This window comes from Hyaena hyaena, unplaced genomic scaffold (genome assembly GCF_003009895.1).
Source record: "Hyaena hyaena isolate Hyena2069 unplaced genomic scaffold, ASM300989v1 scaffold_534, whole genome shotgun sequence".
NCBI classification, from domain to species: Eukaryota; Metazoa; Chordata; class Mammalia; order Carnivora; family Hyaenidae; genus Hyaena; species Hyaena hyaena.
In genome coordinates, this window is record NW_024081166.1 from 453,887 (window position 1) to 585,176 (window position 131,290).

The window sequence follows — 131,290 nt, forward strand, 5'->3', positions numbered from 1 at the left end:
TGTTATATATATGTTCTCACCACTTCTAAAGTTGACACTGAAATACTTGACATTTATGGCCCCAACTTGTTTATATACCAATATGACTAGACAGTTCAGACAGAATTTTCATAATACTTCTTGTTGTTCCCACTCTTTTCTTCTTTGTCTCCAACTGTTAAAATACTTCCAGATTCTGCTTTTCTTCTTCTTTTTTTAATATTGTTATTTACTTTTGAGAGAGGTAGGGGGAGAGTGCATGAGTGGGGGAGGGGCAGAGAAAGAGGGAGGCAGAAGATCCAAAGCAGGTTCTGTGCTGTGAGCTCAGAGCTTGACACAGGGCTCAAACTCACGAACCGCGAGATTCTTAGAACCTATTCTAAGAGTAGGTTGAGTGTGCCATCACGCCAGCATCTCAGTGTGCACAGAAGTTTTCTCATTATTATTAAACAGTAAACAATATAAAGCCAGAAAGCATTTTGGGGACTGTATAGACCAGACTTGACATTGTACAGAAGTAAAAACTGAGACTCAGAGAACTTTATGTGAACTTGTCCAAATCACACAATTAATCTATACGTCAGCTAGAACTAACATGGCTGCTCTTCACTTACCCTGATGGTACATGTATTTTGTGTTGATATTTTTTTAAAGGAATTTTATTTGGAAACTAAAAAGGAGAAACTATTTTTTAAATGCCAAATTAATCAAGTGGAATACCAAACCATAGACACTAGTGAATTTCCTGAGGCAGATTTAAAAACAAAGCAAAACAAAACATTTAAGGGGTGCGTGCATGGGTGGCTCAATCAGTTAAGTGTATGACTCTTAATTTCAGCTCAGGTCATGATCTCACAGTTCATAGGTTTGTCTGCACTGACAGTGTAGAGCCTGCTTGGGTTCTCTCTCTCCCTCTCTTTGTTCCTTCCCTGCTCCCGTGCTGGTGCACGTACGCATGCCACATTCTTTCTCTCTGTCTCAAAATACATACCTTAAAAAAAAAAAAAGATTGTGGTTAAAAAACACACACGCACTTAAAACTATTAGTAATAGGTGAAGTGTCACAAGGCTCAGTCTAAATGGTATTCATGGTATTCATGTCTCTCTCTCTCTCAATTAACTTCCCCGTCTCCTTCTCCTTCTTCAAAGCCATCTTTCCAACCCTTTGTCCTTCTTCGGGTTACTTCTTAGGTCCTGCCTGTCTCCAAGACAGTTCTGGTCACCTTAGCCAAATGGGAACACTGGTCTTTATTGTTAAGATAATTTCTTGTAGAAAACATCATGTACTTTCCTTCCACAGGAATGTGCTAACGTAATTAGTCCATATCTCAGATATCCAGTAGAAAACCTATAAAAGGTAAATCAACGTCGGATTTCATGTTAACCTATTGGCAAACTTCCTCAGACTGCTTGTCTGGTATTGAGGATATAGGTGATATATAACACACAAGTAGATAAAATTATACCAACATTTGTAATTAATGCAACTATTTATTGATTTTACAAATAACTAGAATAAATTCATTCATTGTGAATAATCTCACTCCAAAAGAAATTATAAATCTCCTTCAGTCAAGGTGACAATCAACCCTCTCAAACCACACAAGCTAAGTTGGAAGTTTTTTTACTGTACTTTTCCTATAGCCTATTCTCCCCACTGAGGAAATAACACTTATTTTATGGGGTCACTCTCAAGATAAGTTCTAGCTGTTGTAATGCTGAAAGTATAGACACAATTCTTTAATTAAATCAATAAACACACTACTCTACTTGCCAGGGCTATGAAGCACCATTTGTAGGAGCAGTCGGGTAAAGAGGGAGGATGCCAGAATGTTGTGTATTCTGAGTTGAGTATCAGGCCAACAATGAAACTGCCTGCCACATGGATCCTAAAGACTTTAATTCTAAATTAATATGACCAACATTTCTTGAGGCCCTCTCACAGCCATTAAAGCAGCACCTACAGGGGAACCTGGGTGGTTCAATAGGTTAAGCCTCTGACTGGATTTCAGCTCAGGTCATGATCTCTCAGTTTGTGAGTTCCGGCCCTGCGTTAGGCTCTGTGCTGCTTAGGATTCTCTCTCTCCCTCTCTCTCTGCTCTTCTTCTGCTCTCTTGTGCTCTCTCTCTCTCTCTCAAAATAAATAAATAAACCTAAAAAAAAGCACATAATTGAGTATCTTTGAAATAAATCTGATGGGCTCCCATTTCCCACTGGTCCACTGTTTGCTCCAGGGACATTAACTGCCTCACATTTTCAGGTTAGAAATCATGAATATGCATGTACAAGACAATAAAAATTCCTGAGATTCTAATAACCAAAGATAAATGTAAAGACCTAAGGATGGATTTATTATTATAATGTGAAAAATTCTTTTTTTTTTTATAATGTGAAAAATTCTTTCATGTCTCAATTGTCTTCTACAGCATCTCTTTCTAAGAACTGTGTGGCATCCTACCCTATTACTGGTTAGTAAAAATGTACTGATTATTGGTCATTTAAAGTAATTCCACTTCTTTGCTATTAAAAAATGCTATCATGAATATCCTAGAAGCATATTCATTGCATACATTCCTGGCTATTTTTTCATGACAGAATCTTTGGACCAAAAGGTTTGGACATTTTAAGACTTTTACTTCATATTCTCGAATTGTATCCAGAATCTACCAATTTTTATCCTGTTAGCATTATATGAGATATCCATCTTTCCTATACACTGATGATAAACAATAATGGTCATCTTTACTAGCCAAAATTAAGTGATCTTAATTTTGAAGATTTCAAAATCTTCTGATTTTGAATCACTGATTTGAATCACTGAAATTTCAATTTTTATTTATTTGAGTAAAGTGAAATTATTATGATTTTTCCACCCTCAATTCTTTCTCCTATTAGAGCTTCTTGAGCTTTCTATCATCTTAATTTTGTGTTCCTCAGGTCTACAGTAAAAAGTGTCTCTGACAACACCCAGACCAGAGTTTGTACCTAATCCAATAACGTTTGTTGGATAAATGAAGGAAACATCAAACAAAGTAGATCAGCAACTTGATAGTGAGCAAGGGTCATTCATAATTAGGAACTGGTTATACACACACATACACTAGTATACAACAGAACAATTCACACATAAATAAATAGTATTAAGATGAAATTCTTTCTCTCATAAGTGGAATAGAACTTTCTTTGAGACTAATAGGCAACATATCCTTCTAATGTAGTTAAAATCCTTAACTAGAATTTTTAAATGTGGTTTTACTAATATATTAATATACCCCCACAACTTGAAGTCAGAGCTTCTAAATTCCTTTCTAAGCCTATTTATGGGCCTGCTGCAATGAACAGATGAGATACATATGTAATTAGAGGTTTCCCTTGCATATATTAAATTCATTGCTAAAACCTCAAAAATATGTATTCTCAAGTAATATGATGAATTCCTTAGATTATTGAAATGCTGATAAAGGAAAAAACATAGTTATCATATATAATACTAAAACCCTAAGTGAGATGAAGAAACATAATACAAACCAGCTGAATACAAGGCATGACTGTGTGGGATGGGTTGGTTTACAGCCATGTGTTTGTGTCTCCACAATGCTACAACCCAGTTGAAGGAAAGAGAAAGTTCACTCTTCTGACGACCTTCTTGAGGGTAATTTTCCTTGATGACAAGGCGGTGTCAACATTTGATGTTACCTCTGTCGGAACACAGTTCAACCCCCCAGGCTCCTTTGGTTTTGTCAGCTCTTCCATTAGATCCCGGAGTTCAGTCAGCCGAGGAGAAAAGAGAATGAAAGAGGTTAATGTGGTATCTTTCCCGAATGGATGGGGACCCCCAAATGTGGGGTGAAAGCTGGCAGTTTGGGCAGTGAAAGAATTCACCCAAGGCAGAGCAAAGATAGAAGTGTATTGACTACACCTCAGTAGAAGGTGGGCAGGACAGCAAAGCAGAGACCATCTGCCAGGAGGCTGTGGGTGGGGGCTGTATTTAAAAGGGGAAGGTGAGGAGGGATGGGAATGTATGGAATTTTCCTTTTTTGGTAACTGTATCCAGGTGTAAGAAACCCATTGGTCAGCTAGGGCTTATGGGCATTTTGAAGTAGGTTGCCTGATGCGCCTGTCAGTATTCAGCCACGGGGTTGGGGTCACTGTGGGCCCTTTCTACATTCCACCACTCAAGCCTGTTACCTAAAAATGATCTCTAGAGTTAACATTTGACTTCCACATTCCACTGACCAGCACTGCATGACCTGGAGAAGGAGGCTGGGAAATGCAGTCTAGCTATGTGCAAGTTTGGGGGGCAGCAGGCCATTCTATGCCACACGACATTTTGTGTTTCATCATTACCGTGTAGCATCCCATGCTGCCTTTGACTATTTCTATCCAAGTCTCATATATGCTATTATTTATTTGCCATGTTTTACATTCACTTGCTTTTTATACTTAAAGATTTATTTTAGAAGAAAACTATCAAAACTGTGATTAGAAAACCAAAATGAAATATCCATAAATAAAACTTAACTATAGAAACTAATGTACTAAATCCAAAACAATGTTATGAATTCTAAGCCTCTAGGGCGCCTGGGTGGCTCTGTCGGTTAAGTCTCTGACTTTGGCTCAGGTCACGATCTCATGTGAGTTCAAGCCCCACCTTGGGTGATCCCTTGCCCTGCTTTGGGCTCCATGCTAACAGTATGGACAAAAAATAAATAATAAATAAATTCTAAGCCTTTGAGCTGAGGTTCGCTCTTTCTTAGATGAAAAGGGAGATTTAATGGCTAGAAAGAGGCACAGTGTATATTTTATCAATATCAAAAAAGTATTCTTTACAATTTTCCATTGTGAATTCTATTTGTTCTTAATTATAATATTATCAAAAATATTCTTGTTTTTTAGCCTCTCATTAATATACCATTTTCAAACTTTCAGTGCAATTTTAAGTACAATTCTTAAATAAAAAGATTGATTGATTGATTTAAGTAATCTCTATACCCAACATGGGGCTTGAACTAACAAACCCCGAGATCAAGAGTTAAATGTTTTTCTGACTAAGCCAGCCAGGCACAGTTCCCATACTCCTTCAATAGCAAACTTATATATACAATACTGACAACTATATTTGTATTCATTCCTGCCACCACATGCTTTGTCTTTTGTACTGCTTTCTTCTTGTTTTATTACTTGTTGATTTGCTTGAGTGGTTTTCTTTTTCTGAATTTCATTTCCATTAATGGGATTAGGAGTTAGACATATAGTTCTTGTTCTTTCAAAAATATATATATTTAGGAGTGCCTGGGTGGTTCAGTCAGTTGAGCATCCGACTCTTGATTTTGGGTCATGAGCCTAGAGTATGCTTGAGAGTCTCTGTCTTCTCTCCCATTCATGATCTCTCTATAAAATATATATACACACACACACACACACACACAAATTTATATTTTAGCAACACCTATAGTCAATTATAGCAATATAATTTTAGTTATATTTTTAAATAATTTTATATTAAAATTATAATTTTAATTTAATTATAATTAAAATTATAATTTTAGTAATAAATAGCATGGTTGTAGGTTTTATTTGCTTTGGGTTTTACTCTGTTCCTTTATCCCAATCTCTAAATGTTGTCATCAAGAATTTTATGGGGCACCTGGGTGGCTCAGTCAGTTAAGCATCTGACTTCGGCTCAGGTCATAATCTCACAATTCCTGGGTTTGAGCCCTGTGTCCGGCTCTGTGCAGACAGCTGGCTCAGAGCCTGGAGCCTGTCTTCAGATTATGTGTCTCCTTCTCTCTGAGCCTCCCCTGCTCACGCTGTCTCTCTCTCTCCCTCTCTCTCAAGAAATAAATAAAACATTAAAAAAATTTTTAAAAAAGAATTATGACCATATTTTTTACTGTTTTTAAGCATTATACATTCACAATATTAAAATTTAACTGTGTATTTTTCTGTTGCTTTAGTATATCATATCTTCTGTTATAGTCATTTAAAAATTTTTATTATGTATTCTCATGTAATTATTTCAGAGAGGTTCTGTGGGTATTAACTTTTGGAATCTTTGCAAGTCAAAACATTCATTTTGATCCTGTATTTAAATTCTAGTTTGGATAGGGGTGCCTGGCTGGCTCAGTCAGTGGAGCATGTGACTCTTGATCTCAAGGTTGTGAGTTCAAGCCCCATGATTACTTTGAATAAATAAATTCTAGTTTGGATAAGTACATACCTGTGTTTTCAGAATAATTTATACTCAGCATTTAGAAGGTATTTCTGGAGTATTTTTCAACAACCGCCAAGAAATTCTCCAATTCTCAATGGACACCAACAGGGTCTCCTACAAGTGTAACTCAGTTCTGACACTACTGGAAGATAGCATTAGATCCCAACAGTTAAGGACTCAGTCCTACAAGACTGGCCTCACTTCAGATGCCAATCACAAGTCCAAGTTTTCACTTGTGCTTCTGACAGACATTATAAATGGGAGGTTTGACGACCCTCAGTTCTGTTAATTTGCTAAAGCAGCTCACAAAACTCAGAGAAACATTTACTTAAGTTTATTAGCTTATTTTAAAGATATTATAAAGGATACTGATAAAGAGGTACCTAGGCAAGGTCCAGAGAGGTCTTAAGGGCCAAGAGCATCTGCCCCAAGGAACTGGGATTCACCCTCCCAGCCTGTGGGTGCCTTCATCAACTTGGAAGCAGATCAAATCTCATATAGAGCTTAACTTGCAGCACCCTTCTTCCCCTTTCCAGCCTTCTGATCACTGGTCTTTCTGGTGACCAGTCCCAATTGGTCCCACCCTACGACACCTCATTAGCATAAACTCAGGTGTGTTCAAAAGGGTTAGTTAGCAACGAATAACAAAAGACACTTCCTCTCTTTGGAAATTATAGGAGTTTTAGGAGCTCTGTGCTCTGAACCAGGAATAAAGACCAAATATATTTCTTACTATACCACAGTATTGATCTATTGACTTCTCTTATACAGTATTTAGTATTCTTCAATACTAATGTACTGCCCAGGACCCTGGAAGCATTTTCTGATCTTGGGACACAATCCTGGGCACCACATGTTTCCCCTCTGGTTTGCAATGCATCAATTCCTCGTTTGAATAATACTTTTTCTTTTGGAGAGCTTTTAGCAATTTCCCTGCGAACTAAGAGTTATGAAGTTTCACAAGTAATTGTCTAAGGCAAAGATTTTAATTGTGTTAACATTTAAGAGAAAAAAATTAAATATTTGGAGCACTCTTATAAATCTCAACTTTTGTGGTTTTGGGCATCATGGAAAATTTTCTTCAGCTGCAGATTTGATTATTCCCTCATCTTCTCTTTTTCTGTCTTTCTAGAACTTTTGATAGATGACATACGTGCTTACCTGCTTCATGTTTCTGACTTTATTTCCTCATAGCACTTCTCTCTTTGCCTTTGCTCTTCAATTGTAGAGAGTTCTATAACTTTATTTCCCAAATCAATCATTTAGTATTGATTGTCCAGTTATTAAATTTTATTTTTTTTAATTTATAGAACTATGTTTTCCTTTGATTGCAATCTTTTTGTTGCAGCCTATTCTAGTTTTATGAATACACTGTTCTCTTGTATGATATCCAATCTAAAGATAGTTCAATTATTTAAATGTTCTCTTTTGGTGTTTTGAATCATCTGATGGGTCATCATAGTCAGTGTTTAATGCCTTTGGTTTTGTCAAATAAATACCTGGCAAACATTTTGACTGATGTACTGAGTTATAGCTTGAATTGTGTCCTCCAAAAAGACACATTGAAGCCCTAATCCTAGTACCTGTGAAGGTTGACTTTATTTGGAAATAGGGCCTTTGCAGACACAATCTGTTTAAGATGAGATCACTAGTGTTGGCCCTAATCCAATATGACTGGTGTCATCACAAGAGGGAAAGTGAGGTACAGGCACACTGGGAGAATGCCAGAATGTGACAACAGAGGCAAAGATTGAAATGCTACAGCTGCAAGGCAAGATTTCCTGGAAGCCACTGGAAGCTAGGAAGAGGCAAGAAAGGATTCTTCCCTGTAGGTTTCCGAGGGAGTATGGCCTGACTGACAGGCTTGATTTCAAATGTGTAGCCTCCAAAACTGTGAGAGAATATACTACTGTTTTCATATAGATAGATAGATAGATAAATGAAGAGATTTATTATAAGGAATTGGCTCATATGGTTATGGAGGCTGCACAAGTCCCAAGAACTGCAGTTCATAGACCAGGAGTCAATGTTGTAGTTCTGGTGTGAATACTGGCAGGCTTGAGATCCAGGAAAAAGGGATGTCCCAGTTCAAGGCAGTCAGGCAAGAAGAAATTTGCCCTCACTTGAGAGAGTGTTAGCTCTCTTGTTATATTCAGGCCTTCAACAGATTGGATGAGAGGACAATCTGTGTTATTCAGTCTGCTGATTCAAAAGTTAGTCACCTCCAAAAACACCCTCACAAACACATCCAGAGTAATGTTTGACTAAATATCTGGGCATTCCATGGCCCAGACAAGTTGGCACATTAAACTGACCTTCACAAATTCTCCCCGACACCCATACACATCTCATTAAACCATACTTAATCTTCCAGTAAAGACAATAATAAGATTATGATTCCACCTAAGATGATACAGCTATCTTGTGTGCAACTGGAAACATACTCACCTTCCTTAGAAGAGGAGTTTAAGTCTTTGAGTGAGGTTTACTCTTCTCTTTGATATCCTTTCACTTAAATTCTATGATGTAAAATTAACTACACATAAATACTATGATATAAAGTCAATACATTTATGTTCCATGATAAGGCAATAGGAGAAGAAAGAAAACAAAGAAAAAGAGGTAGATCTATAAACACACAAGTGTATTTGTAGCGAAATAAAGAGTAAATACTCAGTGACAATTACAGTCCTCATTTCTGTAATTGGTTATGTGATATTTACATCTCCTTCCACTGCCCACTCTGTGTTCCCTTCGCCTTCAGGAAATACCTGAGCAGGTCATGGCTCTTTACCTGGCTGGGGGAACTAAACCTTCATTTCTGAAGGATCTGGGCTTTTATTAGCCCTGCCTGGACTGAGTTGTCAAGTTTTCCATTGATCTTAATCACAGAGTGTGGTAATACTAAGAGACCCCCTAAAGGATCTCTGTATTCTGCACATACTCTTTCTTATCTCCATTGCGGAACAGTGGTCCAATCTCCCCTTGGTAGTCAGACTCAGTTACCCCAATCAGCACTGTAACTTCCTTCTTTGCCTGTAACTGCAGGGACATGGGAGCTCAAAGTGGCTAGGCTGTTGTCATAATTTACAGTTTAATAGAACATCATAGTTGTGTCTCTGGTTGGAAGCGTTCTTCCCTTTGGAACTAAGACCTCGAGGCCAGCAGGGCATGAAGTTGTGAGGACAGGAAGAGAATATTTTCCTAGTGGGTCACCAGGGGTAATGGTGAGTGGCGCCACTCCCACTTCGACCACTTGATTCCTGCACTGACTGTGAGAGAAACAGTACCATATATTGGATGCAGATTCAGGGTATGTACAGCCTTCTGGAGAACCCTTCTCCAACCCTGCAGGGTATTGCTATCTATCTAGCCTTATTAGGCATTTACTCTGCTGATTACTGAGAGACAACACCTCTTGCACTCCTGTTTGTTCACTTTGAGCTTGCCATTTTTCTGGATCTGTTCTGAATTCCGAAGTGGTTTTCTTCAGGATGTGGTTTTCTTCTAAGCATTTGAGCTTTGTTTTTTCTCACTTTCTCACTTGTCAATCAGTCTAATGCAATCTACTTTTCATCATCCATACAATTAATCGTCCAATATAATCAATCTTCCCATTTTTCAGAAATCCCTCGAGATGTCTTATCTGTTCATTCAACCCTTTCTTATTTTATAATGCTATATGAATTTCTTCTCAGATTTTAAGAGATTGAGACATAAAGAGAAGCAAATACATGTATTTGGCTTATTATATCTACCCACCCTCTGGCTTTGATGTTCAAATGTAACTTATTGAGATGAGAAACAAAGAACTTCTGGTTAAAAATGGTGAATTAGGGGCACCTGGGTGGCTCAGTTGGTTAAGTGTTTGATTCTTGATTTCAGCTTGGGCCATGATCTCACAGTTTGTGAGTTCGAGTCCAATATTGGGCTCTGCACTGCCAGTGCAGAGCCTGCTTGGGATTCTCTCTCTCCCTCCCTCTGCCCTCCCCGCCCCCATAAATAAACTTTTAAAAAAAAGAATTATTGGGGCGCCCGGGTGGCTTCGTCGGTTAAGCGTCCAACTTTCGCTCAGGTCATGATCTCGCGTTTCATGGGTTCAAGCCCCACGTCGGGCTCTGTGCTGACTGCCAGCTCAGAGCCTGGAGCCTGTTTCAGAGTCTGTCACTCCCTCTCTCTCTGACCCTCCCCTGCTCATGCTGTCTCTCTGACCCTCCCCTGCTCTGCTGTCTGGCAGTCAGCACAGAGCCCGACGCGGGGCTCGAACCCACAAACCGAGAGATCATGACCTAAGCGAAAGTCCGACGCTTAACCGACTAAGCCACCCAGGCGCCCCTCACTATGACCTTATCTTAACTGGTTACATCTGCAATGACCCTATTTCCAAATAAGGTTGTGTTCTGAGGTACTAGGGTTTAGACCTCAACATGTGAATTTGGGGGTACAGAATTCAATCCATAATAGTTCTTGTACTCATTCTATTCTCAGAATTCCAGTAATTGGGTATTCTATAAACATCTTGGTCACCCCATCCCTGTGTGTTTGAAAAAATTGAAACCACTTAGATAAAAGATTTTTTTAAAACCTGACATTTGGAGTCCTTCAAAAGTTGTGTTTGCTTCTGAGTATTCTACCTGTTGTCAAGTCTCACCCATGAATACAGAGGTTCCAACCAGCTCCTTAGTTAGTTTGTTTGTTTGTTTATTTATTTATTTATATGCTTATTACTTGAGAGAGAGAGAGACAGAGAGAGTGTGTGCAAGGAGTGGAAGGGCAGAAAGGGAGAGAAAGAGAAAGAATCGATCTTAGGCAGGCTCCACTCGGACCACAACTTGGGGCTCCATCCCACCATTCTGAGATCATGACCTGAGTGGAAATCAAGAGTCTAACATTTAGCTGACTGAGCCACCCAGGCTTTCCAGTTTCTTAGTTCTTAAATATGAATGAGCATCCACGAATCATTAGATACGTAAATAATATTTCCAATATGAAGAGACAGACTGAGACAGTGAGAAATAGGCCTGGAGGAGACAAAGTGCAGGAGCACAGCTTTTTTAAAAAAAATTATAATTAATAATCACAGAAAGATAAAATACTGCAATCATAAATTTATCTTTTGTTTTTTTGTTATTTTTCAGTAAATTCTACTCCCAATGTCAGGCTCAAACTCATGACCCTGAGGTCAAGAGTCGTATACTTTACTGACTGAACCATGCAGGAGCCCCTGCAATCATAAATTTAATTTTATTTTTTAGTGTTTATTTTTGGAAGAGAGAGGGAGAGAGCATGCCTGGGGGAGGGGCAGAGAGACAGGAAGAGAGAGAATCCCAAGCAGGCTAAGTGTCATTAGTGCAGAGCCTGATGTGGGGCTTGAACTCATGAAATGTCATATCACGACCTGAGCTAAAACCAAGAGTCAAATGCTTAACCAACTGAGCCCCCTGACTGTGCCCGGCAATCATAAATTTATGAATAGGATGCTATGAAAGTAAATGTTTACAAGAAAGAAGTCTTAGAAATCAAAACCAGGGTAGAATAAATGAAGAAAGTAGATTATTAAAGAAATAATATAAATATAATAGGAAATATATGAAAATATATGTGAATTATATGTGAAATATAATATATGTACATCCCATTTATTTCCCTGGAGACCTTCCTTCCCAGCCATCTTTCCTCTTGCCCCACTCTCAACCTGTTTCTCTCTAGGTCCGACACAATAATCATCTCCAGATGTCTCTTTGCTGCTTTTCTGGCAGTAAATATTTATATTATAAGTACAATCTAAAAATAATGTAAAGCCACCTTATAAACTAAGAAACAAGATTGAGAAAAGCTCTAGACTTCTTAATATAATAGTAGATGCTAAAAGACCATAAAGCAATGACTTCATATTATCAGAGAAAATTATTTTCAATCCTCTTAGCCAAAATTTTGATTAATTGTGAGGGGATGATGAAATTATTTTCAGCCGCACAACATATCAAGAAATAAATCTTCCAGGGACGCCTGGGTGGGTCAGTCCATTAACCATATGACTTCAGCTCAGGGTCATGATCTCATAGTTCATGGTTCAAGCCCTGTGTCCGGCTCCATGCTGACAGGTCAGAGTCTGAAGCCTGCTTCAGATTCTGTGTCTCCCTCTCTCTGCCCATCCCCTGCTCTGCTCGTGCTCTGTCTGTCTCTCTCTCAAAAAATCAATAAAAATAAAAAAGGAAGGAAGGAAGGAAGGAAGGAAGGAAATAAAGAAGGAAGGAATCTTCCATACATTCTTTCCTGTGAAGCTTCTGGACTACATGCTTAAGTCAAACAATGGATTGTGCAAAGCATACGTTGTGGACTATAAGAAAGAAAGGATCTAGCCAGAAAAGCAGTAAAAACAAATAGACATCCCAGAGTGATCAGTGTTTTGGACTTAAGGAAAAGCAGATTCAAATTTGAGCAGGAGGAAACAAGGCTGAGAAGAAAAGTCTCTGGAAAAATAGAATCAATACTCTGACATATTTTTACGCTACAATGGTATCTGCTGTACATAGGTGTATGGGTATTTGCTGTATCTTTTGGTGTGTTTGGGGAAAAAAGGGAATATAAGGAAAAGAAAAATGATATAAAATGATAAAACTTTTTAAAAAAATAAAAAAATAGAGAAAAGAAATAATCACAGTACACTATGTTGTTCAGTGGTGAATAATCATTTACATGGCCATAAAAATGGAAACAATTCTTTTTAACTACATAAAAACCCTATGGTGAGGTAAAGTGTGGAATGATGATAGCGGAAAACAACAATATCTTCATTTTTAAGTATGATGTCTAAAATTGATGAATCAAGGGGCACCTGGGTGGCTTAGTTGGTTAAGCAACCTACTTTGGCTCAGGTCATGATCTCACAGTTTGTGAATTCGAGCCCCACATTGGGCTCTGGGCTGACAGTGTAGAGCCTGCCTGGATCCTTGTCTCCCTCTCTCTCTGCTCCTCACTGGCTCACACTCTCTCACTCACTCTTAAAAATAAACATTAAAAAAAATAAAATTGATGAATCAAAATTGTAGCATAAGCATGTTATACCAAAATATGAAAGTAGAAGAATAAACAGGTAAATGAGTTGAGGTAGGAGATGAAGGAATTGAATAGGGACAGGTGAGAGAGTGAGGCTGGGATTACTGAGATTATAATTACTGATTATGAATCATTTATATTATCAGATTTTTAAAACTATATGCATGCATTATTTTGACAAAAATATCAATTTTTATTTTATTTCTTAAATTTTTTTGGTTTATTTATGAGACAGAGAGAGACAGAGCATGAGCAGGGGAGGGGCAGAAAGAGAGGGAGACACAGAATCTGAAACAGGCTCCAGGCTCTGAGCTGTCAGCACAGAGCCTGATGGAGGGCATGAACCCACAAGCCGCAAGATCATGATCTGAGCTAACGTCAGATGCTTAACCAACTGAGCCACCCAGGAGCCCCTATATACATATATATATATATTTTTTTTTAATTTAGATTTTAGTTAACATACAATGCAATATTGGCTTCAAGAGTAGAATTCAGGGATTCATCACTTTCATATAGCACCCAGCGCTCTTCACAAGTGCCCTCCTTAATACCCATCATCCATCTAGCCTCTCCCCCTCCCACCTCCCTCCATCAAACCCTCAGTTTGTTCCCTGTCATTAAGAGGTTTGTTTCCCTCGCTTCTCGTTTTGTGCCCCTCTTCCCGTATATTTATCTGTTTTGTTTCTTAAATTCCATGAGTGAAATTATATGGTATTTGTATTGCTCTGGTTGACTTATTTCCTTTAGTTTAATACATTCTAGCTCCACCCACATGATTGTAAATGGCAAGATTTCATTCTTTTTGATGGCTGAGTAATATTCCATTCTATAAATATGCCACATCTTCTTTATCCATTCATCAGTCAATGGACACGAGAGCTTTCTCCGTAGTTTGGCTATTGTTGATAATGCTGCTATAAACGTTGGGGTGCATGTACCCCTTTGAAACAGTATTTTTGTATTGCTGGGTAAATACCTAGTAGTGCAATTGCTGGATGGTAGGATTGTTCTATTCTTAGTTTATTTTTTAAAATTTCTTTTTCTTTTAAATGTTTATTTGTTTTTGAGAGAGAGAGAGGCAGAGAGTGAGGGGGACAAAGGACCTGAAGCAGTCCTCTGCACTGATGGCAGAGAGCGTGATTCAAGGCTCGAACTCAGGAATCTTGAGATTATGACCTAAGCCAAAGTCAGCCACTCAACTGACTGAGCCAGCCATGTGTCCCTATCCTTTTTTTAATTTTTATTTTTTAACGTTTTATTTATTTTTGAGAGAGAGACAGAGTGGAAGTGGGGGAAGGACAGAGAGAGAGAGAGAGAGAGAGAGAGAATCTGAAACAGGCTCCAAGCTGTCAGGACGGAGCCTGACACAGGGCTTGAACTCACGGAAGGTGAGATCATGACCTGAGCCAAAGTTAGGCTTAACCGACTGAGCCACCCAGATTCACCCCTATTCTTAGTTTAAAAATTACAATTTTTTAAAAAAATACAGAAGCAAATAAAATACCAAAATACGCTGCATATAATTTGAAACCATTCATAAATGTTACTTATTTCCTAGATGTAGTATGATGATTGTACTCTACCTATAGCCTTAAGAAAACAATTAAGCTGATCAGACATTTATATTATTAACTTCATTGTTGATATAAGTTAACAAACACAAAAGTCAATGTGATGGGCACATTAACATACACCTAATGAGTTTAAGGTTAATTGCAGTGGCAGAGAGTTTTATTGTAAAACCTTTAGAAATATAGAATCTGGTAATGTGTATATATACAACTCAGTGAAGATACTGGTTGCAGCATCCTGGCAGTATTTGCAGTTTGAATTACAAAAATTCACTCCATTTTATGAGCATAGGTAAAAATGTGCATTAATAACTATGTGGATTGTAGACATGAATCTGCTACCGATGACTCTGTGATGTCAGTGAGTTGATAATATTTTGTGTTAGCTAAAGGTGAAGCATTAAGAATCTATAAGAGGAAGGGGAGCTTGGGTGGCCTGGTGGTTAAGCATCTGACTCTTGGTTTTGCCTCAGATCATGATCTCATGGTTTTGTGGGTCTGAGCCCCACCGCGGGCTCTGAGGTCGCAGCAGGGACCCTCTTGGGATTCTCTGTCTCCTCTCTGTCTGACCCTCTCTCACTCATGCCTTCTCTGTCTCAAATAAGTAAACCTAAAAAAAAAAAAAAAAAAAAAAAAGAATCTACAGGAGGACGAGATGAAGCATTAGAGGAGAAAAAAGGAAATCAGACAGGAAAAGAAAGATTATGAGCAAATGACCATTGGTATAGGGAAACATTGTATCTTGATTGTACTATGTCACAATGATACTGAATTGTAAACAAATTACTGTTGTGCCAGTAAGCATGAGGGTGCTAGGCAATCCCTCACTAGAAAAAGTTTCAAAAGACTGAATTCCAAAATAGCTATGTTCATGGAGAGGAATAGAGTTAAATGACAAATAATTACCAGAAAGGAGTTTCAATTCTGATTTAATGCTGGTTTTCTAAAATAGAAAATTAAAATGTTTCACAGACATTGTAAGTTATAAAGAACTCCCTGATGATATATTATGACATCCCTCTTATTTCCATTAACTGACAGATTTTGAAACACATTGATGGGGTTTTAGCAGCTATTAAACTTGTTTATTATAGGCATTCTTGAAACACAGAGTGTAATGTGTACAGCTACTGTGAACAACTAGAAAGTTTAGGCTATTTATAGAAGAAAAATACAGGAATATTAAAGCTGTAGCTTTGAAATTACTTCCCCATTACATACTTAGTAATGAGTAACTTCAGGAAAAAAAAAAAAAAGATGAGTGGGAGGAGGAGACCAAGGGGGAAAGAGAGGGAGAGGGAGAGAGAGAGAGAGAGTGAAAGCGAGAGAAAAGAGGGAGAATCTTTTTTTTTTTTTTTAATTTTTTTTTTAAATTTATTTTTTTTTTTTTTTACAAATAGTTTATTGTCAAATTAGTTTCTACATAACACTCAGTGCTCATCCCCAAAGTGCCCTCCTTCATGCCCATCCCCCCTCCCCCCCACATCCATCAGTCCTCAGTTTTTGTCAGCATTCAAGAGTCTCTCATGGTTTGCCTCTCTCCCTTTCCCCCACCATTTCCGCCCTTCTTCTCCCCCTTGGTCCTCCGTCAAGTTCCTCCTAATCCTCCTATACGTGCAAACATATGGTATTTGTCCTTCTCTGCCTGACTTATTTCGCTCAGCATAACACCCTCAAGGTCCATCCATGTTGCTACACATGGCCAGATTTCATTGTTTCTCATTGCCATGTAGTATTCCATGGTATAGATAAACCACATCTTCTTGATCCATTCGTCTGTTGATGGACACTTAGGCTCTTTCCATGTTTTAGCTATTGTGGAGAGTGCTGCTATGAACATTGGGGTACATGTGCTCCTATGCCTCAGCATTTCTGTATCCCTTGGGTAAATTCCTAGCAGTGCTATTGCTGGGTCATAAGGGAGTTCTATTGTTAGTTTCCTGAGGAACCTCCACACTGTTTTCCAGAGGGGCTGTACCAGTTTACATTCCCACCAACAGTGCAGGAGGGTGCCCGTTTCTCCACATCCTCGCCAGCATCTAGAGTTCTCTGATTTGCTCATTTTAGCCACTCTGACTGGCGTGAGGTGGTATCTCAGTGTGGTTTTGATTTGTATTTCCCTGATGAGGAGGGATGCTGAGCATCGTTTCATGTGTCTGTTGGAAAAGAGGGAGAATCTTAAGCAGGCTGCATGCTCAGTGCAGAGCCTAACGTGGGACTCGATTCCAAGTCCCTGGGGTCATGATCTGAGCCAGAATCAAGAGTCATACGCTCAACAGAGGGAGTCACCCAGGTGCCCCGATCCATACTTTCAGACCATTTGAATGCTCTGTAATATGGATGTGTCATATTTTTGGACCATTCCCCTACTGCTGGACATTTATAGTATTTGCAATTATTTACTATTATAATACCAAAATAAATTTTCTTTTTCATATATCTTTACAGAGTGACTGTTTTGTTCCATCAGATATATTCATACAAGTCAAATTTGCTGACTAAAAAGAATACATAAAATTATTATTATTTTTGAATAGGTACTACATGAGCAACATAAGACAAAATTCAGAGGGGGGCACCTGGGTGGCTCAGTAGATTAAGTGTCCAATTTCAGCTCAGGTCATTATCTGGCGGTTTGTGGGTTTGAGACCCACCCAAGCTCTCTGCTGACAGCTCAGAGCCTGGAGCTTACTTCAGATTCTGTGTCTCCCTTTCTGTCTGTCCCTCCCCCACTCATGCTCTGCCTCTCTCTCTTTCAAAAATAAATATAAACATTAAAAAATTAAAAAAAAAATTCAAGACAGGAAAAAAGGCATATAAAAACAATGTTTTCCATAACACATTGATTCATTTGGTGCTTAAAAAGAAAAATTTAGAGAATCTATCATGTAAGAAACATATCAGCTCAGGGCACTGGATGATGATAATCATTAGTTAATGTGGTACACCAGGGACTACCTTGATATACGGTATTCAGTGGAGCTCTTGATTTACCATGGGCATTGTATTAAATGTGTGGCAGATTTGTACTTTACAGGTATTTAAATTGGTCAATTCCATTGCTTAATAGATTTTAATGTGAAAATACATATTTTGTGGATTATAAGAACTACCATATTTTCAAAGGATATGCAGACCATTTAATCCGCAAATTTTCAATTTTTACTGCTCTTCTCATACAAAGTAAGACTTTGAGAATCAAAACAAAACCAGTGACAAGTATTTGGCTAACTAGTCTTATGACGAATGCTTAAAGGAGCTGCCTAGAAAAGACAACAAATGATATGCCCCCACAGCCCCATCACTGTATTATGACAATAAAGAGTAGTCAGATGGAAATCATGCCATACATTATCAAACACATCAGATCACAAGTACTACCATTCTACCGCCTAGTTTTAGCTTTCTTAGGGCTAGGTTAGCTAGTCTGACCCCAGAAGCATTTTTGCATCATGACATACTGTATTACAGGTATATAATACAACTCAATTTACACATACACAGAAAAAAAAATAGAAACTCTTACGAGACCCAGAGACACATATATTCAATTGGGTTACATTTAATAAAGGTTTTGATGATATTCTTTAGTAAAGACTTTTCCTCAAAAGATCATTGATGGGTTGATGGGCTTGTTTATATTAAACTGGATGCAGAAGTATTGACTAATTTTTTTAAGGTCCTTTCTACCATTTTGATTCCAGAAAAAAGTTAATTACTTTATAAATTCATTAATGTTTTTGTCAGACAGAAGTGAGAAGAAATATATATCCTCAAAACTACATAAAACTACTAAAAAGCAAGACAATTTTCAACTTCTATGCATTTTTTTCACCCCCAGTGGTGAATATGAATATAGCAAATCTTTGACAAACCCAATAAAACGTATGAAGTGCAAATTAGGCCTGTCTTTCATGATTAATATTTCTCTAAGTAGAAAACTAAAGTTTCCAATTAAAAGTGCTGATTAGATTAACTTAATTATTACGTATGTGATTTTTAAGGAAAAGAGCTATCTGTATGTAGCTCTGATGTGACTGATTATGACAGAATATATGGTTACATTAGGCAAGGGCTAATAATCCTATAGAGATATAACTAGTAGAAAAATAAAAAAACTCAATTAGTAAAATACTGTTATTTTGGAACAATAAAATGTTATTTTAAAAAATGAAATACAGGAGGCTTGGTAGAGCATGTGACTCTTAGTGTTGGGGTCATGAGTTCGAGCCCCACATTGGGCATAGAGGTTAAATTAATTAAAATACATATATATGTTACTGACTCACAAAATGTGCTTTCAAAACTTCTGAAAGAATTTTTTTGAAATTTATTTCTAAAAGTCACAGAGACAAAACTTGAAAAGTGACACATTTATATTAAGAATACACGGGTAGGCAAAAAAAAAAAAAAGTAAGCACTGGAATACAAAAATAAACATAGTAAACTTTTAATGAATACAGTATTCTGGATACAAGTAGAATACCATTAGGTAAGAACTGTATTTACCTTAGAAGTCTATCATAGTATGGATTGAGATAAATGGAAGGTTTAGGACAGCCACTTCACTATTCACAAGTTAATCAGTGCTGACCAGAAACTAAAGCAATTTATTTTAGGCTAAGATTTTCAGTCAAATTACAGGATGAATCTTCTATTTAATGAATATGTTTTAAGGTGATTTGTACTCATTTAAAGGCAGTTGGAGCAAGTCAAACCACAGAGAGCCCTCACAAAGACTAAGCACCAAATGACGAAATGTTTGTGGCTTTCATTTTGGGCCACTTTAAATTTTATTTTGTTTAAATGTGTTTTCCATTAACATTCACATACAAATTCTTTCAGGCAAAAGTTTTGACATGGAACTTTCTGCTTGGAGATCTTGCCAACTTTTACTTACAACAGTTTTTAAGCAATGAATACTTCAGAACAATCCCAAGCTGATACTTAATTGGTTACAAGTGTAAGATGCAGAGCTTTTTCTTTAAAGTTTTCTGGTCCCCCAAAATTCAGTAGGGCCAAATGCATTAACTGGAAGTAGCATTTGTTGGAAAAAAAAAAAAAAAGTCTTAAAGATGATAATGAATAAAATAACTATTTAGGCTCTCATACACAATCTTTCTAAATTTTCACCCTGTAGGAAATAATTACAATGTCTTTCAGGCTTGCTATATGCCCCACAGAATTAAAACAAAACAAAACAAAACAACAACAACAAGGAATTTAACATTTCAACAAGCTAGTAACTATTTACTGTAAGCATATAGTGAAATTCTGGAAGACATACTACCATACTTCAAGAAAACACTATTAACAGGTAAGCATGTGTTGAAGAAGGCAGTTTATAAATGAAACATTACAAATCTTATGTTTATGCATACAACTTATAAAATAGAAAAAAACTGCTATTTTTCCAATAGTATAGCATCACACTAACACTATATAGTTAAGATTGAAAGCTTCTGTACACATGTCCACCACACCTCCACGGCAGCATACGCCTTAGACATTTTCGTTCGTTATCCAACATACGCCAACCATGGTTTCACGGATTTGTACCAGTTTGAGCAGGCTAAAGCAATCATTCCGCCATACCAATTTAACTATGAGACAAAGTTAACCAGTTCCAGGAACAAAAAAGTTTCATAATCAGTAAACAAACATTAAACCTCCGCAACAGGATGGAAAACACTTCTAAGGACATGATATAATCCTAACAGGAGGATGAATTATGCCCCTAGGTATATGTGGGAATAGTTAGGAGCCTGGAGAAATACATTAAGACAAATGGGACCTAAATGATCATCAAATCAATAATAACTACTAGAAACTCAAATGTGAATTATTGGTTTTTTCTTGTGCAACATCATCCAGTTTACTGCTTAGGATTACTCAAAACTGTTCTGCCACTACGTGTCTGCTGTTAGTGCAAATTAATATTAAGATAGGGAGCAATCTGAATCACATGGAATTTTGAAAAATTAGAATGATTGTTTATCTAACCTTATTTTTGTGTTCTGAAATGCTATAAAACTCAATTATTTTCCTAGCTGCTTAGATATTCTACCATCTTAGATAATTCAAAAGAAACATGGTTGCCTGCAAATTCTTTACTAGGGGAAATACAAGCAGAGTACATTTTGGTTATGTTTTGCTGCTGGTCTCACGTATGTGCTTTAGCAATGACAGCACTACTCCAGGCATTCATTGTGCTACTTTATGTAACTAAACAGGAGAAAAACTCAAATTTTGATGAGCAAATTTGCTTTTGGTGCAGGCTCGTTTTAAAATGAAAACCAAAAACTCACATAAAATCTAAAGATCAGATGGGCACTTTGACAACCTGAACTAGGAACTTAAATCTGTAAAAGAAAACTTAGACCTGGAAAGCTGTTTCTGAAAAATACAACCTTATTCACTTTGGCTTTTTTTTTTTTTTTTTAAAGATTTGTGGTAAAATGACCTTATAGATAACTCCAAGTCACATAGGGCATTCATGTTAGTGCTTTGTAATAGAAATATATTTCATGAGTATTTTAAACTTGAATGTTTTCAAGAAATTAAAGGTATTTTTTTTTTTTAAAGCTCTAGTCCAAGTCTTCAGTTTTTTCGGTTTTAAAAAATATAATTTGGGTCTCCAATGGAGAGGATATAACTTACAGGATAAGTGAGGTTCGCAGAGATCATTTCCTGAACATGGGTGACCTTTAACAGGGCTGATTATGTCCTCACCCAAACAGTTATGCAGGATACTGCCAGATCTCCACTACAAAAACCTTGCCAGTCTTTCGAGACAATTGTTTACCATCCATGTTTAAAAACCTTGCACCACCAGAGGCAAAGCACATAAAAGTGAAAGTTAACTTGTTTCTATTTACCTAAAGTCTTATAAATCATATGGAAACATTAATGTAGAGAAAGTAATTTCCTTATTATCTGATCTGTCAGCCAAAAGGTAATTACTAGTTTTCTGTAAAAACAGGAAACTCAATCATAAAATGTCTATAAATTAAAATGCCAATCTTTAAATCTTTTAACATCAAGATATTGAAAAAAAAAAAGCTTGCAAATTCAAGATGATGCTTGAAATGAAAACTATGGTTCAAAAATTTGTTTATAATAAGAGACTAAAATCATGTCACTGCAAAATTCCCCATGGCTTCTGGCACTGACATTAAAAGAACGATTTTAGTCTTTTGGTCACTTGAAGCTGCTACTAAATACAATAAGCCTTTAAAAAGGGCGAAAAAAGACAGTGAGGAACTGAAGGATAGATAAGGTAACTTCGTCATACACAAGCACAGTTTGAAATAAAGACAGTCATTTCTGCGAGGGATCAGAAGATAGAACAGTTTCCCACCATCCCTTCCTTTTTGAAGAGGATCCTCTAATCAGATATAATTCCTTTAAGTTACTGTGAGTGGTGTTGCCTGGCAGCAGCTTCACTTTCCTAGGCTAGTGTTCAATCCAAGTAATTAAGTAATCTCACAAGGAATAATCATATATGGCAACAGGGTAAAAAAGCAGGGCAGTTCTTCCATGCACAAACATTTCAGGAGAAAAACCATCAATTTTAAAGATAACCATCAGGTTTCAGGTATCCTAGCACACTCTAAACCCTAAGTTTTGCTTTACACCATTGGTGACTAAAATTAACAGTAAGTTTTGCAGTGAGGTTTTTTTTTTTTGTTTTTTGTTTTTTTGCCTGCAACTATATACACATTGCAAAACTATTCTGCATCACATGATTTTAAATGAAATAAATATAAAAATGAACCACACAATCAACACATAACTTTAATACTCCACATTTATCTTGATCACAATGGTGGTAACCTCCTTGTCAACAATCTTGTGAGTTGAGGAGCTGATTCTCATTCTCATATCCATCAGGCAGATATGCTCTCCTCAGCTGGTCTGACTTAGGTATGGAGCCTCCATTCTTCACATGGCGAGACAGGAAAGCACGGACTGCTGGGTGATCAGCCTTCTCAAGTGGGATGTTGGCTTCCAGGCACATTTTCACAAAGTCCTGGATAACACTGACTTTCTCTGTTTGCGCAGTACTGTTGCACTGAAGGGATGCAGTTAGAGGCCTCTGCTTCTTTCTCACATTCTGCTCTTCAAATTCGGCCTTCCTCTTGGTATGAGTCTTTGACTTAAGGTGGTCACTAATGGCAGACTTGCGAACATGATTCAGAACCACGTTGCAAGAAGTGCAGAAGAGTTTTCCTCCATCTTCGTGCAGCTCCCCTCCAAACTCAGTGACTCGATCCAGGGGAGTCACATACAAAGCAGTCTTAGAACGGTTTCGAGCAGGTGGTGCTGTTACTACAAACCTTTCCATTCTGACTCTGAATAAGGTTCTTTTGAGACAAGAGAAACAAAGGTAAGTGTTATAACAACTCATTCGGGAAGTAACAAATAAAAGACAGGTATAAGCATTTTAAGATTAAGGATTTCAGAAAACTTAATTCAAATTAATAGACTATGTCTATTAACTCTTAACTTACCTGAAAATATGTAAGGGAAGGCAAAACCAGAGCAAGTTACTAGTAACAAGGTCCATTCCTTGAATTTGATGACATTCAAATAAATTAGAATTATGAAAAAAGAACTTCCAACTATCCCAGATGTCACTATCTTTTTAGGAAAACCTGATTTGATGCCAATATTTCAGGTATTAATTATATTACTCTCATTCCACATAGATGTGTATTGAAGTTTAAAAGAGCTTCTTTTCCCATCATAGTTTTGGAGCAACTGATTTAAGGAACACAAATGTAGGGAATTATGGGCAAAGTCTGTTCAAACAGGAGGGCAACTAAACTGGGTTAATTCTATATGAAGATGGATATAATGTCCAAAAGTGTTCAGAAAAAACAAAAAGTAAAAGCCCAGAAAGAACACAGACTAGGGACACTTGGGTGGCTCAGTTGATTAAGCATCTGACTTTGGCTCAGGTCATGATCTTTCAGTTCGTGGGTTCAAGCCCTGCGTCGGGCTCTGTGCTGACAGCTAGCTCAGAGCCTGGAGTCTGCTTCAGATTCTGTGTCTCCTTCTCTCTCTGACCCTCCCCTGCTCATGCTGTCTTTCTCTCTCAGAAATAAATAAAACATTTAAAAAAATTTAAAAAAAAGAAAAAACACAGACTAGCTGCAATTAATAGCAGCAACAAGGAAATTAAATTTTAAAGCCAAATACAGAGCTCAAAGTAAGTAATTCTTTCTTTTTTTTTTTTTTTATTTCTAGGAGAGAGAGAGACAGCGTGAACAGGGGAGGGTCAGAGAGAGAGGGAGTCACAGACTGAAGCAGGCTCCAGGCTCTGAGCTGGCAGTCAGCACAGAGCCCGACGCGGGGCTCGAACCCACGAACCGCGAGATCATGACCTAAGCGAAAGTCGGACGCTTAACCGACTAAGCCACCCAGGCGCCCCAGTAAGTAATTCTTTCAAGAGTTTATTCATTTGAGAGAAACAGAGCACGAGTGGGGGTGGGGCAGAGACAGAGGGAGAGAGAGAATCCCAAGCAGACTCTGCTGTCAGCACAGAGCCTGACCCAGTGCTCAATCCCTCAAACTGCAAGATGATGACCTGAGTCCAAATCAAGAGTCAGACACTCAACTGACTGAACCACCCCGGTGCCCCAGTCATTTTTTAATGCACATATACCTCCACTGAGTTTTATAAATGTGATGATCAAGATATGCAAAATGCTTTTTCTAACACTTGTTTCCTCTTTTTAACATTAAAAACTAACACATTTGTTAAACTAACACATTTGTTAATTACTGATTTCACCTATTAACTAGTAAGTTAGTACAAATCTGAAAAATTAATGTGTGCCTAGTATATGATAGGTGCTCAGTCACAATTTGTTCAGGGAAAGTAAACGATTGTTTTTGTTATTTTTCCAAATATTTAATTCAGGAGCAGCATAATAATTTATCAATTTGTCCTACTAACAAATTTTTATGATCATTACCAAAATTATGATGTTACTTCTATGGACACTGAAAACTTGAGATACTGAACAAATGCTGTCAGTGACAACCATTTGTTCTCTGGGGCCATTCCTTCTGACTAAGCTCTTACATTAACCTTATATATAACAAATTAAAAAAATCAGCAATAATGAAGTATTCCCTTAACCCATGCTAGAGAATTCATAGCGGGGGTTATATGGAATCTCTCTCAAAAGAACTCTAAATTGCTAATATATGTGTCATGACACCTGTGGACATAAATTCAGAGAAAAAGTTACCATTTCACAGAAATTCTGGAAAAAACGGTAAAGTTTGGATTTTAATAGATTTAATTGATTTAGTAGATTTAATTAGTTGTTTAGTGCTGGACTCTCATGTGCCTAATTTTGTTAGACTACTGGTTTTCAATGGCATACAAGACGGATATGATTCCTGCCCTCCCAAACAGTAGTGAATTACCATTACACATTTTTGTATTTTAAGTTAACGGTATTTTTTTCTTTTTCCCTCTGAAGTAGGTTTCACATCCTGCTCGGAGCCCAACACAGTACTTGAACTCACACCCTGAGATCAAGACCTGAGCTGAGATCAAGAGTCTGATGTTCAACTGACTGAGCCAACCAGACGCCCTAATGGTAGTGATTTTTACTCCTATGGCAAATCAGTCCCAACTATGATTAATGGTTGTAGGCCAGTGATGAAAAACATTAAATATCTGTGCCCAGGAATGCCTAAATCTTTCGATATGAAAAGTCGGCTGTCTTTAAATATTTGGATTTCAAACTTTAAAACAATAAACATGCTCATTATTCTTTGGAGAGTAAAATGCTCAATCATTTGTGCTAATGTGAAAGACCTATACATTCCAAAGACTTGTAACTTTCAAAAGTCTGTTTGTGTTTCTGCAGAGGCAAATAAATATCCACCCAGTAGAGGATGCTCGACTTTACAGACCTGAACAACAAAAGTGTTTTCAACAAAAGGTAAAGATATTTTAAACGAGGAAGTTAGAAAGTTAAGAGCAGGAATTAGCCAACAAAAGAGAAGCACACTATTTACTAGACCAAAATAAAACTCGTAACTTTTCAAGTTTAAATGTTTACCCGATCAGTTTCCAGTTTTTTCGTCTTGATACTTAGCAGTGAAAGGTCTCCAGAGCAAAACCAGAGACGATGGAAATCCTGGAACTTTCGATTGTTCAAACACGGAGATGCTTTCCAATCAGTTTTTCAACAAGTGGTGATGGGGAAATAGTTTCTGGGCTTGCACCCTATTTTCCCTGCGGTGCCGGGAAGTCATGCCTTTACTGTAAAACATGAAAAACAAATGGAAAGAAAAAATGGGGGAGGGGGAGGGAAAGACGAGTAGATAAAAACACGAACAAGAACAACACAGCCACCACGCAGGTGTCTTTAAAACCGCTCCCTTTAGGTAACTCCACACAACAAATCCGGATCCCAACGTTTACCTCAACACTCCTCAACCCAGTCCTTTCTCAGTTGTCTACCCCGCTTTGCACCTCCGCGCGCGCCCCAGGCCCAAGGGTTCGGGAGGGGGAGGGCAAGGCGGGGCGCGGGACGTTCCCGGCGTCTAGACTCCCTCCTCCCTCGCCAAGCTCAGCACGCTGGCGCCCCACAATCCTTGCCCCGCTAGCTGGGCAGGGCCGAGACCCAGCCGCCGGCCGCGGGCCCGAGAACTCGACAGCAGAGTTGGCGGCAGTCTCAGGGGAGGAGGCGGCGGGCGCCTGGCGGAGGCGTCCGCTGTCAGGCTTCCCGTCTCCTCCCTCTTCCTCCCGCCGACAACGGCGCCCCGGCCCCGCCCCCGGCTCCCGCTTCAGGACGGAAGGCCCCGGGCCCAAAGCCCGCACCAACGGCCGGGCCCACCCTCGGCCTCTCTAGCTCCTCGGTACCGTAGGATCGGGGCCGCCGTTAGGGGAAGTGGACGAGACCCGGCCGGAAAGGAAAGGAGGAGGAAAAAAAAAAGGAGCCAGGGGGTGAAGGAAGAGGAAGACCCGTCGCAGCCGCCGCCGCCGCCGTCGTCGTCGCCGTTGCCCGATCGAGCCCGCGGCGGCCGCCGTGTCCCCCGCCGCGCCCCGTCCTCTTGCGCCGCCTACGGCAAAGCTCGTAGGCGGTCCCCAGCAACCGCCGAGCAGCATTGACCAATGGACCGCGAGTCAATCAAACAGACGGCTGATTCGGCCAATGGAAGTGGAAGGGTGGGCAAGTGTGTGACTGGCAGCCGCACTTCTCCAATGAAAACAGGGGGCGTGGGTGGGCGGAGCCGGAAGTAGAGCCAGCCGAGAGGCCCCTGTCCGGCTCAGGCGGAGGGAAGGGGGAGGGAACTAGAGGAGGAGGAGGTTAGCCGAGGCAGCTACAGCGGCGGCGGCGTAGGGGCTGGTACGCGCTGGGCGGCGAGAGCCTCATGGCGGAGGAAGAGAGCGATCAAGAGGCCGAACGCCTCGGAGAAGAGCTCGTGGCCATTGTGGAGTCCCCGCCAGGCCCTGTTGGGCTTAGAGCTGCGGGTGACGGCAGAGGTGGCGCTGGCAGCAGCAGCTGCGGTGTCGGCGGCTTCGGGATCAGCAGTCGGGATTACTGCCGACGCTTCTGTCAGGTGAGGCGCCCGTCGGCCGCCCGGACTTGTCACCCGGGTCCTGGGCCTCCCTGCTTCTCCTGGTCTTTTCGTTCTCGAATCAGGGCTGTGTCCGGTGTCCGTTCTACCAGCCCAACAAGGAGAGAGTGAAGCTCCCTCCTCCACCTATCCGGCTTGGGGTGGGGGGCAGGGAGCGGGACTGGGATGACCCGCGGGTTTAGGGTTGCTGAGAAAGTGAGTTTGTCAGGGGTTGGAGGGGCTGGACAGAAGGGGGGATCAGCTGGCAGGAAAGCTGTATACTGACATGCCTCCTCTGCTCCAAACAGACCCCTTTCTGCCCGAGGGTCCCGCCTTCTTAGGTTTCCTACCCTGTTCCTTCTCACCTCATTTGGAATCTCGGGCAACATTTCTTGCCTTCCCCTCTCCGCCCCTTGCCCCCTGTATTCTCCCCTTTTTCGGAGATGGGAGGCATGCCTTCTCTCTACCGCCCCCTCTCCTGTCATCGCCACCCCTCCCCCTCGGCTAGGGTCTCCTGTCATCCCCTCACGAGATCCCACTGGGCCAGTTATGCAGTTGGTTCAGGCGCTGACCCACTGTTAGTTACTTTTTTGGGGAGGTGGGGTTAAGGCAGTGTGATTGTCATCTTGTTCTTACCCTGGTTCCCCGACACACGTAGTTTGTTTTCTAATGAACTGCTGATAGAGAAAGTAGTTTTCCTTAAACTATCGCTCCGGTTGCCTTACCACCCCCTTCATGTTTTAAATTACAGTGTATTTTATGTAGTCTGTAAAATACAGTGTCTCAACAGTGACGGTAAATTATTTACTTGGTCGTCTGCCACTACGATTTGATGTAGTTGAAACTGTTTGACTATAATCAAATATTATAGCAAGAAAGTACTTGTCTAGGTAAAATTTGTGTAATTTACATTCACATCTTCGTGTGTTTATAGTTTAAACATTTCGTTCTCATTCACAATACTCTTGTTTTGCGGACCGTTTTGGATTTTTTTTTTATTCCTTTAACAGTCCATTCCCATTTTTATTTATTATTTTCGATGTATAGAGTTTGCATGGATCCATCACTTCCGAGGAGTGTTACCTGGTAACCTAAGTAACCTACTAGTTACTTAGTCTCTGTGCCTTAGTTTCCTCTTCAGTCAAATAGGGAGAGTAATTAAGTGAGTGAATATGTGAAGGGTTTGGACTTTTGCATGTTAATTGAAGGTAGCTATTAATTTCATGTGGTTAACAAGTAGGAATAAAGTTAACAAGAAGTGGGTATTGTATTTGCTGAAATTTGATGTTATGCCTTTCCATGCATTGAAAGAAAAAGGATGGAGTTGACATTTTCAGGTAAGTTTTTAATGGTTTAGTTTAGATTGTATTCTGACTCCCTCCTCCCACTTCTATAGATAAATTGGTTCGAAGGTAGCAATTGTCTTGGTAGGAAGTGTGTCAGTTTTCTTTGGCGTTGCTCTCTGTTTGGTGACTGTCTTGGAAGCATATGTATCCATGTACATTTGGTATTGGCATTCACTGGCTGGAGAGGCTCAGTGTCTTTACAGTCCGTATCTTCTTATTGTATGTTTTACATGTAGAAACCATGTTATCAGTATACTTTGCATCTACGAGAATTTTAAGCTTCTGAAAATTAGGTTGCAATTACTATTTTACTTAAAAAAATTTTTAAATGTTTATTATTATTGAAACAGAAACACAGCATGAGTGGGGGAGAGAGAGAGGGAGACAGAATCCTAAACAGGCTCCAGGCTCCAAGTTGTCAGCACAGAGCCCGACGCGGGGTTCGAACCCACTAACCGTGAGATCATGACCTGAGCCCAAGTTGGACGCTCGACTGACTGAGCCACCCAGGCGCCCCTGAATTTTAAAATATATTCACAGGCAAAAAAATTTTGTTTTCCATTTTTTTTCTGTGTTTTGCTTTTTTTATATTGTTAATGAGCAACTTGGTTTTGGTTACATTTAGCTTTGTCAATTTACTTGATCAGGTAATTGTTAACTGCTGTAGCATTTAAGATTTTGAGGGCCAGAACATTTTGGTAGAACTTTTAACTATTCTTCTGTACCTAGATATCAGTTTTAAGAACAATTGAATAAAATCTGGCCTGTGAAATATAACATCTGAACAGTGACAGTAAATTATTTTAAGAACAAATGAAGTTGATGGTTCTATAAAATTTCGCTGCCTCCTAAGAACCCAAGAAAATAAACTATACAGGAAGTACTTAATGAACATTTATTTTATATTGCTAAATAATGAGTTCAGTTAAACTGACATACTTTCATGTTACCAACTTTTACCTGAAACCTCATTACATATTTTATAGTACTCTAGATTACCAGTAGATCCGTTCCTGGGTTCTTGTCCTATTTCCACCTTGCAGGTGAGCTTTGTAAAGTTCTTGTTCATGTTAAAACTTTAAGATGGAGTAAAAGATTATCTGTCTTAAGTTGAATTTTATCCATTGATAATAATGATTCTAGTATAGTAGCTCTCTTTCATTTGCCAGTAAAGGAAGCAGTGGATCTCATTCCCAAAGTTTGTTTCTTTTTAAGCATTTGGCTTTCTAATATTCACTAAGGATAATATTAAGTAACTTATGCTCATTAGTAAATTACTTAATCATGGGTAATCTGCAAAATGGATAATATGCACTTGAGTGGGTGTCAGTTAACAAATATATGAATTAGGGGCTCCTGGGTGGCTCAGTCCGTTGGGTGTCCAACTGTGGCTCAGGTCATGATCTCATGGTTTGTGGGTTCAAGCCCCACTTCAGGCTCTGCGGTGACAACTCGAAGCCTGGAGTCTGCCTCGGATTCTGTGTATGTGTGTCTCTCTGCCCCTCCCTGTCTTGTGCGCGCGTGCTCGCTCTCTCAAAAATAAATAAACATTACAAAAAGTTTAAAAAATATGTATATATGAATTATACACAGAAGTTTCTGGCATTGCAAATAAAGGCTCCAATTTATCTTCCTCCTTTTAGAGAGAAATATGAATCAAAATTTCTTGGCAGTTAGTTGTGTGGGTGAAGGGAGAGAGGAAGGAACACTTCAAGAAAGGTTCTTGTATTTTTTAACACAAGGAAAACAGAAGACAGCAGGTGATATAAAGTGGTAATAATTATACCCACACTCAGTACTGTTGATGATGTACTTTCCTGTTTGAGAAACAATACCAATAATTGTAAAATCTCAAACTGATGGAATAGCCCCTCAGCTTTCAGTTAGTTATTGAGATGATGGGTTTGGGAGATTGAAGGGGTTGGTTTCCCAGTAGTTACCGGGTGTAATGTTGGGCTAACTGCCCCTATCACATCCGCCCTTGGCTATTATTAGTAGACTCTGAACAAATGCTTAAATAGAATTGGCCCTTAATTGATATTTAATTTGCTTTGAGGATGAAAGGAGGGGGGAAATAATTTTTATTGAGGGCCTGTTAACTCTTAAGGCCTTCATATTGATTTTATTATACAAGTTACATAGTTGAAATTGAGGCTTGAACAAGTTAACTTGTTTTCACTTCCCGTAGCAGAGCGAATTGGGAGTTGAACCCAGCCTTCAATTTCTACTGAAAGGCAGATTGAAATTACAAATAAATCTTCAAATAATTATAAAGTGATTTTTTTGGGGGGCAAGTGGTGCAAAGGGGAAAAATAGTTACTTGAAGTACTCAGGGAAACATGGGTGAATAATTGCAGAAGTCCTCTTTCATTGTGTCACAGTATAAAAAATACTTCAAGAAACAGATAATTATTGTTTCTCTGACTTGTTTGGTATTGTGAACTATTTCTCCAATGCCTGATGGTTGTAACAATTCAACTTACCTTGTTGCCTAGATAAACTGAAATGTTTTCATCAAAAATTGCATATTACAGGGGCGCCTGGGTGGCTTAGTCGGTTAAGCGTCCGACTTTCGCTTGGGTCATGATCTCGCGGTTCGTGGGTTCAAGCCCCGCGTCGGGCTCTGTGCTGACTGCCAGCTCGGAGCCTGGAGCCTGTTTCAGTCTGTGACTCCCTCTCTCTCTGACCCTCCCCTGCTCACGCTGTCTCTCTCTCTCCTAGAAATAAATAAAACATTTAAAAAAAAAAATTGCATATTACCAAGTTAAGGTACTTTCTTCTTAGTTTAGTGCTAGAATGAACGTAGTGAGTGATAAACAAATATTTCTGGAAACACTTTGGGTATGTTGATTAAAATAGACTTTTGAATTGTTTTTTACTGCAGTCGGGTTAATAGCCATCCCATGAGGATGCCATGAGTATAAAAGGAGTGAATGAACCTGAAGTCCTCAGTACTATGCCTAGCACAGAGTTAAGATTAAATAGATAGAAGCTATTAATATTTCTGTCCTGCAAAATCCTCTGAAGGTTTAAGAGGAACATTAGAGATAATCTAATCTGTAGGTCCCTTCTAGTTTATATCACACAATAAAATTTAGAGAAAATTTGAGAATGTTACAGCTGTAAATTCTGTTATTTAACTAGAAGACCCTGATGAAATAGTAAATGATTTGCAAAAACAACAGCATTTTGAAATTTTGTTTCCTTCAGCAGACATTTGGCAAAAACAGTATTTTTGATTGTCTTAATTGGGGGATTGCTACTTGCATATTGTGGGTAGAGGCCAGGGAGGCTGTTGAACGTCTTAAAATGCATAGAGCAGCCCCAGTAACAGAATTATCTGGCTCCAAATACCAATAGTGCCAAAGTTGTGAATCCCCCCATACCCTTACTTTGGAACTCAGTGGATACTTGACATCCGTATTACTGATACAAATGGCAAAAGAGTATTCAATGATACTTAAGTAAATTTTAACAATTACTGTGTACTGGGCACTTGAATATGTACCCAAGAGACAATCTCCCAGAAAAAAAGGGTTTGCCTCATGGTTTAAAATACTTGTTAATATCTCTTAATTTAGAGAAATTAAAATTTAATTGTATTTTGAAAATACAGTCTTTATTTCTTAGTCTTAATGTAGAACTTACATAGCATTTACAGTTCATTAGTAGTTTCTTAGGGTATAAGAATACATTATTTACAATCTTGGTATTAATTAGAATTATTTTTTAATTTACTTTTAATCTTTATAAATGTTTTATAAGTATTTACTTTAAAATATCGTGCAGGACTTAAATATCAGGAATCACATTTTGGTGCTAATAAAGACATGACTTAAATACCTTCAACAGTTTTATACATTTCTATTTTTATGTGAAAAGTCTTGAATGTATAGTATATGGGAGTGATATGGTAGCTTTATGATCACTGTACCATCATTTGCTCTTTCTTATCAGTCATCCTTGTCTTATCTCAAGTTTGCCTCATGACCCAACATAATTGCTGGAGTTCCAGCCATCACATCTGGGTTCTAAGTAGCAGGAACAGGGTGTCTCTGGGGTAAGTCAAACATATATTGCCCAAATCCAACTCAGTGACTTTCATATCCATCTTGTTAGGTATCCCCATCTGAAAAGAATGTTAGGATTTTTTTTTTTTTTTGGTATCATTTTTCCTGATAAACAGGTCTGTGATTTTGTTAGCAAGGAAGATATTAGAGAGGCAACCAGTAAGCCCGCAAAAAGCAGCATACTCTGTCCCCTTCTTAACCCATATATTCCCCGAAGGCAGTCAGTTGCAACTCTTTTATGGCTCTTATAATCTTTACCTCCATATTTATAAATATTTTTTTTCTAGTTGTAAATATGATCAATTAGCCTACTAGATAGAGATGGGGAGTACCTTACCATCTTACTCTTCAGTTCATATGCTTTGATTTTACCACTCTTCCCTTTTTCTCTATATCCACTTTCCTTCCCTCTAACCCCTTCCTCCTCTGCCTTGTTATTTCTGAGTCTCTTATAGTTTAGCCTTTCCAGAGAATCCAGAGTTTACATTGATTTAGTAGGGGAAGGGATTGGGGAGACTCTCAACGGATTTATTTTTTACCTCCACTTTTAGAGATATGTGGTGTTGGACATTCCTGAGATTTTCTGGTGTTCTTCAGTACAAATTAGCTTGTACCCAAATTCCCTTCCTCCTTTCTAAATAATAGCTATCTAAATGTTGTCATCTCTCCCTTTTCATTGTTTTTTTACTTGTGAGTTAAGCTCTGTTGAAATATTTTTACTAATATTTTAGTGGAGTTTTCAAGTGGAAGAAGAAATAAATGTGTGTTCAATCTGCCATATTTAACTAGAAGTCTCAAATTAGTTTTTTAGCTCAATAGAGAATGATAGATATGATGAAAAGGAAAAGAACTGAAACTAATTCGTAGTGATTTATTTACTTTTGAAAAAGAGTATCCTACTTCCTGATGTACTCTGTAGTGAATATTCAGAGCTAGAAATAATTTAATCACACAAATTTACTTTGTTCCTCTTTGCAAAATAATTTTTTATTACTAAGTTGCAAATTAGAATTTCAGCTTTTTAAAAATAGTTTTCAAAATTTCATACATTTGGGATATTTCCAGTGTTCATAAAAGGTGAATTACATAGAAACACATTAATTTATTATAATTAGGAAAAACAAAATAAAATGAACCCTAGATTTTGATGGGGAGATGAGTTGATCTTGATTAGTTGTTGTTTAATGTGTTTTAGGTTGACTTTCAGAATTGAATGGTACTCATTGTTCCTTATGATATTATTTATGATGGCAAATCATTGAAAATCACTTTAATGAGCAGTTAGGGGAGTTGTTACATATAGTAGAATCCTATGTTCTCCCAAAGGTCATGCTTTTAAAGAATATTTATTCATATGAAAACTGTTTATGGTATAGTAACTACTGAAAAAACACAAGAAGCAGGTAATTTCACTTCTGTAAATAAAAAAGACGGAAAAGAAATATACCAAATTGTTAATAGTGGATAACTTCTTAGTGATAAGTTTATAGCTGAATTTGATTATTTTCTTTATACTTACTTATTTTTTATATTTTCTAAGTTAAACCAACTACCTTTATAATCAGAGGAAAAATAAAGTATAAAAAACATATTTTAGGGCTCCTTGATGGCTCAGTCAGTTAAGCTCCAACTCTTGATTTCAGTTTAGATCATGTTCTCACGGTTCATGAGATCAAGTCTTACACGGGGCTCTGTGCTGAGTATGGAGCCTGCTTGGGGTCCTCTCTTTTCCTCCGTCTCTACCCCTCCTCTGTTCATGCTATTGCTCTCAAAATAAATAAATAAACATTTAAAAAGCCCCATAATTAATTAATTTATTTTTTCTCTTCTTACCTCCCTACCTTATTTTCTGGAAATAAATGCACTATCAGATTACTTAAGTATGGTGAAATTTTAACTCTTTGTTTCCTAAAAGTATGTGAATTAAAAGAAAAATGAATTGGTGAAGTGAAGTTATAAAGGTCATTTTAGGTAATCCAGTGAGGCCCTAAATTTAAATAACTATTTATATACAGTCTTGCATTAAAAGTATGTCCATATTGATTTCTAATAACCACCGTCATACTGGCTTAAAAAATTGATCTCAATTTTAATTTTGTAGATAAAATGGTAGAAGAAAATATTTTTAAATGAAGTTCACTGCTTGAAGTGTTTAATGATACCATCATTTTGCAGTTCTGCCAAACAGAAGTGAGGCACCAGTTGTACTATTATTGTTGGCACTGAATCTTTACTTTTCTGCCAAAAAGTGCTAAACTATACCTTAGCAATTAAAAACAAAACCAAAAAGAGAATTTTAAATTAATTTAATAAAGCTATGGCAAAATCTGTGTCTGGGAAGTTATTTGAAAAAATAAGTGATCAGTGAAAAATGGTTAATTGGTATATCATTTTAAATGTATAGTAATATGTAATGGTAAGGATAGTAGGACATTTGAAATCTGAGGTAATTCATTTAAGTAAATACTCATTCTAGTTATGTTATAAATCATTTATAGTAGTACCTAGTCTAAATTGGAGAGTATTTTATAAGTTTTATAATTTCTAATAAATCTAGTACTAGATTGGTAACCTTTAGCTTTCATGTAATATGTATCACATTGATTTCTTAGCTCCGTATTTCTCTGACAGGTCAGTTCATTGTTTCACTAGTGTACTCTATTCAGTATGGATCTGTTCCCTAGTATGATACCCAGTCAATGTCACCTGGTTAGAGCCATGGTGGAATACTGGTGGCAAACTAAACATGAGAGGAGGTCTGTATAATTTGTTACATAAGACTTAAAAGTCCAGTACACTGACACTCAGTACACTCAACTCTCCAAAGCAGTGGTGAATATGAAAATAGTTAAAAGGCTTTCAATTTAGGCTGTAGGAAAAAGAGTCATTAATATTATAGTTGAAGCTTGTCAGTTTTATTTAATTTATTTATTAAAAAATTTTTTAATGTTTTATTTATTTTTGTTACAGAGACAAAGTATGGGGGGGGGGGGGAGAGGGAGACACAGAATTCATAGCAGGCTCCAGGCTCTGAGCTGTCAGCACAGAGCCTGAAGTGGGCCTTGAGCCCACGAATATGAGATCGTGACCTGAACCGAAGTCGGAGGCTTAACCGACTGAGACACCCAGGTGCCCCAAAATTTGTCAGTTTTATAAGACACTGGATATATAGTGGTAAGCAAACAAGCATTGTCCCTGTTTTGGTATACAGTTATAGCTTTGATAAGTTCTATGAAGTACAGGTATACAACATGATAAAACAAGAGCCTACAAGAGACTTGCCTATTTTTGGATTCTTGGGCAAGTTGAAGTCTGCTGAGATTCTTTGGTTTAGTTTGAACATGTTGAATTTAAAATGGCTTTTCTCATCCAATGAGAGATCTTAAAGATACCTGGATTTACAGAATCCAGAGTGCAGAAGAGAGGTCTGGTCATCCTAGCTGTGTGAACGGATGGTATTTGAAGCCACGTGTATTTATACTAAGCTAACATAAGGAAATAATATGGAGTGTTAAAAGAATAGGACTTAGAAATGAATCTTTAGCGACTCCACAGTTAAATTGCCTGGTAGAAAAGATTGAGCAAATGAAATCTGAGAAAGATTAAAGAGGTTGGAGAAAACCAAGTAACTATGGTATCACAGAAATCAAGGGTAGAGAATGTTTCAGGTTGGAGTGAATGGTATTTGACATTGAAAGCCATTGAGATCCAACCATTGAATTAACATGCAGGTGTTTGATGACTTTAAGTGGAGCTGTTTTGATGTAGTGATGGCAGTAGGAAGGAATCAAAATGGAGTAGTTTGAAGAGTGAGAGGCAAAGAAAGAGAGACGGTAAGTATAAATGACTTTTTTAAAATGTTTTATTTATTTCTGAGAGAGAGAGAGAGAGAGAGAGAGAGAGCGAGCGCATGAGCAGGGGAGGGTCAGTGAGGGAGACACAGAATCTAAAGCAGTCTCCAGGCTCTGAGCTAGCTGTCAGCACAGAGCCTGATGTGGGGCACGAACCCACGAACCATGAGATCATGACCTGAGCCGAAGTCAGATGCTTAACTGATTGAGCCACCCAGGCACTCTTAGGTGACTTTTAAAGGAGAAGGAAAGATAAGTAGAAGGTGGAGAGCTTATGAATTAAAGATGAGGATGTAGGAAAAAAAAAAAAAGTGGTGAGAATTTGGCATGTTTAAAATCTGATAAAAATGATTCATTTGAAAGGAAGAGGTAAATCTACAAAAGAAAGAAGGGATAATCTATAAGATTCCAAAAAGGGAAGGAAAGATAAGATTCAAAACACAAATGTAGAGGTTGCTTTATATAGGAGCTTCAGGAGTAGCAGGAAAATCTGTTTAGAATACTTGGCACTGGTTGGAGATTTAATGTGAATGGAGTTCTAAAGTGATAGCTTCTCAGAGACATAGGCTGAATTCACCTACAGAACCTACCTACAGAATCAGTTTGCTGATTATGAATGTAGAGTAACCACTAGTCTGTACTTTTGTTCAGCATTGCTTATCTGTGTAGGTGAAGGCACTGAAAACATGATTAGTTAATATTCATTCAGGGTTGAGTGATATTTTATAATTGATCAGTTAATTAACTTTGAGAAAGTGGGCGACAGGCTCATTTTCTGGCTCCATTTGTGGTAAAACATGGTACAGAGGAAAGAGAGAGGGAAGAGAAGTAGTTATGCCCGTAGAGTATCCCCCTTTATCTGCAGTTGTGTTTTGCGGTTTCAGTTATCTGAGGTCAGCTGTGGTCCTGAAGCAGATGATCCTCCTTTTGATATACTTTCAAAAGGTCAGTATTAGCCTAACACTCTGTCACATGGTCTGTGTCATTGACTTCATTTCATGATGTAGGCATTTTATCATTTCACATCATCATTAGAATAAGGGTGAGCACACTACAAGATATTTTTGAGAGAAAGAGAGATCACATTCTTATAACTTTTGTTATAGGAAATTGTTACAATTGTTCTACATTATAATTAGTTATTGTTGTTAATCTCTTATCTTGCCTAACTATAATTAAACTTTATCACAGAGGGGCACCCGGGTGGCTCACTTGTTTAAGTCTCCGACTTAAGCTCAGGTCATGATCTCACAGACTGTGGATTCGAGCCTCGTGTCGGGCTCTGTGCTGACAGCTCAGAGCCTGGAGCCTGTTTCAGATTCTGTGTCTCCCTCTCTCTGCCCCTCCCCCACTCATGTTCTGTCTGTCTGTCTCTCTCAAAAATAAATAAACATTAAAAAAGAACTTTATCATAGATCTTTATGTATAGGAAGAAACATAGTATTTATAAGGTTTGGTACTATATGTGGTTTCAGGTATTTGCTGGGGGTCTTGGAACTTATCCCCCGAGGATGGGGGGGGCACTGTGAATAGGTGCACAGTTATACCATGAAAATTATGTGTATATATAATGCAGTGAAATGTGTACACAGTTTTAAAATTTTTATTTATTTTTTAAATTTATTATTATTTGTAAGTTTATTTATTTTGAGAGAGAGAATGGGCATGTGCACACATAAAGGAGGGGCAGAGAAAGAGGGAGAGAGAGAATCCCAAGCAGGCTCCCCACTCACAGCACAGAGCCCGATGTGGGACACAATCTCAGCAACCTTGAGACCATGACCTGAGCTGAAATCAAGAGTCAGATGCTTAGCTGACTGAGCCACCCCGGAGCCCCTTATTTTTATTTTTTTACATATATTTCTTAAGTATTTTATTTATCTTTTATGAATATAATTTATTGTCAAATTGGCTTACAACACCCAGTGCTCATCCCAATAAGTGCCCTCCTTAATGCCCATCACCCATTATCCCTCTTCCCCAAACCCCCATCCATCAAATATTTTATTTTAGAGAGACGGTGTGAACAGGGGAGAGGGGCAGAGGGAGGGAGAAAGAGAATCTTAAGCAGGCTCCATGCTGAATGCAGAGCCCAAAGTGAGGCTCGATCTCACGACCTTGGAGTCATGACTTGAGCTGAAATCAAGAGTCAGAACCTCAACTGAATGAGCCACCGGGTGCCCCTACATAGTTTGTTTATTTAGAGAGAGAGCATGCACTTGAGAGCATGGGAGTGAGTAGGGGAGGGGCAGAGCGAGAGAGAGAAAGAAGGAGAGAGAGAGAGAGGGAAGGAGAATGTTAAGCAGGCTCCATGTTGTCAGCGCAGAGTCCAGCGCAGGGTTAGATCTCATGACTGTGAGATCAGGACCTAAAGTGATAGCAAGAGTCAGAGGCTTAACTGACTGAGCCACCCAGGCACCACCCCTTACAGAGTTTATTAAAATATATTTCTATAACTAGAGTTTACTAAAATTAACCATTGTCCATTTTGAGGTTGAAATGTTCTAAATACTCATTAATCACTATTATCACTGGTGTGTGTGTTATTTTTAATATCCAAATGATTTACTTATTGGATATTAACTAAGTGATTTACTTATTTACTTATTGTAATACTCTATATATCTATATGTAAGTCATATTTTGAGTGTTTTCCAAGTATTAGATACTGTGATAAGTCATTTTACTTTTTATTTTTAATCACTTAATCCACTACCCTATAGATTATTTGCCATTGTTCCTTTTACAGATCCAGAAACTAAGACCAAGAGATATTAAATGGCTTGACTAAGTCACTGTATGTAACGAGTATATGGTCATTGGATTGGCATCTGGCCAGCCTGAGTGTCAAGAGCCTGTATACTTGGTTGTTTCAATATACACATACATTATATTGTATCTAGGAATGTGCATTTGGTATTTACTGTAGCCTCTGTGCATATCTTTTTGATAAAGCAGTTATGGACTGAGTAGAAATTGTGATTAAAAAAGACTCAAGGCAGCAGAAATTAAAGATGTTCATGAATGTAAAAGAGAGAGAGAAAAAAAATCAAACTTAAGGTATCAGAAGCTTTTTTTAAGAAGTGATTCTCGGGGCACCTGGGTGGCTCGGTCGGTTAAGCCCTTGACTTTAGCTCAGGTCATGATCTCACATTTTTGTGAGATCCAGCCCCACATGGGCTCTGTGCTTCTTTCTCTGAACCACTCCTGTTCACACTCTCTCTCGAAATAAAATAAACTGAAACAAAAAAAAGTGATTCTCAACCCTTTTATATTTTCCTCCCAGCCCACCTAAATGGGATATACCTCTCTTAGAAGCAGTGGCTCGTTACAGTGTTTATTCTTAAAATGCAAGAGTTATGATGATCGCAAACCGGTAGAAGTTATTTTATGTTACTGTGTTTTGAAGGCAGGAGAGTATGGAATATGTTTTAGATATTTACCTTAAATGATTAATTTTTTAAAAAAATATTTACTTTTGGGAGAGCGCAAGTCAGGGAGGGGCAGAGAGAGGGGGACAGAGGATCCGAAGCAAGCTCAGTGCTGACAGGCTGACAGCAGCAAATCCATGCAGGGCTCAAACTCATGAACTGAACTGTGAGATCGTGACCTGAGCTCAAGCTGGACACTCAACCAACTGAGCCACCCAGGTGCCCCATAAATGATTAAAGTTTCTTACCCTCCATATTACTTAGAATAGAACCTTGAGTGTGTGGAAATTTTACTAATCCAGAGTACAGTGGATATTCATTTTTAGATTTTGTTATCTATCTAATTTTAGATAGATTTGAAACTTGTCCGAAGATCTCTTAGGTAAAAGTAAAGTCTGAAACTTATATTCGATGCTCACGAAGGTGTAATGAAACAAATATAATTTTTAGCTGGTGGGAGTAAAAATCATCACAACCATTCTGGACCATAATTCATCAAAATATATTACAAATAACTCTTACCTTTTGGCTTAGTAATTTCCTTAACACATTAATTTTTGAGGAAATATAAATTTGGATATAAAGCTGTTCATCATAGCATTAATTATAATTAATGAAAGGAATGAATTGAAAATGGAAAAGCAAGCAGAACATTTAAGATAGTTGAAAACTGGGTCGCCTAGGTGGCTTCGTCGGTTAAGCGTACAACTTCAGCTCAGGTCAGGATCTCACGGTTTGTGGGTTCGAGCCCCGTGTCGGGCTCTGTGCTGACAGTTAGCTCGGACCCTGGAGCCTGTTTTGGATTCTGTGTCTCCTGTCTCTGACCCTCCCCTGCTCACACTGTCTCTCTCTCTCAGAAATAAATAAAAAAACATTAAAAACGTTAAAAAAAAGATGAAAACTTTTCAAACTCATAAACTAAAATGTCAGGCTTAAAAAATGATGTTTGCAGTGACTGTAATGACTTAGGAAAATGTAATAAAAATTAGGTGGAAAAATTGGTATCAGGATTACACAGTTTGAATGTAGGCTGGTACAGTCTCACTGTGCTCACATGTAGATTTTAGAGAAGGAAAGTATGGTAAAGATAAATCAAATGAGCTACTTCATTAGAAATAGGATTTTTTGATGGTAATATATAGTAGCCATTCATATACTTCAGAAAGTCTATGAACTCTGAAACTATTTGCAAAAAGTTGTATTTGATGAGGTGGTCTAAAGTTCTTTTTTTTTTTTTTTTTTTTTTTTTTTTTCCAATCCCCCCCCCCCCAGATTCCCAGATTCTCTTAGCAAGAATTTCAAAACTTGCTAAAAAAACAAAAAACCCAATAACAATACAAACACACTGAAAGGTTATGAGCCTTTGCATTAAACCATTGTGACACATGCAGTGTTACCTGTTTTTATAAATAAAACTTTATTGGAGTATGTACATTCATTTCTACATTTTCTGTGGCTGCTATCATGATACAATAGCAGGGTTGAGTAGTTGGGATTAGAGAATGCATATGGTCCATAAGCTGCTTTTTAGCTCTTTAAGAAAAAGTATGTCAGCCCCTGTCCTAGATTCTCATTTATTCTTTGCAACAACCCTGTGAGATAGTACTATTTTTAATCTTCATTTTATGAATAGTGCAGCTGAAACTCAGAGAGGTTAAGCAACTAATCTCAAGTCACACAGCTTGAAGGGAGTTGTATGTCTGCAGTACAAAACTGCAGATGAATGAGTTTTGCATATATTATCCAAATTTACTACAGTGAGCATACATAACTTATAATCAAGAGAAGAGAAAGTTCTAAAATAATTAGGTAGAACTAAGTTATAAGGACCTTAAAACTTTCATTACTTTGATTTCCTGTGTGTCCTCCTGTGTTTGTGTACTTAGAGTGGATATGCAATTTTTGCTTCCCTTCTAGGCACTTAACTCATATTATGCAGCTCCTTCTTAACTCTTCTTGATTTTATGAAAAAAGTCAGAAATTATTATATTTATAGTTTCTTAATGTTCTGTGTTAACTGAAGTTATTTTGTTCTTAAACTCTTGATATAATTTGTGCTCTCTTATAGTCTGAAGTTACCTTCAACTGCTAAGTACTCCTAACTTAAAAGGTGCTCATAAAATGCTGCACATGTGTCTGTCCAACAGTATATAACTTTTCTTTATATCAGTTAGTTGACTTATCCTTAATTATTTTAGGCATAGGTCTAGATATGTAAACTACTATGAAAGTGTTGTAGAAAGTATCCCTAAAGGAAGAAATTGGCTGTGAACTATGTGAAAAGCTTCATCTTAGTGATCATAGGGGATTTAGGGAGGAAAAGATCATAACCCCTGCCTCCAAGGAACTGAATCATCTGGTAAGGGAGAAAAGACATATCTGACTACCGCATGTACTGTTATGACCTTGATCCAAACCACAGTCATCTTTTCCCTGGATTATTTTATCTCCCTGCTTCCAGTTTTTCTGTTTGTTCTCCACACAGCCAAAGTGACCCTTTTAAAGATGTGAGAGTGAGATCTCTTCTAAACCTTCCGTGCTTTTCTGTCTCAGAATCAACCCCGAAATTCTTACAGTCGACTGTGGTGCTTCATGATCCCGCTCTTGTCTCACTCTTTGACTAATCTCCTGATACTCTTTGCCTCTACTAGTTACCTTCAGCTGCTCTAGCAGTTTTGCCCTGGCTTCGACTTGAATAAGTATGTCACTCCTCTTGGCCTTTGCACTTGGCTTTTGTTTTGTCTGCCAGAGACACTTTTTATTTGAATATGAATATGGTTTGCTCTCAGACTCTGCTCAAATGTCCTTTTATAAGAGAGATGGAGACCTTCCCTGAACACCCCAGATAAAGTATAAAGTAGCATCCTACTTCTGACATTCTTTTTCCTTTACTCTGTGTTTTGTTTTCCAGGGCACTTAACATTATCTAACATATTTTTGTTTACCAATTTTCCTTCCACTAAAAATGAGAGCATTAGGATACTTGGTACACAGTAAGCACTTGGTAAATTTAGAATAAATGAATGAGTAAAGAAACATAAACCTAAGACAGGGAAATGGTGGTTAGTGCCATGAACACAAGGTGTGTTCAGTCCTCTACAAGTTCACGTGGAGAGATGACTTTTGAGTCATAATTTGGGAAAGTTTTAGTGGATGAGATAGCATTTGAACTGAGTTTTAGTACTGAGAATTGTTAGTGCTGGGGTGCCTGGGTGGCTCAGTTGGTTGAGCGTCTGACTTTTGGTTTCCACTCAGGTTGTGATCCCAGGGCCATGTGATCGAGCCCCACCTTGGGCTCCGAGCTGAATGTGGAGTATGGCTAAGATTCTCTTTCTCTGGGGGCTCCTGGGTGGGTCAGTTGATTAAGTGTCTGACTTTGGCTCAGATCATGGTGATCCCAAGGTGCCTTTGTGCTGACTTAGAGCCTGGGGCCTGCTTCAGATCACTAGCTTCCTCTCTCTCTTTGCCCCTCCCCTGCTCAGTAACACTCTGTCTCTCTCTCTTTCAAAAATAAACATTAAAAAAAAAAGTCTCTTTTTTTCTTCCTCTTCCCCATTTCCCTGCTTGTGCGCTCTCTCTTTCCAAAATAAAAAAAATGAAAAAGAATTGGTAGTATTAAAATGTAGACATGAAAAAGGAAGTGGTATGAGTAGGAGAAATTATGAGTAGAGCAGATAATTTGTGTAAAGTAGATGACACGTCATATTTATGAATGGGGTAGTTAATTATGTGTAGAGCTCTGGTTCTTAAAAGTGTGATTCCTCAGACCCACAACAGGAATGTGAACACTATTAGCAATGCAAATTCTTGCCCCACCAAGACCCATGGAATCTTGAAATTTGGGCTGGGGCCCAGCAGTCTGTTTTTTATCACAAGCCTTCCAGATGATTCTGATGCATACTAAAGTTTGAGAACCATTGGACTAGAACATACATTCAGAAAAAATGGATTGGTCTAAATCTTGGTTTAGGAATTTGAATTTTGTAGGAAGATCTATAGGTTTAAGGGTAAAACAGTACATTATTAATATTAAAATGCTGTTTTAAAACAAACTTGAAGAGGTAGTGAATCAAAGCCTAGACAAAAGGAAGCTACTGGAGTATTTCAGAAAAGGAGTAATTGAGGGCCCGACTGTTCAGTGGCAATGAAAATGGAGAGACAAGAACAGTTTCAGGGAATATGGAAATTAAAGTATTTAGCATCTGGTTAAATGTGGAGACAGGAACAAAGAATTTTATGAATTTGCATTGGGTTTCTAGCTGGAATGTTTAGGAATATGGTGGTAATGTTAGCAGTAAATGGTAGAAGGAACAATTAAGGGATCTAAATGAACAGTAAAATTTGACTATTGGGTTTGAAGAGATAGTACATTCTAAAAAAAAGTAACAGAAATTGTTAATCATTAGTCATAATGGACATTTTAATTAATGTTCAGGATGCACATTCCCATGTAAAAATAATGCATTTTTTGGTAGCCAATGAAGCAGATAATACAGAACTCATAATTTCTTTTCTCTTTTTAATAATACTTCAGTACTTGGAGTAAAGGCTTTTTAATAGAGGAGGCTTCTGTGTTTGAGAGTTAACTTACCTATGAATGTTTTTAAGTTTAAAATTTCATGTTTTAATTTGGGGGCAGGGGACCAAATGTCAACAGAAATGTATCAAATTGATCAAATGAATTGTCTCCCATTATCAAGTTCACAAAGAGAAATTAAATTCTAGCATCCAAAGAGGGTAGGATCCCAAATTCTTCCCTTCCCAGATTATTGCTTAATCAGAGCCAGTGGGTCTCTGTGGTTAGAGCTGGGGAGTTTTCAGGAGCTACAGCTTCGGTTGTCTTCCTCTGCTTGGGAGTGGCTTTTTTTTACCCCTGTAAAAGAGAATTATTTTACTCCCAATTTCTCTTGTTTATTAACTTTTTAAAGAATCTAGAAGGTCAGTAGGGCAAAAATTTATTCCTCTACCCAGTCCAACACCCATTAAATTTAGAAGTTATTCCTTTAGCTTAGTACATAGTCTAGTTGACTCACATTACCTTTGGCAGTAGGCTTTAGTGATATCACATGGAAGATGGGTACACAGAAAACGGGGTATCAAGTCGGTTTTGGTTTCAACATCACTGGGGTGTCAGTCGGTTGTGCCACTTGGCAGAGTCTATAAATTTGTACCTGAGTTCTACTAGGAAAATTCATCAGGTGGTAATTGTGCTGCTATATGTTTGCCCTATTCTGGGGGGCAGTGGGAAACTTAATCTGAACATTTCTCCTTCCTGCCTTGCAAAGTTTGCAAATTTTGTGGATAGCAGCCCTGGGCACTAGGTTGTACTTGATGTTTCCTCCTTTAGATTATTTTCATATTAAAAACTTCTAATTTCCATTACTTCTGTGTATCCTGGTACTCCTGTGCTACAGTAAGTGTGCGTTCTGTTTAGTGCACAGCTTCTGTACTGTCTCTTGTAAATAGTGTATCACTTACTTGTGTGCAAAGTTCTGAGCACCATCTGCACAAAGCCCCAGCCCTGGAATCTCCAGAGCCCTAGAGTTCTATCCTTGTCTCTGGATTTCTTTATCCCCAACCTTGTGCCAAGACATTTTTAGCCCTGTGCTACCTTGGCTGTTGCTATTTTCCCTGAAATTCTTAGACTTCTAGAGCTAAAACCATACAAGCATTCCTGTTGTGCCCCATATTTGTATTATTTGGATAATAACCATAAACAGGTACCTGAAATGAAGCTGCTTTTGATGTTTCTGATGTCTGTGCTCATAGGAACCCAGTGAAGACAGGATCTCTTTTTTGCCACTTGCTCTTGTGGATCTTTTCTTTACTCTGCTTTTTAACTTTCTGGGCCTTGTATAATTAGTTCTACTTCATTGGCAGTGTAAACATTCTCTTTTGTCAGATTCCTTTCAGCAATAATATGTTACACCATTTTAGGTAAACATAGCTGGTTTTGTTTTGGTTTACATTTTAGCCTATTCTCAAGTTAGCCTCTCTGGTCTTCCTTTTCCTTTCTCTGTGCCTTTGGGCCCAGGTTTTAATATTCTGCAGTTACCTCTTGTAAGATCTCCCACAATGTCATAGATGAAAGTCAAGGAATTCTGAGTTCATTAAAGAGCATTCATTATCAAACAGATTTTGCCCATTCTCATCTCCCTGACCTAAGAAAATTTTCAGCTCAATCTCAGACCTAGGATTGACTTCTTTGTTTTTCTTCAGTGTTGCTTTTCGTTCTTCACTCCCTGCTGCCGAACCCTGAGTTCCTGCGGCAGTTTCCTTTGTTGGCACCATGTCGTCCCATATATTACTCTCCATACTAACTAGTCATTTGAAATTCCCATTAAATGCTTCAGGTATTGTAAAGTAATCTCCCAGCTTTTTCTAAAAAAAATGTAATGTTTATTTTTGAGAGAGAGAGAGAGAGCATGAGTGGAGGAGACACAGAGAGGGTGACACAGAATCTGAAGCAGACTCCAGGCTTTGAGCTGTCAGTACAGAGCCTGACATTGGGCTTGAACCCACAAATCGTGAGATCATGACCTGAGCCAAAGTCGGACGCTCAACCGACTGAGCCTTCCAGGTGCCCCTCCCCCACCTTTTAATCTTTGAGTCTGTACAGATTTTATGTTACTTATATAACGATCTTCAAGTTGTGTTTTCCACTTGCTCTTATTATGGACTTTTTTGTAAAAGAACATCTTACCATATAGTCTGGTTCACTGTGAGATTTCCATCCAGAGTCACCTTCTATCCCTCTGTTGCATACCTTTGGAACTAGTCACCCTTTCTTTCTAAAGAGGAACAACTAAAATATCCTTTTTCCCTTAATTCCACCTTTAAGAGCACATAGTTCTGGTAAATATGTATTTCTTTTTTCTTATCTCTCTAGTCTTGATTCTTTGTTGTTGTTATTTATTTATTTTTAAATTTACATCCAACTTAGTTAGCATATAGTGTAATAATGATTTCAGGAGTAGATTCCAGTGATTCATGTATAACACCCAGTGCTGATTCCAACAAATTGTTTTCCTTAATATCCCCTAACCCGTATAGCCCAGACCCCCACCCACAATCCCTCCAGCTCTCAAAGCAGCAGAAATGTACTCTGTACATTGAGAACTCTGTGTGTTCTCTGAATTTAAGTTTAAGTCTCTTATGTTTTGTCCCCCTCCCTGTTTTTATATTATTTTTGCTTCCCTACCCTTATATTCATCTGGTTTGTATCTTAGACTCCACATATGAAGGAGGTCATATGATATTTGTCTTTTTCTGACTAATTTTGCTTAGCATAATACCCTTTAGTTCCATCCACATAGTTGCAAATGGCAAGATTTCATTCTTTTTGATTGCCAAGTAATACTCTATTGTAAATATATACCACACCTTCTTTATTCATTCATCCATAGATGGACATTTGGACTCTTTCCATACTTTGGCTATTGAAGATAGTGCTGCTATAATCATTGGGGTGCATGTGCCCCTACGAAACAGCACACTCGTATCCCTTAGATAAATAAATACCCAGTAGTACAATTGCTGGGTCATAGGGTAGTTCTGTTTTTAACTTTTTGAGGAGCCTCCATACTGTTTCCTAGGGTGGCTATACTAGTTTGCATTCCTACCAGCAGTGCAAAAGAGATCCTTTTTCTCGGCATCATCGCCAACATCTTTTCTTGCCTGAGTTGTTAATTTTAGCCATTCTGACTGGTGTGAGGTGATATGTCATTGTGGCTTTAATTTGTATTTCCTTGATGATAAGTGATGTTGAGCATTTTTTCATGTGTCTGTTAGCTATCTGTATGTCTTCTTTGGAGAAGTGTTTATTCATGTCTTTTGCCTATTTCTTCATTGGATTATTTGGTTTTTGGGTGTTGAGTTTGATAAGTTCTTTATAGGTTTTGGATACTAACCCTTTATCTGATATGTCATTTGCAAATATCTTCTCCCATTCTGTCAGTTGCCTTTTAGTTTTGCTGATTGTTTCCTTCACTGTGCAGAAGCTTTTTATCTTGAAGAGGTCCCAATAGTTCACTTTTGCTTTTGTTTCCCTTGCCCCTGGAGACGTGTTGAGTAAGAAGTTGCTGTGGCCAAGGTCAAAGAGGTTTTTGCCAGCTTTCTGCTATAGGATTTTGATGGCTTCCTGTCTTACATTTAAGTCTTTCATGAATTTTGAGTTTATTTTTGTGTATGGTGTAAGAAAGTGGTCCAGGTTCATTTTTCTGCATGTCGCTGTACAGTTTTCCCAGCACTACTTGCTGAAGAGACTGTCTTTATTCCATTGGATATTCTTTCCTTCTTTGTCAAGAGTAGTTGGCCAATCGTTTGTGGGTCCATTTCTGGGTTCTCTATTATGTTTTTGTGCCAGTACCATACTGTCTTGATGATTACATCTTTGTAATACAGCTTGAAGTCTGGGATTGTATTGCCTCCAGCTTTGGTTTTCTTTTTCAAGATTGCTTTGGCTATTCGGGTCTTTTCTGGTTCCATACACATTTTAGGATTGTTTGTTCTTGCTCTGTGAAGAATGCTGGTATTATTTTGATAGGGATTGCATTGAATATGTAGATTGCTTTGGGTAGTATTGACATTTTAACAATAGTGTTCTTCCAATCCATGAGCATAGAATATTTTTCCTTTTTTGTGTGTGTGTCTTCTTCAGTTTCTGTCATAAGGTTTCTATGGTTTCCTGTGTATAGATTTTTCACCTCTTTGGTTAGATTTATTCCTAGGCATTTTATGGTTTTAGGTGCAATTGTAAATGGGATCAATTCCTTGATTTCTCTTTCTGTTGCTTCATTATTGGTGTATAGATATCTAGTCTTGATTCTGATAGTGAACTTATTATTAAGGTAGTACCTCACTTCCATTTTTATCAATATGACCTCCTTTTATTTACTTTTTAATCCTTCCACTGTTATTTTAATTGTAAGTTATCATTTTTAAGTGTTTATTTATTTTGAGAGAGAGAGAGCATGTGAGCACGGGAGGGTCAGAAAGAGAATCCCAAGCAGACTCTGTGCTGCTAGCACAAAACCTGTTTTAGGGCTTGATCTCATGAACCATGAAATCATGACCTGAGCCAAAATCAAAAGTCAGAGGCTTAACTGACTGAGCTACCCAGATGCCCTGTTAAAGTGTATCACTTTTAAACATATTTAGTTCTTGAGACTGAGAAAATGTGGTACCTAAAGTTAGTATTTGATGCATAGGCCTTTTAAATTTTTCTTTTGGCCTTTGAATTTGTAATAATTCCATTGAATTTTTCTTCTGCCTCAGCCTAAGAAAGTGATTTATGCTCTATATAGTAGGAAATCTGACTCTTCATCTGTTCACTTGATACAATCTACTGGCTATCTTTGTTGAACTCAGATAAAATCTTATTTATTTTTATTTTTTGGATGCTTTTATTTGTTTTTGAGAGAGAGACAACGTGAGTAGGAGAGGGTCAGAGAGAGAGGGAGACACAGAATCTGAGGATAGGCTCCACGCTCTGAGCTCTCAGCACAGAGCCCGACGTGGGGCTTGAACCCATGAACCTTGAGATTATGACCTCAGCTGAAGCCGGATGCTCAATCGACTGAGCCACCCAGGCGCTCCTCAGATAAAATCTTCAGTCTGCAGCCTTGATTAGATTTATGTACTCCATCAATTCCAAAAGCTAGTGGAGACCATATTCTGACAGTGACTTTAGAAGACTTTGGACAAGTCACATGAATCTAAGAGCTTCTCTTTGAGAACAAAATTAAGAGGGAGAGGGACAGAGGTCAGCTGATCTAGGACTATTTATATTTATTTTCTAGTTTGTATCATATTTAGAAATTTTATTTTTTTTAACATACAGTGTTACATTAGTTTCAGTTGTACAATATAGGTGATTTACAATCCCATACTATCACAGTAAGTGCATGCCTTAATCCCCATCCCCTATTTAACACATCTCTCCAACACTCCCCTCTTTGGGAACCATCAGTTTTTCCTATATAATTAAGAGTCTTTCGGGGCGCCTGAGTGGTTCAGTCATCAGTTAATCGTCTGACTTTGGCTCAGGTCATGATCTTGCAGTTCATAGGTTCGAGCCCTGCATCGGGTTCTGTGCTGACAGCTAGCTCAGAGCCTGGAGCCTATCTTTGATTCTGTGTCTCCCTCTCTCTCTGACCCTCCCTTACTTGTACTGTCTCTCTCTGTCTCTCAAAAATTAATAAAAAACATTAAAAAAAGATTTAAAAAAGAGTCTTTCTTGATTTCTCTCTCTGTCTTTCCCTTTGCTCAGTTTTGTTTCTTAAATTCTACATATGAGCAGAATCATATAGTATGTGTTTTCTCTGACTTATTTTGCATAGCATTATACTTTCTAGCTACATCCATGTCATTGCAAATGGCAATGACATTTCATTCTTTTTTATGTCCGAATAATAATACTCTATAGGACTAACAACGTAAAGGCTAGACATTCACACACTAGTGTTTTAAGACACATATGGAATTCAACCAACTTCTCAGTTTAATCCTCTGGCTTGTAGGTGGTGTTGAGAAACCAGATAGAAAAAACAAAAATTTTTCCATAAGAAAAGAACATAGATTTTATTAATGTCTAAAACCCCTATAACATGATTAAAGGACATTAAAAAAAATAACAAAGGGATGGCTCAGTCTTTTGAGCATATGACTCTTGGTTTTGGCTCATGTCATGATCCCAGGGTTGTGATATTGAGCCCGGTGTTGGGCTCCTAGAGAGCATAGGGCCTACTTGGGATTCCCTCTCTCCTCAGTGTCCTTCTTCCATTCACCTTTGTGCACTCTCTCAAAATAAATAAATAAACATTTTAAAATCAGTGTCTCAGCCATACCTGCAATACCATTTCTGGTTAGGCCATGCTAAATTGGAATCAGATTCAGAATTCTCCTTGCCCAAGCTAGTTAAGTCATTGTCATGGGCACACACATCTACGTATACCACTACCTGCTGGCACACACAGAGGTTTGTTCACCCTACATTCTGATTTGATGTTCAGATACATTTCCTTGGGCATATATTTTGAGGTTCCCTTGTTTATGTGCCAATTTTAATGTTTATAGGGGAAGCATTTAATATTCTCCCTAGTGAGTTTGTAATCAATGGAAAATTGACAGGGATCAAAATGTGTCTCAAACATTTAAAATGAGCCTATTTCTTATCTTCGTTGGGTTAACTTAAGAGGGAAGTTGGGTCTTTAAGTAGATACTTGAGCAACTACATGGAGAACCCTGGCTTGTCTCACATCATATGGATGCAGAAAACTCAAGAAGGAGAAGAGAGCCTTCTGGGAGTGATCATTGTAATGGATATTACTACCATGATTTGTAGCTTTGACTAGATAATCATGAAGGTTCCTTTTAATAGTAAGATTGTATGGAATATTAAGATTTAAAGATGCTTACTCCATTTTCCATTTTGTAAAAGGTTGAGTCTTACTACATTCACAGAACCTATTATAGATCTTAATGTTGCAGAAATATCTGTTTAAGGAGTGGTGAGCTGAACAAACAACATGCTTAATTGAACCCCCAAAAGAACTGGGTCTCAGGTTGTCTATTACTGAAAATTATGTTCCTTGTAGATTCCAAACAACTTTTAGCTTATTAGGATATATTTCTAAACCATTTTGGTAGGTTTTTAAAATATGACTTTAATTTTAGATTTTCTTTACATGACTATCCTGAGATAAAAAGGCAAATGACAGTGACTCTTGTTTTGAATAGAGCTTTTCTTTATCTTCTTTATTGTCAATGGAAAACTGTTAAAACAAAAAAAAGGGAATCCTCACATATCTGTTCAGGCATGATGAAGCATTTTATTTGTATTGCTGTATCTAGGATATGCTTCATTTGTCAAGGAGTATTGAGCTAAATAGTTGAAACTCAGCAGTAGCTTTTGAATAGATTTTATTTGGAAGTGGCCTATCTGCTTGCTAAAAGTGCATAAAATTTGTTGTAATTAATCATATTGGGAAGCAAATAATTAACCAGCTCATGCTGATACAATGAAACAGTCAAAAAGTATACCTTTGCCATTTTCTTAAAGTGGACTGGTATGTGCCAGGAATTATCCTAGATTTTAATATATTCTCTTCTCCAATCATTCTGTGCTTTAGGTGATGCTAAATTCATTTTATAGGAAACTTAGAGAAGTATAGTAACTTTGCTAAGTTTACATAACTACTAAATGACAAAGCCAGTTCTGTCTAATTCTAAAACCTATGCTCTTTCCACACTGCTGCTAATCTACGTGATATATTTTTCCATCTGACCCTAAAAAAATACCCAGAGGCAAGGGTAAATCTTAATGTGTAGCTAGGTAACAAAGTAGGGAAAGTCAATGTAGAATTGTGCATATGTTACAAAATAGCTCCCAGAAATAAATGAAAACATTGAAATTTGAAGGAAAAGGTGAGAACAAAAAAACCTTTTTAAACTTTTAAAAATGCGACTAATTTTGTACTTATTGAAAACTTGGTACAATTATCAACGGGAAAGCAACACTAGTGTAATAATCACTAAATTACAGACCTTATTAGAAATTTGCCAATATTTCCATTAATGTTTTTTCTGTTCCAGGATGTTATTTCTGGATCTCACATTGTATTTAGTTGTTATTTACCTTCGTCTCTTCCAGTGAATAACAGTTCTTCAGCCTTCCCTTGTCTTCGTGACCTTAACACGTTTGAAGAGTACTGATTAGTTTTTTTTTTTTTTTTTTTTGTAAAGCATCCCTCAGTTTGGGTTTGTCTGGTGATTCTTCATGACTGGAATGAGGTTAGGGATTTTTGCCAAAATACTACAAAAATACCATCGTGTCTTTCTTGATGTGCTGTATTAAGAGATTTATGATAATGGTATGTTGTATTACTTCCTGGTGATATTTACTTTGATGATTTGGTTATGTATGTGTCTGTGGGATTTCTGTACTCTTAAGTTACTGTCTATTTTAGTTGGTAAAGTCTTGGGGGAGAGAATTTGAGACTGCAAATCCTGCATCTCCCTAAACTTTTATTCAATTTTTAGCATCGATCCATGGATCTTGTCTGTAGCATTCATTACTGTGTATTTGCCTAATGCTGATTCTCTAGATCTCTCTTTTCTTCTGTGTTCAGTCATTGGGATTTTACGGTGAGGAAGTAAAATCTGTTCCATCTCTAATATTTATTTATTTGATTATTTGTATAATTGTGGACTCCTGGATATTTATCTTGTTTCATGGATTAAAGTCAATACTATCATTTATTTTGTTGCTTAAATTGTTCCAGCTTTAGCCAACCTCCTTCAGGTTGGCTCCTGTGTTCTTATATCCCATCATGTTTTCAGCATTTCATTACTTTCTGGCACCACAAAATGTTCTAGTCTCATCTTGTGTTTTCCCTGCTGCAGGCGTGCTGGAGGAGGCCTCGAGGAGTTCAGGTTTCTTTTATTGGAGAGTAGTGTTTAGAAACCAGGATTTGTGCTTTAAGTGTATATGTTGTTCCTAGCGTGCTACCTCTCTGATGCAGTCTCGGCAGAGTGAGCTAGGAGATATTTATATATAGAGTAGGTGTTTATAATATGAACAACATAATCATATTGAGGGGGTTGGAGAAAAGACTAACTTAATGTCTATTATAATGTTTAGGTATTTATAAAATTAGCCAATTTATTCATTGCATAGACTCCATATGAATTTTAGGGGAACACATTTCAGTCTGTAGCAATTTGGATGATGTATCTTAAATGTTCTTAAATAATTAATATAATTTTAACTTAATAGGTTTAAAATAAGTCTGTGTTTTGACAGTTTTGCCAGAGAATTAATCTGTGCTCATTCTCACAATAATTTGCCTTGGTTAATTAATTATTATTATATTATTAATTAATTATAATATATGCTATATCCCTTTTAGATCAGGGTATTTGCTCCCATAAATGGGAGTGCTGACAAAGTGCTGTAGGATCATTGCACTGTTAGCATCTGTGGCAGTAGCCCTTCCCTTTTCTTCAACTCCCCTTGTATCACGGCATGCTTTTGGCCTTTGCTCTAACTTCTTTCAGCAGTGTTCATACAGTTTCTATAAATTATAGTACATTGCATTGCAGTAAGTTTGTTATGTTCTTCAAAATGAAACAACAAAAGGTTTTTATTTTGTGTGTGCGTTTTTTTTTACCAATCCCTAATGGACTATTGATCTTAATCCTGTTCCTTAGACCATTTTCTTGAAGAATTTAGAACTGTAGCAATAGTTGATTTTAAGGATTCAGGTAAATATTTTTCCTTTCTTTGAGCAACTGCAACAGTATTCTGGCCGTTATGTTAAGACTGTTACTTACTAGAATGCAAAAGAAAAAGAAAAATGGAAGATGTGTTGCTTGCTGCATTTTGACCCGATTGAACACAGTCGGATTATGATGTCATGGCATCTCCCCTCTCTTTAGCTGAGTGCTTATCATAGCACAGGAGAAAAATTTCAAATAGAGGGGCAATGTAATGTATAGTTTCACATATTTTAAGGAAAATATTTAAAAGAGAAATAGTGTTATAGTAAGTCTTAAAGTGTTATGTTACTGTTATAGTGTATCAGCAACATCTGACATGATATTAAACAGTGTAAGAAGATATTTAAATTTCAGTTGTTTTGTTTATATCTCTTTAAAGGTATTATGGCAACATGTCTAGTAGGTTTGATGTGTTACATTGGGTCTTTTTTATGGTGTTAGGTTTTAGCTTAGCTCAATCAGGCAGTATATTAGGTAGCTGAATCTTGGTAAATGAGGGAAGCTATTAATAAGAATAGAAGCTGAGAACATAGAAATCTTTTCTTCTAAGTAGATAAACTTACTCCATAAATAGGAAATGAATAAGGTTATAAGTAGATATGGATTAGGGCAAACTGTTTGGGATGGAGGACAAGAAAATGTGAGACACTCAGGTACCTATATTTTATGTGGCATGAGAATGGTGTTTTGGTGGTCGAGGTACCTGGGTGGTTCAGTCAGTTGAGTGTCCGACTTCAACTCAGGTCATGATCTCATGGCTTGTGAGTTTGAGCCCTCCATCAGGCTCTGTGCAGACAGCTCAGAGCCTGGAGCCTGCTTCCAATTCTGTGTCTCCCTCTCTCTCTGCCCCTCCCCTGCTCATGCTCTGTCTCCCAAAAATAAATAAATATTTAAAAAAATTAAAAAAAAAATCCCAGAATGGTGTTAATGGTGGTCATAAAAAGTTAATAAAGCTGGCCAAATATGCTAGTGAAGAGAAAATTTAGAGGCAGGAGCTACAATCTATCCACCTTTTTTTTTGGCCCATGGTAGTTTAGAAAAGTGTCCTATTTGGTGTCATCATAGTTAGTAGTAGTTTTTACTGACCAGCTAACTTTCTGGTATAGCAATTTGGAATTGTCAGTGGACCATGAAGGGTCTAAAATTTTATCTAGGTTTAGCATGTCACAGTTTCACAGATGCTGGCAGAAAACATGAAACTCGTGGGTCAGAGATAACAAACTTTATTATTCATAGCACAGCAGACCACATGAGCTTCATGCTCAGGGTAGTTCCCTTTGCCCCTCAAGTCTCATAAAGGTAAGTAGCAAAGGTGGATCCTGCACTCACAGTGGGTTTTCTTCATGGTTGAGGAAACCCAGGCTTAGGGAACCCCAATCTTTTATAATGGTCTATAAATGTGTCTGCCTGGCTTTTGCTCCAGAGGGAGAGAACATCATGATTGTGTTAAATAGTAAACAGGCTCTGGAAGGAGACATCATCTCTATTTTTCAAGCCTGTTGCCTATGGATATCTTTGAAAAGATGAAGACAATTGAGCCTTTTATAATTAAAAAAAAATTTTTTTAATGTTTATTTAGTTTTTGAGAGAGACAGAGAGACAGAGTATGAACGGGGAAAGGGCAGAGAGAGGGAAACACAGAATCAGAAGCAGACTCCAGGCTCTGAGCTGCCAGCACAGAGCCTGACGCGGGGCTCAAACTCATGGACCGTGAGATCATGACCTGAGCTGAAGTTGGATGCTTAACTGACTGAGCCACACAGGCGCGCGCCCCAGTTGAGCCTTTAAAAAAAACAAAACGAAACTAGAAATACAAAACACCCATGGAAAATTGTCTCCCAACAGGAAGTGATGAGTGTGAAAAGTTCTTGAGCTCTGAGTGTTCTTGGCTTTTGTGCTCTGTTCTAGCTTTTCCAGCTTTTAAACCAGGAGTTGGCAAACTTTCTCTGTAGTGGGGCAGAAATTAAATATTTTAGGCGAGAGCCATATGATTTCTGTCAGACCTACATAACTGGTTGTTATCGCAGAAAAGCAGCCATAGATAGTATGTAAATGGATGAACCTGGTTATGTTCCAGTAAAGCTCTATGGACATTGAAATTTGAATTTCATAGGATTTTTAGAAATCACAAAATATTTTTTCAACCATTTAAAAATGTAACATCCCATTCTTAGCTTTGAGTTATACAAAAACAGGTGGCAGGTCAGATATGGCCTACAGGCCATACATAGTTTATCAACCCTTTTTATATGATGAATTTTAAAAATATAATACATTGCTTTAGTATGGCAGTCTTGCATATGAGATACCATAATTAACATTTTATAGCAATTGATAGTTCTAAAATGCTTTCTCATAAATTATTATCATATGCAACATAAGCATTATTGTCTCTGTTTTATGGTGAGGAAACTAATGCATAGAGAAGGAAATGACCTGTCCAAATCCACAAAGCTAGTAAGGTGACAGAGCCAAGAGTACTTATATTCTGGACCTTTTTCTCCATCATATTGTATGGCTTAAACTTTCATAATCAGAGCATCATGCCACTATATTTTTAATACTCATTGTGCCAGAATGCTTAGAGTGTAGTCTTTATTTTTTTAACTTAATTTTAATTAATTATTTTTTTTATTTTAGAGAGAGAACATTAGCAGGGCAGAGGGGCAGAGGCAGAGAGAGAGAATCTTAAACAGGCTCAGTACTCAGCATGGAGCCTGACACATGGCTTGATCCCACAACTCTGATTCAGAATCAAGAGTTGGACACTTAACTGACAGAGCCACCAACATGCCCTTCAGTTTAGTCTTTAATAAATAGTAATAATAATAATTTGCTCATTTCTCATTTTTATTACTATATTGTACTGTGTAGCTATTTTAATATTTGATAATTGATGTTTTGACAAAGGTTAGATATGGGAGGCAAAGGTCTTTGTTATATTTGTTACAGTTTGTTAAAGATGTGGCAGTTGGACAGTATAATTCATATTCTGTATTTTCCGCGTTTTCAAAGATAATAGCTAATTTCATTTTCAGATATACACTATGAAAATATAGTAATGTTTTTGTTCCTAAGTCATTTGTATTCATGCGGAACTAATGCTTTAATTTATCTAGTAGTAGTATCAACATTTGTAAACTCGAGATGTTGAGAAAATTTTTTATAATGACTTTTTGGTTGCCCCCCTACCAGGTGGTTGAAGATTATGCTGGAAGATGGCAGGTCCCCTTGCCACAGCTTCAGGTTCTTCAGACTGCACTTTGCTGTTTTACATCAGCCAGCGCATCATTCCCAGATGAATGTGAGCACGTACAGTATGTTTTGAGTAGCCTTGCTTTGTAAGTACTCTTTGCATCTTATGAAAACATTTTTTTCTTGACATATTTGGGAATTGGTTTTTGGTTATTTTCTCTGTGGAAGGAGCCTTTCCTAAAGTCTTCCCTCAAAAAGAAATTTCTAGAATCTTAGACTATAACAAAAAAAAAAAAATTCCATTTCTTCACTTAAATATTTAGGTTTAATTTTCTACATTCAGCCACAATTTTACTTTTAGTTTTAGAGTTATTTGGAATTGTTTCATAGATTCTTATGGTCACTACCATCAGTTTCCTTTTTAATTCCCTAATTCTAATGGTAATTCTCAGAATATAGCAATTGCGGGCATCATACTTAGCAGAGGGACCTTAAATTAGGCCAGACAGAGGTTTGGAAGCACCTGGTTTTTAAAAATACATGTAGAGGAATTCAAGTTAAAGATTACAAATTGAGCACTTGTGTTTATTCTTTTTGTCCTTCTAGATCCTACTAAAATTATAGTAAAGATGTAAAAGAGAGAAATACAGTGAAAAGAAAGTAGAGAAGAGCCATCAGTGAATGAAAGATTTCAAAAATTCTCTTGGGGGGGCGCCTGGGTGGCTTAGTCGGTTAAGCATCCGACTTTCGCTTAGGTCATGATCTCGCGGTTTATGGGTTCGAGCCCCGCGGTCGGGCTCTGCGCTGACTGCCAGCTCAGAGCCTGGAGCCTGTTTCAGTCTGTTACTCCCTCTCTCTCTGACCCTCCCCTGCTCACGCTGTCTCTCTCTCTCTCTCTCTCTCCTAGAAATAAAAATAAAACATTTAAAAAAATTTTTTTCTTGGGGAGAGAAAACAGAAGAGTGAATGGTCATTGAAACATGACAGAGCAAGTCACAACGTACTTTTTGTTTTGCGCATGTGTACATGCGCCTCAGATCACACATCACAATGTGTTGTGAAATCATTTATCAACATAATTTAAATAGAAAATATCAGAATGTCTTGTAGTATAAGTATCATTTAGTGGAATTCTTGCTGTTTTATATATTTTTACCTATGTGTATACTTGATTATTTGTAAAACATTTTTAAAAACTGTGGGTAGCAGTTAAAACAGAATTAGACTCTGCTTTATAATGTAGGAGGTCTAATTTGGCCTGTCCACCTACTCCCAGAATCCTAGAGAGGTGCAGAATTTGAATATTCAAGGAATGAAATAGAGAGTTGGGAATGAGATACTTTGGGAGAACATAGATAAAAGAGTTAATTGAAGATTTTCCATGCAGGCCAGTCACCAGGCCCGTAGGGCCAAGTTGGGGTGGGGAAAGAGTTGCTGCTGTTTTTCTTTCCTTTAAAGAAATTAAATGACTTTGGAGCAATGACCTTTGTATTCTGGCAGCTCAAGTTTCCTCTTTGAGACAGCTAGCTAGTCACTTAATTACCCTAAAGAAAAACTCATCAGTCATCAAAGTCGAGACATGCTTATAGAGCTCCCAATTAATCTGCTTATAGCCTCATTCTTAAAAATTAATGAGTATTCAGGAGTCATCAGACAGTTGAGGAATGCCTTTAACATGAAAAAACATAACAATGAAAAACTGAAAAAATTTTGGAAGAAATAATGTTAATGTTAAAAATGAAAATATTAAGAGAAATATAAAATCTATAATGTGTATTTTCGGAGAGACTTGAGATGATAGATGTAACGTTAAGTCATCAACTTCTCATGCTGTGCAAATAGAATGATGAGATAACAAAAATGAGTTTTTGGAAATTAAGAAAATATGATGGTTAAAATGTAAAGTTCTGTAGGAAATTTGGAAAGTAATATTGGAAGAAATAATACAGAATATAAAGTAGAATCGAAGAGAAGGAATGTGTCAGGGAAAAAAAATGATATGGAACTTTATGTAGGAGGTTTATTATTGTAACTAGTTGGAAGTTCCAGGAAAAGAACTTCTAGAAGATACATTGGAGGGAAAGTTTAAAGACAAACTAGAAGAATTTCCCAAAACTGAAAGTCATGAACTTCCAGACTGAAAGAACTCAAAAAGTGTTCAGTTTATATAAAAGATTCTCCACCAAATACATCATTTTGTGATTTCAGAATACCAACAATGAAAAAAACAGATTTGAACACCTTGTAGAGAGGAAAAACTAGGTCACATGCAAAGGAAGAAACATCAAATTGGTTATTTGTCTTCATTAACTAACAGTGTTAGTTAGAATATAATGAATCGGTGTCTTGAAAGATTTGAGAAGAAATTATTTTCAGTGGGGAATGTTATATTCATCCAAACTGTCAGTGAAGTGTGAGAGTGAGAAAGAACATTTCCAGGCTTGTAAGGATGTAGAAGATTGACTTGTTGACATATGCTTTCTTAAGACATTATTAGGGGATGTGCTCCAGAAAAATGACAATGGATCTAGAAAATAATGGCTTTTACTTGAGAGAGAGGGAAGTAGGATCACTGGTGAGTAGTAGGTCTTATAGATGTAAGACCTTCAGTAAAAATGAAGATTTGAGAATAAGCTTAAGAATTTAGAAGGTAGTGATAAAAGGTAGTGATAAAAGGCAAAGGACGTACAAAGGGAATTAGACACTCCAGGAAAATTAAAAATAATCTGAATAGGGAAGAATACAGAATCATAGCGAACTACTTAGATCATGTACTGAGTATTACTTACATAGTTTCCTTAATGTAACTTTAGTTTACTGACTTTAAACTTAAAAAACAAATTTTAAACTTTTTTTGTTTTTTGAGAGATAGAGTGTGAGTGGGAGAGGGGCAGAGAGAGAGGGATACAGAATTTGAAGCAGGTTGCAGGCTCTGAGTTGTCAGCACAGAGCCTGATATGGGGCTCGAACCCACGAGCAGTGAGATCGTGACCTGAGCTGAAGTCAGACACTTAACCGACTGAGCCACCCAGGCACCCCTAAACTTTTAGATAAAGTACAAAAGTAATTGTAGTTGCAAAACAGAAGGAAATTATTAACCTTTCAGTATAAGAATATTTGATGGAAATTGTGAGTTGAAGTGAAGAATAAGGGCACTGAAAAATACCCTTCCTTTAATTCTTATTTTACAAAACAGAGTGTCAGTAGTACATGAAACCATAAATAAATGTTAAGTTACAAAGGTCAAAAATAGAGGAAACAATAATAATAACTGTAGGAATGTGGAATTGGTTGTGTAAGGAGTTAAATTCTCCTGCAGCAGGAAGTCAAGAAGAAATATTTAAAACTGGTAATTAAGAAATACTGACAAAGCTTATAATCAATAGCTGTTAAAAGTTTTCACAGTTGTTAATTCTGGGGCATCAGACCACTGGGAGGACTGAACCCTTTCTGTACATTTAGCATTTTTAAATCTTGAAAGTATACTAATTTTATACATATTAACTATATGGGTTTTTTTTGCTTTATATATGTATATAAAGTTTAAAAGAATGCATGTACATTGTGTTTCTCTAAAAGTTTATTGGTATATATTTAAATTTGGAGGTGGGAATTGTGTGAGGTGATTGATATGTTAACCAGCTTGATTACAGTGATAATTCACTGTTATATGTATATCAAAACATCAAGTTGTGTAACTTAATACATACAATTTCTGTTCATCAGTTACACCCCAATAAAGCTGAAAAAATTTGTAGGAGGAAGGAGAGTTAGATTTATGTAGGCAACCTTATATAGATTTGTAAGAGCAATGCAGTGTCGAGAAAATTATATTATTAAAAAATACAGGGGTGCCTGGGTGGCTCAGTTAAGTGTCAAGACTCTTGATTTTTGGGCCAGGTCATGATCTCATAGTTTGTGATATTGAGCCCCATGTTAGTCTCTCTGCTGACAGTGTGCAGCCTCCTTGGGATTCTCTCTCCTCTCTGTCTCTGCCCCTTCCCTGCTCATGTGCTTGCTCTCTCCCTCTCAAAATAAACAAACTTTTAAAAAATATGTATTGTTTTTATACGTATTTTATGATGCCCAAATACATATGGGAGATGTATTAGGACTTTTTGATTATAGTTGACAAACTTGAGCCAGTTTAAGCAAAAAAAGAAGGGCATGAAGGGATTTATTAGATGACTTAACCATGGAAAAGTAAGGACTAGACCTAGTCTCACGATTTTCTGAATCCAGAGGGTAAAATATTATCTAGAATTATTTACCCCCTTTATGTCTTCCCTCTTTGGTTTTCATTCACTAGAGGCTGCTGACAGTTCTGGGATTAAGCATAGTTTATTAATTAAGCAAGAGAGAAGAAACTCCCTCCCCCTATTTGTAATTCTCAAAATATTTTTGGGAGCTTGAGTTCAGCCAAGGTGATGTGCCCACTGCTTGGACTAATTGCTGTGTTTAGGACAGTATAGTAAGATTTTTGGCTCATTCTGATGATAGCTCACCCCATGGCTGGGAGGAGTGAGGATACTTCATTGGCAACCTGATCAGAACCATAGAAATGTTGGAGGGGTAGGCAACAAATGAATGAAGCCGTGTGAAAGAGAGCTGGCTAGGTAAACAAACATAGCAGATGTCCACTACAAAGAGTGTCATTTTAAAAACTACCAAAACAGGTGTGCCTGGGTGGCTCAGTTGGTTAAGCATCTGACTTTGGCTCAGGTCATGATCACACAGTTCGTGAGTTTGGGCCTCACATCTGCCTCTGTGCTACCAGCTCAGAGCTTGGAGCCTGCTCCAGATTCTGTGACTCCTTCTCTCTCTGCTCCTCCCCTGCTCATGTTCTGTCTCTCTCTCTTTCTCAAAAATAAAATAAACATTAAAAAAAACCCTACCCAAACAGTTTGAGTTATTCTCTACTGATTTCTGAGGAAAATAAGTTTAAAAGAAATACATTATTGGGGCGCCTGGGTGGCTTAGTCGGTTAAGCGTCCGACTTTCGCTTAGGTCATGATCTCGCGGTTCGTGGGTTCGAGCCCCGCGTCGGGCTCTGTGCTGACTGCCAGCTCAGAGCCTGGAACCTGTTTCAGAGTCTGTGTCTCCCTCTCTCTCTGACCCTCCCCTGCTCACGCTGTCTCTCTCTCTCTCTCTCCTAGAAATAAATAAAACATTAAAAAAAATAAATAAAAGAAATACATTATTTGTAAGCAAGAGGTATTTTTTTCTTATTTCAGTGCTTATTTGGATTTTCCTCTTCCTTTACCTAAATACTATTTGTTAACATTAGTATTGTAATGGGAAATGCTTTTAAGATTTTCAGAAGTACATTATTATTTTTTTTTAATTTAACTTGTTACCTTCTGTTTCATTGTTTCCTAGCTTTTTTATTACTGCTAATGAAAAAAATAGTGTATTAGACAGAAGCAAATCTTATCTGAGATGGACAGTGCTAGGTAAAAGAAAGTAAACTATCTTAATGGTTTGTCAAAGAGTAATGTTCCTTATGAGGAAAACTTTTTGCATTATTTGAATTTAACTGAAAAGTTAGTTGTATTTTTTTTTTTTTTTTAATTTATTTCTGAGAGAGAGAAAGACAGCATGAGCAGGGGAGGGTCAGAGAGAAAGGGAGACACAGAATCTGAAGCAGCCTCCAGCCTCTGAGCTAGCTGTCAGCACAGAGCCCTACGCGGGGCCCGAACCCATGAACCATGAGATTATGACCTGAGCCGAAGTCGGACATCCAACCGACTGAGCCACCCAGGTGCCCCAAGTTAATTGTATTTTTAATACCAGAAGAAAAACGAGGAAATAGCAACATGGTGATACTATTAAAAGAATAGCAAGTCTGTAACAGTATTCTGTTTTTTTTAATGTTTTATTTATTTTTGAGAGACAGGGAGAGAGAGAGAGCGGGCTCATGTACATAGGTGCATGAGCGAGGAAGGGGCAGAGAGAGAGGGAGACCAATCTGAAGCAGGCTCCAGGCTTTGAGCTGTCAGCACAGAGTGTGACATGGGGCTCGAACTCATGAAGTGACAGATCATGATCTGAGCCGAAGTTGGATGCTTAACCAACTGAGCCACCCAGGCGCCACTCTATTTTATTTAAATAAATGTGTAAACCAGAAAATTCTTCTAATAATTATTATGTAATTATTCATTTATTCATTCTGTAAATCTCTGTGCTTGGTCCTAGGCTAAAATTGAAAATAAGATAAGTCCCTGATCTCCAAGACCTTACAAAGCTAAAGAATATTAAATAAGCAGTCACAATATTATTACACAGTAATTATTAAAGAATTACAGGTTACAGTGAGAGAGTATAACAGGGACTTGACTTGGTCTGAGAAGTCAGGGAAAATTTGCTGGGTGAACTAACACTTGAGCTGAACTCTGCACAAATGATAGTAATAAATTAGACAAAGGAGCAGAAGAGCCTCCCAGGGATGGCAAATAGAATGTTCAAGGTGACTGGACAAGATATCAGGATATTTAATGGATTTCATTATAATTCATATCTGTTTGTTGAATTCTTATTTATGATATATATCATGTATTTAAAATGTTTTATTCACTTGACACACTAAAAAGTTATAAATGAGCTGAAGAATTAAGTAATACCTACAAGATTTTGTGTGAGTCTGTGCACGTTTACACACACATACACATATATGAAATATATGTTAAGCATATAAGTTACTATATTCTGTGGCGGTACTGTCTGGTCTATATGTCTACTCTCATAAAAATCTGTTCCACCTTGTAAGTCATACATATGTGAAGATGTGCCTTCTATAGACTGGGAGACTCTAAACTATAGTTTGGGGAAGGTGTTCTTTACAGGAAGGAAAGTATATTCTGTTTTTTTTCATACTTCAGGTTTTTTTTTTTTTTAATTTTGTGGAAATGAATAGAGTCCTATAGAGAATTGTCTTAAATTGACTAATTACGATTTTGCCGGGATTGTATTTTCTAAAGAAATGATTTTGCTATGGTATATGTATGTATTTGCACTGAAAAGGACCTGTGATTAAATCTCTTTTATAGGTAAGAAAACAGGCCTGAGAAGTTGAGATGACTTTTGCAAATCCAATTAGGTTTTTTTTTTTCCTATTGTTTTATTGCTTTAGGTTGGTAAAATACTGATTCCTGTTTTATAGGTAGAGCAAAGCCAAACACACTGAAACGAAGTGGATCTTTAGGCAGAGAACAGTTTACCAGTTTCATATAAAATAAAAGCAGACTTTAATGCTGCCTTCCCAGCTTCCTTTTAGCCCAATGGCAAGTAAATGTTCATAGACTTCAGCATTCCATGCAGAGTTCAGTGGTGGACAGTATGTATTTGCCTGGCAGCCGTTAGGTCCACAAAGATCCATATGGTTCACTGGAGAGGGAACTAATTCAGCTAGTAGCATTTATTATATGCAGTGGCAAACACTAAAAATGTATACCCTAATATGCCAAGTTGCCTGGAAGAGAAGACCAAAAGGCCTTCTCTTTGATGGAATTAAGTGGGTATAATCAGCGTCTTATTTAGAGTGGCTAGACAGTCATGTTTTAGGCCACACATGTAATGATAGATGAGTAACCCTTTCTGTTTATGTTGCTATACTGGACTATCTTTCAATCAGAGAATTTGTGCCTAACTTTGGTCTCTATTCAGCCAAGTTTTATTTGGTTGTATTTATAACTTAGGTCTAGGCTCCAACTAACTTAGGAAATAGCCTAGAAATTAAAGGGAGAAAGGATAATTATAACGGGCTGCTTTTTGGCAGGGCCAGGTCCCACAAAAGGTGTTTGTATTAAAGGCTCCTGATCCATGTATCCTTTCTCTGAAACATGTAGCACTTTTCATTGCTTCTTGGCTTTTTAGTTATTTTGACCATTACTTTTTCAAAATCTTAATCACTTGTGGCAAGTAATCTCAGAATATTTTATAGAGAAATCTAGGCTGGCTAACCTGCTATTTCTTTGTTTCCTCTCTCTAAAGAAATGATTTCCGGGGCTCCTGACTGGCCCAGTGGTTAGAATATGTGACTTTTGATCTCAGGGTTGTGAGTTCAAGTGCCACATTGGGCATGGAGCCTGCTTAAAAAAAGTTAATTATAAAGAAAAAAAGAAATGATTTCATTTTCAAGGCAATTGGTGGTCTTAATATAATTCCCATACCGAATTCCCTCAATATTACTTCGTTTTTCTTTACCATTACCTTAGAATATTTTATTTTCAGGATTTGTTGTGAACATTCGACAGACCTGCATGCATTTGTTTATACTGGCCATGTTTAGAAACTCAACATTTGATTGGGTGCTCGTAGTGACTAGCATCTTTTTTCTTATAATTTTGGTCTTTATTGCTCCATTTGTTAATTTTGAGGTGAAGCAGTTGAGACTTCATTTTACTGGCATTAAATAGACATTTTATTGGTAAAGAGATAGAGATTATTAACTGATATAGTTGTGTTGGGAGAGGTGAAACAGAATCTAGAAGTGTGTACATTTGTAGTTTTGTAAAATAGTGTTTTATTGCTTTTTTATTACAAATGAAGGAAAGCTTGATCATTCTCTTCATCAGTGTAGATATACAAAATCTAGAGAAAAAAGCAGTAGACTAAAAGCTGTTACTATTTCCACTGTTATTAGGAAGATTAATTATTCTTTAGAAAATGTGTATAGTCATTATGAATGGTGTAAATACATGTTTGACTTTTTCCAAATTTTAATGTCTTAATTTTGTGCTAAGCCAGATTCATGAAAAACTATAGATCTAAACCTTTTAACTTCTCCTTCCTTCCTCCTAATAGCTTTGGTTCATAGAATTGGACCAGAATGTCATACTGTCAGCTTTTATTGTGGAATAAAACAAGAAAAAGAAAAAAAAAATGTTTCTGAAATTGTTAAATAGGTTACAAAATTTTGCTCATTGCTCCTTATACAGAATCTTAAAAATTATTCCCTTAGATGCACCTAAATTACATAAAGCAAATATTAAGAGAGCTAAAGAGAGGAATAGACAGCAAAATAGTAATAGTAGGGAACTTTAATACCCCATTTCCATCAATGCTTAGAGCATACAGACAAAAAATAAGGAAACGCTGGCCTTAAGCAACACATTAAACCTGATGGACAAAACAGACATGTATAGAATATTCTGTCCAAAAGCACATTCTTGTCAAGTGCACAGGATAGATTATTTATTATGCCACAAAAAAATCTTAATAAATTGAAGAAGATTGAAATCATATTAAGCATCTTTTCTGATCACAATGGCATGAAAATAAAAATCAGTTACAAGAAGAACAAAAGAAAAACTAAAGGTCACCATCTCTGAGGAGCATAGATGCAAAAATACGCAGCAAAATATTAGCAAACTAAATACAACAGCATATTAAAAGGATCATACAGTGTGATCAAGTAGGATGTTTTTCTAGGGATGCAATGATGGTTCAGCATTCACAAATCAATCAATGTGATACCCTTCATTAAAGATAAAAATCATATGATTCTCTCAGTAGATGGAGAAATACATTTAAGAAAATTGGTGATTAAATCCATTTGTGATTAAAAAAACCTCTCAACAAAGTAGATATAGAGGGAACATATATCAACAGCATAAAGGCCACATATGACAAGCCCATAGTTAACTCATACTCAGTGGTGAAAAGCTGATATCTTTCCCTGTGAGATCAGGAACAAGACAAGGATGCCCATTCTTGTGACTTTTATTCACATAGTAGTGGAAGTCCTAGCTAGGGCAATCATGTAAAAATAAATAAACAAAGAAACAAATAAATAAAATCTTCCGATCAGAAAAGAAGTAAAACTGTCTACTGGCGATGACTTGATATTATGTATAGGACACTGTAAAGATTCCTCTAAGAAGCTATTAGAACTAGTTAAAAAAAAGTCAGTAAAGTTGTAGAATACAAAATCAATGTAAAAAAAAGTTGCATTTCTGTATGCTAATAATGAATGTCAGAGAAATTAGGAAAACAGTCCTAATTACAACTATATCAAAAAGAATAAAATACCTAGAAATAAATTTCACCAAGGAGGTGAAAGACCTGTACACCGAAAGTTATATGACATTATTGAAAGAAATTGAAGAAGGCACAAATAAATGGAAAGATATTCAATGCTCGTTGGTTTAGAAGAATTAATGTTAAAATATCTATACCACACAAAGCAATCTGCAGATTCAGTGCAATCTCTATCAAAAATCCCCCAGTGGTATTTTTCACAGAAGTAGAACAAATAATTCATAAGATTTCAGTGGAACCATGAAAGATTCCAAATAGCTAAGGCAATCTTGAGAATGAAGAACAAAGCTGGAGGCATCATGGGACCTGATTTCAAACTATATTACAAAGCTGTAGTAATCAAAACAGAATGGCATTGGCATAAAAACAGACACATAGAGGGGGCGCGGGGCGCCTGGGTGGCTTAGTCAGTTGGGTGTCCGACTTTCGCTTAGGTCATGATCTCGCGGTTCGTGGGTTCAAGCCCCGTGTCGGGCTCTGTGCTGACTGCCGGCTCAGAGCCTGGAGCCTGTTTCAGTCTGTGACTCCCTCTCTCTCTGACCCTCCTCTGCTCATGCTGTCTCTCTCTCTCTCCTAGAAATAAATAAAGCATTTAAAAAAAAAAAAACCCAGACACATAGATTAATAAAAGAGAGAATAGAGAGCCCAGAAATACATCCATGCATGTATGGTAAGTTTATTTACATCAAAGGAGCCAAGTATATACTGGAGAATGGACAGTCTCTTCAGTAAATGGTGCTGGGAAAACTGGACAGCCACATACAAAAGAATGGAACTGGACCATTGTCTTACACTATACACAAAAATCAGCTCAAAATGGATGAAAGAGTTGCACGTTAAGACCTGAAACCATAAAAGTACTAGAAGAAAACGTAGGTGATAAGCTCCTTGGCATCAGTCTTTGACATCAAAAGCAAAAGCAACAAAAGCACAATAAACCAGGGGCACTACATCAAACTAAAAAGCTTCTGCGCAGCAGAAGAAACCATCAACAAAATGAAAAGCAGCCTACCAGATAGGAGAAAATATTTGCAAATCATGTAGCTGATGCGGGGGTTAGTATCCCAGATATATAAAGAACTCCTGTAACTCAACAGGAAAAAACCAAACTGTCTAATTAAAAAATGGGCGGAGGATTTGAATAGTTTCCCAAAGAAGCATACAGTTGGCTAACAGGTACTTGGAAAGGTGCTCAACATCACTAATCATCAGGGAAATCGAAATCAAATGACAGTGAGTTATCACCTCACACCTGTCAGAGTGGTTCTTATCAAAAATACAAGACATAAGTGTTGGCAAGGTTGTGAGAAAACCCTTATGCCCTGTTGCTGGGAATTAAATTGTTACAGCCACAATGCACCACAGTGTGGAGCACCCGTAAAGAATTAAAACTAGAACTGCTTTATGATTCAGTAATTCTTCTGGGTATTTATCCAAAGAAAACAAAACCACTAACTTGGAAAGATTGATACCCCTATGTTCATTGTAGTATATTCTCTGCCAAGGCCAGAAATAACCTCAGTGCCCATTAATGGATGAATGGGTAAAGAAAATGCGAAATATATGCATATACATACATAAATGTACCACAAAAAAAGAAGGTGTCATGTTATTTGTGACAACATGGATGGACCTTGAAGGTATTATTTAAGTGAAAGAAGTTAGAGAAAGACAAATATATTATCTCACTTTTATGTGGAATTTAGAACAAAACAAATCCTAACTCATAGATACAGAGAACAAGTTGGTGGTTGTCATAGGTGGGCATTGGGGGTTGGGCCAAGTTGATGAAGACGATCAAAAGGTACAAACTTCAGCTGTAAAATAAATAGGTCATTAGAATGTAATGCACAGCATGGTGACTATAATTAATAATATTGTATATTTGAAAGTTACTAAGAGTGTAGAGCTTGAATGTTCTTATCACAAGAAAGACAGTTGTGATCAAGTGTGGTTTTGAGTGTTAGACTTGTGGTAGTGTTCATTTTCCAGTATATGCAAATATCAAATCATGTTGTACACCTGAAATTAATGCCATGTTATATGTCAATTATATCTCAATAGAAAAATATTTCCCCAGGATCAAGGTACCAAGACAAACATGTTTTGTTTTTTTTTTTTTAATATTTTTATTTATTTCTAGGAGAGAGAGAGAGACAGCGTGAGCAGGGGAGGGTCAGAGAGAGAGTGAGTCACAGACTGAAACAGACTCCAGGCTCTGAGCTGGCAGTCAGCACAGAGCCCGACACGGGGCTTGAACCCACGAACCGCGAGATCATGACCTAAGCAAAAGTCGGACACTCAACCGACTAAGCCACCCAGGCGCCCCAAGACAAACATGTTTTTAAAAATATTTAGTAATAATGTAAATATGTGACTTCTATTTTTTGGCTCGAGGCTATTATAGTTTTCTCAAGCCATGATATACTAAATAAGCTTTCTAATTCTGTAGCATGGTTAGGGGGGTAGAAAATAATTTCTCATTCTTTTTGTATGAAATAGTCCTCAAATGTGTATTTGTTTCCTTTTTTACTTCCTTTTTGATTAAGATAATATAAGTCATTTCAATCAAGATCTAGTTAGGGAAATGTTAAGTCATGTTAGATAATTTAGTAGAAGGAATTTAACTACTAGTACCATTTAGAAGATCTTGTGGAATAGATGAGGAGGGGATGGTGAACCCAGACTTAGCAACTGTAATAGGTTGCTATTAGACCTAGAAATGGAAGGAAAAGGGAAGAAAGAGGTATTATTAGAGTCCAGAGACTAGAGATGTTTGATAAGGGGAAGAACCACTGACCTGTATGAGAGAGGACCTAAGAGATGTAATTACTGCTAAAAATGACCCAGAAGAAGAAGGGCAGGGAAAAAAGACTTCTCACTGCTCCCGTTCAGCTGTCTTTCATTTTTCCACCATTTTCTCTCTTTATTATTGAAAAAAAAAATATTTACTGATTATTGAATTCCGGGTTGACAGGGTTTTTCCACCCTCTGTACTTTATTTTTAAAAATTTTTTGTTTTTAAGGTCATTATTATTTTTTAAAATAACAACATATCATCAACCTTGTTTTGTCTATACATCCATGCTTCTCACTCCTTACCCATTTCTAGTTATCTTTTTAAAATTTTTTTATTTTTTTTATTTATTTATTTTTTTTGAGAGAGCACCTGTGCGAGTGGGCGAGAGGCATGTAAATGTTCATTTTTTTATTTTGAGAGAGAGACAGAGCATGAACAGGAGTGGGACATAGAGAGAGGGAGAGACAGAATCTCGAGCAGGATCTGTGCTATCAGTGCAGAGCCTGACATGGGGCTTGATTTTACGAACCATGAGATCACAACCTGAACTAAAATCTAGAGTTGAACGCTTAAGTGACTGAGACATCCAGATGCCCTAATTCTTTCCCTTTTTTAAAATTAATAGCTTTATTGAGGTATAATTTTCATATTATTAAATTCATGCTTTGTAAGTATGTAATTGATAAGTTTTAGTAAATTGATAGAGTTGTGCATCTGTCACCACAATCTAGTTTTACGTTATCATCTCACCAAAAAGCACCCTCATGCTCATTTGCCGTCCATTCCCAGTCCCTTCTTAGCCCAAGGCAACCACTGATCTATTTTCTCTCTCAATAGAATTGTTATTTCATACAAACAATATGACACAATGTTGACTTTTACATATGATTTATTTTACTTAGTACAATGTTTTGGGGGTTCATCCTAAGTTGTGGCACTTAGGAGTAGTTCATTCCTTTTTTGCTGAATAGTATCCTATTGTATGGGTATAGTACATTTTGCTTATGTGTTCAGCAGTTGATGGATATTTGGACTGTTTCCAGTTTTTGGCTATGAATATTTGTGTGTAAGTCTTGTGGGGACAAATGTTTTTATTTCTCTTGAGTAGCTACCTAGGAATGGAATTGCTAGATGTTATGTTTAACATTTGTTTAACATAGAACTGCCAAACTGTGTCCAAAGTGACTATACCATTTGGAATTCTAACAAGTTGTCTAAGGGGTTTTTGGTTTCTCCACAACTTCACTAAGATTACTATTTGTTTTTATTATTGTTTTTTTTTTTTCCCCCATAATAACCATTCTATTATCTCTACAGTGGTATCTCAGTTTGGTTTTAATTTGCATTTCCTCAGTGCTGTTGATGGCAAGCATCTTTTTGTGTACTTATTTGCTATTGTTAATCTTCTTTTGCAAATTGTCTATTTAAATCTTCTGCCCATTTTTCAGTTGGTTTGTTTGCCTTATTGAGTTTTAAAACTTTTAAAATATATTCTGTTTATATATTCTTTATCAGATAAGTGATTAGTAAATACTTCCTCCCATTCCGTGGCCTGTCTTTTCATTTTCTTTTTGGTATCTTTTGAAGTTTATTACTGATTTTAAGAAATTTGATTGAAATTTGCCTTGTGTAGTTCCCTCATTTTTTTTTAATTTAATGTTTATTTTTGAGAGAGAGAGAGAGCACATGCTCATGCACACACACACAAGTGGGGAGGGGCAGAGAGAGAGAGAGGAAGACACAGAATCTAAAGCAGGCTCCAGGCTCTCAGCTGTCAGCACAGAGGCTGACATGGGGCTCAAACCTATGAACTGGGAGATCATGACCTGAGCTAAAGTCAGACACTCAACTAACTGAGCCATCCAGGTGCCCCTCATGTTTCTTGATCTTATGCTTGTATATTTGGGTTTATAATTTTAACCAAATTTGGGAAATTCCTTAAAAAATGATTTTATATTTTTAAAGATTTTTATTTTTAAGTACTCTCTACACCCAATCAAAAGCCCCAAGATCAAAAGTTACATGCTTTACTAACTTAACCAGCCAGGTGCCCCTCAAAAATGTTTTTAGAAATCACCATTATGGGAAAAAAAAAGGAAGAGAGAAAGAAAGAAACCACCATTATCTTTTCTTATGGAATGACACTTGAAGAGAATCCACAGTTGCCCCACAGTTTACTGATGGTTCTATCCATTTTTTCATCTGACATATTGGAATTTTTGATCGATAAAAGTTTTGAGTTTGTTTTTTTTTTTTTTTAATGTAAACATGTCCAGCACAGAGCCCAGTGCAGGGCTTGAACTCATGATGCTGAAATGAAGACCTAAGCTGAATTCAGGAGTCAGACACCTAACCAAGACTGAGTCACCGAGACACTCAAATTTGGATCTTTTATATACTTCTTTACTTAACATGGTTATTCTTTATCTTAGAAGTTAGCAAACTATGCCCCATGGGTCAAATGCCACCCCTCACCACCCGCTTTTAAATATGGCTTCCAAGCTAAGAATAGTATGCATTTGTAAATAGTGGTGTTAAAAAATGTGACAGAGACCTTATGTGGCCTCCCAAACCTAAAATAGTATCTGGCAGCCCAGCCTTCAACCTAAACATAATTTAACAGTAGAGGAGTTTAAAGCTGGTGGTGCACTGAAGGTCATGATAGCAACAACATAACACAAATCCACTTAATTTATGACTAGATTTATTTAAATTTCTATAGTATAGGCCTAACAGAGGAAAAGGCATGACTATCCTAGGCATAAAGACTGTTAACATCAATCTGTGCTGTTGCTGTATCATGAAGTCCAGCTTTCAGCTGAAAATTATAGACATGTTAAAAAAAAAAAAAGCAAGGAAAAAATACTATCAAGAGACAAATCAATTAGAAGAATTAAATTCAGATGTAAAAGTTGTAGTGGAAAAGGTGGGTAACATGGTTAAACACATTGAGAATTTAAATGGAAATGCTGGAAATAAAAAACACAGTAATAGATGAAGAATGCCTTTGTTGGGTGCATCAGTAGAGTTGACACAGTTGAGGAAAGCATAAGTGAACTTGAATATAAGTCAGTAGGAATTATCCAGACTAAAAGTACAAGAGAAAAAGACAAGAAAACAGAACATTTAAGAGCTTTGGAGAAATATGAAACTGTATAATATATATCTACTAGAATCCCAGAAGGAGAAGAAAAATGAGACTGAAGGAATAAAGGGACAGCCACGAATTTTCCAAATATAATAAAAGACATCCAACCAGAGATCCAGGAAACTCAGAAAACAACAAATAGGATAATTTCGAACACATACACACTGACCTGCCACCTCACCCATATACATCACATTCAGACTCTGAAAATCAGGAAATTTTGAAGGCCACCAGAGTAAAAAGGCATTAACCTAATTTAGAAGACTAAAGCTAGGAAATAACAGCAAGTACAATAAAACGTCTCAGAAAATAAGCCAGTCAGAAAACAGTGAAGTGACATGTTGAAAGTGCTGAAAGAAAAAAACGAAAAACAAACTCTAATCAAGAAGGAAAATTAAAGATGTTTTCAGGGGGTTCCCTGGGTAGCTCAGTCAGTTAAGTATTCTACTCTTGATTTCGGCTCAGGTCGTGATCTCACAGTTCTTGAGATGGAGCCCTGCATCAAGCTATGTGCTGACAGCTCATACCCTGCTTGAGATTCTCTCTCTCCCTCTCTTTCTGCCCCTCCTTGCTTGCTCTCTCTAAAAATAAACATTAAAAAATAAATAGAGATGTTTTCAGGGAAGCAAAAGCTGAAAGAATTCATTCCCAGAAGACCTGAACTACAAAAGGTAGAGTCCAGATAGGATGCCAGACAGAAAATCTACCCAAAGAAATGAAGAGTGCTGGAAGTTATAAAAACTGAAGATACATATAAAATTGAAGCTTTCTTATTTTTAATCACTGTGAAACATAACTGTCTAAAGGAGAGGTTGGCGAATACTATTCTAAAGGGCCAGGTGTTTTAGACCTACGGGCAATGGAGTGTTTTAACTATGCAACTGCTCTTGCAGCACTGAGGTAGCCATAGACAATACATAAATGAATGCCTGTGGCTGTGTCTCAATAAAGCTTTTACAAAAGCTGGCAGTCAGCCTATGGGTCATATTTTCTAAATGCCGAGACTAAAGCAAGTACAATAAAACCTTAGTTTTTGGGCATAATTTGTTCCGGAAACATGCTTGTAATCCAAAGCACTTGTATATCAAAGTGAATTTTCCCATAATAATGGAAACTCAGATGATTTGTTCCACAACCCAAAAATATTCATATAAAATTGATTATAATACTGTAATATAAAGTAATAAGGAAAATACCAAATATAAAGAAAAATAAAATTAACCTGCACTTACCTTTGAAAACCTTCGTGGCTAGTGTGAGTGAGGGAGATAAGGGAGAGAAGGGTTATTGTGTAGGACAACTTTCACTATCACTAATGGAATCACTGCTATTTATTGGCTCAGTGGAATCTTTTTCTTCACAGGGGTCATTGTCTACATTCACACGGATGTTGACTATAGTACAGTATTAATAAAATCTTGTCATATACTGTATTTAATGTAAAGGGCAAATAAGGCAGTAGAAGAAAGGCAGTATTTGTACGCAGCCTGACCTAGAATGTAGCAAAGCATTCCTAAGCTTACTCTTGTATGGAAAAGCAAAGGACTGCCCGTAGGTGCTTTGAAGTGACAAAAAATACATTAGAGACAGTTATGGGCAACTTCCAGTGTTATGAAAAATCATGCATTTCTGCCAAACACCACAGCCTGAGACTAAGCATCTGAGCATGGGAGACAATCACCCACAATCCCACAGCGAGAGAGAGAACCATTGGCTCAGCAGTGACCATGTGACATTCAGTGTCATGTACTACTCGTACTACTGTATTGCAAGACATCGCTCATTTATCAAGTTAACATTTATTAGAAATGTTTGCTCATCTAGGGGCGCCTGGGTGGCTTAGTCGGTTAAGCGTCCGACTTTTGCTTAGGTCATGATCTCGTGGTTCGTGGGTTCGAGCCCCTCGTCGGGCCCTGTGCTGACTGCCAGCTCGGAGCCTGGAGCCTATTTCAGAGTCTGTATCTCCCTCTCTCTCTGACCCTCCCCCGCTCACGCTGTCTCTCTCTCTCTCTCTCTCTCTCCTAGAAATTAAAAAAAAAAAAAAGAAATGTTTGCTCATCTTGCAGAACACATGCAGAACAAGTTACTTGCAATCCAAGCTTTTACTATATTGTAGTGAAGCATTGTTGGTTTATAGCATATTTAAAAAGAAAATGAATAACAAGAATACCACAGAGATATAGTAAACCTAAAGCAACATAATATTTGAAGGTATGCTGGGACTTGTTAAAGATATATATTGTAAATCCTAGGGTAATCACCAAAAACATTAAATATAGAGGTGGCCATATTAAGCCTAAGTATAGATAAAATAGAATCATAAAATTACTCAGTCCAAAAACAGGTGGAAGAAGAGGTCAAGTGCAACCATGAACCAGACAGAACAATAGAAAGCAACTTATTAAGGGACACCTGGATGGTTCAGTTGTTTAAGCATCCCACTCTTGATTTCAGCTCAGGTTATGATCCACGGATTGTGAGATTTAAGCCCTGCGTCAGGCTCTGTGCTGACAGCTCAGAGCCTGGAGCCTGCTTCAGATTCTGTGTCTCCCTCTCTATCGGCCCCTCCCCCGCTGGCACTCTGTCTTTCAAATAAACATTTAAAAAAATTAAATTATATTACATGTAAATAACCTAAACCTATTAAGAAAGACAGCGGTTGGTTGGATAGAAAAAACAAGGTTCACTAACAGATACATCCATACCCCTGTGTCCTTTCTTATGTGACTAGATACACACTTTACTCTGTATTTTTTTTCACTTAATAGTATATCTTAGAGATTACTCCATAGTGATACAGATTTAGTTTAAGTTCCTGTTTATAGCTTATAGTATTCTATTGTGCAAATGTACTATAATTTATTTAATCATATTTTCTAATGATAGATATTTGGATTGTTTACATTATTTTCCTATTCTAAGTAGTGCTGTAAAGAATATCCTTTGCATACATTTTTACAAAATATTTTTGCCAGTAGAGTTTAGGGTGCATTCCTAGAGTCTTGTCAAAGAATGAACAGATATGTAATTTTGCTAAGTACCCCACTGTTCTCTCTTTAATAGCTTGTCCCATTTTGCATTCTCACCCACAAAATTAGGCCTTGTTTACCTTCAGACTCAGCAACTGAGTATAATCAAACTTGATTTTTTTGCTAAAGAAGAAAAATGACATTTCAGTGTAGTTTTAACTTGTATTTTTCTTATTGTGAGTAAAGTTTAATACCTTTCCGCATATCTTTACAAACCATTCTTTTTTCATTTATCTTTTGATTTTGCTTACATTTATGTTTTTAGACATTTAAAAATGTAATTAAATTTTGTCAGTATTTATTGCTTCAGAATCTTTTTTTAGACTTTTTTTTAATGTTTATTTTTGAGAGAGAGGCAGAGACGAGCAGGGGAGGGGCAGAAAGAGAGGAAGACACAGAATCAGAAGCAGGCTGCAGGCTCTGAGCTGTCAGCACAGACCTTGACACGGGGCTCAAACTCATGAACCACAAGATCATGACCTGAGCAGAAGTCGGAAGCTTAACCTACTGAGCCACCTAGGTGGAATTGCATTGGAATCTTGAATTATAGTTAAGAATGATCTAAAGAGAAATGATTTCTCTACAGCCAGGTTATATTGAAATTTTTCCTGATATTTGTAATGTTTAATTTTTTATATTTAAGTTTTTGATCTGTTTTGAATATTTTCTTGTTTGGAAGCTGGAGTGTATCAGTTTTGTCTTTACAATTTTGTCTTTGGGCTATGCAATATGAAGAAGTCAACTTTTTTCCTACTGATTTGAGATACTACTTTTGTTGTATATGCACTTTTCACATGCAGTTGGCCTATTTTTGGATTTTTCATGTCATTATGCTATTTGCTCATCTGTCAGTATAATGTTGGTTCAATTATAGAGGCTTTACAGAGTGTTTTAATGTTGGCTAGTTCCATTTCATTGCTCTTGCTGTTTCATAGTTTCCCTTAGATATTCAACTTTGTAATCAACTTGTTTACCTCCACAAAAACTTGAAAATGTGTTTACTGTATGTACATTTTTTAATTACTTAAATAGAATTGAGTGCTTAACTTATTGAAGTATGTACTTTATATGTTCTTTACCTTCCTCTAGTCCAAGGACACTGGAACAATAATGTTATTATCATTTTTTTTTTTTTATTAGAGAGAGAGAGAGACAGAAAGCAAGCAGGTGGGGTAGAGAGGGAGAGAAAGAGGGAGGGAGAATCTCAAGCAGACTCCATGCTAAGCACGAAGCCAGCATGGGACTTGATCCCAGAGTTATGGGATCATGACCTGAGCTGAAACTGAGTTGGACACTCACCCGACTGAACCACCCAAGTGCCCCAATAATGCTAAAATTTCTTCTTCCAACTTAAATGCTATTTTTGTCATGTATTTTTGCTATATTTTTAAAGTCCAGATGAGGGGCACCTGGCTGCCTCAGTCAGAAGAGTGAGCGACTCTTGGGGCGCCTGGGTGGCTTAGTCGGTTAAGCGTCCGACTTTCACTTAGGTCATGATCTCGCGGTTCGTGGGTTCGAGCCCCGCGTCGGGCTCTGTGCTGACTGCCAGCTCAGAGCCTGGAGCCTGTTTCAGAGTCTGTGTCTCCCTCTCTCTCTGACCCTCCCCTGTTCACGCTGTCTCTCTCTATCCTAGAAATGTATATTTAAAAAAAAAAAAAAAAAGAATGAGCAACTCTTGATCTTGGGGTCATGAGTTTGAGCCCCATGTTGGGTGCAGAGATTACTTAAATAAATAAAACAAAAAATACATGTATTTAAAATAAAAATAATAAAGCTCAGATGAGATTATTTCTTCATGGTGTCAAAATTTGTAGCCTATATATTCACTAATTGTAGATCTTTCTTGCTAATTTCCTATCTATCTGAAAACAGTTTCTGTTTTTCTGTGGTCGTTTATACACTTTTTTTTTATTTGATATTTTATAGTTTACTCTTATTACCTAGGTGTAGAATTATTTTTATTAATCCTTATGGGATTTCTTGGGCTTCCTGGATCTGAGGGTTGGTATTTTTTCATTAATTATGAAAAAATCTTACCTTGATTTTATCTTTGCCTCATCTCTCTCTCTCTTTCTCTCCCTGTCTCTATCTCTCTTGTTTTTTTGTGTGTGCAAATACAATTAGACATGTTAGACATGTACACTGCATTACCTGTATCTCCAGTTCTTGCTTGTGTTTTTCATTTCTTTGTCTACATTGTAAGAGGATTTCTTGGATTTGGATGGTTAATCATCGTACTGCATTGGAATTTTCTTATGGTGGATAAATACACAAATCCACATTCTTATATTTCAGTATGAAAATTACTTATATGCTACAGAGACCTAAAAAAGAATGGTAATTCTGGTTATAACTACCAGACAATCTACTATGTGTGTCTTATTTTAAGGAAGTGTGGTACCTTGTTTCCATTTGTAGTAAATGAGAAGTTATGGTCTGATTTACAAGCATCCCAATGACAGAATATAGTTTGTTTCATAATTAGGGACTGTAGTGGTATTCTTGTTATGCAAGCTTGTGTAGCTCAAAGGAGTATACTGAATGATGAAAAAGTCCCATGAGTATGATTATATATGACATAATTTTTTTACTTCAAAGGCATGTTATTATTTATCATGTATTTGTCTCACTATAAATAATTTATGTTTTTATATAAATCATTTTGTTCAATTAATTCTATTTTGAATAATTAATTTAGGTAAATGAATTTTAGATAACATATCTTAGACTAGGGTTAATTATAGATTGATTAGTATATAGGCTGTTAAATATACATTACACACATATAACATATTAAACATATTCAAAATTAGTATAAACATTATTCAAAAATAAATTTTCAGAAAGAAACCTCTTTTTTTTAAAGTTTGCTTATTTATTTTGAGGGGAGTGTGGGGAAGCCCAAGCAGCCTCTGCATTGACAGCGCGGAGCCTGATGCGAGGCTTAAACTCACGAACTGTGAGATTACCATCTGAGCTGAAACCAAGAGTTGGATGCTTAACAAACTGAGCCAATCAGGTACCCCAAGAAAGAAACGTTTTGATGAACTTAGTCAGATATTTTAAAAATATTCGTAATTTAAGTGAAGAAAAAATTGATGTTTTATATTTCAACACAATTGACATAGTATACAGCAGAGAAAAACAAATCTATGAAGATCTTGTGTTTCCTTTTCGATTACTGAAGGAACTTTGATGATAATGTTAATAATAAAAATTAATAGTACTGTATTATTAGCAAGCATCTACAGCATTACCAGGGATTATTCTAAGTGCTTTACAAGAGGTAGTTATTATTACTGTTTCTATTTTAAGTAAGTTGAGGCATGGAGATATTAAGTGACTTGCCCAGGGTTGCATATTAAGAAAATAATTTAGGGGTGCCTGGGTGGCTCAGTTGGTTAAGCGTTTGATTCTTTGTTTCAGCTCAGGTCATGATCTCATGGTTTTGTGAGTTCGAGTCCCAGTGTTGGGTTCTGCACTGACAGTGTGGAGCCTGCCTCGGATTCTCCCTCTCTCTCCCCCTCTCCCTCTCTCTCCCCCTCTCCCTCTCTCTCCCCCTCTCCCTCTCTCTCCCCCTCTCCCTCTCTCTCCCCCTCTCCCTCTCCCTCCCTCTCTTACTGCCCCTCCCCTACTTGTGCTGTCTCTTTCTCAAAATAAATTAAAAAAAAAAAAAGAAAAGAAAATAGTGTAGCTGAGATTGAAACCCAAACACTGGCTCTAGGCCATGGGTGAGTAAAGGTCCAGATAGTAAATATTTCAGGCTTAGCTCATAAGGTCTCTGATGCCACTACTCGAATCTGTCATTGAAGTGTGAAAGCAGCCGAAGCCGATATGTAAATAGAGGAGTATGACCGTTTTCTAATAATACCTTATATTGACAGGATATTTGAATTTCATGTAATTTTTACCTGTCACAAAAATGTTATTTCAGCTTTTTTTTTTTTTAAGCAATTTAAATATGGCAATATGGCTAACTATTCTTATCATGCATTATTAAACAGGCCATCATTGAGTCAGATTTAGCCTGTAGACAGTAGTTTGCCAGTCCTGCTGTAGACTGCTACATATGTTTTTGGGGTCCTACTTTGTTCTGTTTTTGACTCACTTAGCCTCTACCATAAGAGTTTTCTTCCATGAAGGCTAGACAACTTGATCCCTATCAAGTTTAGTTGATCCTTTACACTGATCAGCAGGAAGTACAATAAGATTGTATGTATGTGAGGCATGCATAGATCTCTCTTTTGTAATGGTGACTACCTTTCCTATTCATATAATTCAGACATTGTATAATTCTGCATATTTTGTTGATTTCTGTACAAGGTCATGTGCATCTGTATATTCCTATCTATCTAAATATACTCCGTAGTACATTTTATTTCTACTAAAAACCTTTGTTATCTCTTCCTCTTTCAATACAATTAGTTGCCCTAACAGCCAGTACTATCTACTCAACATAATGATACAGTCCCTCTCCCTTCTACCTAGTGTAAATCTAACGCCTCCATCTTTCAACATGTTATAATAGAGATATACATAAAGTACAATACTCTGATAGTACAAAATCAGCTATATATTTGGAGAGAAGGAAGGGTGTTTTAAACCAAATTCCTAGGTGAAGTTGTATAAATAGGTCTTGAGGAAGCAACAATTATAAAGACCTTAAGAGCACAGGACTTAAGGGAATGGGGAGAAGTTTGTTGTGATTGGAGAGCATGAAATTTGTGTTAAAAGCTATGTATGTAAGTGAGGTTTTGAATAAGAAACACAAGTTCTTACATTGTGATAAGGAATTTGTATTTCCTGCCCTAGATTAATGATCTCAAATACTTATATAGACTAGGAAGGGAATGGTAGTAATAAGTAAGTCAAGCAGCTAGTATGTTGGAGAAATAAGAGAGGTGAATGGAGACTGGCAAATTGGAAAGGAGGCTGATGCTTTGTCTAAAGGCAGTAGCTGCTCGTCTCCTAGAGAGATGCAAACTGTGTGTTATAGGGGCTTCTGGATTTTTAGGAGCTCACAGAAATTTAGATTTCATCTGAAGTAGCACAGTTTTTAAATGTAAGCAACTGACTAAATTTTTTTAAATATACATATAAAACAAGTGTGTCTGCTGAAGGTCTTTGCTTAAATGGTTCAGTCCAAATAGCAATTTGTAAAGTCTGTTCAAGTAGTCAAATCATTCTGTGTTTTAGGATGATAATGGCAGCTATGTTGAACATGGATTTTAAGTAAGTGTGGAGTAATAGCAAGTGTGGAGTAATAGGAATGGCCTATTAGAAGTTTAAATATGAGGGGCGCCTGGGTGGCTTAGTTGGTTAAGCGTCCGACTTTCACTTAGGTTATGATCTCGAGGTTCGTGGGTTCGAGCCCCGCATCGGGCTCTGTGCTGACTGCCAGCTCAGAGCCTGGAGCCTGTTTCAGTCTGTGACTCCCTCTCTCTCTGACCCTCCCCTGCTCACCCTGTCTCTCTCTCTCTCTCTCCTAGAAATAAATAGAACATTAAAAAAAAAATTAAAAAAAAAAAGAAGTTTAAATATGAGATAGATATGAATTGATGCTTTGTTAATAGGGATAGAGAAAATTTCAGAGGTATACTAATGGGGCTTTTTTCCCCCCATTGGTAGTAAAATAAATAATTACAAAAGGATTAATAATATAACTATTTTATTCCTGACCCCCAAATTCTGTTTTACTTACATAGAATCATTTGCTTTTACCAGTTTGTTGTATATGAACAAACTGGTTGATAGTTTTAACAATATGCATTGGTATTCACGTGCCCTCCACACAAATGATAATATATTTCTGCATCTTTTCATAACAATATATCTTGGAAATTTTCCCATGTCTATTCATAAAGATATAAGTGTATTCTTACTAAAATTCTCAGTAATACTTGCATTATATTTTATTGTATGGGTATATTGTGATTTATTTACCCAGTCGCCTATAGTAGACATTTAACACGTTTTTCTTCTTTTCGTATTATAAATAATCTGTGGATGCATATCCTTATATATGTCTTTGAGTTAATAACATGTGTATATTTGCATGATTTAGTTCCTATAAGTGGAATTGGCTAAGTCAAATGATTATGTATACATGGTAAATTTTCTGATGCCTATTATTGTCTTGCCCTTAAAAGAGGTAATACCTCCTACCATCCCTCCAAGATATCAGAACCTATTTCTCTACATCAGTGCTAATCAACATTTTCATTTTTGTAAATATGATAGAAAAGGTATTTCACCTTTATAAATTTTTACTTAATAAGTAGAGCATCTTTTCATATTTGAAAACAAAATCCATTTGCATTTCTTTGTTGTGAGATAGCCTCTCTTACCAGGTTGTTAACTTTTTAAAAATTACTTCTTTAGGCTTTTTAATTAAGGGAAATCAACAAAGATTCTTTCTCAGTGTGTATCATTTTGATTTGATTGTTTTCATGTTTTTGGTCTGTTGACATTTAAAAATTTAAGTAATCAAATTGGTATAAAATGTAAGTTTATGGGGCATGATTATTGTGTTATTTAGAAGAGTCTTTGTAATATTATGTAATACTTGGGTCTTTTATATAATTTTTTTAAATGTTCTATTTATTTTTGAGAGAGAGAGAGAGAGACAGCGTGAGCAGGGGAGGGTCAGAGAGAGGGAGACACAGAATCTGAAACGAGCTCCAGGCTCTGAGCTAGCTGTCAGCACAGAGCCCGACTCCGGGGCTCGAACCCACGAACTGCAAGATCATGACCTGAGCCGAAATCGGATGCTTAACCAACTGAGCCACCCAGGCGCCCCTGTGTAATTTTTTAAAAGTGTATTTTCTCAAAGTTTGCATTCTAAAAACTTCGTTCATTATTAATGATTAATTTGAATTAAAGGCAAAAGTGTTTAAAAAATACTATAGTTATTCTTAGTTGAGGATCCTCCTAGGTGAATTAAAAGCTAAAGATTTTGACGTGTTTCTCATTTAAACTTCTTTAGGATTGCTAAGTAAAACTAAATAATTTTTATAGTTTTTCATGCTCATGACCAGGAAATAAGTCATATTTCCTCCTATATGTAATTATTAATTATTAAAGACACAATATTTTCCAAAAACAATTATTTAAAAAAGAGGAACCACAGATTTTGGACAGACTGTCAGGAGTGGGCTAATCAAGGTAAGCCCAGAGTTTGAGAACCCATGTGTCATTTATTAGATACCTAACTGGTGATATTGCTAGCATATAAATGTTGGCTGAGAGTATCATAGTGACTTTCTAATTTTCTTATATTTTTGTGTCAGTGTTATTCATCCCTTATATCTGTCTGAAAAAAATTAGATTTTGAATTTTCTCTGGGGCCTATTGTACTAGGATGAAGCTGGACTATGTCCTCAGTTTAAATCATCTTGATATGTGTAGCAACATTTTTGCCACCTGATAGTTGTATACCATCACTTTTTTTTTTTTTTGCATTGTGAACTCTGGTGGGCATGAGTACTGTCATTGCTCATTCTATAATTCTAGAACATAAGTATATTATTTTACATTTTCTTTGAAGACATTCTATTAAAATTTCATTGAAAACCCACCATGAATTTTAAATATCAATATAATTTTCAAACCTGGCAATTTAAGAACTAAGTATCTGACATCACATAGCTTTTACCTCTGAAGAATCTTTTTAAATTGGGGCAAAAAATAATTAAAGAAGCAATGAACATTATCATTCACTTATTCTTTCTAGGAGCTTCTTTGAGTTGCTGCTGTTCTTTGGAAGAGATGAGTTTTATGAAGAGCCTCTAAAGGATATTCTTGGATCATTCCAGGTAAAACAGTTTACTCCTTCACAGTCTGTCTACATTTAACACATGCCTGATTCTCCCCCTAAAAGTGGTATATTGGTTGTTTATTGCTTGTAAGTTTTTATATTTACTAAGATGGCAAAACTTAGGATCCTATTATACCAGCAGAAAAAGAAGGTTCTTAAAGTTAAGTTTTAGCCCTATTTCTAAAAGTTCAAATTAAGATTCCAAGTCCATATTTGCTAGGCCAGAGCCTGCTGCTGCCACCCTTGTGGATTCCTAAGCACATCCTACACATACACTCACACTTTTTATTGATTATAGGCTTTGGTTCAAATCCCATCTAGAACTCAGCCCTAGTTTAGAAACAACAACAACAACAAACTTCTTGCTTAGCCTAAAAGCAGGCTGTCTGTCTCATGTCACTTTTTCCCCTTGGCTATACCCTGATTTTCTCATTTATATTCTCAATAGCCTTCCCAAGATAGGCAATTTGTTTGTTTGTTTGTTTGTTTGTTTTTGGCACAAGCTAAATGAGAGGAGAGAGTAAATCCAGAAGGGAATGCCAAAGATCCAAGACTTTAACTGTAGACACAAGAACATTTGATCTAGGACACTAATGTGTCCTTGGCATGATCTCATTATTCTTTGGGTGGAATAAAGGAAGATGTACTTTGAGCTCCCTCTAGGGGTAAAGTGTTCTCACATTTATTTCTATTATGTGTTAATAAGAAAGGCTGTCCATCTTTAGGAAGGAGTTCAACACAGTAACAGAAAAGCCATGCAATACTTTCTCTCACCTAGAATTTTTATTTTATATTTATTGAAAGAGATCTTTTAGATGAAATTAAAATAGATTTTTATGATTGCTCATTCTGATGCATACATAAAAATAGGAAAATTAGAAGCAGACTTAATTGGCTAACATATATTTAAAACTTGTTCACATTCAGAATCTGACTCTAGATTTGTTTTTCCACTAGTCTTCACTGTCTGTTTTTCTATACCATTTTGTCTTCAGTGGCATCAAAAGTATTGATGAAGTAGCATTTCTTAAAACAATTGACAAAAGAACTAAATGACATTGGCGCTGGGCTTTTAAAAGCTTAAGTTGGTATTATGGTTCTGTTTAACCAACCAGCTTTGACTCTTGCTTCAGAGTGTTGTTAAATTATATTAATTGCTCTACACCCTCCCCATACGATTTGCTTCACAAGAGTTAAAGGAGTGCTCTGCTAGTCTCAGATTTTATTCTTAGTCACCAATATACCTTTTCATAAGTTTTCATTCTCTGTGAATGTCCATGGATGCAGAATGACAATTACATTGTGACCACTACCAGGCTGACTGGGATTCTAAGATAGCACTGACTATAAAACATATTCTGATTTTAGAGTTGTAGAAATAAGAAAAAAAATGCATCTTAGAACCAATGAAACTAGGTGTATTATATTAAATATTCTACTTCATCCATTCTTACAATCAGCAAAAGAAGTAAAAATACCTATTTCCATGGAGCTTACATTCTTTTGATATTGGGGTCATGAGTTTGAGCCCCATGTTGGGTGTAGAGATTACTAAAATAAGTAAACTTAAGAAAAGGAAAAAAGAGCCCTAGGCTTTTCTAGCTGAGCCAGCCAGGTGCCCCATCATGGAGCTTACACTCTAATTAAAGTTTATATTCAGTATTTAAAACTTTGTAATTTTCTAGTCCATTTTTTCCTTTGATACTTGTGTTTTTGGCAATCCAATTTTGAATTTTTACTAGGCAAATATATGTTGAGTCTTCAGTATATACTAGGCACTAAGCTCTGGGAAAAACAGTAGTAAGCAAAACCAGGAAAACCCCTCCTATAGTGGAATATAATTCTGGTATAGAGACAGAAAGACAATAAATCAAATCTTTGTAAATTTCAGAGTATTTTATTAAAAAAATTTTTTTAAATGTTTCTTTTGAGAGGGAGAGAGGGCGGGAGGAAGAGAGGGAGAGAACATGAGCAGGGGAGGGGCAAAGAGAGAGGGAGACAGAATCTGAAGCAGGCTCCAAGCTGTCAGCACAGAGCCTGATGTGAGGCTCAAACTCACAAACCATAAGATCATGACCTGAGTCAACGTTGGATGTTTAGCCGAATGAGCCACTCAGGTGCCCCTATTTCAGAGTATTTTAGAAAGCAACAAATAACTCAAGGAAAAATGAAGCAGCCCAGAGAGATAGGGGGTGCTGGTATGGTGGTATTGGGGAAGAAGATTTCTGTTGTCAATCAGGTAGTTAGAAAATGCCTCATGGAGATATTAAATGAGCACTGGTAACAGGAACTGCTGAAGTGTTTAGAGTAAATGAGAGACAGTATATGTTTTTTGGTTTTTGGGTTTTTTAAAAATTTTTTAAACATTTTATTTATATCTAGGAGAGAGAGAGAGATAGCGTGAGCAGGGGAGGGTCAGAGAGAGAGGGAGTCACAGACTGAAACAGCCTCCAGGCTCCGAGCTGGCAGTCAGCACAGAGCCCGAAGTGGGGCTCGAACCCACGAACGGCGAGGTCATGACCTAAGTGAAAGTTGGACGCTTAACCAACTAAGCCACCCAGGTGCCCCGAGAGACAGTATTTGAATTATGCTTTAAATGGGTGAAATCATAAAATCTCTGAAGGGATTTTTTTTCTTTTTATCAGAGTTTCCAAGAGTTCTTCGTTTTTATCTTCTTTTCTATCTCCTGCTTAAATTCTAAAGCCTCTCCCTCCTTTTGTTCTCTTTTGTTTTTAAAATCTCTGTGCCACTTCTGCCACTTTTGTTGCTGTGGCTTCTTCTTCCTACGTCTTCCTTCATACTCTGAATTTTCTTGAGCCTCTAACACCTGCCTCCTAGGAGAGATTTCACCTTCTGTCCTCCAGTTTCTGAACTGAGCTGTTGCTGTTTGGTGCTTCCAGGCCTGTGCCCGTAGGAACCAGGAAGGGCCAACATGTAGTCCAGCATGTGCACTCCCCAAAACCCTTGCGTTTGCTAAGCTTTGTGAATTCCCCAGGCTTTGACACATCTCATAGTCCAGTGATAATCCCAGTGTCACCTTTTGGAATATTTTTACATTTTCTACTAATGCAAACACTATTTTCCCAAGTGGCTCATTACTGTCCATTTTTCATGAAGATTCACATCAGCTTAAATTCTTGTTTATTCTCCTCTTCCATAAGTATGACAAACATAATGCTGCTCATACTTTAATCTACCTGAGAATCTTGTTAAATTGTAGGTATTGATTCAGTAGTCCTGGGGTGGGGCCTGAGAATCTGTGTTTCTGTCAAGCTCAGAAGTGATGCCCAAAGTGCTGGTCCCTGGACCACACTTTGAATTTGCAAGAGGTTAATATTCTTTGCGGGATTTGAGTTCATTTTCCTTTCTGTCAGAGTGTGGGCTCTGAAGTCATACTACCTGGATTTCTGTTTTCACAGTAAGACCAAAACCTGGCCCTTAAATTTATTCTGTTCTTCCATGAATTTCTGATCTCCTAAAACCCGAGCTGCTCAAGTAGAAATTTTAAATCTTCTTATCAACTGACTATAATTTTCTCTCTACCTTATTTCAGGAGGAAATTCATTCCTAGAGCCAGAAGTTTCATTTGTCTGCTTCTAAAAGTTTGCTTTCTTAACATTTGGCTTCCAATAATTTTTCTTTACCTCAAAACAAGATGACGACACATTTCTTATATGATGCTCCTACTTCATCATTATTATTTTTAATCTGTTCACTGGTGAGATTTCCATAGGCTAGTGATTGAATTCATTCACTAGACCTCCAAAACCCATTAATGTAATTAAAATTAGATTCCCAGTGAAGTGACAAAAATAATATGAGAACAAAATTCCTTATGAATGTTGGAAACTAGGGTGAGGCTCTGTATCAAGTTCTCAGGGATGACTCCATCTGGGGTGATGGGCCAAACAATACTTGGTTTCATGAATGTGATTAAATAGGGGAGAGTGACAGGGAAAGGAGGAGACCTTCCAAATGTTATCTAGTACTGTCCCCCATCCCCATCAGCTTGTAACAGTGGGGACTGGAAGAAATACCAGATGGTGGGGCATTAAGGTGTGTGGCCATTCATTCTTGTTGGTGCTTCTTGCAAGTGTACCAGGTGTGCAGTAGAGCACACAGAACAGGAATACTGACATGACTATGCTACCAACGTTAAAAATGACATGTATGGCTCTCCATGAAAGCCTTACTTCCACTGAAAAAATGAAGATATGACCCAAACCAAATGCAGCCTGCCCCAATACCTAGAAGTTAGATTTTTAAAAACATGTTTTATTTATTTCTGAGAGAGAGAGAGACAGCGTGAACAGGGGAGGGTCAGAGAGAGAGGGAGACACAGAATCTGAAACGAGCTCTAGGCTCTGAGCTGGCTGTCAGCACAAAGCCTGACGCGGGGCTCAAACCCACAAACCGTGAGATCATGACCTGAACTGAAGTCGGACACTTACCTGACTGAGCCACCCAGGTACCCCTAGAAATTTTTGAAAAGGGATATGGTTGTTTACCACTATAGCTTTCTCTTTACTGCTTCTTGGGTCATTGTTCTAACAAATTAAACTTCTCTCTTGGTTGAATTTGAAGGATTCAACAGAGACCTATTTACCCGTTAGTAAAACATCTCTTTGTTCTAGATATTCTAGGTAAAGTGAAAGAGATTAATACCAGTTACCATCAATTACATGATTAAAATAAGACAGTTAAAAAAAAAAGATTAGTTTTGTTCTTTCTTTGGTTAAGTTCAGGTTATCATCCTGAAACTAAATAAAGAATTTACAAATAGAGTTGTTACAGAATTAAAAAATAGGACTGACATGAGGAAACAGGTAAAAATTAGTAGACTCATGAATATGGCTATAATGAAACTTCTACTAATGTTTTTATGATTCTGGAAAAAGAAAATACAAGTCGTAAATAAAAGCACAGATACAATGATCTGGAACTAAAACCTCGGATTATGGTATTGATTGGATGGAATTAAGGAAGATAGAAAAGAATTGGGCATATTCCTGGACATCTAAGCTGAACTAACCACATAGAGTAGTGCCAGTCACTAAGTGGGCAATGATTATAGGGGGAAGAACAGGATACAGAAAGAAGATAAGTTCCATTCTGGTCAGAATTTTAAATCTCTTTGAACACCCAAGTACTAATGCCCAATGATGATTAGATTGATGGAGATATATATCTATATATATATAGTTCATGGGTTCAAGCCCCTCATCGGGCTCTGTGCTGGCAGTGCAGAGCCTGCTTGGGATTTTGTCCCCCTCTCTCTCTATTCCTCCCCTGCTCACTCTCTCTCTCTCTCTAATAAAAATGAACTTAAAGAATTATTTTAAAAAGTATGTATTACTTTCATAAATCAAGAGAAAAATAGATGTTATAAAGCCCCCCTGCCCCCAATTTAGGGGGAAAAAAAGACCCTGGAGTAATCAGCAAAATGCTACCCAATAAAAGCCTTACTGCTAGAGCTCTGCACGTGTTTTAGTAAGCCTGACCTGGCCTCAGTGAAAACTATCCTCATCCCTTGGGGTCAATGTATAAGTCACAAGATCTTTTTTGTTCAGAATAGAAGTAGGCCATAGTTAAATTTTCTTTCCTGAGACTCTACCCTATTTTTAATCTACTTGTTCTTCTTTGGGTAATTGGGGGAAGCAGATTGGAGGAGGTAGGGGTTACAACCTCCCAAACAAGAAGAGGCCCAAAGCTATCTTCTTGCAATAGCACTGTAAAAGAAGAGCAGTAAGAATCAAAAGTAAAAGAACCAGCCATAAGAGAGGAATTTAAATAGTTATGTCTATCCTGTTTCACTAGGGCAAATGTTGATCTCCCCTAAGAAGTCAAGAGTTCATTGGCATTATAAACCAGAATAACTCCCAGGTTTTATGTTTAGCTAATATGAAGTTTAGAACCACTGATTTTCTACTAAAACCCTCTGGACTATATTCCCTTCCTAGACTACTTGGAATAAGTTGCCCAAAGAAATTAATTTGGCAAAGTCCTAATCTTGGTATTCAGAACCACCTTTGTAGTGCTGGTTAAAAGGCTTTTAAAAAATAGATCGTGTCAACTTAGTCGCAAGATGTTTTGTTTCAAAATTGTGCATCCTTATTTTTTCTTCTCTAATAGAATTTCTCTCCTGTCTCTGCTCAACTACATTTTGAGTACATAGGACTCCCTGTTCCCCACTCCCCCCACCCCCCAGCTTTTCCGCTGTTTACCGAAACACCATTCCCTATGTTTTCTGTCTCTCCAACTAGGCTGTTAGAGCTCGTAGGCAGAGATCCTTTCATCCTTGAGTCTCCAGCACTTAGTAGTCAGCCTCTAGTACCCATATATTTGCCAACACAAATAAAGGATAAATAAGTCCATACACACATTTTTTTCTTTTTTCTTTTCTTTTCTTTTCTTTTCTTTTCTTTTCTTTTCTTTTCTTTTCTTTTCTTTTCTTTTCTTTTCTTTTCTTTTCTTTCTTCTTTTCTTTTCTTTTCTTTTCTTTTCTTTTCTTTTCTTTCCTTCCTTCCTTCCTTCCTTCCTTCCTTCCTTCCTTCCTTCCTTCTTTCCTTCCTTTCTTTCTTTTTAAGAAAAGAATCCCTTTTAGAGATGTATCTTCATTCCTGGGCTCTAAAAAACAAGAAACAATGAGGTATATTTTCTGAAATTTACCTCCTGGTCCATTGGTTAGTATAGCGATATGGGCGACAGATCAACAAGTGCATTCAATGGGATGAAACTAACAAATATTTACTTGTGGATTCTACTTTGACAATGTGTAGAAAAAAGAGAAGTATGCTTAATTGTGAGAAATGGATAGGGGAAGAGATTTCACCATCTATGAAAGGAACATATTTGACAAGTATGCCATATATTTTGTACTGGGAATAAAAAAGATTGATGTTAAAATTAAAGTATCAGATTCTGAAATCATTTTATAAAAATTGTATTCCTTACATAAACCTTGAGTTGAAATGGATAAAGCTTTGATAGTTTTTCATTGTCGTTTATATTTTTGCAACTGTTACTCCTGACTCATAATTCTTATATATTACCACCTTAGAAATATTTCACTTTCTCTGTTTTTTTTTTTTTTTAATAATCTGAGAATGAAACACTTTTTCTCAACTGTGAAGTTCTATAATCACTTTGAAGAGATACAAGAGCCAGAGTTATTTCAGGCATAAAATATATAATAAATAAACTTGAGACAGAAATGCTCAAGGGACTAAGAGTAAGCCTCCAAAAGATATGGCTGTCAGCCTCAATCAGTTGCATATGTCAGGAAAGGCCAGTATACCCTGACACATGGAACCAACAGTCATCTCAAAAAGTGGGTACCAAACATTGCTCAGTGATAGTTGTTTACACCATAGTATCCAGCTACTAACAAAGATTTTATATTCTGAGCATCTTGTGGTTTTGTGTTATCAGGAGCAGGCATGTAAGTGCCTTCAAAATCAGTAAGACTGACACTTTGGAAGTAGCTCTAAAAGTACATCAGGGTCATTAAGGCATTCACTTATCACTGAAAGATGATTCTGTAGTGTCTTAATACATAATAACTAGAATTACCAGCATATTAATGCTTGAAGTAGTTTTTTTTTCCCCAGATAAAATATTAGATAATAGAAAATTCAGTTATAAAGCAGAAATATGAAGGTCATTAAGTCCAGCCTAACTTTAATAAATGATGAAACTGAGGACCAGAGAGATTCATTCATTCATTCATTCATTCATTCATCCATCCATCCATCCATCCATCTATTCAATAATATTTATTGGAGGTTAATTTGCCCAATTTGTAGTATTGCCAGTACTGTGACCTGTTCTCTTGACTAACTCTTTGTTCTCTCTGCTGAATCAGATTTTATATTTATTTCTTTGTGTGGGAACCTGTACTCCAGTAAACCTTGTACACACCTTAATTCTGCTTCAGGGTCTCTGTTTTACAGGTTAGAACAGTAATAATAGTACTTCTTTGTTGGCCATATTATTTCATTACTGATTTAAAAATGTTAATAATAGGGTTGTGCTTTCATTAACATGGCAATCACCAATTCTGAAATTTGGTTATGCCACACTTGATGGTTTTGCTGTACTTATGATTGGCTTCCCCTTCAGCTAAAACTCCCATTGCTGATTTAAGTAACATTTACATTCATTACTTAAGATTTTTAAAATGTATAAAAATGTAATCATATCTGTTAAACAGGGAACAATTACTTATATTTAAATATTCATTTTTTTTCAAAGTCCCAAATGGGATATCTTAAATAATTCAGTAAGTATATGACTGTACTTCTTTTTTAAAATATGTAATTTATAGACATTAATGCATTTTATAACTATGAGATTGGGAGTCAGCCTATTTAATCCAATAATCCCATATTTTACAGGTCAGAAAATTAAGCTCCTATGGAGTCGAGGTTAATAGAAGTAGAACAAGGTCCAAAGTCTTACTCTCAACCAGTATGAATAGATATAATCATGTGTTTGCAGTAATGTATATGTCAAAAGAATAGTTTTAAATTAAAAAATATTTTTTATGTTTATTTATTTTCAAGAGACAGAATGTGAGTGGGAGAGGAGGAAAGAGAGATGGGGGCAGGGGATCTGAATTGGGCTCTGCACTGATAGCAGACAGCCTGATGCAGGGCTCTAACTCATAAACTGTGAGATCATGACCCAAGCTGAAGTCGGATGATTAACCTTAACCAGGCACCCCTAAATTTAAAAAAAAAAAAAATTTAAATGTTTATTGTTGAAGGAAAGAGAGACAGTGTGAGAGGGAGAGGGGCAGACAGAGAGGGAGACACAGAATCTGAAGCAGTCTCCAGGCTCCCAGCTGTCTGCACAGAGCCTGACATGGGGCTCGAACTCACAAGCAGGGAGATAATAACCTGAGCCGAAGTCAGCCGCTTAACCAACTGAGCCATCCAGGTGCTCCTAAATGTATTTAAGTTTTATTTATTAAAGTAATCTCTCTACCCAGTGTGGGTCCTGACCTCACGACCCCAAGATCCAGAGTTGTATGTTCCACCAACTGAAAGCCAGGAGCCTCTAAAGAAATGTTTTATTTATACAACTGTCTTTTCTTTTTTCCCCCCAGATTTTATTTTTAAGCAATCTTTACATACAACATGGGGCTCAAACTTACAACCCTGAGATCCAAGAGGTGCATGCTTCACCAACTGAATCAGCTAGGAGCCCGTATACTACTATCTAAATGCTTTGGTATCTAACATTCTGAGACCTCCTAAAGCCTTAAAGAGACAGAAAGAAGCTAATATGGTTTTCTAAGTGATAGCAGATGAAGGCCTAGACTAGAGTGTAAACAGTAGAAAAAACAGGAAGAAGCACATCACATAATAAAGAAAACTGACATGATATTAGGATCAATAGAAGACAGTGAGTTTAAAAAGAAAAAGATGATTTTATATTTGATTACAAACACAAATGTAAAAACAAATAATACCTTAATACCTAAAATCAGGAATCTCCAGAGAGCACAGCTATCTAGGTTTTTTCAAAAAAAGAATAGTACAGCTATCTAGGTTTTTTTTAAAAAAATATTCTCAATACATATATGTTTTTTATGGACATGTGCTAATATTATATACACTAGGAAACAAAAACATTTAAAAAGATAAAAGTAAAATAATCTTTTTTTTTTTTTTTACAAATAGTTTATTGTCAAATTAGTTTCCACATAACACTCAGTGCTCATCCCCACAAGTGTCCTCCTGCATGCCCATCCCCCCTCCCCCCCACATCCATCAGTCCTCAGTTTTTGTCAGCATTCAAGAGTCTCTCATGGTTTGCCTCTCTCCCTTTCCCCCACCATTTCCCCCCTTCTTCTCCCCCTTGTTCCTCCGTCAAGTTCCTCCTAATCCTCCTATACATGCAAACATAAAATATTTGTCCTTCTATGCCTGACTTATTTCGCTCAGCATAACACCCTCAAGGTCCATCCATGTTGCTACACATGGCCAGACTTCATTGTTTCTCATTGCCATGTAGTATTCCATGGTATAGATAAACCATATCTTCTTGATCCAATCATCTGCTGATGGACACTTAGGCTCTTTCCATGTTTTAGCTTAAAATAATCTTTTAACAGTATAAAAACTAATGGTAGCAGTATGACTGAATATGCTTTACTTTTGAAAAATTTTAACTCTTGGTCATATAATAATTTATAGTCTGATTTTAAGTTGTTTACTTTGATACTTGGTTTTAATAGCTGTCATAGGTGTAAAAGACATCATTGATAGATCCATATGAAAAATTTTCTAAACTCTGATATTCAGTTTAAATTCCTTCCACCCAAATTACAAAAAGTTGTTGAAATCTGACTACTAAATTTCTTTTGTTACTGACATCAATGTTTTGATACTAACCATTTTTACCATATGACTTTGAAAGGCCATTAAAATGCTCCATTTGAAAGGTTTTTTTAAAAAAATCTAGTTTAAGTTTTTTAAGGGCAAACATTATAGGTGACATACTGATTTTTGGCAACAGCAAACCTGCAAGAATGTAAACACTTCCACATTCATTTTAAATGATTTTTCTCATAACTTTCTTTTGAAAAGCAGTAATTTTTTCACTGTTATCCTGTCCTCTTTTTATGGGCAAACTTAGAATGTTTATTTTTTTAAAACATTAGGTAAATATTCCTTAGGAACTTAACCACAGGAAAGAACAGCAAATGTGTGATGTTGTCTTTTTGAAAAATACCACATAACAACTTTAAATTTTACAACTTTCTGAAATGCTGTGCCATGAGATAACCAATGGAAGTATAATAATAAAAGTTATGATCATTCTCCTTATTACAAAGTATTGTAAAGATTTTAATGTATTTTAAAGACTCTGTTTTTATAACATTAACCACATGAAGACCTTTTTTTAAAAAAATATTTTTGTTTTGATTTGCTATAATAGCTTGCTCTATGAATGTATTTGATGTGGTATTCTACAGTTTTACTCTGGAAGCTGCATTCAAAATTAGACAAAAATTGCATAATGCTTCTGATTACATGGATTTCCATAAAACTGTTTTGATTAAAAATTACTGAGAATTTATCTTCCTTGATATACCTTTCCTTTCTTGACTCCATTTGAACATGCTTTTAACTACCTAAGAATAAGATGCCAACCCTTAATAACACAAGGGTTCCTCTCACATGATAAATATCAGAAGAGTGGACTGGTACTGATTTTCAGTACTGCAGGAGAAGGAATTAAGTTTATTATGGATTAAGGTAGCTAGTACAGGGAAAAGTAGGATTGTGGAAAGATAGGAAAGTATTTAGATTGGTTTACTGGAAAGTTTAAATAGGTTTTTAGGAAGTTGTAAGAAAAAGAGAGTGAGTGATATGAGAAAAGCATAAGCAAGAAAGTGCATGATGAATTTGAGAGACATGGAGGAGACCAGGCTGGAGGAGAGGATTCATTATGTTGAATAGGTGAATGAGTTAGGTAGGTAAGTCTAGAGATCCTTAAATATGAAGTTCAGGCGTTAAGAATTTCATCCTATGGAAAAAAAAATTCATTCTATGATAAGCTGCTGAAGAAAGAGTTCAGATCAATAATACTGAATATACAGCTTTGCAGATATGTTAGAGGGCCAGTTCTAAAGAGGCAACAAGTTCAGGGAAGGAAATTCTTCTGGAACAAAACATTTAAGTCTACACCACAATAGAATCTGAAAGAAGAGTGAGGAAGGGGGTTTTGTTTTCTCTCTATCTTTGGCAAAAACACAAGGTTGAATGAAAGTTTCTGAGGGAATAGATAGCACAGTGTGGTGGGTATCAGTGATAGTAGACAGATGACTTAAAGGATTAGGTTAATGTACAGGTCCAAATTTTTAATTAAGTAAACATTGTAAAAAGATATACGCATATATAGGAAAGATAAGTTGTGAATTCTACAGTTACTTAAGTGCTTCCTTTTTCACTTTGGAAACTTTTATTTTTTATTTTTTTTTAATTTTTTTAATGTTTTATTTATTTCTAGGAGAGAGAGAGAGAGACAGAGACAGCGCGAGCAGGGGAGGGTCAGAGAGAGAGGGAGTCACAGACTGAAACAGGCTCCAGGCTCTGAGCTGGCAGTCAGCACAGAGCCCGACGCGGGGCTCGAACCCACGAACCGCGAGATCATGACCTAAGCGAAAGTCGGACGCTTAACCGACTAAGCCACCCAGGCGCCCCCTCACTTTGGAAACTTTTAAATTGCATATCATGCACAAAAGCCACCATACTATTTAGGGAAGGAGGAGGCAAAGATACTTACAAACTTACTTGTTCTCTCATCCCATGGCCTTTTATTTATTTATTTTTTTTTAAATCCCAGGTCTTTTTAAATAGACCAAAATGAAATCTTCATTTCATCTCTATTTCTTATGCAGAGCCATTTCCCATAGACGTAGTCTCTAAAATACGGTGCATTTGACTCAATAAGTGAACACACACACACACACACACACACACACACAACTGTCCCATACAATTTTTATCTTAGAAAAATGAACTTAAGCTAATTGACTAATTGATAGGAATATAAGTATATATTTTCTAGGATAAACAGTTATGAAAGTTCACACTAAATGTAGAAAGTATAATCAAAAAGTATGTCAGAGTTGACTGTGGGGTGGGGGTTGTTAAATATAGTTTATCAGGGCTTTCCTGTAAAGTTTTGATTTAGTATGTTTGAATTGGTGCTTGGGACTCTGTCTTTTAACAAGCCCTCCAAATATTTATTTTTCAGCCATTTTTAGGAGATTAGCATTAGACCTATTTCACTAAGTCCAATTCTAGGTCTCACAATGCCAAGTGCTGTAGGATTGGTACCTGACCTTTTGTGAGACAGCTAGAAAGATGGGTTGTCCAAGAGCTCAGCAGCAGAGCTAAAGCTCACCGGTGATTTAGGGACTAGCATCTAGCTCACCTTATGTCTTGTACTTTTATTGAACCAAAAGCCAGCTTACAGTAGTTGAATTTTAGGGGTAGCAGTATGTGTGTCTAGAGTAATTTAGCAGTTTATTTACCTTAACGTTTGAAATCGATGATGATTTTAAATCATAAAGCTGTTAACACAGAATGTTACTATGTTCCATGTGTTTAAAACAAATTATGGCTGATCAAAAAACTTTATATCTTATTTTATGAATGCTGTATAAACATGCTGCCACATGGAAATGTAGAAATTAATTAGTTTTATACTATGGCATTTGGGTGTGCTAAGATAAAATGTTTATATATCCAAAATGTTATAAAATACTAGAAGATATAGCTAATATTTATTAAGTGCTTACTATGTGCAAGGCACTGCATTAAGCACTTTCAATACTGTATATTTAAACCTCACAACAATCCTATGAAGTAGGTGTTTTTAGTATCCATTCTGTAGATGAGTTAACTGAAGGAGCACAGAGAGGTTAAGTAACTTGCCCATTATTTATACAGTTTTGTTTGCTTGCTTGCTCATTTTAATTTAGGAATACTCTAAATAACTTCTAGAAAATATTTATTTTCATGTTATGACGTAATTATCCTTTGACTTCTTTGACTAAATAATTCTTTATCTTGAAACTTGATTTCTTCTACTGCCTTCTTCTCTCATGAGACAAATAAAACCTCTTTGTATGTCTTAACAAGGAATAAAAAGTGGCATATAGATACTACTTTGGAACATTGAAATGATGAAAGAACATGACAAAAGCAAAGTGTTTACTGCCACTTTGAATATGTAGCCTGATGATTTATATCATAAGTAAAATTTGTAATAGTGTATTGTTTTATATTGAAGCTTTGCTTTATAACTTACTAAGTTTTTAATGTCTGAGAGATTTTTTGAGCACAGAAAGAAATTTTGGCAATTATTTGTGTTTTAATTGATGTGCAGTTTATTCAAATTTTTAACACTGCCAATTTCAACACCTAGTTTTTTTCTTAAGACTGTAAGTGCAATGTATGCATTAAAAATATATATCTATTCATACTCTCACTAAGCCTTCAGTTAGTCTGTTCAAATTAGCAAATTAAATTCCTTAAAACATTTCAAAAACAACACCAAGGTATATAACGAATCAAGGAAGCATAATCAAATAATTAAATCTTGTAAACCTAAATCTAATAAATTTATAAGTTCAGTCATCTAAGTTCTCCTAAATACTAAGCTTTGTTTACAAACTTGTTACATAAGTTATATTATAGTCACAAGTCTAAGATAACAGATTCTCTAAAAATATTTCAAACATCTTTAAAAAAATCCTAGAAAATACATAGACAAATTATCAGTTAATGCCCAACCTATCAATACATTTTTATGTTAAAACTAATGTAAAGTCTTCGTATTATAGGTTGGATCCATTCCTTCAGCCTGCCATTTCTTTATCCCAAGACTACAGATCTGCTGACAGAACAGTAATGCAATAGAATTTCCATCTTCCAGCCTTCCACCACAACTAGGCGTATTCATCTGGGATCAGAGCAGAAGACCTGTGTCTATCTGCCAACCACAGTCTACATTGGACAGGGACCCTTCTACCTCTTTCTTATAGTCAGGCTTTTGCTTGCCATTGTTAACAGAAGCTTTACAAGCCCTCACATAAACTGAACATTTAAGTCTTACATTTTTGCAACCTGGTTCTTTTCCTAGAAATGATGCATCCCTTAAGTTTTTCCCTTAGGTTTTATAACCTGGTTCTTTTCCTAGAAATGATGCATCCCTTAAGTTTTTCCCTTGGGTTACACTTAATCCCTATTATAATTGGATTTTTCTATGTCCAATTATGTAGAAACTCTGTAACCTTTGGCATTAAAGCCTATTTGTGTACTGATGGAGTTTTGACACCCTACTTAGGTTACTATAGCAACCCTTTCTCCTTTATAATTTAATAGCTGACTCATTGGCCATCAGTCATTTTATTGACAAAGATGATCAAGTTTAGTTTTTTACCCCTTTAAATTCACAAAGCCAAAATGATTTTTCTCTCCTAGGAATGCCAGAATCACCTCCGCAGATATGGAAATGTGAATCTGGAACTGGTGACTCGAATCATTAGAGATGGTGGCCCATGGGAAGATCCAGTGTTGCAAGCTGTTCTTAAAGCCCAGCCAGCATCTCAGGAGATAGGTACTTCAGGAGACTCAAAATCAAAACCAACATTTGTGAGAAGCAAGCGCAATTTTCATTTCTAACTAGAGCAGTAATAGTGATTTTTCTTTATCTTCTAATACTGAATAAGAGTAATGTATTTTCACATGAAGTGTGTTTAAATTGTTATACTAACCTGGCCCAAGAATGATTTTTGACACCAGACTAGATAACTTTATTTCTAGTAATTTTCCATTTATTCTAATGGGAATTCAGTGTTAATACATTTACTGTCCAGATGTTACTTACAGAGAGTTTGTTTTCATCACTTGTTATATTTTAAAAATATTTAAGTAGAAACAGACACTCTTTAAAAAAAAAAATACCCTGCTTAAGCACATGGAATCTCCCTTACACAGGAAGCTCTGAGGGCTGGAACTCTGTCAGTTTTTGTCACCACTACTGTATATCCTATACCCAGCTCAGTACCTGGTACAGAGTAGGTATTCAATATAAGTATTTGTTAACTGAGTGAAGTGACCAACTGAGGAATGTGTAAGTGAATGAGTGACTAGTTGAATGAACAAGTAACTTTCAATTCCAAATACTCTGGAGCAGTATTTCCCAAATTTCATCCATTAATAGAAGTTGAGTTTTATCTCATCCCTGAATGACCTGCATGCTTTGATATCACCTCCTTTCCAACCTAGATCCACAGTGTTTCCTGTGGGCCAAATTTCCTTTTGAGGCAAGAGGTTCTGTCAATTACTTCTAATTAAATCTTTTAAAAAAATGTTTGCCATATTATTCCTGAGCCCCAGAACATTTTGGATCACCAAAACTTAGAATGTAAACTCAGTAGTGTAAGCAGAACATTTGAAAGCATGGAGAGAGCCCATGGAGTGCAATTATAAGACGGCCAGAGGAAAAGACAAGACTCCCCACCCTTGGTCTGGTGAGGATACTTCACACCACATGTTGTGCTGAGCAGGTTAGGATCTTTCCATTTGTCTCAGGTTAAGAATTGGGGGTAGGTTTTGAGTAGAGTTGAGTGGATAAGGGGCTATGCTTCTCCAGCTTGAGAACAAGTCAACTCCAGATACAAGTGTGGAGGACTGTGACAGAGATGTGAGAGAAGATGATGAAAGAGAGAAGGTCAGAAGTAGTTCAAAGTGATGGGTTGAGATAGGAGGTAGAATAAAATTCGAGGAAAGAGCTCAATATATATCATAATGATATAGTGGTAAATACCCAGGGGATGGATACAAAGGAGACTGGAACTTGATGTGAGGGTTTCAGAAAGGAGTAAAAAACTGAAGAGGGAGGCAGTTGGAACCAAGGAGGAAGAGTTGTATCATCCAGGAAAAGTATATAGAGTCAGTATAGGGAAGGCAAGGGGGACAGACTAAAGAAAACTATGAGGAGACTGGGGAATATGGCCAGAGGGCACAGGAGCTAAATGTGGAGCTTCAAAAGAAGTGGGAATAGAGAAGAAAGTTTGGGCTTTTCAGGGAGCTTTTAGGTTTCTCTGACTAGGAGCTAGAACAAATCTGTTGTTGGTTGGTATAAGGGCTAATGATATCTTTCTCTCTCCCCTCCCTCTTCTCTCTCTCTCTCTCTCTCTCTCTCTCCCCTTCCTCTCCTCTTTCACTCTCTTTCTTTCCTGTCCTTACATACATATTCCTTTCATACTTCCACTAGCATACGTCACTTTGGGAAAAGCTGCTCTAGAGCCTCATTAATATGGATGACTGTCCTCTAGTTGGTGACCATTAGGGTAAAGACCATTCTGAAGTTTATCTTTGTATTAACTATATAAATCATTGTCTGCTTATCATATACTATAAACAGAATTGCAGGGCAAATGTTGAAGCCCAAATAAAACATCACTCACAGGCATTTTAGAAGCTACTGATTAAACATACATGACTAATGAATGAAAACACTTTTGATTTGAAATCATGAAATGTGGGTCCCTGTTCCTGCTCTGCCACTTATTCTTTGTCCTTGGGCAAGTCATTTGACCTCTCTGAGTCTCAGTTTTGTGATCTGTGAAAAAAGTATTAGGATACCTGTCATAGGTTGTTGTTAGGTCTAAATAAACTTATGTAGATAAAGGTGTTTATATGTTTTTAAGTTGTTTAAAGCAACAACTTTAAATTATTTAAATAATTATCCTTAGTAATACATGAGCATATATTAATGAGTGATCCTTTTTGGTACTACTTTTGGCTTAATTTTTTGTTAAAAGGTAGTAAAATATATTTTCATTAATTCAGATTACTTTTCTCTATAAATCAGTGTGGTTTTAATGACAAAATAGGATTCAGCCTTTTAATCTTACAGTAATGAAAATATTAGGCAACAAAATATAAAGTACATGAATAGACTAGAAATTCCAGGCCCCATATTATCTGAAACATATTTTAACATATTAGTGAACTGAAAAGAGAATATTTCACTTTTTTTAAAATTAAAAAAATTTTTAGACTGAAAAGAAATCAACAGATACTTCTTGAGTTTTGGTATTGCTCTTATTTCCAATTTTCTGATCATGTAACTGAATAATCTTTTCATAAATAAACTCATACTAAGGAAAATGCTATTTAATTAAATAGCCAGTTAATCTAATTAGATGCCACATGTTAGTGGTAAAGTTTCAAACAACAAAGTTTGAGAATCTTTTCTTAAGAGTAATAAGAGTTTGTTTTCTTTTTAATATAGTGAACAAATATTTAAGTTCTGAAAACCCACTGTTCTTTGAACTACGTGCCAGATACCTAATTGCTTGTGAACGCATACCTGAAGCAATGGCTCTTATTAAATCTTGTATAAATCACCCAGAAATCAGCAAAGACTTGTACTTCCATCAAGCACTCTTCACATGTTTGTTTATGTCGCCTGTAGAAGATCAACTATTCCGGGAGGTACTGTTTGAGATCATGTGCCTTTTACTATTTTAACTGTATCCAAAAAAAAAAAAAAAAAAAAAAAAAGCCCATTCTTGTAAAATTCCTTTTACAGTATCACCAAAGGTTTTAAGATTACATTATTTAGATGTATTTTCTTTGGCACTATTCTTTAAGTGTTGAATTAGACAATCTGAGATTGACAATTGATGAAATTAACAAAGCATTAATAAGCTTTGTTATTATGAAAATGATAATTTTTCATAATTATTACTGACTAATCAGTAAGCATTATACATGTTGAGCTTATTGTGTGACAGAAGAGATTAAATAAAAATTGGAAGTATTTTAAATATAAATTTAAATTAATTATTCAGCACTTGTTTTGTAAATACTTTTATAAAATATTTTGCCTTTTAAGCAAAATACTAAGAAATTAATGATCATGTTTTTTTTTTTTTTTTTTTTAAGATGAAACAATCTTTTCCTAATATAGAACCTATTTACTTACAAGTGTGGACATTAGTGAGATTAAAAGTAGTTACAAATTGCAGGTGCTAAGTAGTGAAACTGTGAAACCATGAAAATATTTCTGTGTAATTCATCACTGTCTTTGTAGAAGAAAACCAGAAATCTAATTTTTTCCCTGAATGTTTAATCTAAATATTTAATCCAACTAGCTTTTTAGGTATTTTTAATGATACGTACTGATTTTTCTTTTCCTCTTGTAGCATTTGTTGAAAACTGATTGTAAGAGTGGAATTGATATCATCTGTAACACTGAAAAAGAAGGCAAGACTATGTTAGCCTTGCAGCTCTGTGAATCCTTTCTTATTCCGCAGCTCCAGAATGGGGATATGTATTGTATCTGGTAAGTGTCCCTAATATGGGAACTGAAATGATAAGATGGGGAATAGAAGGAGAACTGGTTGGCAGAGTCTGGACTTTATGTTTTTAAAAATGTCCTGTGAAAATGTTAAGTCACTTTTAAAAAATTTATTGTGCAAGAAACAACAGTAAGTTGTAAGATGTAAAAATTAAAAAAGACAATGACCACGTGTATCAGCAATTGACAGTATAAATGTTTAAAGAATGTATTATAATGAAACAATTATATTTTAAAGTAAATGTGGAGTATTAGTTTTTTAAGATTTTATTTTTTAGGGCAGTTTTACGTTTACAGTAAAATTGGGAGGAGGTACAGACATTTCCCATTATAGCCGATCCCCACACATGCATAACCTTCTATATTATCAACATTACTCAGAAACAAACAAAAAAGCATTATTCACCAGAAGGGTACTTTTTTTTTTTTTTTTAAACCAAGGATGAACCTATAGTGGCACATCATAACCACCCAAAGTCCAGTTTCTCTTAGGGTTCACTACTGGTTATATATAATCTGTAGGTTTGGATAAATGTAGTATCACACAGAGTATTTTCACTGCCCTAAAAGTCCTCTGTGCTCCACCTGTTCATTTCTTCTCTTCCTCCCCTGACCCTCACCTCTGCAAACCACTGATGTTTTTACTATTGTCATAGTTTTGCCTTTCCCACAATATTGTATAGTTGAAATTATACAGTGTGTAGCCTCTTCAGGTTGGCCTTTTTCACTTAGTAATATACACTTAAGGTTCCACCATGTCTTTTCATAGTTTGATAGCACATTTCTTTTTAGTGCTGAATTATATTCCATTGTCTGGATTGCCAGTTTATTTATCCATTCACCTACTGAAGGACATCTTGGTTGCTTTCAAGTTTTGCAACTATGAATAAAGCTGCTGTAAATATCCGTGTGCAGGTTTTTGTGTGGACATAAATTTTCAACTCCTTTGGGTAAATACCATGGAGCACGACTGCTGAAATGCATGGTAAGAGTGTTCAGTTTTGGAAGAAACTGCCAAACTGTCTTTCACAGTGGGTGTACCATTTTATATTCCCATCAGCAGTGTACCAGAGTTCCTGGTGCTCATTCTTACCAGCATTTGCTATTGTCAGTGTTAACAAAATTGGGCCATTCTAATAGGAATATGGTGGTCACTTGTTTTAATTTGTATTTCCCTGATGACGTGTGATGGGGAGTATCTTTTCATATGCTTGTGTTTTAACTGTGTATCTTCTTTGGTGAGGTGTCTGTTAAGATTTTTGGCCCATTTTTAAATCAGATTATTTTATTTTTGTTGAATTTTAAAAGGTCTTTGTATATTTTGGGTTAATAGTCCTTTATCAGATGTGTCTTTTACAAATATTTGCTTGCAGTCTATGGCTTATCTTTGAATTTTCTTGATATTTTCTTTCACAGAGCAGAGTTTTTAATTTTAACAGAGCCTAGCTTATCAGATATTTCTTTTCATGGATCATGACTACAGTGTTGTAAAAAGACATCACCATACCCAGAGGTATCTAGGTGTTCTCTTTTGTTTTCTACTAGTTTTATAGTTTTGCATTTTATGTTTAGGTCTGCAATCCACTTTGAATTAATCTTGTGAAAGGTATAGTATGTGTCTAGATTTTTTTGGCATGTAGATGTCCAATTATTCCAGCACCATTTGTTGATGAGACTATATCTACTCCACTGTATTGCGTTTGCTCCTTTGTCAAAGAAAAGTTGACTATATTTATGTGGGTACCTATTTCTGGCCTCTCTTCTGTTCTGTTCTCTTGATGTATTTGTCTATTCTTTCACCAAATACAACATGCTTATTAGTATTAGTCTTCCACCTTTGTTCTTCAATATTGTATTGGCTATTCTGGGTCTTTTCCTCTGCATATAAACTTTCAAATCAGTTTGTACCCATAAAATAACCTGCTGAGGTTTTGATTGGGATTGCATTCAATTTGTACATCAAGACAAGAAGAATTGACATAATGACAATATAATATTGAGTTTCCTACTCATGAATATTGACTATCTCTCCCATTTACTTAATTCTTTGAATCATTAGTTTTATAGTTTTCCTCATGTAGATCTTCTATGTATTTGGTTAGATTTATGCCTAAATACTTCATTATTGGGATGAAAGATATATAAAGCTAATATAAATGGTATTGTATATTAGTTTGTGAAAACATTTTTAAAACTACTTAAAAATGATTAGTAGGATATATGAAACATCTAATTTACCTAGCAATCAGGTAATTTAGAAGGTGGTATTAGAATGTTTTTAGTACACGTCTTCAAGTCCTATTAGGTGAAATCATGAATAATTATAAAAGATTCCCTTTCCCAGTACACACACACACACACACACACACACACACACACACCCTATCACTCTGACATTTCACTAATTTTTTTTTTTTAAGTTTATTTATATTACTTAGAGCATGTGCACACATGTGAGGGAGGGAATGGCAGAGAAAGAGGGAGAGAGAGAATCCCAAGCAGGCTCCACCCTATCAGTGCAGAGCCAGATGTGGGGCTTAATCCCATGAGCCATGAGATTATGACCAGAGCTAAAACCAAGAATTGGACACTTAACCAATTGAGCCCCCTGGCACCCTGACATTTCATTAATTCTTAAAGGAGAACTAGGTTTCATTTGCTAAACATAATAATCTGAAATGATACGGGCTATAGACATTTTTTAATCAGTATTTTTGAATTTTAAATTCTGAAATACATATTTATTTTTCACAAATATTCTCTTTAATAGATCAGTTTAACATTAGTGGCAAATTTTAATAGAGTAGAAAGGCTTCACTATATATTGTCTATATTTAAAGTTTATTTTTCTGAAGAAAGACATTCCAGGACTAATGTCACTGTAGATAAGAAATTTAAGAAATAAGATAAACTGTTAGTTTATTTAAACTGTTCACCCTGGTGGTTACAGCTTGTTAAATTAAAGTAATATATTGGTTTAAGAGTGTTTGGTAGTGAGAAAATTATCCAAAATAGTGAGTCATGAGATATTTGGGCTTTAAAAGGTTACCAGACTCCTAAAATCACCAATATTTATCTCTTAGGAATCAATGAAAAAAATCTTTTTTACGTTTGTTTCTTTTGAGAGAGAAAGCGGGCGGGCACGCAGGGGAGGGGCCAGGGCAGGGGTGGAGAGAACCCCAAGCAGTCTCTGTGCTATCTGTGTGGAGCCTGACATTGGGCTGTCTCAAGGACAGTAGGATCATGACCTGAGCCGAAAACAAGAGTCGGACGCTTAACTGAGTCACCCACACGCTCCCTGGAATTGGTCAAGTTTAAATGCATGTTTTACATTATAAGTTTCAGTCTATCTAGTTTATTTCTCATAATAGTTTTTGAAAACTATCGCCATTAACAGGATTTCATAGAGGAATGTACATCTTGAACCACAGCTGTCAGACACCATAAACATAAGACATTTCGATCATTAGTGTTTATTCATATACTTTCTATTTTCTGATTGCCACACTCTCCACTCTTAAGAAAACTGTCATTTTCATAACCAGTCCCCAGATTATCAGGTCTGTCAGACTTTGGCACTCTTCTGCCTCATCCATCACCTCCTAACCCCACCATATACACACATAATTATAAATTCATACATGTATTAAGCAGTCTTAAGAAATATAAAATCTCTCATTCTAATATCAAGTAGCTCTTTAAAAACTCTAGTAAGCATGAGGTTCACACAGCAGGCTTGTTATTTAATGCAAGCTTTCATGCCTATTCTCAGAGCTTTTAATTTCTTGTTTGGGTAAGGACCTATACTTTTTAAAATCTTTTCTCTTTTATTTTTATTTATTTTATTTTAATTTTTAATATTTTTAATTTTAATTTTTAATATTTATTGATTTTAATTATTTTGTGTGGTGGTGTGGATCTCCTCAGGTTCATCTTGTTCTGAATTTTCTGTGCTCCTGAACCTGGATGTCTGTTTCCTTCCCCAGGTTAGGGAAGTTTTTAGGTATTATCTCTTCACCTAAGTTTTCTGCCCTTTTCTCTCTCTCTTCTTTTCTTTTGGGACCTCTGTAATGTAAATGTTTGTTTGCTTAGTGTTATCCAAGATATTCCTTAATCCATCCTCATTTTTTAATGTTCAGCTTGGTTGCTTTCCATTACCTTGTCTTTCAGACCACTCATTTTTTCTGCATTCACCGTCTTCCCTCTAGTGTATTGCTCACTTCAGTTTTTGCACTCTTCAACTCTGATTTGTACTTTTTTATATTTTTTCTTTCTTTGTTGAAGCTCTGAGTTCATCCACTCTTTTCTTTAGTCTGGTGAGCTTCTGTATGATCATTACTTTGAACTCTTTGTCAGGTAAATCACTTATCCCTGTTTTATTTAGTTCTTTTTCTGAGGTTTTGTATTGTACTTTTCATTTGGAGCATATTCCTCTGTCTCCTCATTTGCTTGACTTTCTGTGTTTATTTCTATGAATTAGGTGGAAAAGCTACTTCTCCTAAACTTGAAGGAATGATCCTTTGTATAGTCCTTCCCTGTGTAGATTATGTGTGCCTGGTGACTTTGGCTAGCTGGCTAGAGCTGTGGCTGGCATAGGCTAGATGTCCTGGGGTTCTCTGTGCTGCGCCATGCTGGTGGGAAGGCCAGAGCTGAGGTGGGTATAGGCTGGGCTGGTCCTGGGGTTCTCTGCACAGAGGGCACACTGGCAGGACAGTGGGTATGTGGGGGGCTGGGGGGTGTCGCAAGGCTCTCTTGTGTTGTGGGTGACAGCAGAAGCTGAAGTGGGTACAGGCTGAAGTATCCTGGGGCATTCTGTAGGGGGTGCCCTCTTGCGGCAGCTGGAGCAGAAGTGGGTGTGGACCACAGTGTCCTGGCAAGTTGTCTGGAGCTGAAGTGGTGTGAGTCTGGAGTGTTCCAGGGTGCTTTGTGCCTGTGTTACCTTGTCAAGTAGGCTGGAGCTACAGTGCACACTGACTAAGGGTGACCTGGTATGCACTGTACTGGGCCTCCTTGGTGAGACCGTTGGGGCTGCTATGGGTAGAGGACCAGGGCTCACTGAGGTGGTAGGGTGTCTGGACCATGCTCCTGTCCATGCTGTAAAGGTGGATGGGGATGTCAGCTGTGGTGTTTGACAGCCCCACTGACCTAGAGAAAGTTTCAGCAGTCTTCCTGCCATTTGGCAGAGTTGTAGGGCTAGATCCTTTATATTCTAGTTGCCTTTGCAGCTTTTTTTCTGTACCTCAGGGCATATGACTCTGCTCATTGTCCCTTATTATTATCCGTCCCCACTGCAGTTTACAGGGGTGGGAGTGGGGATTCCCTGCATTACCGTGTCATGTCTCTGTCTTTCTTGCCATTTTCTGTGTGGTCACTCTTTCTTTTGTTGTGCAGAAGTTGTTTAGTCAGTCCTCGGTTCTTCAGGAGGAATTGCTCTGTATACGTGCAGATTTGTTGGGTCTCTGGAGGAGGTGAGTTCAGGGTCTGCCTACATTGCCATCTCGGAGCTAAATTCTTAAACATTTAAGACAATATCTAGAAGGTGAATTTAACGATAAACTCATTTAATATTATTTTATAGGTTAAAATCTTCAGACTCTGAGATAGAGTCAAACAGCTAATTAGTAGCAGAGCTGGGTCTAGAAACTAGTTGACTTATCTTCCAGGGAAGTGTGTTTTTATTTAGATTATGGAAATTTGTATTAAAAAGTTTACCTTGTAAATTGGAATTTCAAAAAGAGGAGGAGATCAGGAGGCAGTGGTAAGACATACAGTTTTAAATATTTTTAAAGAGTTACCATTTCTTGATATGTAGTTATTCTGAAACATAGTCATGACTGTTAAAGTAAATCTTTTCCTATGGGGAAAGGAATGTTCTGACTTTGAATATATTAAGCCAACAGAATATCTTTAGCCTGTTCCTTTTAATATACTCATAAGTAAACTGAAATCCCAAGTATAAAGAAACAAACAAACGAAACAATAAAATATTTTCTTCTTTTGGCTAATCATTTTACTCTTTAGGGAGGGAATCTTAAAAATAGAAGAGTGCCTATCTTTCCTGCCCCCACCTACTGGCACCCTCTAAGAATAGAAGCTGGTTGTGTGACTCCCAGCTGCCTAACTGGAAAGGAATCTTCAGCCCGTTCCTTTGTCTGTCCTTCTGAGTAGGCGGAGTACTGATTGCCTCTCCTCATTTCTGAATGCTGGCATCCTTTTCTCTTCTAAAAGTTGATTTTCACCGTAACTTGAAGAGCAGGATTTTTTTCCAGCCTACAAGGTCTGTGTTGTCGGTTTCATCTTGGCTTTCCCTATGAACCAGCTTACTTCATCTCCCTTCTCTGGACAGAACCTGATCCACAGTCCAGTTTTGCTCTATCTGAAGCCAGTAGAGCAAGCAGCCAGCCCCATTTCTCTCACCATTGCTAATAACAACAACTACTACTACTAATAGTAATAATAACAGCAGCTACTAATACCTTCTGAGTGCTTCCTATAGTCTATACTTCATATATACATTCTCTCATTTATTCCAGTAAACTTACGGGGTAGACTATAATATGGCTAAGCCATGTAAATAATAAGTAATAAAGTAAATAATGAAGCTAAGATTCAAACCCAGGCAGCCTGACTCAGTCTCTGCTATTAAATATTACTTACTATAAATAGGTCAAACAAACAAAACATGTATCTTGTAAAGGTGTCTATAGACCCTGTTCTAGACTTCATTCTCTGCAGCTTGTTACTTGATGATTTTATTAGTAGTTACTTACCTGGAAAATGTGTTTGTATACCATATAGGAGCTGTGTTTTCTAAAGGACCTCTGTTTGAAAAGAAAATGTAAGCTCCATCAACACTATTTGCTCATGAGAAAAGAAGACTATTGTGGGTTTTCAGAGTTTTTGTTTTCCTTCAAAATCTAAAGTACAAGTAAAACCTGATACCCCTTTTATAAATTCAGTCAAAATGGAGCTTCGTAAATATATCCTGAGATTTCCAGATTCTAGAGATTTGCCTACTAGAAAGCTAAAATCCATATTGGTAGCCCTTTCCTGGCAAATTTATTGAGAATCTTGGGATTACATTTTGTTCACCAAGTTTTATCCTGAAATAACAGAAACAAAGGGGAATAAGATCTCTGTCTTCAAAAAAGAAAAATAATAATAATGGTGTACCCTAAGGATGTCTATTAGGAGTCTCTATTTTTTGGAGCAATTTGGAGAATATATACATTTCTAATATATTAAACATTGGTGTGTGTCATAATGAGTGCTATGAATACTCTCCCCTAACTTCCAGTTATCATTTTTTATTTTTTGTTTTTAAATCTGTTGCAGAGATCTGCCAGGTCTTCTTAAACACAGTTAATCTACTTGCCTTCTATCTCATCCCTTTGTTTATAAAATACTCCTTATTTAGAATGTCCACCATCATCTTATACATCATTCTTTGTCTACAGTTTCCCTTAATATATTTCCTCAAGATGCTCCCTCTAAATGCTCTTAGCATTTAGGAATACATTTTTTTAGCCAGTTTATTAACAAGCAAATATTTGTTGAATAAATGTCACTGGTTGGTACTATTAAGATTATAAAGATAAGGAAAGAATATAGGAAATTAGTGATTTATTAAAAACATCAATACCAGAATTTCACCTAGGTGTTTTCACTTAACTCTCTCAATTCTTTTTTTGTATAAGAAAACTGTGGCTAAAAGACATAAAAGCCACCTAGCTAGTAAGAAAACGGAGTTGGAATATATACTAGTCAATTTGCAAGTGATAACATCCTATGTCTGACTAGTTTAGGGAAAAGTTAGTGCACATGGAAAAAGTACTGGGTCATGACAAAAAAAGGGGGAAGGACAGAGTAGGTCCCCAAAGATAACTGCTTCCAGGAACACTGATTTCTCTGCCAGTTGACTTCATTCTCTCCTGTTGCAGACTAGAAGTAATGTCAACAGGCTCCAGCCTTCATAGTTTAGAGTTGAGAACATTCCAGGGACTCTGACGGGCCTCACTAAAGTCAGTTTCCTACAATTAATATTGTAAGGAGGGTAAGGATGGTTACATGGTTAAAATGGTCACTGGTGTTCCAACCTTGTATAGTAGGGCTATTTCTAGAAAAAGATGGCTTACTGTGAACTGGGTAATATCACACCAATTAGTGTATAATGCCCTAATGAGAAATCTCTTATTCCCCGTCTCATGTTTTTGCCTCTATCTCCACTATAGAATGTGTCACTGAGATTAACAATGTAGTAACAGTTGGGGGAACAGGACCTATAAAATATCAACAAGGAAATCTATGAAAGGCATGAAACCAACAAGAGGAATAAGATCTATTCTGAAGTAGTTATCACTTTAGTTTGGGGTATTCATGAAGGTGTTCATGAAGGGTATTTGATAGGGATTTTGAAAGATAAGCTTATCTTAGAAATAAGGTACTTTCTGAGTACAGCAATTAGCATACACAAAATGAGAATAAACAAAGCACATTAACTAACTAACCCTGAAGAGTGCCCAGGATTAAAATCCTATCCTTCTGACTCCAAAACCCATGTTTCTATTGCTGTTAATACTACATAAAATATGGAATAAGCACTGAATGAAATTATTTGAAAGTCTGGAAACAGATCAGTTTAGCAACTGTAGAAATATATATGTAAAATTAGAAGGCCTAAGGTAGTAGCACTGAGAAAGAATGGTATGGCTATGAGCAAAAATATAATTGCAATAGAAAGGCTGTGGAAAATAAACAGATTAGAACCAAACAGGTTCTAGGAGTGTTTAGTGTCATTGATTGACATTGCAAAAGAGAACCAATTTTGCAGGAGTTTTAATTCATTCTAAGAGGGTTATAGCGTTAGAAAGCAATCTAAATTGAAATACCCAGGCATGGAAATTGGGAAAGAAGTCAGAGCTATAGATTTGGGAGCCAAGTGTGAAAGCTGGTGAGCTTTTATATGCAAGAAAAGTGGGGTTGTAGACTGAAACTTATGAACACCCATACAGCTAGAAGAAGATGGAATTAGAATTTTGGTTTTTCTTCTTCCGTGTTGCTTGGCATTATTTTCCATTTTGTGCTTTCTGTATTGTCTCTTTAAGTAAACTGTGTACCCCTTCACGATAGTAGTCAAGCTGTCCTTAGACTTAATAGCTGTATGTGTTGGGCTCAAAGTACATGCTCAGTAAATCACTTTAAAAAAACAAACAAAACGAAACCATTTTGATCAATTATTTTAACACTTTTTAGATTGTGATGCTTATGTAATCTGACACATTTTAAGGAATTCTAATTTACTAGAATAGGATATCTGAATATATCAATTATATGTTATGATTTCCTTTGCCTCAAAACCCACTGCTCCTACCTTGTCCATCTAATAACTGGCCATATTTTAGAAACCAGTCTACCTGTGAAATACTTTAAATGGTCTGTAGCTTTTCTGTAAAAATACTACATCTTAACAGAAGAGCAGATGATCTTCAAAAAATTTCAGAATCTTACACGTTAAACCTAGAGTACTTTGGGTATCTTAATAGATTGAAAATAAAAAATATGGACATTTCTTGGCAGAAAGTATACAGAATTAATTTCTAAATTTACAAGTAGGGTATTAATTAAAGGCCAGAGTTTATTTTTTTAAAGTAATATCACTGATACTAGTACACCGGGATTAGAATTTGTTATCATGTACTACAGGTACCTTGGGTTTGCTAGCATATGATTAGAACTCATTCCTTACTACTGTATGATTACAATTTCTGATCTCTCTTTTTGTCCCATACAGGTAGCAGAAGTAGCTGGAAGTTAATATAATAATCCACTTACCCCCATTTTGTATCCATCCCAGCCAGGGTACTATAGAATCAGCAAAACATAGCTAATGTCTATATTGGAATAAACTCTATTTTTGATATTTCTCTCTCTTTCTCATTTACAGGGAGTTGATTTTCATATGGAGTAAACTTCAGCTTAAGTCTAATCCTTCAAAACAAGTTTTTGTAGATCAATGCTACCAGCTTTTAAGAACAGCAACTAATGTGAGAGTCATATTTCCTTTCATGAAAATCATTAAAGATGAGGTAAATAGGATATATTTATCCCTTAATTTTAAATGAAGTTTAAATGACAGTTCACCGAAACTTGAATCTTTTATGATAAAATGCTTTGAAGAGAAGGAGGATTTTAAGGCCACATTCTCCAAAAATCACATCCTTCCCTTTCCTCAACCTCAATCTCTCTACATGGTATTTAGCATATATACTGGTAAAAATAACTGAAAATACACAGAAAAACTGCCAGTTTACTTTTACTTAAAATTTAATTCGGAAACAACTGCTTCCATAAGAAGTGATTATCTCTTTTCTTTAAAAATGTCACTTTTAACACTATCCTAAATCCTGTTTGTAGAATCTTATTTGCAAATGAACTTTGTATATATAGGTAATACCTCCTCACTTTCACAGAAAACTATAGTTCATAATTTTAAGTCTGGTAATAAGGTGAAAAGGAACAATGAATTCTAAAGCATTTTTGAAATCTGACAAACTTTTATTTATTTGAAGTAATAGTAAAATCCATTACTTACTATGTAAGACTCTTACATAGACATGAAATTGGATCCTGCAAATGCCTTTACTTTTTCCCGTCAAATATTAACAGAACCTTGAATACCAAGATAAGAAGGATAAAGCTACCCTACATTTAGGTAGCTCCATTTGGCTGAATCTTTATGTGGGTTACTTTTAAATATATAAGGAAACATCTAATAAATAATCTAGTTTAATATTTCTTACAAATTATGCATTTATCACATTCATTATCATTAATTACTGTGTAATTATGTAATCATTAATTACACATTCATTACTCATTAGATGTATGTGATTATATTCCCATGATAGAAAGTTAGATATAGTGATTATATGCCCATGATAGAAAGTTAGCAGCATTGTAATCAGAGGGGTTTTATAAATTTCCTATTTTATTTTACTAACTGCATTCATAGCTTCATTATAAATAGTGAAATGTCATTCACATGCATTGTTGGGGCGCCTGGGTGGCTCAGTCGGTTAGGCGGCCATCTTCGGATCCGGTCATGATCTTGCTTTTCAGGAGTTTGAGCCCCTTGTTGGGCTCTGTGCTGACAGCTCAGAGCCTGGAACCTGCTTCAGATTTTGTCTCCTTCTCTCTCTGCCCCTCCCCCACTTGTGCTCTGTCTCTCCCTCTCTCAAAAATAAACATTAAAAAAATGCACTGTCAAAGTTAACCTCAACCTCCATCAAAAAGGGAAAAAAAACAAGCTATGTCATAGAATTCTTCTCAATATTTATTTTTTTTAATGTTTATTTTTGAGATAGAGAGATACACAGAGGACAAACAGGGGAAGGGCAGAGAGAGAGAGAGACATAGAATTTGAAGCAGGCTCCAGGCTTTGAGCTGTCACCACAGACCCGAAGGGGGGCTTGAACTCATGAGCTGTGGGATCATGACCTGAGCCAAAGTTGGATGCTTAACTGACTGAGCCACCCAGGCACCTCCCTGCTCAACATTTAAATTGCAGCAGAATCGCCAGTAAAACTTTAAAAAATAAAAATATATCTATATATATTTTTACATAGGATTCTTATTTGCACCAAAAGTTGAGTTTTGTTATATAAAGTTTACAGTGTAGGTGACGTTCAGCCAGTTTTCATAAAGCTTTCTTATTTTCACATGTCTAGTCAACATGAGAATATAAGAGGAAAAATTCAAAGATGAAATAAATATTGAAAATTTGGTTAACTGTTTACTAAAAACATCTTTAATGATGGAAAAATCCTATATGTGCCTCAGCGCTCTGTAAAGAAGCAAAAACAGTGCTGTGTGAATTCAGGAGAATGAGACCTTACAAATGGCATATGTGAAAAAGCTTCACAGAGGAGGACGCTTTAAGCTGGATTTTAAACGATAGAGAAGGATAATACTAACATGTAAAGGATTTTGTAGTTCACAAAGCACTTTTGCCTCATTGTATCACTTGTTTTTCTCACAGCTGTCCATCAACATTAATATGGTAGGAGAAAAACGTGAGGAAGTGTGTGGGAGATGAAACTAGTCAGAGACTGCCTGACGTCACAGGGCGGGTGGGTGGTGGTTGTTGGAAATCCTTAAGGGACTTGCATGTTACACTGAAAGTTGGACCTTAAGTCTATAAATGTACTGGGATTATTGAAGGATTCCAAGTAAGGAAGTATCCTGTTGCCTATGTGATGATCTTGAAAATTTTTCTCAAATTTTTATTATTTTTATGTTTATTTTTGAGAGAGTGAGCAGGCGCAAACTGGGGAGGGACAGAGAGAGAGTGGGGGACAGAGGAAGCAGGCTTTGTCCTGACAGCAGCAAGACTGCTGTGGGGTAAGACAGGGCTCGAACTCACGAACGTGAGATCATGACCTGAGCTGAAGTCAGACACTCAAGACTAAGCCACTCGGGTGCCATATGGTCTTAAAAGTTTTAAACTTAGGCAGCTGGATACATGATAATTTCAGGAGTTAAGACAGTGGATATAGGTAGAACTTGGGAGAGAGAGAAAGAATTTTCTTTTGAAGCAGTGAATTTTGAATTTACCATATCTGGAAAATCTAGATAGAAATCCCTGATTGTAACAGATAAGAAGAAATAAAAAATTTGAATTCAGTAAAGGATTCCAGGCTGAAATGATGGATTTAAGGGGAAAGCTAAGTCAGAATAGATCTGATTCCATTTTTATTTGCAAACATTTATTCAAAGGTCAATATATTATGCCAACTTCTATGTTAACAACAGAGGATACAAAAAACTGAGATACTCTCCCTGTGATTTAAGAATTCACGTCAGGGGGCAGGGACATATACAGTTATAAAACAGTATGTATGTACTTTTCATAAGTAAGTATAAACTATTCTCAGTGGAAAGAATAGGGAATGTTTAACTCTACCCTGGGGCTGAGGCCAGAATGAATGGGGAGAAAAACTTTCAGAGTAAAACTGACTCTTCAAAGAATGAATAGGAAATGGGTCAAAATTTACTACGTAGATAACGTGGTATTATGATATGCAAAGTTAAGGTCTGCTTGTGGAAGTGTAAGTAGTCAAGCAGGGCTACACAGCACATAAAGTACTAAGACATGATGCTGGCAAGGTAGTATTCCTCCCTGTCATCTATATGTAGCATATGCAGGCAGTGCGTACGTACGTACACACACACACACAATCTTAAAGGCATGTTATTATTGTATCTTTTTCTATTCAAACAAGCATTTAGATCATTCCAAATCACCAGAGGCATCGTTTATAATTTGAGTTAAGGTGGACACACAACAAATTCCCAAATGCAGTTACCTTTGAGTCATCAGTAAAAGTTTTCAAGTTTAAATAATTTTCAGATAACTTCCAAGTAGATTCATTATTCTGATTTTTATTAGATTTGGAAAGACTGTAATTGTCCTGGTCATGTGGGCCACACTTTTCTTCTTATTTGGATAAATAATATTTCTTAATAAGATAAGTAATATTTTTAGTACAGATTTATGAATGTCTGCAAGCATTTTTTTAAATCTAGCTCTTTGTAAACATCAACATTGATAAATGGTTTAAACATTTACTTTAAACATTATTTAATTTAATCCTTCTGCCTCAGAATGTAAGATTGATACCTAAAATAAATGGAGGGCTAGATTTGTAAGAAACCTTAATCACCATAAGGTTCTGAAGCATTTTGTTTTCTGGTTAGTAGGGTTTGTCAAACTTAAAAATTAATTAAGTTGGAAGCTAAATTGGAAGTCTCCTCTAGATTATTGTGAAATTAAAGAAAGATTTACTTCTGTATTAAAGAAGAATTAAATCAAGGCTACCTGGTGAGGAAAACTGCACATTTGGAATACTGTGTTTATTCAGCCTCATTTCAGAATTGTATTTTAAAAAGATAAAACACTGTAAAAATGTTTTTTACAAAAGGCATTTTAGTAATATTTTCCTCTTACAGGTTGAAGAAGACGGCTTACAAATTTGTGTCGAAATATGTGGTTGTGCTCTACAACTAGATCTTCATGATGATCCCCAAACTAAATGTTTAATATATAAAACAATTGCACATTTTTTGCCAAATGATTTGGAGATCCTCAGGATTTGTGCACTCTCGATATTTTTTCTTGAGCGCTCCCTAGAAGCCTATCGTACTGTTGAAGAGCTTTACAAACGTCCAGATGAGGAATATAACGAAGGCACAAGTAGTGTTCAAAATCGTGTTCGTTTCGAATTACTTCCAATTTTGAAAAAGGGATTGTTTTTTGATCCTGAATTCTGGAACTTTGTAATGATTAAGAAAAACTGTGTAGCATTATTGAGTGATAAATCAGCAGTTAAATTTCTAAATGAAAGTACACTGGAAAATTCTACAGGTAATCTAAAAAAGGCAGTGGAACAGCAAGGTTTAGATGAAGGGCTTGACTCTCTTAGAGATCAGAACACTGGAGAGCCTGATCCTGATGATATATCTAGAGTGCAACCTAAGGGTCACATTAATACAAAGAAAAATCTTATGACTCTTAATGTTTCCAAAGTAGACCACAATGTCCCAAGGCATCGGTGTATGTTATGTAACAAGGAATTTCTAGGCGGTCACATTGTAAGGCATGCCCAGGCTCATCAGAAAAAGGGCAGTTTTTCGTGTGTGATATGTGGTAGAAAATTTAGAAACAGAGGACTTATGCAGAAGCATTTAAAGAATCATGTTAAGAAAATACAAAGACAGCAAATTGCAGCGGCTCAACAGGAGGACCAGGAAATCCCCGCTTTGGAAGAAATAAATTGTTCCGATGCTTTCATTTCATTTGAGAATGGGAATTCTGATAATAAGGATTTGGAAGCAGAGACAATTACTGCTTCCAGTGATGGAAGCAAAGAAGTCATCCCTGCACATGTGGCTGAATTCCTTGAAATTCCCATCAGTGTATCAGAAGATGTAATTGAAAACATGATGGAAAATGGGAGTCCTGATACTTCTTTAAATAATGTCTCAGAACCTTTGCCTGTGTGTGAGGATGACTACGAGGAGGAAGAGGATGAAGAGGGTGACTATGAAGAAGACGATTATGACCTGAATCAAGAAACTTCAGTACTTCATAAAATCAATGGAACTGTGTGTCATCCAAAAGAGATATATGCTACAGATCAAGAAGGAAACTTTAAGTGCCCTGCTCTTGGTTGTGTCAGGATATTTAAAAGAATTGGATTCCTAAATAAACATGCAAGGACTGTACATCCAACTGATTTAAATGTGCGGCAAACGGTAATGAAGTGGAGCAAAGGAAAATGCAAATTCTGTCAAAGGCAATTTGAAGATTCTCAACATTTTATAGATCACCTTAATAGACACAGCTACCCAAATGTGTACTTTTGTTTGCATTTTAATTGCAACGAGTCATTTAAGTTGCCAATCCAGCTTGCTCAGCATACAAAAAGTCACAGGATATTTCAAGCTCAGTGTAGTTTTCCAGAATGTCATGAGCTTTTTGAAGATCTTCCTCTGCTCTATGAACATGAAGCTCAGCACTATTTGAGTAAAACACCAGAATCCTCTGCACAACCAAGTGAGACAATTCTTTGGGATGTTCTTACAGACTCAAATCCTAATCATCAGGAAAAAGACTCATCTAGTAATGAGAAACAAACTCTCACTCTGCCAGTTTCTACTAGCAAATCAAGGAAAGATTCCACAGAACCAAAGACGTGTACAGAAAGTATGGAGAAGAAAACAGATGGTTTAGTTCAGAATGGAAATGAACATTCTGACGACACTGTCTCTGATATAAGCTTGATAGACCAAAAGATGCCTGACATAGAGCCAAATTCTGAAAACAATTGTAGTATTAGTGATTTAGTCAATGGACACAGTGGAATAGAGCAGACACCTTTAGTTTCGTCAGAGCCTGCTTTGAAAACGGATACAAACAGAATCAGGACAGAAAATGGTTCCGTTTTGCCCAGTGTTGTACCACAAGAACATAATACCCTGCCAGTATCTCAGGCACCTTCCAAACCAAATCTGACAAGTGAACATACTTCATATGGCTTAATTTTAACAAAGCCGTATGTGAGACCACTGCCTCCCAGTTACCTTGATGAACGGTACCTTAGTATGCCAAAACGCAGAAAATTTCTGACTGATAGAGTAGATGCCTGTTCTGATCAAGATAACGTTTGTAAAAAATCCATGAAAAGATTAAGATGTGGCAAATGCCTGACCACCTACTGTAATGCAGAAGCACTTGAGGCTCACCTTGCACAAAAGAAATGTCAGACACTCTTTGGATTTGATTCAGATGATGAAAGTAAGTCTTCTATTTTCTCAGTAGATGTTATCTGTAAAAATAGAAAATGCCATAGATCTTTATGAGGTTAAGAAAGTTAGTATTTGTATAGCACAGATAATAAAGCACCACACCATACGTTATTTCTCTCAATACATACAACCACTATGGGATGATATTACTATTCCTGTTTTATAGATCAGGCAACTGAAATTCACAAGTTAAGTAATTTGCATAGGTACAGCCTATGAACTTGTGGAAGCCAGAACTTGTACACAGTTTCTCATGCTCTTTGATCAGACTCTTCACTGTGTCCAAGACATTTTCTTCATTGCACATTTCGTGTAATAAAAATTTTAGAAATAAAGTAATTATGATGGAAATGTTTTTCATCTGCATGCCAGAGTATAAATCAAGTGAAGCTGAGCTTCTATTACAGAAAGGTGAAAAAGAACCAGAAAATAATTGAAAAAAATGAGCAAAAGAAGAGTTTGCTTTTCTACTAATATCAATATTTATCGAATGAGTAAAGGGCTAAAACAGGAGTCTAACTTAGAATTCCAGTTGAACTATAAAATTTGAATTAACAGACATGTTCTGTTTTACAGGTGCCTGATAAAAATGTTTCAGAAAGATCTGTCGATCAAGCAGTAGTGTGAAAAAAGCACTGCAAGAAATTGAATCATCAGTTTGCTATTTTCCTGATGGCCTTAATTTTCAAGCGGTCTTGGATTTACTAAAGATAAAGACAAAGCACATTTTCTAGAATGAACTCAGAGAGGAGATGTGCTGGTTTAGACTCCAAAAGGGTTATTACAAAACTCCCAAAGTACCAGTTATCCAGAAACCACATTTTTAAAAAAGTTGATGACTATGAATGCAGCATGTTCAGTTTTACCTATGTGAGAAATATGTTCGGGCAACTAGTCAGAAAGGAAAACCAGCTATGGCCTTACAGAAAGGGAAAAGTTAACCAGTTATTAAAAAAGGGGGGGTTAGGGTGGGTGGTTTACAATAAACAACTTAAAATATTCTACAAAAGAAATTTGTTTTCTTGTCATACATAATCAGATGATGTCCTCCCCTTCTCATCAAACACGGTTTAAAGACCTATTGCTATTTGGTTTATTATAATTTAGAAACTGATACATGAAAATAAAATTTGATTTATCACCATGCTATCCATAAAAGATTGTAACTTGTTTCTAGATGATTGATTAGATGGAACAGAGTTCAATGAATGGGATTCCAGCACTGAAAATTAAAAATCAAAAGAAAACAAAACGCTTTGGTAATAAGCTCCACTTTCCATTTTGGTAATACCAATGAGTTGTATTTAAAGGCAGCAGTGTCAATCTTAAATAGGAAAAGAACCATCAGTAACTTTGAGGAGGGATGGGAGGAATCTAAGACCAATAAAGGCTATCTAATTGAAGGAAAACACTGAATTGCAAATAACTCAATGTGAATAATGGTATAAGCACACTGGGATATTTCTTATTTGTATATAGAGTAGTGTTAGGACATTGCTTGATGATTCATAGTAAGGTCCTTTTAGACATTAATGTGAGTTATCTAAGTACAGTCCTATAAAAATAAATGGCTGTAAAAAAATATGTCGGCTAAAATCAGGTCAAGAATTCATTGGTTTTGTTCAGTTAGGAGAGTTAATTCTAAAATAAGCCATACTACTCATGCTTTCTTATTTATTAGTGATGAATTTGGTCTGAATAGTAATTTTTATATATAAAAGGAAATATTTACACAAAAATTTGCACAGCAAGAACACAGTTAAGATATATTGATGCTTTTATTTTCCTTGATGACCAGTAATTTTCCTAAGGAAGATTTTAACTTACTAGTCAATGAATTGTTAAAACACAAAATGTTTTTTTTAAGTACCCTCTCAGATAGGTTCCACTTGTACATTCTCTAAAAGAGAAGGTTTCATGATCTTCTTTAACCTAGTAGTTTGTTAATCTATAGCAGGGATAAAATGAACAAAGATACAAAGGCAAATTCTTAAAAAAAAAAAAAAAATGGAGCTACTAATGTACCATCATCAACCAAATATTCCAGTTATTCAGATACATTTTTGTTCAAAGCAGATAATCTTATCAGACCTTGGTAGTATAGCTTCCTTAATGAAGTCACTAATGAAGGGGACATTTCTTCAAGGTAGCACCCAGACTTTAACAAGTTGGGATTTCCAGGCCATGAAGAATCTAAAAAATTTTTCCAATTTTATTAGTTTATTTATTCACTCACTACTATGCAATTGAGAGTCACAAGTCCATTGCAGTCAAATTTAGGTTTTTGTTTTGTTGTGTAGCCTACATTAGGCTGTGGGATTTACATTTAAATAACAGATAAGTAAATGCAACTCAATCAGATTTTTAAGAAGTCAACTAAAAAAAAAATTGTTTTCCATATTTCCTGAAGATAAAAATATACTTGAGTTCTATTTCAGTTCAGTATAAAGTACATCTTGTAATAAAAAGTCTGTGTGGACACTAGTTCATTTGGACAATGAAGTTTTTTTGAAATATAATTTCTGCTTTGTATATTTTCCAGAAGTTTAAAATTACAATTTAGCATTTTATCACATCTTTTAACTCATTTTTATACGTTGTTAACTATTGACATAAATCCATGTCTGAAAATTGTTATTTTCATTCATTCTGCAGTTCATACCAAGCGGTTTTAAACATATTCCACTTGTTAATTTTGTCTTTGAGGTTTTATTTCTACTTTTGTGTTGCTAGGGGAAAACTGTTTCTGAAACACTGAGATCAAATTGGCCTATAAATAATTAAATCAAGGAATGTTTTATAAAAATCTATTTGGCTATGCTGTTCTAAACCTCTTTATATACTCCTCAATTAACTGCTATTGAAAAAATGTGTACATTTCATCATGTATGTCTCATTAAGCATAAACTTACATCATTTTGCTTTTGTGGGGTGCATAAACTTCCAACAGTTCTAATTTGGGATTCAGAAGAAAAGGAAGCTTTCTTATTCCTCAGATTCTTCTGTTTTACTTTTCTGCTCCTTCAGTTTTGAGGATGTGTTTATCTTACATGGACCAAGTTTCACTTTTTTTTTTAATAAAAATTTCCTTCAAAACATTAAATATTAACTTTCTGCTGTTTTAGTAAGGTCAAGAAAATAGCAAATCTGAATTTTTGCTGCTCAGATATTACAGAAAAGAGGGATCTCCGTGGACAAGGACACTGGTACTTTGGGCTCTAGCCATATTCATTTTTTTAAACCACCGATTATATGAGTAGATAACTTATAACACTGAACTTGTGATTCTTTTCAAATCACACTTGAAAGTTCAGCTGTATTCCCATGTTTGGTTTAAACTGTTGTATGGATGAAAAACCTAAAAGGGATGATAGTGTTTATCTTTTAATTTATTTGGTACTGTAAAACACCTTTTCAGAATGCCTAAATGCTGCATATGCATTTTGGAATTGTTAATATGTGAAAGATATTACAGATTCAGCAAGAAAGGAAATTTGTGCTTCCTTGTTGAACATTAAATTATTTTACTTTGCATTTTATAAGAGTACAAATTAAAACTGAGCCATTGAACTGCAATAATTCAACAATAGCGTCTCATTTCAAGAAATTTTTTGTACTGTACATAGACTTGTTCAATAAAACATTGTCCTTGTTGGTAATGAAGTGTTCAGTTTTATGTAGCACATTGCTTCAAAAGGAATTAGGCTTAAAGTATATATTCAATAAGAAATTTCTATTAGGTCTCCTAAGAGAGTAAGTTATATCAGTTAATATTACCATATTCAGATGATTAACTAAAAAACATTTTAAAATAGAAATGTCTAATAAAAGTTTACATAAAACATTTTTAGACATTAACTAACATCCAAATGCAGGAATTACAAGTTGATAGAATGCTGGTTCCTCAAGTTATTTCAGGTACCCTTTGCCAACTTAGTAGGTGGACAAATTATCAGAACCTCTTCAAATGAAAGACAGTGTATGGATTTATCTATGTTGGTAAATCTTCAAAGATGAAGAGCCTCTGGTGGAACTCACAACAAAAAAACAAACACTGGGAAGTCACTTTGAAATAAGACATAAATATGAATGAAAATTACTTACTAAAAAGCATTTCAGTGGGAAAACATGTAAACTAAATCTGGATCTAAAAATGAGGTCCGTGAGCAGGAAGGTCTACTTTTCTGGTTGACTAACAAAAGAAACCCCCCCTATACTTGCTTTAACTTGCAATTGGAAAAGAATGAGGGCTGAAGTAGAAAAAGCACCTGGTTGATGCAATGAGATACCAATGCAATGAAAGGACAGTGTCAAATATAGTGATTTGCACATACTACAAACATGCCTCGAAAAATACTGACAAAGCTATGGAAGCACTCTAGACCTGAGACCTAGAATTTTCAGTCTATGCTTTATGGTCATGTATTGAGGAAGTATTTAGATAAAAATACTGGGGTTATCTAATTTTTCTTTTCTGAGACTTGAATTTTGGGAAGCAATCATATGTAACTAAGTATGCGTCCATGATAAACAAATGAGGTGGCTTTTCAGTGCATAATATAAATTCCATACCAACTTCAACAGTGAACTAATAAAAGAAGTTTTGGCTATGTATCAAGATGTCAGATGGAGGCAATCCAATATTAGATGGAGTAAAAACTGAAAATGTGAAGTCCATGCCTTAACTTATGAGTGCTACACAATGGAAAAAAAATGTCTTCTGTTTTACTAAATTCCTACATACTACCTATATTATATACATTACCCCTAGTTGTTAAAATAACTCATAGATAGGAACTCTGCATTTTAAAAACCAAACCTCAGAAATCTTAAATAACTTGACTGAAGTCACAAGACGGAATTGAAAAATCAGAGGTGTCCTCCTAAAACCATAATGCCATGCAGTTTCTCTACAAATATGGGTGGATCTAATATATCCAAATAGAGGATCAGACTTGCCTCAGGGTCAGTGATTTCAGAGTCTGAAATCTGGTATAAAGTCTGGTAGGGGTAGGAGGCTGATGTTTCATTTTCTTCTACTAGTAGTGATTCTTAACAGTTTGGTCCAGGGAGCAGTAAAATCAGCATCACCTAAGAACTTGTTAGAAATGTGAAATTTTGGTCAGGTGAGGGACCAGTCTGGCATTTAACAAGTCCTCTAGGTAATTCAAAGGTTAAAAAACCACAGATCTAAAGCATCAAGCTGCTTCATATTTCCCCAGGATGTAAACTATTTCCCCTTAAATTCATAGAGCATTCTTAGAAACTCTTGATTTACAGGACATTTAAAGAAGTCCCCTATTAATAGGTACTTAAGTAACTACTGCTGGGTGAAACAGAGATTGTAGTACCAAGATCTCACACCCCAAGCCACTCTAATCTAGAAAACCTTTTTATTTATTTTTTCTGAAAAGTGTTCAGTAAGTGAAAACTACCAGAATGTGATTTAATGGAAGCAGCTCAAAGAATGTGGGGACCAACTATATTCAGATTTCAACAGGATAGTTTTATGGTTGTGGAGCCTTAAGCAATTAAATGTGTCCCGCTGGGCTCAGACTTCCCCATGTTAAAAGAGGAAAGCTATTGCAAGGTTGTAAGAATTAAGTATGTGAAGGGCCCTGTGTTGAGCCCTTAATAACAGCTTTACTAAATTTCTCTTCAGGTCATGGTTCTTGTACTGGCTTTGGCTATCACCAAAAACAGCCATGCTGTTTTATGCATGTATTTTTCACTACTATTCCCTTTACCTGTAATTCTTCACCCTTTTTCTGTCCCATCTCTCAATCTTTATAATCTTCTTAGGCATCACCACTTTCTCCAGAAAGCCTGATCTCTCTTGATAACTCCTTATTTCTCCATTAAAAACTTCTCCCAGACTTCCTCCTCTCAGCAAATGGCAGCTCATTACCCAAACCAAATCTTGGCAGTTATCTGGGACTCTATCATGTTTTCCACTCTACCTCATGCCACCAGCATCTCTCACCTGGACTACTGTCTCCTAATTGGGTTCCCTGCCTCTACCCTTGCCTTTCTTCAGTCTGTTCTTCACACCAATAGCCGAAAAGATCCTGTTGAAGCAAGTCAGATCATGCTATTCGTCAGTTTAAAATTCTTCAGTGGCTTTACAACTCATTTATTCATTCAGCAAATATTTATTGCATACCTACTATGTGCCAAGTTCTGTAATAGGCAATTAAAAAAATAATTAAAATCCCCGGCTCACAGAACTCACATTCTACTGGAAGGCAATAAACATATAGTATGTTATAATAAGTACTATAGAGAAAACTTAAGTGAATAGGGAAACTAGAAGTAAGCATGGCATTGTTGATTTTAAACAGGATGATAAAGGAAGGCCTATTTGATAAACTGATTTTTTTATTGTCGCTATTTATTTTTATTTTTTATTTTAAATCATTTTTTTAATGTTTAAATTTTATAGAACACCCAATGCTCATCCCAACAAGTGCCCTATTAATACCCATCACCCATTTAGCAACCCCCACCCCCCAAACACCCCTCCAGGAACCCTTACTTTGTTCTCTGTATTTAAGAGTCTCTTATGGTTTGCCTCCCTCTCTGTTTTCATCTTATTTTTTGGCAAGGTAATTTTTGAGCAGGGAACTGAATGAAGTACGAGAAAGAAAGCCATTCAGGTATCTGAGGGGAAAATCTGCCATGCAGACCAGCAAAAGCAAAGGCTCTGAGGCAAGGACCTATACAGCAAGTTTAAGGAACAAATAGCAAGGGGGCCACTGTGACTAGCGTGCAGTGAGAGACTTGGAGAATAACAAGATGAAGACAGAGAGGTAAAAGATAAGAGCCAAAGTCTTCACAAAGGCCTGCAAGGCTCTCGATCTGCAGTATCCAATACAGCATCCACTAGCCACATGTGGTTATTAAAATTCAAATAAAACTGAAAATTCAATGCCTCAGTTGTTCTAGCCACATTACAACTGCTCAATAGCCACATGTGGCCGATGGGTAGTGTACTGAACCACACAGATACATAACATTGCCATTATCTCAAAGTACTTTTGGGCAGGTAGTCTCAGTCAGTGGTTCTCAACTGGTGGGGGCAGGGGGTGATTTTGTCCTCCAGGGGACACTGGCAACTTGGAGATATTTTTGGTAGCCACAAGTGGGAGGAGGTGCTACTGGCATCTAATGGGTAGAGGCAAGGGATGCCAGTAAGCATTCTCCAATGCATAGAACTGCTTCCACAACAAAGAATTACCCTGGCCAAAATGTTACTAGTGCCTTGATCGAGAAACGTTGCTCTAGGTCAATCATGCCTGCAGTTCTAACCTCACAGCCTCCTCCTTGCAGAAGCTGCTCTCGCCTCCTTCCTACACGCCAGGCACTCTGCTTCTTCCTTGCAGCCTCTACTGTTGTTTCTTCCCACAACACTCTTCTGTGGTCCACTCACTTTCCTCAGGTCTTTTTTTCTTCTTTTCTTTTCTTTTTTTAATTTTTTAATGTTTTATTTCTGAGAGGGAGAGAGACAGAGACAGAGAGAGAGAGGGGCAGTGTGAGCAGGGGAGGGTCAGAGAGAGAGGGAGACACAGAATCAGAAGCAGGCTCCAGGCTCTGAGCTAGCTGTCAGCACAGAGCCCGAACCCACGAAACGTGAGATCATGACCTGGGCCGAAGTCGGACGCTTAGCCGACTGAGCCACCCAGGCGCCCCTAAGGGCTTTTTTTTTTTTCAGTATTACTTAGAGGGGCCTTTCTTGACAGCCTATATAAAATAGCAACATCCTCTCCATGCCCTTCCTTTTGCTTTATTTTTCTCCATAGCAAATCTTGGCAGAGAATATAATTTCTTATATGTTTACTATTTCTTTCCGATGGAATGTCCTCTCTTGCAACGCTTCCAAAACTTCCTTAAAAGGAGGGTCTTCGTCATTTCTCTGACTCTGCAAATAGTAGCATAGTAGGCACTCCTTAATACTTAATAAAAAACGAAGAATTTTTAACTTGAGTAAATGATACCCCAAATAACACCCACTAGCAAATTAACCATGCGTTGAATGCCTACACTACATTTACAGTATATTTTACAACTGATATACAGCCGTGATGTTTTTAAAGTTTTTAATGTTGTTTTTTTTTTTTAATTTATTTCTGAGAGACAGAAAGAGACAGCGTCAGCAGGGGAGGGTCAGAGAGAGAGGGACACACAGAATCTGAAACAGGCTCCAGGCTCTGAGCTGTCAGCACAGAGCCCCACGCGGGCCTCGAACCCACAAACCGTGAGATCACGACCTGAGCCGAAGTCGGACGCGCAACCGACTGAGCCACCCAGGTGCCCCAGCCGTGATATTTTTTAAAACATTAAATTTGCTCACCTAGATCTGAAGATATGTATATTTTATCTACTAAATGGCAATACCTTAATGAAATGTTAACAAATCTACAACATGCTAAAATATGGAAGGAGACAGAGGCGAGTGACAATGTGTTTAGGTCTGATTCCTCTTCGGGCTCGGTCGAGCGGAACATACCTGTTTCCCTCGGGTGAATGCGAGTTGCTGCCAAACTAACAGTAATACTAACTGCTACCGTGTACTGAGTTACTTCTAGGTGCCAGGCACCGTCCTCACCCCGCGCCCACAGCCCTACGAGGTAGCTAACTCTACTAGGTCCATTTCGAGATAGGAAACTGAGGGACGAAAAGGCTAAGAAGCGCGTCCAAGGTCACAGGTAGTGAATGGCGGAGCAAAACCCTGGTAACCTGACTTCCAGACTCCCTAACCTTCAACTGCTGGCGATACAGCATCGCCTAAAAGCAAGCCGGCGAGGAGGGGAATGGAAGCTAGCGCCAGTCGCAGACTGTTAGGGAATTAAGAAGGCTTGACACAGGATAGGTGATTTGAACTATTCACAGTATAATGTGAAACAAGGGCAAATTATTTCACCACTGTACTATGTAAGAACATCAACTGCAGGTGCACCCTACTCAGAATGGGCCGCAGAGGACGTTCAAGCGCTCCCGGGGGCCAGGCCCACGGGCGGGGCGCAGGCTCCTCCATTGGCCGGCCCCGCGGCATCACGGGAGCTCGCCGTGCGCTGCGACCGCCGCTCGCTTTCCACGCACCTGCACCTGCGCAGCCCTCCCAGCCGCCTTTTTGGAGGATGGGCTCCTGAAGAGTTCAGGGCTTCACTTTCCGCAACCAGATCCCTCGTGGAAGATCGCTGTTCTCCGCGCAGACGCGGCACTTCCCTAAAGTGAGATCCGTTGAAGTCCCCTCCGTCCTGTGTCTAGCCCGGAACGACAAGTCGGAACACCACAGTTCCTGGCTGACCTTGTCGGCAATCACTTCCGCCCGGGGGGTTGGAATACCCCAGGCCCTTCGGCGGCGAACGACAGGCAAGGCACTTCCGGTGTGTGTTGCCTAGGCGCCGGCCTGGTGGGCCTGAAGGGACGACGTTGCTGGGTCGTCCCCTCGTCCCCCGTTTTGGGGGCCGAGATGTCGCGGCTCAGCTACTCGGAGATGGAGGGCTGCCGTAACCTGCTCGGCCTGCTGGACAACGATGATATCATGGCCCTGTGCGACACCATCACCAACCGCCTGGTGCAGCCTGAGGACCGCCAAGGTAAGCGCTGCCTTCTCCGCAAGAGCGGACGCCTCTCCCGAGGCGTCACCCGGACCCCAAGTGGCGGGAGCTCGGGAGTAGAGGAGGTGCGAGACCTCCCCGGTCGACAGGGCCCGGACCGGCCTGGGGCGGAACTTTCGAGAGTCTCAGCCACCGGCGCTACTCCGCGGCCGGGGAGCCTCCGCGCACTCCCAGGTGGCACTGACGCGCCAGCCCCCTGGGGAAGGTGATGGCTCTGGAAACGGCGCCGCTTCCAGAATGTGGTAGGTGTTACGGGCATATGCTTTTTTTTTTTTTTTTTTGAGACCTGAAGTGTACGTGAAAAGTCGTTTTTTGAAAATTTCCGGGGAGCCAGGGTGTTTTCCATTTTGCGTCTCGATTCAGCTGGGGAGTGTTAGCTGTTGAGCTGAGGAGGCAGCTGCTGCTCGTTTGTTTTTTCTCAAGCTTGCGGGAGGGAGACCTTCAACTCTTTCAGTTTCCTCGGTTAAAACAGCTGCCGTAATGAAAGAGCAGGTAGTTTGAATCCGTGTTTCTTTTTGGATCCATTTTTTTTTTCCCCCTGAAATGATTTTGGGCAATAGGAGTACGTTATATTCAGAGCCAAGCATTTCGGTAGAGTAGATTTAAAAGGTTATTAATATTAAGCCTAATTTGTAACTACTCCCTATAAAAATGTAATCAAGAAGATTGTGTTTAGTTCGCTTGGTATATCATCTGGAGAGCTTTATTTTTATTTTTTTAAATTATCTTTTAAAGTTTTTTTTTTTTTTTTTAATTTTTGAGAGGGGGAGAGAGAGAGAAAGACAGAGACAGCGTGAGCAGGGGAGGGTCAGAGAGAGAGAGGGAGACACAGAATCCGAAGACAGGCTCCAGGCTCTGAGCTGTCAGCACAGATCCCGACGCGGGGCTCGAACCCGCCATCCGTGAGATCATGACCTGAGCCGAAGTCGGACGCTTAACCGACTGAGCCACCCAGGCGCCCCTGGAGAGCTTTGTTTTAAATTTGCTGAATTTTACCTTAAAATGAAGATTCCGGATTCCTGTGTTAGTATGACTTCAATATCTACAAAAGGTTATTCTTTTTAAAACTTTATTTCCCTGCCTTTAAGTCGGATTTACATTTCCATTTAAAGAAATTATCCATTTGAGACTTCGAACGATGGATATTAAAAGAAGAGATTCCTAAGAATTTAGACTGCAGATAGTTTTAGACTTAATGTAGTTCTTCAGCATTTATGTATTTTACATGCTACTCACCACCTAACAGGGTGAGTGTGAATTTAAAATGGATAGACAAAAATGCTGGATTTAATTGATGGTGGGTCTAAAATAAGAAAAAGCAACGTTGGAAGATTTGAAGAGCGATTTCTCAGAGAGGAAGAAAATAATTAGCATGTGAAAAGATAACCTCTTTAAAAAGCCGTGAAATGAAAACCAAAAACACCATGTCTTTTCTGTCTGCCAGAGTGGCCAGAAAGTTAAACGCATAAACTTTAACTGTTGGTGGTCTTGCAAAGCAACTCTTTGACTGTTATTGGCGGAGTGTAAATTAGAAGTTTGACAGTATCTCCTAAAATGGAAGATTTGCTTTCTTCTGGGCTCCTTTTCTGGACCTGAGCTTCTCAAATTTGACTGTGCCTGTAATCAGCCTCTCGGGGATCTTGTGAAAATGCAGATTCTGATTCAGTAGTTTTGGGGTGGGCCCAGAAATTCAGCCTTTCTAACAGGCTCCCAGGTGATGTTCAAGCCACTTGCCCCAAGTCTTGGTTCTGCCGCTTCTTGGAAGCATGGTTGTTGATACCTCGTATGTCCTCAACTTTCGTTATTCGTAGAGTGAGGGGATTAAAAGTCCTTGCATATCTAAAATACTATAATTTTACCTGTGTTAGGGATTATAAATGAATTCAGGTCCATTGGCCTTCTTAGAATTTTATTTTCCTCTGGATCCATTTTTTTCTTTTTTTTTTTTTTTAAATTTTTTAATGTTTTTTATTTATTTCTAGGAGAG

The 131,290-nt window shown here is 36.9% G+C and overlaps 3 protein-coding genes across 11 annotated transcripts in view; 2 read left to right on the plus strand and 1 right to left on the minus strand.

Annotated features, from left to right (window-relative positions):
• Positions 1-19,582: 19,582 nt before the first annotated feature.
• On the minus strand, positions 19,583-26,884 carry CGGBP1 (CGG triplet repeat binding protein 1). Of its 2 annotated transcripts, none has more exons than XM_039255603.1 (3): positions 26,720-26,884; positions 25,914-26,116; positions 19,583-23,192 (listed from the first exon to the last, which is right to left on the minus strand). In XM_039255603.1, exon 3 carries the CDS (start codon positions 23,171-23,173, stop codon positions 22,670-22,672), a length of 504 nt encoding a protein of 167 aa, XP_039111534.1. In that variant the 5' UTR covers positions 23,174-23,192; positions 25,914-26,116; positions 26,720-26,884; the 3' UTR covers positions 19,583-22,669. The 2 variants fall into 2 exon arrangements, with proteins under 2 accessions (XP_039111534.1, XP_039111535.1); XM_039255604.1 differs by lacking the exon at positions 26,720-26,884 and adding an exon at positions 26,279-26,659.
• Positions 26,885-27,162: 278 nt separating this feature from the next.
• On the plus strand, positions 27,163-120,639 carry ZNF654 (zinc finger protein 654). 3 transcript variants are annotated; one of them, XM_039255594.1, is made up of 9 exons: positions 27,163-27,420; positions 57,591-57,736; positions 84,338-84,419; positions 99,427-99,562; positions 102,248-102,450; positions 103,164-103,303; positions 113,262-113,403; positions 117,326-119,672; positions 120,260-120,639. In XM_039255594.1, the coding sequence occupies exons 1-9, from the start codon at positions 27,232-27,234 to the stop codon at positions 120,265-120,267; spliced, it is 3,393 nt and encodes a 1,130-aa protein (XP_039111525.1). In that variant the 5' UTR covers positions 27,163-27,231; the 3' UTR covers positions 120,268-120,639. The 3 variants fall into 3 exon arrangements, with proteins under 3 accessions (XP_039111525.1, XP_039111523.1, XP_039111526.1); XM_039255592.1 differs by lacking the exon at positions 120,260-120,639 and having other exon boundaries at positions 117,326-120,251; XM_039255595.1 differs by lacking the exons at positions 27,163-27,420; positions 57,591-57,736; positions 84,338-84,419; positions 99,427-99,562; positions 120,260-120,639 and adding an exon at positions 99,575-99,597 and having other exon boundaries at positions 117,326-120,251.
• Positions 120,640-128,799: 8,160 nt separating this feature from the next.
• Positions 128,800-131,290, plus strand: part of CUNH3orf38 (chromosome unknown C3orf38 homolog) — a 35,952-nt gene continuing 33,461 nt past the window's right edge. For 2 of the 6 annotated variants that reach the window (XM_039255599.1, XM_039255600.1), the window contains exon 1: positions 128,800-129,282. In XM_039255599.1, the coding sequence (XP_039111530.1) occupies positions 129,156-129,282 (127 nt within the window). In that variant the 5' untranslated portion in view covers positions 128,800-129,155. The other 4 variants (XM_039255601.1, XM_039255597.1, XM_039255596.1 and 1 more) reach the window with 4 other exon arrangements.

What these genes read in the sequence shown, in the direction of transcription:
- ZNF654 (XM_039255592.1), top strand. Translation starts at nt 27,232, where the DNA reads ATGGCGGAGGAAGAGAGCGATCAAGAGGCCGAACGCCTCGGAGAAGAG. An exon ending in GTTTTGAGTAGCCTTGCTTT is followed by an intron (nt 57,737 to 84,337) that starts GTAAGTACTCTT and finishes TATTCTTTCTAG; the next exon opens with GAGCTTCTTTGAGTTGCTGC. An exon ending in ATATTCTTGGATCATTCCAG is followed by an intron (nt 84,420 to 99,426) that starts GTAAAACAGTTT and finishes TTTCTCTCCTAG; the next exon opens with GAATGCCAGAATCACCTCCG.
- CGGBP1 (XM_039255603.1), bottom strand. Translation starts at nt 23,173, where the DNA reads ATGGAAAGGTTTGTAGTAACAGCACCACCTGCTCGAAACCGTTCTAAG.